Source organism: Rhinolophus sinicus, chromosome X (genome assembly GCF_036562045.2).
Source record: "Rhinolophus sinicus isolate RSC01 chromosome X, ASM3656204v1, whole genome shotgun sequence".
In the NCBI taxonomy this organism is placed as follows: domain Eukaryota; kingdom Metazoa; phylum Chordata; class Mammalia; order Chiroptera; family Rhinolophidae; genus Rhinolophus; species Rhinolophus sinicus.
This window is the reverse complement of record NC_133768.1, coordinates 112,760,299-112,890,211: the sequence shown is the minus strand read 5'-3', so window position 1 is coordinate 112,890,211 and position 129,913 is coordinate 112,760,299. Positions and strand designations below refer to the sequence as shown.

At 36.7% G+C, this 129,913-nt stretch overlaps 2 protein-coding genes across 3 annotated transcripts; both read left to right on the top strand.

Moving 5' to 3' along the window:
• The first annotated feature begins 31,014 nt into the window (after positions 1–31,014).
• Positions 31,015–115,757, top strand: FAAH2 (fatty acid amide hydrolase 2). 2 transcript variants are annotated; one of them, XM_019719518.2, is made up of 11 exons: positions 31,015–31,332; positions 42,181–42,263; positions 62,707–62,843; positions 83,951–84,160; positions 90,271–90,390; positions 99,003–99,138; positions 101,386–101,503; positions 106,620–106,739; positions 108,744–108,855; positions 113,103–113,297; positions 115,331–115,757. In XM_019719518.2, exons 1-11 carry the CDS (start codon positions 31,141–31,143, stop codon positions 115,504–115,506), a joined length of 1,599 nt encoding a protein of 532 aa, XP_019575077.1. In that variant the 5' UTR covers positions 31,015–31,140; the 3' UTR covers positions 115,507–115,757. The 2 variants fall into 2 exon arrangements, with proteins under 2 accessions (XP_019575077.1, XP_074179740.1); XM_074323639.1 differs by lacking the exon at positions 31,015–31,332 and adding an exon at positions 31,539–31,648.
• Positions 115,758–120,028: 4,271 nt separating this feature from the next.
• Positions 120,029–121,522, top strand: LOC109439252 (germ cell-less protein-like 2). Its single transcript, XM_019719516.2, has one exon. The coding sequence runs from the start codon at positions 120,029–120,031 to the stop codon at positions 121,520–121,522; it is 1,494 nt and encodes a 497-aa protein (XP_019575075.2).
• Positions 121,523–129,913: the final 8,391 nt, after the last annotated feature.

Below are 129,913 nucleotides of genomic sequence, written 5' to 3'. Positions count from 1 at the left end.
TGACATTATCAAAAATATATAAAGTCATTAGTGACTTTGCACTTAGGAAGTTTGTCACAATAATTTTGGCAATGGAAGACCAAGTGAAGGTTGAACACAGTCATTTTCTCTCATTAAAATACTGTCCCAAAGAATCCTGCATGTTAGAAGTTTATCAACAAGTTGCAGCTCAAAAGTTATCTTCTCCTCTGTAAAATAGTTTCAGCGATTTCAGTCATATTTGAACTCAGTTTTCTGTGTTATCAGTACAATTATAGTGGATGCTGTAGACTAGCATCATACTCAACATAAATATATTTTATTCCATGTGCTGTGTTTCCATATCTATTTTTGCTACTGTGGAAGCTCCTTGAGCAGATGTCTAATTTGGTTGGAGATTCCCTCTCTCTCATACAGCTTCTCATACAGGTAAATTTATATAGAAGTAAAATAATTACATAACTTGTACAGTATAGAATAATATCGTGTTTCCCCGAAAATAAGACCTAACCGGAAAATAAGCCCTAGCATGATTTTTCAGGATGACATCCCCTGAACATAAGAACTAATGCGTCTTTTGGAGCAAAAATTAGTATAAGACTCGGTCTTATTTTCGGGGAAACATGGTATGTATTCTCATCTAAAATAATATTGATATGCATCATCTTATGAAAGATAAAACTGAGAAAATAAAGAATAACAATCATAATTATAAAAATAATGAATGTGTCCATAAATTAACAGATTAAAACAAATGTATGGAGAGTTCCAGCTGAAAAAAAAAAGAGACTTTAGAATTGGAAGAAATCTTCATGCTGATATTCTATTTCACTAAGTCCAGTAATTGTCACCGTTACTGACAAATGAGGCTCAGCAAATAAGAACGTTCACAACCAAATCAGCCAACATGGCGAGCACTTGGCCCTGTCTTTTGATTCTGTATTGATTTCTTAAATTTTTATTATACAGATTCAAGTTTGAGAGAAGACCTATAGAAACTATCAGTTTATAGCTTAAATAGCAAATAATGATGGATACACAAAATAATATGCATGTTTGTAACACTGGTAAGAGAAACATTATTAGGAAAATGTCCCATAGTAATTTATGAATTTATTATAGGGCTATTTGAACATTATCTTAACTTTGAGTTTAGCATCATCACAGGATATCAAGCTATCTCAAAAATGCAAAATATATAGTTATGACACAAAAACTGATGCACTATTGTTCTACATTTAATATGGTCATTTAAAAACTTTATGGTATAGTTCAGGTTGGATCACACAAACATGGAAAGAACTGGAAACAAATTTAGTAGTTTAAAATAATAATGAAAGAATATCGATGACTGTAGCTTTGAAAATAATACATTTCAGTTAATGTACCTAAAAGTGAAATCAGATATAAACAAAGTAGAGAGTCTGACATACAGCTTTCTAACTTTTATTTTTAATTTAAAACTCTTTAAATATTTATAATTTTCATATTTCATACTTGTTTCTAAAACTATAAGTTCTTTCAGGAATTTTCTAGAATCCTGCAATTGCACAAATACAGTGTGAGCTTACATTCTATTATTTTGAAAAATTGGACTTAGTAAAAATCGCAACTTCTCGGCAACTGTGTGTGTGTTAAATGCCATTGAGTCAGCTCTGACTGCTGGCATCCCTGTGAATGCGTGTTCTCTCAACAGCCATGCTGAGCTCCAGGAGACGCACTCCTATGGCTTTTTCCATGGAGTCAATCCATCTCATATTTGGCCTTCCTCTTTTCCTGCTGCCTTCTATTTTTCCCAGCATGGCTGTCTTTTCCAAAGAACCCTGCCTTCTCATGATGTGCTCCATGTAGGATGCCTGCAGTTTTGTCATTTTTGCCTCAATGATGTTTCAGGCCTAGTTTTCTGTAGGACCCACTTGTTCATCTTCCTGGTGGTTCAGGATATCCACCCAGCTCTTCTCCTACACCATAATTCAAGTGAATTATTTCGTTTCCTGTCTTCACTGTCCAGCTTTTGCGTCCATACATACTAGTTGGGAATACAAGGGTGTGGATGATCTTAGCTTTGGTTTCTTTTTTTTAAAATTAAATTTATTGGGGTGACAATTGTTAGTAAAATTACATAGATTTCAGGTGTACAATTCTGTATTACATCATCTATAAATCCCATTGTGTGTTCATCACCCAGAGTCAGTTCTCCTTCCAACACCATATATTCAATCCCCCTTACCCTCATCTCCCACCCCCCACCCCCCGCCCCCCTTACCCTCTGGCAACCACTAAACTATTGTCTGTGTCTATGAGTTTCTGTTCTCATTTGTTTGTCTTGTTCTTTTGTTGTTTTTGGTTTATATACCACATATCAGTGAAATCACATGGTTCTCTGCTTTTTCTGTCTGACTTGTTTCGCTCAGCATTACTCTCTCAAAATCCATCCATGTTGTCACAAATGTTCCTATATCATCTTTTCTTACTGAATAGTATTCCATTGTGTATATATACCACAACTTCTTTATCCATTCATCTATCGAAGGACATTTTGGTTGTTTCCATGTCTTGGCCACAGTAAACAAAGCTGCAATGAACATTGGAGCACACGTGTCTTTATCTCTAAATGTTTTCAGATTTTTTGGGTAGATACCCAGGAGAGGAATTGCTGGGTCATATGGCAATTCTATTCGTAATTCTTTGAGGAACCTCCACACTGCCTTCCATAATGGCTGCACCAGTCTGCATTCCCACCAACAGTGTATGAGGGTGGCGTTTTCTCCACAGCCGCGCCGACATTTGTTACTATTTGTCTTGTTGATGATAGCCATTCTGACTGGGGTGAGGTGGTATCTCATTGTGGTTTTGATTTGCATTTCTCTGATGATTAGTGATGTTGAGCATTTTTTCATATGTCTATTTGCCATTTGTATGTTCTCTTTGGAGAAATGTCTCTTCAAGTCCTCTGCCCATTTTTCAATTGGGTTGTTTGTTTGTTTTTTGTTGAGTTGCATGAGTTCCTTGTATATTCTGGATACTAGCCCCTTATCGGAGGCACTGTTTGCAAAAATCTTCTCCCATTCAGTTGGTGGCCTCTTTATTTTGTCAATGGTTTCTTTTGCTGTGCAGAAGCTTTTAAGTTTCATATAGTCCCATTCGTTTATTTTAGCTTTTACTTCCATTGCCTTTGGAGTCAAGTTCATAAAATGCTCTTTGAACCCAAGGTCCATAAGTTTAGTACCTATGTTTTCTTCTATGCAGTTTATTGTGTCAAAGACTTAAGTATTAGCTTTGGTTTCTAATGGCACCTCCTTGCTCTTGGTGATCTCGCTCAATTCTTCCATTGCTCTCCTCCAAGCCTCAGACTTCTCTTGATTTCTTAGCTGCTGTCTCCATTTGAATTGATAAATGAAACCAGGCAAGCAAAACCTTTAATAATTTCAATGTCTTCGTGTCTATGTTAAACTTGTGTATTTCTTCTGTAATCATTTTTTTTTTTTTTTTTTGTCTTCATGTTTAAATGCAGTCCTACTTTGGCATCTTTTTTTTCCCTTTTTTTTTTTTTCACTTTCATCAGAAGTTGTTTCAAAGCATTGCTACTTTCTGCCAGCAAGACGATATCACCTGCATATCATAAGTTATTGATATTTCTTCTATCAATTTGCCCTTCTCCTTCCTCTGAGTCTAGCCCGCTTTTTCATACAATATGTTCTGTGTACAGATTAAACAAACAGGGAGATAAGATGCACCCTTGTCTGACACCTTTACCTGTCGGAAACCATTCTATTTCCATATTCTGTCCTGACAGTGGCTTCCCGCCCACAGTACAGGTTATGCGTCAGGACAATGAAATGCTGAGGGACATCCATTTCTTTCAGAGCAACTGATAGTTTTCCATGATCTATGCAGTCAAAGACTTTCCTGTAGTCTATACAACATGGACTAACTTATTCTGACATTCCTTGGAGGCAACTCTACGAATGATACCAATAAACATGTCTCTATCTTTCCTATAGACATCTCTTGCCATTCATTAAGGATAGAAATTCCTATTAATAATATACCTGAGACTTCCGGAAAAATGGCGGCGTGAGGTGAGCCTCTGTAAAGCTCCCCCGGAATTTACAAAGAATCGAACAACAAAAACTCCACAAAGGACTCCCTGCACAGCAGACAGGCAACAGGAAGAGGCCCACTACTGACTGAAATCACCTACAGGTGGGAGATTCCCTCGAGTGGAGGGAGGAGGAAAGGGAGAAGCGCCGAGACGGAGCCGCGCGGGCGCAGGACTCAGACCCAGCTCAGTGCGCCGAGCTCGCTGCTTCCCGGAACTACCGCAGCTGCGGGAGATCGGACTGCTAGGGCTCCGCCAGGGCTCCACAGGGCTGAGGGGACAGCATATAACACGGCTGAACCCAACGCTCACGGCAGAGACCTCGGAGAAAAGACTGAGGGAAAAAGGCTGAAAACAGTGGTTTAAGCCTGCACTGCCGAGCAGAGAACGGAGCCTTAGGCACTGAGACTAGCTGCCCCCTCCCTCCCCTCCCAGAGCTCGCCCCGCCCCAACCTGCCGGTGCTAGAAGCGAAACAGTAGCAGTGTCAGATCAAAACAACAGAAAATTTGCTGTTTTGAGAACTGTGGACCCAAACACAAATTCACAGCCCAACTAGTTCCAGCAAAGGGAGAGAGCTGTGGAAGCAGGACCGGCTGTGGTGGTGGTCGCGCCATTGCTCTGGGCCACCTCTCACAACTCACCCCGCCCCTGACCCCACCTATCTGGGCGGATCCCTGCAGGAGTAAACAGAACTGCTGAAATATACGGGCTCTGAATCAGCAGCTGGAAGAGCTTTGGAACATCAAAAGCTCTCCGCATACCCACCGGGACACTGCGCCCTGTGACCTAGACGAACTATTAACAGAGGAGAAGCCCGTCTCCCAGGGAATCCCCCCATTGTGTGAGAAGTTGGAATAGTGCAGAGAAAACATAGCACTACTGTGTGGGAGAAGAAAAATAAGTTGCAGTTGGAGAAATAATAAAACATTCTACCAACAAGTACTGGCAAACAAAAGAAAGACCGCTTTCTATCAACCTGTTGCAGAAGTCACTCCTGTAGATGTCTAGGAAGAGAAATAGTAAACCAGTAATCGCCATGAATAACCAAGGCAACAAGATAGCTCAGAAAGAAAGTGAAAAATCTCCAGAGAAGGCACTTAAAGATACAGAAATATGTGACTTAAATGACAGAGAATTCAAGATTGCAGTTCTGAAAAAACTCAACGAGATACAAGAAAACACAGATAGGCAGTTAAAGGAACTCAGAAACTCAATCAAAGAACAGCATGACCATTTTACAGAAGAGATTGAAATCTTAAAAAAGAACCAAATAGAATTTCTGGAGATTAAGAACTCAATAGAAGAAATTAAGAATGAAATAACCAGCTTAGGTAGTAGAGTTGACCAGATGGAGCAAAGAATCAGTGACATCGAAGATAGAAACCTGGAAATGACACAAATTGAAGAAGAAAGAGACTTGAGACTTAAAAGAAATGAAAGAACTCTACAAGAACTTTCTGACTCCATCAGAAAGAGCAATATAAGAATAATGGGCATACCAGAAGGAGAAGAAAGAGAAGGGAACAGAGAATATATTCAAACAAATTGTCGATGAGAACTTCCCAAATTTGTGGACAGAACTGGACCCTCGAATCCAAGAAGCAAATAGAACACCTAGTTACCTCAATTCCAACAGACCTTCTCCAAGGCACATTGTATTGAAGCTGTCTAAAATCAACGACAAAGAAAGAATCCTCAAGGCAGCCAGGGAAAAGAAGACGGTAACTTACAAAGGAAAGCCCATTAGATTATCATCAGATTTTTCAGCAGAAACTCTACAAGCCAGGAGGGAGTGGAACCAAATATTCAAACTATTGAAAGAGAGAAACCATGAGCCAAGAATAATATATCCAGCAAAGATATCCTTTAGATATGAAGGAGGAATAAAGACCTTTCCAGACATACAGAAGCTGAGGGAATTTTCTAATACACGACCTGCACTACAAGAAATACTAAAGGAGGCCATTCGACCACCATCAACAGGGACAATTTGTGGCAACAAAACTCAAAAAGGGGAGAGTAAAGGCCTGAACGGAATATGGGAATGGAGAAAGTAAGCGTGCTGAAGAAAATGGAATACTCTAAATATCAAACTTTCTTTTACATAAACTTAAGGGTAACCACTCAAAATAAATCCAGAATTGAAATATATACTGAAATAAAAAAAGAAACAGAGGAAACATCATAGAATACCACCACACAGAAATAATAGACAACAACAAAAGGCAAAGAAACAATGGAGACACAACCTTACCAGAAAACTAAGGATAGAATGACAGGAAATCCTCACATATCAATAATTACTCTAAATGTAAATGGACTGAACTCACCAATAAAAAGGCACAGAGTAGCAGATTGGATCAAAAAACTAAACCCAACCATATGCTGTCTCCAAGAGACACATCTCAGCTACAAGGACAAGCATAGACTCAAAGTGAAAGGGTGGAAATTGACACTCCAAGCAAATGGTACCCAGAGAAAATCAGGTGTAGCCATAATGATATCAGATGAAACAGATTTCAAGGTGAAAAAGATAACAAGAGACAAAGATGGACATTTCATAATGGTGAAGGGACTGTACAACAAGAAGACATAACAGTCATCAATATTTATGCCCCCAATCAGGGAGCACCGAAATACACCAAGCAACTTCTAACAGAACTAAAGGGAGAAATTGACCAAAACACAATTATACTAGGGGACTTAAATACATCATTGACAGCTATGGATAGATCATCCAAACAGAAAATAAATAACGAAATAGTAGCCCTAAATGACACATTAGATGAAATGGACATAATTGACATTTATAGAGCACTTCATCCTAAAACATCAGACTATACATTCTTTTCTAGTGTACATGGAACATTCTCAAGGATAGACCATATATTGGGACATAAAATCAGTCTCAACAAATTTAAGAAGATTGAAATCATACCATGCATATTCTCTGATCACAAGGCTTTGAAATTGGATATCAACTGTAAAAAGAAAGCGCCTAAAAACACAAATACATGGAGACTAAACAACATACTTTTAAAGAAGGACTGGGTCAAAGAAGAAATTAGAGGAGAGATCAAAAGATACATTGAAACAAATGACAATGAAAATACATCCTACCAAAATTTTTGGGATGCAGCGAAAGCAGTTTTAAGAGGAAATTTATCTCATTACAGGCCTATCTCAAGAAACAAGAAAACTCCCAAATAAATAACCTCATGTTACACCTTAAAGAACTAGAAAAAGAAGAACAAGTAAAACCCAAGGTCAGCAGAAGAAAGGAAATAACAAAAATTAGAGCAGAACTAAATGAAATAGAGAACAAAAAGACAATAGAAAAAATTAATATGACAAAGAGCTGGTTCTTTGAAAAGATTAACAAAATTGACAAACCCTTGGCTAGACTTACTAAGATAAAAGAGAGAAGACACTGATTAACAAAATCAGAAACGTAAAAGGGAAGTTATCACGGACACCACAGAAATACAAAGGATCATCCAAGAATACTATGAAGGACTATATGCCACCAAATTCAACAACCTAGAAGAAATGGACAAGTTCTTAGAAACATATAGCCTTCAAGGCTGAACCATGAAGAACTGGAAAATCTAAACAGACCGATCACCAGTAACGAAATTGAATCAGTCATCCAAAACCTTCCCAAAAGCAAAAGTCCGGGACCAGATGGCTTCACTAGTGAATTCTACCAAACCTTCAAAGAGGATCTAATACCAATTCTGCACAAACTCTTCCAAAAATTGAAGAAGAGACAGTACTCCCTAACTCATTTTATGAGGCCAACATTACCCTGATACCAAAACCTGGTAAGGACAGCACAAAAAAAGAAAACTACAGACCAATATCTCTAATGAATACCGATGCAAAAATCCTAAATAAAATTCTAGCAAATCGAATACAACAATGCATTAAAAAGATTATTCATCACGACCAAGTGGGGTTCATCCCCAGGGCACAAGGATGGTTCAACATACGCAAATCCATCAATGTGATACATCACATAAACAAAATAAAGGACAAAAATCATATGATTATATCAATTGATGCAGAAAAAGCATTTGACAAGATACAACATCCATTTATGATTAAAACACTTAATAAAATGGGTATAGAAGGAAAATACCTTAACATAATAAAGGCCATATATGACAAGCCCTCTGCTAATCTCATAATTAATGGAGAAAAACTGAAGCCCTTTGCTCTACGTTCAGGAACACGACAGGGATGTCCCCTATCACCTCTGCTTTTCAACATAGTGTTGGAAGTCCTTGCCAGAGCAATCAGGCAAGAGAAAGAAATAAAAGGAATCCAGATTGGGAATGTAGAAGTTAAATTATCACTCTTTGCAGACGACATGATGCTATATATAGAAAACCCTAAAGACTCCACCAAAAAGCTATTAGAAACAATCAACGAATACAATAAAGTTGCTGGCTACAAAATCAACACACGAAAGTCCATTGCATTCCTATATACTAACAATGAAATCTCAGAAAAAGAAATACAAAAAACAATTCCTTTTGCAATTGCAGCAAAAAGAATAAAATACCTAGGAATAAACTTAACCAAGGATGTGAAAGACCTATATGCTGAAAACTATAAGACATTTTTGAAAGAAATTGAAGAAGACACAAAGAAATGGAAAGACATTCCGTGCTCATGGATTGGAAGAATCAACATAGTTAAAATGGCCATATTACCCAAAGCAATATACAGATTCAATGCAATCCCCATCAAAATCCCAATGGCATATTTTAAAGAAATAGAACAAAAAATCATCAGATTTGTTTGGAACCACAAAAGACCCCGAATAGCCAAAGCAATCTTAAGAAAAAAGAACAATACTGGAGGTATCACACTTCCTGACTTTGGCCTGTACTACAGGGCTACAATCATCAAAACAGCATGGTATTGGCAGAAAAACAGACACATAGACCAATGGAATAGAACTGAGAACCCAGAAATAAAACCACATAAATATGGACAGATAATTTTTGACAAAGAAGCTAAAAACATACAATGGAGCAAAGACAGCCTCTTCAATAAATGGTGCTGGGAGAATTGGATAGCCACGTGCAAAAGAATGAAACTGGACTGCTATTTGTCACCATGTACCAAAGTTAATTCAAAATGGATCAAAGACTTAAGCATAAGACCTGACACAATAAACTGCATAGAAGAAAACATAGGTACTAAACTTATGGACCTTGGGTTCAAAGAGCATTTTATGAACTTGACTCCAAAGGCAATGGAAGTAAAAGCTAAAATAAACGAATGGGACTATATGAAACTTAAAAGCTTCTGCACAGCAAAAGAAACCATTGACAAAATAAAGAGGCCACCAACTGAATGGGAGAAGAATTTTGCAAACAGTGCCTCCGATAAGGGGCTAGTATCCAGAATATACAAGGAACTCATGCAACTCAACAACAAAAAAACAAACAACCCAATTGGAAAATGGGCAGAGAACTTGAAGAGACATTTCTCCAAAGAGGACATACAAATGGCAAATAGACATATGAAAAAATGCTCAACATCACTAATCATCAGAGAAATGCAAATCAAAACCACAATGAGATATCATCTCACCCCAGTCAGAATGGCTATCATCAACAAGACAAATAATAACAAATGTTGGAGAGGCTGTGGAGAAAAAGGAACCCTCATACACTGTTGGTGGGAATGCAGACTGGTGCAGCCATTATGGAAGGCAGTGTGGAGGTTCCTCAAAGAATTACGAATAGAATTGCCATATGACCCAGCAATCCCTCTCCTGGGTATCTACCCAAAAAATCTGAAAACATTTAGAGATAAAGACACGTGTGCTCCAATGTTCATTGCAGCTTTGTTTACTGTGGCCAAGACATGGAAACAACCAAAATGTCCTTCGATAGATGAATGGATAAAGAAGTTGTGGTATATATACACAATGGAATACTATTCGGCGGTAAGAAAAGATGATATAGGAACATTTGTGACAACATGGATGGATCTTGAGAGAGTAATGCTGAGCAAAACAAGTCAGACAGAAAAAGCAGAGAACCATGTGATTTCACTGATATGTGGTATATAAACCAAAAACAACAAAAGAACAAGACAAACAAATGAGAACAGAAACTCATAGACACAGACAATAGTTTAGTGGTTGCCAGAGGGTAAGGGGGGCGGGGGGTGGGGGGTGGGAGATGAGGGTAAGGGGGATCGAATATATGGTGATGGAAGGAGAACTGACTCTGGGTGGTGAACACACAATGGGATTTATAGATGATGTAATACAGAATTGTACACCTGAAATCTGTGTAATTTTACTAACAATTGTCACCCCAATAAATTTAATAAAATAAAATTAAAAAATATATATGTATATATATGCCTGAGAAACGTCATTAGTTAAGTGCATAGAGAATTCCCAAACAGAAAAATGCAGTGCTCGCAAAAGCATATGTTGATAATAATAAATGTATAATAATGGGAACCACAGCAGTAAATATGTAGTGAAATACTTTAGAGCCACATAAAATAAATCTTAATGGTGAAATCTTTCCCCTGGTTTGGGAAGAGAAACCAGACAATGGGGGAGTCAGCATAGATCTATCTGAACTCTCTGACGGTTTGAACGAAGTCACAAATGTTATATTAGCTAGGATTTGTCTTTAGACTATTGCATGGCTTCAAAATTACATTAAATAGATTTGTGTATTATATCTGAAATTGATTAATGCATTAGGCTTTTTAAATAAGTAATACCTGCACTGTGCATGGACAGTTGCTTTAATGATATCTAATTCAAAAATATGTTGAACTATATCTACATATTTTTATTACTGGATTTCAAATCAAAGTAGACTTGTTCGCATTTGTACAACAAAAACTTCACAATTTTCTCCTTTCCCTTATTGTCATTTAACATGAACCTTTTGTAAACAGACATACTGTGCCACTACCACAGTTACTGCATGTAATCAGTGACTGCTAATTTTAGTAATTCTTTCACAAGATAGAAAAACTGCACTTCCATGGATTTTCCTTTGAGATTATTATACATAAAAATAAACAACTCTGCATCACAGTTTTAACAGATCATCTAGAACTTGACTTCAAGAGAACACAAAGTACCCAGTTGAGAGAAAACAGTGTGGACTTGAAACACAGAAATTTCAGGAGTGATAGCAGGAAATTTGCTTACTGAGAATATTTAATGCCTCAAGTGGTCCACAACTGTAAACCGTTAGAAATGCATATCGTTCCTTTTTTAAAAAATGTATTTTTTCAACTTTGACACTTTCATGGAATTAAGATCAGAGCAATGAGAATTAAAGTATTAAATTTAACAGCAAATCATCTTGGTTGCACCATTTGTAACATTGATTTTGAGGATGTCACAGATATTACATTACAGGATAATATACTGTGAAAGTTTTTGTTGTTTTCTATACCCTTGGTGTACTCAATTCTGGTTCATAGTTATTTTCAATCAAGATCAATTTCTAAGTTTCAGAGTGTCATTCAGGGAGGCCTGCGGGGTCCCTGCTCCCACTCCCTACACAAGAACGCGGGATATGGTGAGGCCAAAAAGGAACACCCACGGACCATAGGTAGGGGAGTCATACCACTATGGTCTCACTGGAGGCTGGGTTCACCGGACGAGCGACCTGCTGTCCGTTTTTCTGCCAACCGACCGACGACTCTCCTCCACTCTCCTCGGCTCTCCTCAGCTCTCCTCCTCTGTAGCCGCAGCAGTTATATTAGTGGCCAATGGCTCAATGGCTACAGCTGACGGCCAACCAGCCACAGCTGACGGCCATCTACCACCCGAGCTAGCACCCTTCCATATGAGGCCGAGAGCCTGGAAATTGCTCTTTGGGGCTCTGTCCCCACACAGAGCAACTGTGAAATAATTCCAGAAGCTCTTCCAGAGCGCTAATACATACTTCCATAGTATACCTCAAACTTAACTTGTCTTTATCCCAAAACCATTTCCACTTCTTGTTTTCTCTAACTCAATGAGTAACATCATGCCAGAAAGAATAGCTTAATTACTTTCCACCCTGAGCATACCCATCAGTTATACATACAACAGCTTTGTCCCATTGATATTTCTTCCTTACAACTCTTGAATATTGCTGCTTTCCTTTTTACCCTCTACTCTTATGTTAGTTTAGATGCATATTCTCCCACATTGAATTTTTAACATTCTCTTGTATCCAGAATTCAGACTTAACATTTTAATCCAAAAAGTTTAAGTGATTTTTTTCCCTAAAGTACTAATTCAATATTGTTACTTTTCTGATTTTAACCTATAAATGGTATCTTTCTGTCTTTAGAAAATATCACAACGCTTTAATAAGGCATAAAATATGTCATGGTCTAATTTTCTGTTATATTTACAGGTGTTTACACCTACTGTCTCCCTCCTACTCTCCATTAACCTTGCTTGGATAACTCCTAGTCATTTTTTTTTCTTCTAAACTCTTTTTTTGCTTGTTGTTTTTTTTTTTCCCACTCTTAGTCGGTTTTATTATAGTTTTTAAATTCTCTAAGCAAAGCTCCCCCTTCCTGCCTGCCCTGGGGAGGCTGCTCCACGGTTCTGTCATTGAGAAGTCGCTGGTGGAGTATGCCTGAAAGATTTCTGCAACAAGCAAACCACTTTGAAGGGAAAGAAGATTTGTTTCATTCCTGGACCTGGCCTCCTTTCATAGATGCCAGAAAAAATGTGGTGCCTCCTGTTTCCTCCCAGTCTTCTGGGTCTTCTTTTCATAGCAGGAGCCAGAAAGTTTCAGGATTACAGTGTTAGATCCCTTGGCTCAGGAGCAAGGGGTCATGCCCACTAGTAGCCGTGCTTGTTGTTTTTAATTGGGGAATATTGGCGGGCGCAGCTCAGCTCCAAGTCCAGTCGCTGTTTTCAATCTTTAGTTGCAGGGGGCGCAGCCCACCACCCCATGCGGGGATTGAACTGGCAACCTTGTCGTTAAGAGCTCCCGCTCTCGATGAACACACAATGGGATTTATAGATGATGTAATACAGAATTGTACACCTGAAATCTATGTAATTTTACTAACAATTGTCACCTCAATAAATTTAATAAAATAAAAAAAAAGAGCTCCCGCTCTAATCAACGAGCCATCTGGCCGCCCCCATTCTACTCATTCTTGACGTTTAGGTTTAGTCATTTCCCTCTGAAGCTCTTCTACCATCGCGCACTTATTCTGATGTTGTTCCTACTCACTTCACAGTAGCATTTTTCAGATTTTATTATTATTTTTTATTTTTCTGAATTCCATTGGTCTCTAAGCTTCTTCAAGACAAGATTTCTGTCTTATTCAGTGCTTTATCTCCAGTACTATCCTGGCATCAGACATAAATATCAACTCAGAATTCTTTGTTTAATTGCATGGGTTAATGTGAGATAATCTATGGAACAACAAACTAGATTAAATCTATACATTTATCATGAGGCAATTTTGACATAACTACACATTACACATTATATTTTTATGTTTCATATGTCTGGCAGTTACATATGTAAACTAGCTAAGGAAAAGCAAGAAGATTGTAAGTACACTTAAACATGTATAAGAACATAGAATCACAGGTAAGAACACAGAACTATAGTTTTTTAATTGTAATTTGTTTAATTATGCATTTATATTTTATTTTTATTATTTATCTTTATGTGTGTAAAGACTACAAAGGGTATTTCTTAAAGTAATAATTCAAGGAGCAAAGTGTTTCTATTTTTCAGGCCCACCATTTTCAACCTGTGGTTTTCAAGGTTGTCATGCTTTTCTTCCTTAACCTGACAGAAGAAGAGGAAAAACTACAGAGAATGCACACAGGAGGTTTCTATAGTCCAGTCCTAAAGTTGATTCACATTAGTGCTGTGTATATTACATTGGCTATACTCTAATTACATCCAAATGCAAAGAGGTCCAGCAGATATTCTGTAATGGATTCTCTAAGAAGAGGAAATGGGTTTAATAAACACATATCTTGTCTCTGCCACCAGACAACCGAACTGGTCACAAAACAGATTCACCCTTGTTCCCAAATAGAGAACAAAATCAGTCCCTTTTCAAAGAAGATAAGTAAAAACATCCAATTATTGCATCCAATTCAAAGTTCAAGATATCTAGGCTATCTATTTGGCCTTGGTGAGTTCCTAATTATCTGACAACATGTAAAACAAAAGATATCTGATTTTTACATGTCTCAGTTTATATAACTAAGGAGCATGGGTTGGATAACCATAATAGAAATTCTCATCTGGATAAGTAGAGAATGAGAGACACATTGAAATCACTTTTCTGGAGCAATAAAATAATGAAATCCTACAGACTAGGCATTGTAAGAATTTATGCTTTTACTATTAGAGAATTACCTTAATCAGACCGTAATTTTCCTCTTTGTATATTGTTTCTCATGATTCTCTCTCTCTCTCTCTCTCTCTCTCTCTCAACCTTCTTTCTTTCTGGCAAATTCTTCCTTGTTTGTTCCTCTCCAAAGCTACATCTGAAGTGGGTGTAAATTAGAGAAAATGACCTATTTGGTACTGTCCAGTTTTTACAGTGTTCTTCTTACTTGTGCAACACTGAACATCAAGAATCAATTTGAAGTGAAAAAGTCAAAGGGTTTTTTTTTTATCCTGGATTTGTTGTTTCATTGACAATTCCCTCAAAATATGGTATGTTTCTGATCTGTATGCTTGCAAGCATTTCAAATGTGCCAGTAAATTCATAAAAAAGTTGTCTCAGTGTATAATTCTCAGGTCTGCTTTATTTATTTGTTTCATTAATGTTATGTTTCTTTTCCCACTTAATTGCTAATTTGAGGTAAACTGAAGGAAAATATTCAGGTGGGGCAGTGTTTTCTTGAGTTATCTTTATCTCAGGACTGAGACACTTCTCCAACGAAGGAATCTTATTGCACCTTGATTGCTAAGCCTTTTTAAAACCCAGATAGATAGATGATAGATAGATAGATAGATAGATAGATAGATAGATAGATAGATAGATAGATAGATAGATGATAGCTAGCTAGCTAGCTAGCTAGCTAGATAGATAGATACTGTAATAAAAGAAGAAATGGGGGAAACATCATAGAATACCACCACACAGAAATAATAGACAACAACAAAAAGCCAAATAAATAATGGAGACACAGCCTTACCAGAAAACTAAAGATAGAATGACAGGAAATCCTCACATACCAATAATCACGCTAAATGTAAATGGACTGAACTCACCAAGAAAAAGGCACAGAGTAGCAGATTGGATCAAAAAAACTAAACCCAACCATATGCTGCCTCCAAGAGACACATCTCTGCTACAAGGACAAGCATAGACTCAAAGTGAAAGTGTGGAAATTGACACTCCAAGCAAATGGTACCCAGAGAAAATCAGGTGTAGCCATAATGATATCAGATGAAACAGATTTCAAGGTGAAAAAGATAACAAGAGACAAAGATGGACATTTCATAATGGTGAAGGGGACTGTACAACAAGAAGACATAACAGTCATCAATATTTATGCCCCCAATCAGGGAGCACCGAAATATACCAAGCAACTACTAACAGAACTAAAGGGAGAAATTGACCAAAACACAATTATACTAGGGGACTTAAATACATCATTGACAGCTATGGATAGATCATCCAAACAGAAAATAACTAACGAAATAACAGCCCTAAATGACACATTAGATGAAATGGACATAATTGACATTTATAGAGCACTTCATCCTAAAACATCAGACTACACATTCTTTTCTAGTGTACATGGAACATTCTCAAGGATAGACCATATATTGGGACATAAAATCAGTCTCAACAAATTTAAGAAGATTGAAATCATACCATGCATATTCTCTGATCACAAGGCTTTGAAATTGGATATCAACTGCAAAAAGAAAGCGGGGAAAAACAAATACATGGAGACTAAACAACATACTTTTAAAGAAGGACTGGGTCAAAGAAGAAATTAGAGGAGAGATCAAAAGATACATTGAAACAAATGACAATGAAAATACATCCTACCAAAATTTTTGGGATGCAGCGAAAGCAGTTTTAAGAGGGAAATTTATCTCATTACAGGCCTATCTCAAGAAACAAGAAAACTCCCAAATAAATAACCTCATGTTACACCTTAAAGAACTAGAAAAAGAAGAACAAGTAAAACCCAAGGTCAGCAGAAGAAAGGAAATAACAAAATTAGAGCAGAACTAAATGAAATAGAGAACAAAAGACAATAGAAAAAATTAATGTGACAAAGAGCTGGTTCTTTGAAAAGATTAACAAAATTGACAAACCCTTGGCTAGACTTACTAAGATAAAAGAGAGAAGACACTGATTAACAAAATCAGAAATGAAAAAGTTATCACGGACACCACAGAAATACAAAGGATCATCCAAGAATACTATGAAGGACTATATGCCACCAAATTCAACAACCTAGAAGAAATGGACAAGTTCTTAGAAACATATAGCCTTCCAAGGCTGAACCATGAAGAACTGGAAAATCTAAACAGACCGATCACCAGTAACGAAATTGAATCAGTCATCCAAAACCTTCCCAAAAGCAAAAGTCCGGGACCAGATGGCTTCACTAGTGAATTCTACCAAACCTTCAAAGAGGATCTAATACCAATTCTGCACAAACTCTTCCAAAAAATTGAAGAAGAGACAGTACTCCTTAACTCATTTTATGAGGCCAACATTACCCTGATACCAAAACCTGGTAAGGACAGCACAAAAAAAGAAAACTACAGACCAATATCTCTAATGAATACCGATGCAAAAATCCTAAATAAAATTCTAGCAAATCGAATACAACAATGCATTAAAAAGATTATTCATCACGACCAAGTGGGGTTCATCCCCGGGGCACAAGGATGGTTCAACATACGCAAATCCATCAACGTGATACATCACATAAACAAAATAAAGGACAAAAATCATATGATTATATCAATTGATGCAGGAAAAGCATTTGACAAGATACAACATCCATTTATGATTAAAACACTTAATAAAATGGGTATAGAAGGAAAATACCTTAACATAATAAAGGCCATATATGACAAGCCCTCTGCTAATCTCATAATTAATGGAGAAAAACTGAAGCCCTTTGCTCTACGTTCAGGAACACGACAGGGATGTCCCTATCACCTCTGCTTTTCAACATAGTGTTGGAAGTCCTTGCCAGAGCAATCAGGCAAGAGAAAGAAATAAAAGGCATCCAAATTGGGAATGAAGAAGTTAAATTATCACTCTTTGCAGACGACATGATGCTATATATAGAAAACCCTAAAGACTCCACCAAAAAGCTATTAGAAACAATCAACGAATACAGTAAATTGGGCGGCTACAAAATCAACACACAAAAGTCCATTGCATACTCCTATATACTAACAATGAAATCTCAGAAAAAGAAATACAAAAAACAATTCCTTTTGCAATTGCAGCAAAAAGAATAAAATACCTAGGAATAAACTTAACCAAGGATGTGAAAGACCTATATGCTGAAAACTATAAGACATTTTTGAAAGAAATTGAAGAAGACACAAAGAAATGGAAAGACATTCCGTGCTCATGGATTGGAAGAATCAACATAGTTAAAATGGCCATATTACCCAAAGCAATATACAGATTCAATGCAATCCCCATCAAAATCCCAATGGCATATTTTAAAGAAATAGAACAAAAAATCATCAGATTTGTTTGGAACCACAAAAGACCCCGAATAGCCAAAGCAATCTTAAGAAAAAAGAACAATAATGGAGGTATCACACTTCCTGACTTTGATTTGTACTACAGGGCTACAATAATCAAAACAGCATGGTATTGGCAGAAAAACAGACACATAGACCAATGGAATAGAATTGAGAACCCAGAAATAAAACCACATAAATATGGACAGATAATTTTTGACAAAGAAGCTAAAAACATACAATGGAGCAAAGACAGCCTCTTCAATAAATGGTGCTGGGAGAATTGGATAGCCACGTGCAAAAGAATGAAACTGGACTGCTATTTGTCACCATGTACCAAAGTTAATTCAAAATGGATCAAAGATTAAGTGATTTTTAAAAAGGATGACATATTACAAATATTATAAAGAAGAGCTTTCTAGAAAAATTCCAGTACATAGTGGTAAAATTGCTTGCTGAGCACCAAAACTCCTGGAACAAGAGGAAGGCGAGAACATTTTTCTTTCAATTCCTCTTCTATAACATTGGATGGAGTCCTTTATGGTCCTGGGGATATTCTAACAATTTATTTTATTATTGATATTTCCTTATAAATTCTTCAGAGTAAGGTTGCCAGATAAAATACAAGATACCTAGTTATATTTGAGTTTGAGATATACAATAATGTATTAGTAGGATCTCTTTTTGTTTTATTGATGGTTTCCTTTGCTGTGAAAAAGCTTTTTAGTTTGATGTAATCCCACATGTTTATTTTTTCTCTTACTTCCCTCGCGCGAGGGGATATATCAGTAAAAATCTTACTCCGGGTAATGTCTGTGAAGTTTCTTCCTATATTTTCTTCTAGGAATTTTATGGTTTCAGATCTTACATTTAAGTCTTTAAGCCATTTTGAATTTATTTTTGTATGTGGTATAAGGAGGGGGTCCAGCTTCATCTTTTTGCATGTGTCTGTCCAAGTTTCCCAGCACCATTTATTGAATAGACTGTCTTTACCCCACCGTACAGTCTTGCTTCCATTGTCATAGATTAAATGGCCATATAGGCATGGATTTATTTCTGGACTCTCTATTCTGTTCCATTGATCTATGGGTCTGTTTTTATGCCAGTACCATGCTGTTTTGATTACTGTAGCCTTGTAGTATAATTTGAAGTCAGGTATTGTTATACCTCCCACTTTGTTCTTATTTCTCAAGATTGTTGAGGATATCCGATATATCTGATAAGGGGTTAATATCACAAATTTATAAAAAACCCACTCAACTCAACTCCAAAAAAACAAACAACCCAATTAAAAAATGGACAGAGGACATGAAGAGACATTTTTCTAAAAAGGACACACAGATGGCAAACAGGCATATGAAGAAATGTTCAACCTCACTAACCATCAGAGAAATGCAAATAAAAACCACAATGAGATACCACCTCACCCCAGTCAGGATGGCTATCATCAATAAATCAACAAACAACAAGTGCTGGCGTGGATGCGGAGAAAAGGGAACGCTGGTGCACTGTTGGTGGGAATGCAGATTGGTGCAGCCACTATGGAAAACAGTTTGGAGGTATCTCAAAAATCTGAAAATGGAACTACCTTATGATCCAGCAATCCCACTCCTAGGTATCTATCCGGAGAAATCCAAAACTCCAATTCAAAAATCTTTATGCACTCCTATGTTTATTGCAGCACTATACACAATAGCCAAGACCTGGAAACAACCGAAATGCCCATCAGTAGATGACTGTATTAAGAAACTGTGGTACATTTATACAATGGAGTATTACGCAGCCATAAAGAAGAAAGAAATCTTACCATTTGCAACAACATGGATGGACCTAGAGAACATTATGTTAAGTGAAATAAGTCAGAAAGAGAAAGACAAATACCATATGATCTCACTTATATGCGGAATCTAAAGAAAAGAATAAGTGAATGAACTAATCAGAGACAGTTTTGGAAACATGGAGGAAAAACAGAGGGTTGCTAGAGGGGCGGGGGGGTGGGGATAAGGGGAAGGTGAGAGGTTTTGAAAAATAGTCGGTAACCACAAGATGGTCATGGGGATTTGAAAATTAATTTGGGGAACGTACAGAGGGATAGTGGATGGGGGGAGGGGGGTTCACACAGTGTGAGGGATATAAATGAAAAAAAAATAATGTATTAGTATGAGTTTAATTATTCAATATTTGAAAAGTACCTATTAAAATATTAATGGCTCGTCTGAAGTTTAAATTTAATTAGGCATCCTTAGGCATCCTCTCTCTTTATTTGTTAAGTCTGGCAACCCAAATTCAGAGTTTTCTGTGTTTCTGACTATTCTCTTACAACTTCAGTTTAAAAAAATGTGAAAAAGATCACATCACAGTTACTATTTAGTGTCTCTATTTGTGTTCTCATCTTTATATCCTCCCCATTCACCTACCACAGTTCATATCACTCAGTGAGACAACGACTCATTTCTATATCTTTATTATGTTTTCAGGATTGTGTGTAAGAGTAAGTGTATGTGCAAATAAAACAAGTATTCTTTGATATAGTTTTAGGGATCCTGGGATAACCTCTTAGAAAATTATCTGCTGTCTATTTATGAGGTCTAAAATTTAAATAACACACATTACATTCTTTGCGTTCTTAAGCCATTGCAAATTTTTCAAAATCTATCCCAGGATTTACACACATTTAACCTTAATAGATATGGTTATAATTTGAATTTATTGCAGTTTTATGTAATAAAATATATTTATTTAAATTTGTCAGTATCTGATATATGTTATTTTGGCTGTGAAAATGCTATAGCATACCTCTCATGGGAAGAAAAAGAGGCATAAAAATACCTAGAAGGAATTTTTGGGTGTTGCTTCTCAGCTGAGATCCTGGAAACTAAAAAATAAAATAAAAATTAAGTCAGACAGAAAAAAATGGAGAACCATATGATTTCACTGATATGTGGGATATAAAACTAAAAGCAACAAAGGAACAAGACAAACAAATGTTTTAAACAAGACAATAGTTTAGTGGTTACCAGAGGGTAAGGGCGAACAGCAGTGGTAGATGAGGGTAAGAGGGATCCAATATATGGTGATGGAAGGAGAACTGACTCTGGGTGGTGAGCAACAATGTGACATACAGATGATGTATTACAGAATTGTATACCTGAACTCTATGTAACTTTGCTAATAATTGTCACCCCAATAAACTTTAATTTAAAACAAAAACAAACAAACAAAACGTGTGTCCTGTACTCAGCCACCTGGTGTGTTCTTTGGGCTTGCAGCTTCTCAGGCACAAATCTTGGAACAACTCAGACTAATTTTGAACACCTACCTAGATCTAGGTGCAGCCCTTGTTCTGATATAAGATGTTCTAAATATTGAACCTGGGTTTGGGCAATTGCAACTTTCCTTTGGAGAATTTATGTCCCTTTAAGGCTGAAGGCTTAATAGGTCGATACTGTTTTCTTGTTAGAAGGCTTGGGAGGAAAAACAAAGAAGCAAGTCATCCACATATTGCAACAAAGTAGAAACCATAGGGACACTTATATCATCTAGGTTAGCTTTATTTGTGCGAAATAACAAGGGCCCTTAGTAAAACCCTGAGGCATTATTGTCCCGGTAAATTGTTTTTCTGTCCAAGTGAACACAAAAATGTACTGGCTACCTGCATCAACTGTAATACTGAAGAATACACTGCATAAGTCCATTATAGTAAAGAATTTACTTTCAGTCAGGATGGATGCTGTAGCATATAAGAGTTAGGAACAACAGGGTGTCAAGGGATAACAATGTTGTTTATTGCTAGAGGTCTTGGACAAACCTCCACTTTGTCCCTTGTGTTTTCTCACAAGTAAAATGGGAGTGTTATAAAAGCTGGCACAAGAGAGAACAAGGCCCTGAGTTTTAGAATCTTCTGTTATGGGCTTTATACTGTGGAGGGGCTTCTTTACTTAAGAGATATTTATTGATTTTGGGAAGGGGTTTTGAGGGATCTATTTGAATCTTGATATAAGGTGCACTGTGGATTCTGCCGGTATCAGCCGAAGATTTTGCCGGTAAGAAGGATCACAGCTGATCCAATAGGCACAAATGAATAGTGCTCCCAGATTCTGCTATAGTGTCATCAGAAATGGAGCACATAAAAGATGATAAAGGTCATTTAATTCACCTGAATAGCTATTTTGAAAGCTATTGTCAAATTCTAAATTAATTTACCCCTTTTGGGAGAAAGAAATTCCAGCATGATACTTTTCTTGACCTAATAAAAGAATAGGGCCTAAAAAACCAAGGAGGAAAGGGTGATTATCATGTATAATGGGGCAGGTACTCATAGTTTCAGGGAAGGAGGGAGTGGGGGAAAGGTTCAAGGAGGAGGAGGATGGCACAGGAGGCAGAGCCGGAGATTAAGAAACAAAGAAGATGGCACTGGAGGTGGAGCCTGAGACAAAGAAGCCATGGAAAAGAAACAAGATGGTTCCAGAGGCAAGGGACACAGGCTTTGGAAGACATTTTCTCTTTCTTTAAATGTTTCTTTACCTCTGTTAGTCTTAAAACTTTACTTTTCAAAGAGACAACAGACTCCTGGCAACATTAAAAGGCTCAAAATGCCAATCAAAATTTGTGTTCCTCTTAGTTTTGCCAATTTCAGAGCTATGATTGTCCAATTCAGTTTAAGAAAAGTAAGTTTGGGGATTTCATAAGTCCCCCATAATGGCCATTGGCATTCTGAATTGCTTTTGATCAAATGAGTCATTTTAATTAGATCTGGGCATGAAGAATGACCATGGCTTCTAAACATTAAATTGGCTGGGGTCTCTGTAGGGGAGGCACCCTAAAAATACTTAGAAAACTGAGACCCCATATTTCAGAGTTTGGGGGGGGGGGTTTCTCTAAAGCAAAGGACCAAAACAGCCTAAACAACTCAAACAGCTTATATAGCCCGAACAGATTAAAAGCTAAATGCCAGTCTGTCCAACTTAGAAGAGGATGATCCTGAAGGGGTTAGGCTGAAGCAGCACAGCTTCAGAGAAACAACTCTGCCTGAGGGAGTCAGGCAAAAGGCTGAACAGCAAAGTTCTAATAGAACAGTCTATTCTTGGGTAGGTCAGGACAGAGACTGAAATGACACAGTCTGGTCTAGTATTAAACTGAAGGCTACCCAATTTCAGTAGAAGCAGTTTTGTTTCAAGTCAATCAGGTGGGAGGTTAGCTACTCCCAAGAAACAGCCTGATCCTGAAGATATCAGGCCAAAATGTCAAATCAAGTAATTGCCGACAAACAGGGCCTTTATCAGAAAAGTATGATGCCTCTGAACAGATCCTGAATAAAGCCTGGACAGCTTCAAAATGCAAAGACTGAAATCTTGGATCCAGGAGAAAACTTTCCCTTAAATTTCTTGGTGGGCAAGAAAAAATAGTGAGATCAAGGAATTCTGTGGGCACCTCACCTGTTTGCTCATCAGCCCTAGAGTTATGGGGAGTTCTTCTCTGGATCTCCGTATGAGCCACCAAATATTTTGACCTTAATCAAAAAGTCAGCCAAATATTCCTCCAACAAAAATAGTTGTTTCAGGAAAAGACAGAGAATTGCAATTAGAAACATGAAGCCGTGATGAACCATGATGTGCCATGTTTGCTGGAACAAAGAAGATGAAATTATTTTATGGAGAAAAAGAGGAAGTAAGGAAGGCTGTTATAAAAAAATAACATGAGAGCTCCCCCAACAAGTCTTTTTTTATGTGGGGGAATCACTCATATATAAAAAGTCACACTTCCCTTGCCACTGTCAAAACACTCTCATTGTCTTTAATTTTTGACAATTTGATTTCAATATCCCTTGGTGTGGACTTCATGAATTGATCCTCCATGCTGATTTTGGCATTTCTTAAATCTGGATGTACATTTTCTTCCAGAGATTGGGGAAGTTTTTTGTCATTACTTCTTTTACCCGCAGCTTTCCTGAGATATAATTGACATACAACATTGTATAAATTTAAAGTATACGATTTGATGATTTGATACATATATATATTGCAAAATGTTTACCACAATAAGGTTAGCTAATACATCCTACACCTCATATAATTGCTATTATGATTTGAGAAAACCAATTTCATAAATCTCTTCTAGAAAATAGAAGAGAAGGCAACACTTCCTAATTAATTTAATAAAGGTACTGTTACTCTGATACCAAATCCTAATGAAGACAGACTAATGAAGAAAATTACAGACCAACATCTCATGAATACAGATGCAAAAGTCCTTAACAAAATATTAGAAAATAGAATTCAGCAATATATAAAAATAATTATACACCATGATCATGTGGGGCTTATTCTGGAGATACAGGGCGAGTTAAATATTGGTAATCAATACATGAATCCATTTTATTGGTAGACTAAGGAATAAAATTCATATAACCATATCAATCAATATAGAAAAAACATTTGACAAAATCCAACACCTATTTATGATAAAAATGTTCAGAAAAATCAGAATAGAGAACTTCTACTTGATAAAGACCATCTAAAAATCCTACAGGTAACATTATACACAATGGTGAAAGTCTGAGTGCCTTTCCCCTAAGATCAGGAACAAGGTAAGAATTTCTGTTCTCACGATTCATATTCAATATAGTGCCAGAAGTTCTAGCCAATGCAATAAGGCAAGGTTAAGGAAAATTCATACAAATCAGAAAGGAAGTAATAAAACTATCTCTAGTTGCAGTTGACATGATTATTTATATATAAAATCTATATGGAATCTATTAAAAAAAACCTCTTGACAGTAATGCGTGATTTAATCAAGGTTGCTTGTATTTGTATATGCTGGTAATGAACACATGGACACCCAGATTAAATATGCAATACCATTTTCAATCACGCAAAAAATACTTAGTTGTAAATATGAAAAATATACTGGACTTGTTTTTGAAAATTACACAATACTGATGAAAGAAATTAAGGATGATATAAATAAATGGAGACATAAGCAACATTCACTGATTAGAAGGCTCAACATAATAAAGGCATAGATTCTATCCAAATGAGTACAGATTTAACAAAATTGTTATCAAAATTCCAGCAAGAATTTATATAGATATAGATCAGATTATTCTAAAATGTACATGGAAAGACATAGAAATAGGAATAGCTTAAACGTTTTTGAAAAGGAAAAATTTAACATGAGGAATCTGTCTTCCCAATTTGGAGACATTATGTAGCTCTTAGAATCAAGACTGTGTGGTATTGATAGAAAGATAGACACATAGAATAATGGAACAGAAGAGGAAACCCAAAAATAGACACTCAAATATGCCTAGCTGATTTTTTAAATAAAGTGTAAAACCAATTCAATGGAGGAAAGATAGGTTTTTCAACAAATGGTGCTGGAGCAGTTGGATCCATAGGCAAAAAAAAAAAAATGAACCTCCACCTGAATCAACCTCCTAAAATTTAACTCAAACTGGATCATGAAGTTAAACGTAAAATTACAAACTTTTAAAAAATATATGAGAAAATCTTCAAGGTCTAGAGTTTGGTAAATAATTCTTGGAATTGACACCAAAAGCATACTTATTACAGAAAAAAATGATAAATTGGATCAAACCAATATTAAAAACTTTTCTGTAAAAGAATTGGTAAAGAGGGTGAAAAGGCAAGCTACAGATATCACATGTCTGACACAGGACTAGTGTCTGGATTATATACAGAAATCTTAATCCTTAACAGTTAAGAAAATACAATTAGAAAATAGATAAACTAAATGAAGAGAATTTTCACTGAAAAGAGTATACAGATGGCATGTAAGCACATGAAACATCATTAGCCATTAGGAAAATGCAAATTTAAACCACAGTGAGATGTCACTACATACCTATCAGAATGGTTAAAATAAAAAACAAAAATAGTGACAATAACAATTGCTAGTGGGGATGTGGAGAAACTGAATCATTTATACATTGCTGATTCATTTGTACATTGCTGGGAACATTAAACTGTACAGCCACTCTGAAAAAACAGTTTGTAAGTTTCTTAAACTGTAAATAAATAAATAAAAAAGTATTACCATATGACCTAGCAATTGCATTCCTGGGCATTGATAACAGAGAAATTAAGACTTATGTTCACACAAAAACCTTTACATGAATGTTTACAGCAGCTTTATTCATTATAGCCCAATATTGTATAAACACAAATATTCTTCAATAGGAAAATGGTTAAACAAACTGTGGCACATTCATATCATGGAATGCTACTCAACGATGAAAAGGAATAAACTATTGACATACCCAACAACCTGTATGGATCTCCAGTGAATTTTGCTAAATGAACGTAATCAATCTCAATTAATTACAGTACTATATGATTTCTTTTATATAATATTCATGAAATAAAATTATAGAAATGGAGAACAAATTAATGGTTGCCATGGGTTAAGAATACGATTGAGCAACATGAAACTGGATGTGGTTATTAAAGGATAATATAAGAGATCCTTGTGGCAGTGGAAATGTTCTGTATCAATGCCAATATCCTCATTATGACATTGTACCATAATTTGGAAGATGTTATCATTGGGGAAAACTGGGCAAATGGTACTTAGAATTTCTCTGTATTATTTCTTACAACTGCATGTGAGTCTAAAATTATCTCAAAGTAAAAGTTTAATTAAAAATATAAAAATATATCTTAAAATGTAAAATATATTTAAATACTATATATATAATATTTTATTAACAAACCAGATTTTCTTGATAGAGGGTGTGTTCAAAATCCTATAATTTTCTATTCATTTATCTACTTTGTTACCATTTATCAAGCCACACAACATTTTGCCTACCCTAACCAGATGTTTGTGGCTATTGAGGCATATGTTTGTTTTTATATTATTTGTGGAAGGGTAGCAGGAAGAATTTTGGTTTCATAATTGTGATATGTATATGTGCATCCATGTGTAAAGGTTCATATTTTTATTATGAGTGTATGCTTATTGAAATGAGTGTATTTTCATATGCATCTATGGTTGTGTTTATTTATGTGAGTGGTAGTGCATTGAGTGTTTTGTGTGTGAGCGAGAGGACACTCTGTTAGAAATTCTCAAACAAAATTATGATAGTTCCATTTACTCATTCAATTATTAAATCAACACTCTTTGAGTGCCCATCCTGTTCCAGGCTCTGGTGATATAAAGATGACTAAGGTAGGGTCCTTATCATGGGAATTCCCACTCTTTGGGGAAGGCGGATGTGCTGAGTGCTGTGATAGAGCAACGTATGGTGTACTGTGGAAATGCAAAGTAAGAGTATCTAATCAGACTGGGGATGGTAGTAGGCAGAAAAACCTTCCTAAAAGGTGTAGTGTCTGGGTCGAGTCTTAAAGTTGAATAGTTGTGTTTCAGAGGTGCAGAAAGGAGGGTCCTGGTAGTAGATACCAGCTATAGGACTGTTATATAGCATATGTAGTTTAGATAAGGGTCTTCATGGTGTGGGGGGGTGTGAGCAACCACCTCCAGGAGTGCACAGGATAATACACTGGAGTGAGTGAAAATACTAGGATTAAAAAATGCACTACTTCAGGGGGTGGCCGGTTAGCTCAGTTGTTTAGAGCATGGTGCTATAACACCAAGGTTGCCAGTTGGAATCCCGCGTGGGCCACCATGAGCTGTGCCCTCCCTAAAACAATAATAATTACTTCAATTTATTTATTTATTTGTGTTCTATAATATACATTTTATACTAGTCCATAGCATATAATCTTAATCTTTTTATTAGCACAGTACAATATACTCTATATGTAAATCCATACACATATATTAAGGAGCATGCTAATTATTTTAAATAGTAGTTGCAGTTTCGAGACCATTGTTTTAGGGAATTGCAAGTAGTCTGATATAGTTGGAGCAAAGGATGTATGTGTGAGGATTTGACAGGAGGTAAAACTTGGAAAGCCAGTAATCACCATACCTTAAATTGTCTCAACTTCATGCCAGCATCTATCTTCATAGTAGAAAAACTTTCTGCAAAAAAAGAAATCCAGAAAAGAGGGATAATTTAGGTGAATTGCTAATTGATAGTTGAGAAGGATACTAAGGATAATATTGGTGAAAGTAATCACAACGGGAAAGTTAAAGAGACGTGTTTACACAAATATTAAACTATATTTTAACATAACTTTTAATGTTATTAAAAGACAAACGACTCAGTGGGTAAAATATTATATATATAACTCTCTCCCCCAATCTACTACCCCTCTGACATCGTATATAGCTATATACACCGTATAAACAAGACCATAAATTACTTTATCAGAAAAAAAATTTTAAGTGTAATAAATGGTTTGGAAAATGGACAGATTGAACGTAGGATAGCACCAGTTAAGAAAATATTACATAATTTAGGTAGTAGCGGTGTAAATGGAGAGTTAGAGAACCAAGTTGCAAACATGGCAGGGTGTAAAGTGTCTAGTGAACACTGAAATTTAGAAAGGAGTCAAGGATAACTGCTTTTTGTTAACTTTGTTTTTTCTTTAAATTATTTATTTATTTAAGTTACAGTTGACATTCAATATTATTTTATATTAGTGTCAGGTGTACAGCATAATGGTCGGACAGTTATATAATGTATGCAGTGATCCCCCGATTTGTGTGGTACCTATCTGACTCCATATGTAGTTGATGCAACATTATTGACTATATTTCCTATGATGTTCTTTACATCCCCCAGGATAATTCTTGATCCTCCACCTTTGATTGCTAAATGGATTGTGGAATTACATAAATCCTCCCTGACTTTAATAGGGAGCTATTCCCCACACACACAAACAGTATTTCTCATTCCTTTTCCTCTTTGGGACAAAATGTAATTTCTCTCTCTTTTTCTTAAACTTAGACTGTTTTTCTTTGCTTAGTACAACCAAATATAAATAGCTGTGATGCACTGGGAAGGCACTGTCAGAATATTTATATACATATTTGATTTACTTTTCATAACACCAAGAGGTAGCTGTTATTCATATTTTATAGATGAAAAAACACACTCAAAACCATTAAGTGATTTGTACACGGATGCATGTGTGTGAGGTAGGTTTACGATTTGGATTACAGAACTTGAATCCAGATTTTATTTGGTCAGTGCTCCGTAACTGGGAATTCTTTGTACCATAGACACACATAATGGTCATTTACAATCCAGATCAAAATTAGGCAAAGGAAACTTTCACAAAGACTCTCTCTGGTAAAGATTCACTCAGCTACAGATTGTGCTCAAAACTGTAATAGAACCCAGATTCTAACAATCTACTCTATCAAATGTGTTTAGTGGATCTGTCAGATGTGCCTATCATGATTAACCTGCATTCCACTGGGTGCTTCCAAGGAGGTTAGAAGTGCTGTGATGACACCTTCAGTATCCATAGTTATGCAGATGGAAAAAGTTTCTGGGATGACTTTTATATTTCACCTACTTAAGGCCTAAATGCCAAGCTGAAGGTCCTATCTTCAGCATTCATTCTTTTTTTTTATTAGTTTCAGATGTACAAAACAATGCAATAGTTAGACATTTACACCCCTCACAAAGTGATAACCCCCCTCCCCCAGTCTACTATCCCTCTGACATCGTATATAGCTATTACAATTCCACTGACTATTCCTTATGCTGTACTCCACATCCTGTGAAATATGCATATGTGTGTGTATATATATATATATATATATATATATATATATATATATATATATTATAGTTGACATTCATTATTATTCATTTTCAGCTTCAGGTGTACAGTGCAGTGGTCAGGCACCTACACCATCCATGACAGCATTCGTTCTTTCATAAACTCATACCTTCAACCTACAAACTTGGACTGACTGCATGACAAGCCCTGTGTTGGGCTCTGACACTACAAAGATGAATTAGAGTGACCCTGTTCTTCGAGGAGTTCACGTCTAGATGGGAGCTCACGTCTAGATGGGGAACAGACAGAAAACCCTAACATGTAAATAAAGGATTATAAGTGCTGTGATATTGTTAAACTGTGGAGTGAGGGTTACAAAAGAGTGGCACGAAACCTAGTTTGGTGTTCAGGGAAGAGTTCTTGGAGGAGGTGGTACTTGTCCTGAGCCAGATGGAGAGGTAGTGAGGAAAGCATATGCAAAGATATGGAGGGGAGAGAGACCCTTCAGATAGTTTTGTTTGGCAGGTGCATCACATGTGAGGAACAGAATAAGCTAGGGATGAGATACAGAGGTTTACAGATACCAATCATGAGATATTTGAATACCAGACAAAGTAGATGGGGCTTGAATCTGAGGAAAGTGGGGAATCATTGCAGTTATTGCCAGGGGACTAACATAGTAAGATTTGTATATTAGGAAAAACATTCTAAATAAAGGCAGGGTGATCAATTGGTTATTTGTAGAAGTTCACAGAAATGTCAGTGAGATCCAAGCAAGAGCAGAGTGAGACGGAAAGATAGTAACTGGACTTCTAACTATTCATGGAGATGAGAGAAAAGGAAGAATCTGGGATGGTCTCCAGATTTTTGGTATGGCTGATTGGGTGGATAAAAAATGCCATTACTGAACCTTCAGGGGCAGCAGGTTTGGCAAAAGGATGAATTTTGGACATGTTAAATTTGAAAGATGTGTAAAACAGTCACATGGAGATGTAAAACAGGCATTGATTTCAAGTATCAGGAGTTTAGGAGAGAAATGTGGGCTAGACATATTTTTAATTCATCAGTACTATCTGTGATCTTATAAGGATTAAATAATATGGATATAGATAATATATATGTGTTTGTTATGTAGTTGTTGAACATACTGAAGTGTTACATGCAAAGGTATACTTACAACACTTCTTTTGAAAGTACAACTGAAATAAATTATAACTACCACTTATAACCTACTATTTGCCATAAATCGTGCTAAGTGTTTAATCATCCAGTGTTTATCATAACTCTTTGATGTAAGAGTAATTATTCCCATTTTTCATTTGAACAAACTGAATACTAGAAACAGTGTAAATTGGCCAAGGCCAGCTAGTGGCAGAACTGGGAACTCGAAAGCCACTGCTCTGTCTTATATCTCACTTTCTGGGTTGGGTTACACCAGCACTAACAATGGGTTGCATTGTACACAGGCAGTTGCTGGGAAGACTTTACTCCGCCCCTATCTCTGGCCCAGAGCCCAGCAGGTGATGACAAACAAGCTCCTGTGGAATTGTGGGTAGATACTGGACTTATAAAAGGAAGGATTCCTAAACACCTCCTTGCTTAGTCTTTTCTCCTCATTTTGCCTAGGGTGCACGGAACCTTCACGCACTAGGACCGTGCGGAATCCAGGCCGCTATGGCGCCTTTGCTCACCGCCAGAATCCAGTTGCTGCTCCTGCAGGCAATGGGCTTTCTTATTGGCCTAGTAGGCCAAGCAGCTCGAGCCTTTGGTGGCCCCAAGTTTGATTCAATGACCACACGGCCTGTGACTGAACCATTACTCCTGCTTTCGGGGGTGCAGCTGGCCAAGCTGATCCGACAGAGGAAGGTGAGTGTAACGCGCGGGCTGATTCAAAAGAGTGTAGAGAAACAGGTCTCTTAGTGGAACTAAACTCCAGGAAGTTTAGTGGCGGTCGTTGTTGTAACAAGTTTGGGTTTGGTGGAAATCAATTTCCTTTCCACTCTCTACTAGGGCGACATAGGCGAGGCATTCATTGGGGATAAAAGGAGACTTCTGGGAGTTGTAGTATGCTTATACCCAGAGCTTTTGCTGTAGGCATCACTTGGATTACTTTGGCACGCCTCACAGTCCTTCCTGACCATTTGTCCCGTTTGTGCGTAATAATTGTGCGGGGATAAATCAGGTGCGGTTTACAAACTAATTTTCAGTTATGGAAATTGTCTGCATCTCTTACGTGCGCTTTACAAACTCATTCTCAGGGAAACTAATTCTTCTTGAGCTCCGTCCGGTTCCCGCTCCTGCCCCCACCCCGCCCTACCCGCTGCTTCTTGTTCAAGGGATTTTTATATATATATAAAAAAAGCGTTCCTGCTCTAGAGAGTACGTGCCCTAGGATAATAGTAGCTTTTAGTACATAACACATGTCAAATATTGTGCAGGCCACTTAAACATATTCTGTCTCACTGATGTAATTCTCTAGGTAATATCCCCATTTTACACATGAGAAACCCGAGGTAAAACGATTTGCACAAATACCCAAAAATTGATGGAAATTCTTAATACAAAGATTGAAGCAGTTCAGATAATTGTTCGCTCTAGAATGCAAGCAGGACCATCTTTTTCTGTATGTGAATAGTTAGTTCCCTAGGGATCTTGGATTATACTCTTGTATTCTTTCTTTATTCCCCTCTTCTTTTTATCCCTGTTTTCTCATTTGTTTTTCCTCATTGCTTTATTACCATAATCTAGAATGTCTTTTTATACTCCTGGTAACCTTTCAATGACATTTCTTGCCGTTTTCCTGTATCCCCTGCTAGCCTTTTGTCCCCCATGCATGCTTTTTGCTAACATTTGAAGAGTGAGATGTATAACAGAAAGACAATAGGTTTCAATTTTGGGTATGTGTCTTCATAGCTCTATGACCCTGCGCAAGGGTTGCCAGGACAATTGCATATAAGGCACGTCAAGTACCTGGCAAGCGGTAGGCTGTGTAATATAGTGATTTTGAAAGATGGACTCTGGAGCCAGGCTGCCTGGGTTCAGAAATCCTGGCTCTCCTACTATTTTGCTATGTAATCTTGCAAACATTATAATCTTTCAGTGCCTCTGATATTCTGCAAGATAAATAGACTTGATAATAGAATATACCTCATAGAGATGTTGTGAGGGTTACTTAAGTTAATTAGGTTCATATATGTAAAAATCTTAAAAACACTGCCTGGCATAATAGTCCTATATAAGTCAGGTTTTTGGAAATAATAGCCATTATTAATACGTCTATGCTTACCCGTGAGAAAAGATCATCTACATATACTTTGTATAAAAATGTTATAAAGATAAGAAGTGGACAGGATACAAAGTATTATTTGTCCTAGTTTTCCCTCAGTCTCTCCAAGGTTCTGCCTCCCACAACCTCTGCCTTTTCTTTTATATTTCCTTCATTTCTCTAGAGCAGGGGTTCTCAACTGGGAGCAGTTTTGTCCCCCAGAGGACATTTGACAATGTCTGGGGATATTTTTGGTTGTCACAACTGGGTGAAGTGTTTTTATATTGAATGGATAGAGGCCAGGGATGCTACTAAACATCCTACAATGCACAGGATAGCCCACTCCATAACAAAGAATTAACTGGCCCCAAAATGCCAATAGTACCAACGCTGAGAAACACTGCCCTAGACGCTTGAATATTTGAGAAAGCTGGCTTCCTTTCACTCTTATTGCAAGGGCCTGGAAGGAAGCCATTAAAAAACTTAATGACAATTTGACCTATTTTTTTTGTGTAAGACTGGGTCAGTTCCAGTTGCATTTTTGGTTAAGTCTAAGGCTTTAGATGGAATAATAGCAGCTACCACTTATAGAGTGCCTACTGTGTACTAGGAACTTTGTATATTTTATCTCCAATTCTCATATTAAACAGCAAGAAATTACTCTGACATCAAGAGGGAAGTGTAAATATAAGGATATTGATGATATCACCTATTTAAAGAGTATTAACTCCAACAGACTGTATACTCACTCAGGTGTTACCCATATGCATTCGCATGTTATCTTTAGGTGCCTAAGTACATGAATGAGTAAATCCTGTGCACTGGGTGAAGGAAAGTGCTAAAGTACTGGTATCTTCAGTTTACCTTGAGACCTTCATCGGAAAATTCAAGTATTTTCCTGTCTTCTTATTTACCCTGGCTTTGCAATGAGGATGGCACTTAATCTTCTTTAGTCTTTATACCATTTCTGCAGGCTCGAAAAGGCCATTAACTCCCTAGTCTGTTTTCCTTGTGTCTCTGAAGGCTAAAGTTTTGTCTTTTTTTAGAGGATAAAGTCTGTTTATTATTAAAAATTATTTTCATTTTTTTCTCAAAATGATTATTATTTCCATGCTGTTAGAGTTTTCTTTATAAATTCTTTAATAATGAGAGAATAGTCCATACCCTTTAAAAAACACAAAATTAATAATACTATTACCCCAACAGATGCAAAATATTTTGTCAAACAATTTAGACACCACCTCACAAGATATAAAATTGATGTACATCCAGTAGGTAAACAAAGTTTACACTTAATAATTGACTTTGCATCTAATAATCATACAATGCATTCTTTTTTTAAAAAAAATTTTCAATTACAGTTGACATTCAATATTACATTAGTTTCAGGTATACAGCATACTGGTTAGACATTTACATACCTTATGACAAAGAAATCACCCTGATAATTCTAGTACCCATCTGATACCATGCATAGATATTACAATAATATTGGATATGTTTCCTATACTGTACTTAACATCCCTGTGACTATTTTGTAACTACCAACTTGTAATTCTTAATCCTTTCACTTTTTTCACCCAGCCCCTCAACCCCTCCTCCCATCTGGAAACCATCAGTTTGTTCCCTGTATCTATGAATGTGTTTCTGTTTTGTTTATTTGTTTATTTAATTTTATGTTTTTAGATTCCACATATAAGTGAAATCATATGGTATTTGTCTTTGTCTATCTGACTTATTTCACTTAAGTCCATCCATGTTGTCACAAATGGTAAGATTTCATTTTTTTGTGGCTGAGGAATATTTCATTGTATATGTGTAACGCCTCTTCTTTATCCAATTGTCTATTGACAGGCACTTAGGTTGCTTCCATATCTTGGCTATTTTGTAAAAAGTGCTGCAGTGAACATAAGGGTGTATATATCTTTTCGAATTTGAGTTTTGGATTTCTTCAGATAAATACCCAGAAATGGAATTGCTGGGTCATAAGGCAGTTCTATTTTTAATTGTTTAAAGAACCTCCACACCGTTTTCCACAGTGGCTGCACCAATTTGCAGTCCCGTTGACAGTGCACGAGGGTTCCCTTTTCTCCACATCCTCGCCAACACTTGTTTGTAGATTTATTGATGACACCTATGCTGACAGGTGTGAGGTGATATCTCATTGTAGTTTTAATTTGCATTTATCTGGTGATTACTGACACTGAGCATCTTTTCATGTGTCTATTGGCCATCTGTATGTCCCCTTTGGAGAAACGTCTATGCAGGCTTTGTTTGCTGTTCTTTTTCTAGTTCCTTTAGGTGTAAGGTTAGATGGTTTATTAGAGATTTTTCTTGTTTTTGAACTAAGCCTGTATTGCTATGAATTTCCTTCTTAGGATTGCTTTTGCTGTGTCCCATAGATTTGGGGTCATTGTGTTTCCATTTTCATTTGTCTCAGGGTATCTTTAGATTTCTTCCTTGATCTCATTGTTGACCCATCCGTTATTTAGTAGCATGTTATTTAGCCCCCACGTTTTTGTGAGTTTTTTCAGTTTTGTTTTGTTTTGTTTTTTCTTGTAATTGATTTCTAGTTTCATACCATTCCAACAGGGGAAGATGTCTGATATGATTTCAATCTTCTTAAATTTGTTGAGACTTGTGTTGTGGCCTAACATGTGGTGTGTCCTGGGAAATGTTCCATGTGCACTTGAAAAGAATGTATGTTCTGCTGCTTTGGAGTGAAATGCTCTAAAAATATCAATTAAATCCTCTGGTTTAATGTGTCCTTTAAGTCTGCTGTTGTTTCCATGTTGATTTTCTGTCTCAAAGCTCTAGCCCTTGAATATCAGTGTGGTGTTAAGTCCCCTATGATGGCTGTATTACTGTTGATCTGTCCTTTTATGTCCATCAATATTTGCTGTATACAGTTGGGTGCTCCTATGTTGGGTGCATAAATATTTACAAGGGTTATATTGTCTTGTTGGATTGATCCCTTTATCATTATGAAATGTCATTCTTTGTCTCTTATTATAGCCTGTATTTTAAAGTCTATTTTGTCTGGTATAAGTAGTGCTACCCCAGCTTTTTGTTTGTTTCCATTTTCATGAAATATCTTTTCCCATCCCTTTACTTTCAGTTGTGTGTGTCTTTCGATCTGAAGTGAGTGTCTTATAGGAAGCATATGTAAGGGTCTTGTTTTCGTATCCATTCAGCCACCCTATCATTTGATTGGAGCATTTAATCCATTTACATTTGAAGTAATTGTTGGTAGAGATGTAGTTATTGCTGTTTTATTATTGATATTTATGTTTCTTCTTCTTCTTCTTTCTTCAAGAATTCCATTTAACATTTCTTTTAATACTGATTTTGTAGTGATGGATTATTTTTGCTTTGCTTTTCTGGAAGCCTTTTGTCTCTCCTTCAATTTTAAATGATAGCTGTGTTGGGTAGAGTAGTCTTTCTTCTATGTCCTTCCTTTTCATCACTTTGAATATTTCTTGCCGATGCCTTCTGGTCTGCAATGTTTCTGTTCATTATGGGGGCTCCCTTGTAGGTAACTAACTGCCTTTCTCTTGCTGCTTTTAAGATTCTCTTTGTCTTTACCTGTTGCCATTTTAATTATGATATGTCTTGGTGTGGGCCTCTTTAGGTTCATCTTGTTTGAGACTCTCTGCGCTTTTTGGATTCGTATGTCTGTTTCCTTCACTAGGTTAGGGAAGTTTTCAGTTATTATTTCTTCAAATAGGTTTGCAATCCCTTGTTATCTCTCTCTTGTCCTTCTGGTACCCCTGTGATGTGATTGTTGGTATGCTTGAAGTTGTCCCAGAGGCTCCTTAACTATCCTCATTTTCATTTTATTCTGTTTCCTTTTTGCTGTTCTGATTGGGAGTTTTCTGCTTCCTTGTCTTCCAAATGGCTGATTCAGTCCTCTGCTTTATCTAATCTGCTGTTGATTCTTTCTAGTGCATTCTTCATTTAAGTTATTGTATTCTTTTTTATGACTGGTTCTTTTTTATGGTTTCTATGTGCCTTTTTATTCATACTATCTCTGCTCAAGTTCTCACTGAGTTCATGTATTATTTCCCTAAGTTTATAACCAGTCTTTTGAACCCTGTATCTGTTAGATTGTTTGCCTCCATTTGATTTAATTTTGTTTCTGCAATTTTCTCCTGTTCTTTCATTTGAGACTTTTTTTTTTTTTTTAGTCTCTTCATTTTGGCTGCTTGTCTGTATTTGTTTCTGTGCATTAGGTAGGCACGCTATGTCTCCCAGTCTTGGAAAGTTGGCCTTATGTTGTAGGTGTTCTGTGGTGCCCAGTGGTACAGTCTCTATGATCACCTAAGCCAGGTGTCCCTCAAGTGTCCCTTGTGTGCATTGTGTGTGCCCTCCTGTTGTAGTTTAGTCTTGATTGCTGTTGGCACATTAGTGGGTGTCGTTCACCCTCAGACTGACTGGCTTGAGGATTGGCCACAACCACAGCATGCAAGCGCTGTATGCTTGTATTGGGACTGGGTCAGCTCAGCAAAAGGCACAGGGCTCCCTGAGGCCAGCCACTGCCTGACGGCTGACTGTGAATCACAGCCGCTGAAAGAGTTTGGAAGTTAAGTGGGACAGGGTCTCAGGGAGTCACCTGGGTGGGGCAAGTGTTGTTCAGCAGGTCAATGCAGATTTAAATTTGGTGCCTGCCTACAGGCCATATGGGAGAAGAACTCAACAGAGGAAAGATGGTGCCTGCCTGCTGGCTGTCTGGGAGGAGGGCTCAACATAGGGACAATGGCAGCTACCCCTCCAGCCCACGCTCTTAAACCACATAATTCAGTTTCTCCCTGAATGTCTCTGGTGCCTTTTGCTGGAGCTTAGGGTGAGTGCCTGTGCACAGAGAATCTTGTGTGGGCCCTTTAAGAGGATGTCTGGGTTTCCAGCTGCCTTCTGTTTCACTGGGATGGAAGGAATCTCCACTGATTTTTACACCATTATGTTCTGTGGGCTCCTCTTCCTGGCACTGGTGCTCTGCGCTGAAGATGCTCGCTCCTCAATGGGGACCTTCACAGCTGAGATATCCCTCCCAATTCTTAACCATCACACATGGGTGTGGGGCCAGCCTGTTTCATGTCTCCGCCCCCCCACCACTCTCTGTGGCCTCTTCTTTATATCTTTATTTATATGATTTCTGTTCAACTAATCTTCAGACTGTTCTGCAGGTTGATTGTTCCATAATTTTGTTGTGGTCATGGGAGGAGGCAAGTACAGCATTCATCTACTCTGCCATCTTGACCAGAACTACCCAAAGGTTTGCCTTTTATTTTTCTCTTAAGAATAAGGGCTGGATTTCTGGTCAAGATGGTGGAGTAGGTAAACGCTGTGTTTACCTGCTCTCACGACCACATCAAAATTACAACTAAACTACAGAAGAACCATCATTGAGAATCACATGAAGTCAAGCTGAACCAAAGCCGTACAACTAAGGACAGGCAGAAGAAGCCACCTCTAGAACTGGTACGAGGGGCAGAGAACATGCTGGTCCCACACCAATGTGTGACCATTAAAAACTGGAAGGACTATCTTGGCAATGGAGGTCTCCCCTGGAGGAGTGAGGTTTCCCAGCACCACACCAAACTCCCCAGCCCAGGGTTTCAGTCCCAGGGAGAGAAGTCTGCATAACTTCTGGCTGTGAAAACCAGAGGGTATTGTGGCTGAGTGAGACGAGAGTGACTGCAGTCCTAGGTGCTCCTCTTAAAGGGCCCATGCATGGACTTACTCACTGAGGGACTCTCTCTCTCTGAGCTCCATTTGTTACTAAATACATGATCATTGTCTATTCATGATTCACGAACAAAGAGAATATTCCTTCTTGATGGAGAACTTCTCTCTCTGTATGTCCTTGAATATATTGGCTACATTATTACATTTCTGGATACAGCCTTATTTTTGACTACTTAATTTGTCAATTTTTGAAAGTGCTATATTATCTGTTACTATACTTGTATTTTTGTTCAAGTTCTCTTTATATTCTTAGGAATTTATACTCTATATATTTGCCTGCTTTTTAATGTCAACAGTATATGACTGTTATATCAGTTTCATGGGTTGTACCATTGCATGTTTTAGTCTTGAAATTTGTTTTATCTGATATTAATGGTACCACTTGTGCCTTCTTATTGTTTATATTTACCTAATATATCTTTGTCCATACCTTTTTTTTCAGCTGACTGTACTTTATTTTATTTTACTTTTCTTTTCATTTTGGCACATAGCACTTTCTTTCCTTTTTTTTTTTCCAGCTTCGAAATTCCTCCTTTTAAAATATTTTTGTTAAAATATATCTAACATACAATATTATATTAGTTTCAGGTATACATAATAGTTATTTAACAGTACCCACCTAGCACTATACATCGTTATTACCATGTTATTAATTTTATTTCTTATGCTAAAGAAGTGATCACCATGATAAGTCCAGCAACCATCTGGTACCACACCATGCTATCACAATATTATTGACTATATTTCCTATACTGTATATTACATCCACAAAGACTTATTTATTTTATACCTGGAACTTTCTTTCTCTTATTTCCCTATATCTTTCCCCCCTTTTTTAATTTTTCAATTACAGTTGACATTCAATATTGTTTTATATTAATTTCAGGTATACAGAACAGTGGTTAAATATTTATATAATTTCCAAAGTGATCCCTCTGACTAGTAGCCACCATTACCATATTAGTTATATTACCTATGCTTTATTTTACATCCCCATGACTATTTTATAACTACCAATCTGTATTTCTTAATCCCTTCACCTTTTCGTCCTGCCCCCAACCCACCTTCCATCTATCACACTGATAGATCTAGTACCTATCTGGCACCATACCTAGTTATTACAATATTATTGACTATATTCCTTATGCTATACCCTACATCCCTGACTGCTTTGTAACAACCAATTTATACTTCTTAATCCCTTCCCCTTTAACCCATCCTTAAACCCCCACCCATCTTAAAGAAGTCCCTCTAAGATTTCCTGTAATATTGGTTTGGTGGTGATGAACTCCTTCAGCTTTTTTTTTTTTTTTTATCTGGGAAGCTTTTTATCTGTCCTTTGATTCTAAATGATAACCTTGCTGGCTAGAGTAATCTTGGTTGTAGGTCCTAACTTTTCATCTCTTTGAATATCGCCTGCCAAACCCTTCCAGCCTGCAAAGTGTCTGTTGAGAAATCAGCTGACAGTCTTAAGGGCGTCCCCCTGTAGGTAACTGCTTTTCTCTTGCTGCTTTTAAGATTCTCTCTTTGTCTTTAACTTTTGGGATTGTAATTATGATGTGTCTTGGTGTGGGCCTCTTTGGGTACATCTTGTTTGGGACTCTCTGTGCTTTCTGGGCTTGTATGTCCATTTCCTTTGACAGGTTAGGGAACTTTTCTGTCATTATTTTATTAAATTGGTTTTCAATTATTTGCTCTCTCTCTCCTCCTACTGGTACCCTAATGATGGGAATATTGGTATACGTGGTGTTATCTCAGAGGCCTCTTAAGCTCTCTTCATTTTTTGGACTCTATTTTTTTTCTGTTCTGATTGGGTGCTCTCTGCTACCTTATCTTCTAAATCACTGATTCAGTCCTTTGCTTCATCTAATCTACTATTGATTCCCTCTAATGTAGTCTTCATTTCCATTATTGTATTCTTTATTTTTGGCTAGTTCTTTTTTATGTTTTCTATCTCTTTTTGTTTGTTTGTTTCCTATGTCTTTGTTGAAGTTCTCCCTGAGATCATTGAGCATCCTTATAACCAATGTTTGGAACTGTATATGGTAGATTGCTTATCTCTATTTTGTTTAGTTGTGTGTTTTTTCTGGAACTTTGTTCTATTCTTTCATTTGGGACATGTTTCTTTGTTTCCTAATTTTGGCTGCCTCCCTGTGTTCATTTCTTTGTATTAGGTAGGGCTACTATGCCTCCCAGTCTTACTAGAGTGTGTGACCTTATGTAGGAGGTGTCCTGTGGGGCCAAGTGGTGCAATCTTCCTGATTACCTCAGCCACACACTTCAAGTGTGTTCCCTGTGTGGGTTGTGTGTGACCACTTGTAGTTGAGCCTTGGTTGCTGTTTGCTCATCAGTGGGAGGGATTGACCCTCAGCCTCCTTGGTTGTGAGGACTGGCTGTGACTACAGTGAAGTAATTATGGTTCAGGGGCTGACCCTGCAGAGTAGGATCTGCCTCAGTAGGGCTCTGGGGCCTGCTCAATTCACCCCTTGGTTGTGTCATCCTTGAAGATGGCTGGGTGATGCTCCAGCTCATTTTGAAGCTAGCCACTGGGACTGCCCACCTCAGGGCCACCTGGGAGGGGACCCGCTGGCAGATCAAGTTCAGCTGCAGCCCATGCCCTACCTGGGCCCACCTGGCAGGAGCCACAAAGCAATCTGCAGATATCCCTACCTGCGCCATGTTTGGAAGTGCCTCAAGAGGCCAAGCCATGAACCAAGGTTGCTGCCGCTAGTGCTGGGCTTAGGGCTGCTCAGCCAGAGGTATAGTACATGCTTAAGCCAGATGCTGCTTGTCTAGGTTCCGCTACCCTTTGAGAGACCCTAGGAAAGTGCAACTTGAGCCAGGGCAGGTGGTTTGTATGAAAAACTGCACGAATTTTAGTATAATTATCCACATGCAATATTTGGGATATATACTAAAAATTATTTGCTATTCATCTGAAATTAAAACTAAACTTGGTGTCTTTTATCTGGAAACTATGCCTTAATATGCTTTTACATCTCCACTCAACTCCTGGATTTTGTGAAGATGGTGTATAATGTTGTTTTAGGGTATCACTATAAAATAATGTCTATCGTTATAATAGTTATTTACTAGAATAATATTTACTAATTGAGTATGTATGTATATATACACACACACACACACACACACATATATATATATATATATATATACACATATATATTTACAGTAGTACCTCGGTTTTCGAACGTCTCCATTGACGAACATTTCCATTTACTAACGCCGTAAACCAGGAAGTAAATGCTTTGGTTTTCGAACATGCCTCGGAAGTCGAACATGTCTCGTGGCTTCCACTGAGTGCAAGATCCTAAGGCCTAGCTGTCGGCTGTTTTCGAACGTCTCAGAACTCGAACGGTCTTCCGGAACGGATTACGTTCGAAAACCAAGGTACCACTGTATAGATAATATCCATAGACTCCAATTTCTATTTACATAGAATAGCGTTTATGCCTTTCATTCTTACACATTTTCCAGAGTGATTTAATACTGGCATATTTCTGACTTCTTAGCTTCAAAGTAGCCATCTTTTACACCCTCACAGTGGACTGCACTGGATAATTCATTGATGTCCTAAATAAAAAGTGATTAATGCACACAGGGAGTTTTTTGTTAAATACTTGTGGAATGGATAAATTGTTCTTTAAGTAAACACTTGTTAAATAAATTACTGTATTTTGCAGGTGAAATGCATAGATGTTATTCAGGCTTATATCAACAGAATCATGGATGTGAACCCACTGATCAATGGAATTGTCAAGTACAGGTGAGCATTTTTACTCTGTCATGGTTTTTGTTGTATTTCTGTGGCCTGTTTTTCCTAGATGCCTCTTCCTATGTCCTTCCTTTGGTTTCCCTCTGGGACCTGCCCTGATTTATAATTCAACACTTCCTGCCCTTTGTTGACCCTTTATGCTTCTTTGTATGCCTTCTGTAATCCCCCACTGACTTTAAGGTCTTCAATGGCGAGAAATATATTTTGTTGGATTTTACATATTCAATATCCAGAACAAGACCTGAAACTTGGTGCGTATCATTGAATGCTTATTGAATTAAGAGTCTTTGGTAGGGACTCTAATAGGAGAAATCTCCCTTATTATTACATTATCCAATGTGAATTTAGTATAGTAGATGGTATTTTAACACATAATGTGATATATATTAGGTTAGAGCAAAAGTAATTGCAGTTTTTGCAATTTTTAACCTTTTAAACCGCAATTACATTTGCACCAACCTAATAGATGATGTATCACAGGATTGTACACCTAAAATCTATGTAACTGCTAACAGTTGTCACCCCAATAAACTTTCGTTTAGAAAAACAGATATGTATGATTTCTATATCTCAGTTGCCAAGTAAACCCTTCCAGGGAGCTATGAAGTGTTAGAGGAACAAAACTTGGATTTGATTTTCTGCGGCATCCTACATATCGCAGTTCTTATTATATACCATGACATAGGGTGGCATTTTCCAGATCTCAGTCATTCATATAGCACCCTTAAAAATCTTGTCTTGTTTGCACAGCAGTTCTGTTATTTTTAATTAATATGTTATTAAAATAGAATCACTTAACTTAAGTCAGTTATTTTTAAATGAAAGTTTATGTTACTACAAAAATTTGAAAACTATTATCACTTGACATAGATGGTTACTATATGTGTGTGTGTGTGTGTGTGTGTGTATATATATATATATATATATATATATATATATATATATATATATATATAAAATTAAAAATAACCAGTATTATGAAGTGATAAACATTTTAAAATCTTTTTATGAAATAAAAACACTGCCTCAAGTGGATTTGTGCTTTATAGTTACTTTATACCTATTTTCTTACACACTTCAATAGCTTTTCCAAAAAGTGTTATATTTCTTGTTTTATATATGTGAAAAATGTGACCCAGAGAAGTCACTTTCCTAGGATCACACAGCAAATATGTGACAGAGCCATGGTCCAAATGTATAGACAGCTGATGCCAAAGCTCACAGAAACAGAAATACAGAGAATCTTTATGTTCCAGTTCTCCCTTGCCCATTTCTTTTTCTGTGGACCAGCTCTACCCTGGTCCCATTTGCCAACACTTTCAGTAGCTCCTTATCCCAGAGATATTTCCCCAGATTCTGCACTAGGTTTTTATTTGAAATGTAATTTGGGGTTCATTTGTTGACAGAGTATATCTTTAAACATTTGAGAGAGAGAGAGAGAGAGAGAGAGAGAGAGAGAGAGAGAGAGAGAGAGAGAGAGAAATCTTGCTATTTATATTTTTCTATTGTAGTTTTCTATTGTAGTTTAAGGAGTGTGAGTCCTAAGGAGGGAAGTCTTTTATTGCAGAATGTGTTTCTGTGTGTGAGGATTCTAATAAAGTTCTGAGAGGGAATTAAATTGCCATCCTCATTGAAAGTGATGGTGTGGGCCTACATATATGACACTGGAGAGTCTGCTGGTGGGTGGGTGAGGGGAGTGAGGCAAAGCAGTTGTTGTCAAGGGATTGAATATTTGGAGAGAGAAGGTATGGATGTGTCTAGAAAAGATGTTCAAAAATAGTTTTATGAAGTTTATTTCTGATATGTGTAATATCAGTGTTTTCTCCTGCCTCTCTCTTTTTTCAATTTATTTTTCGTTAGTTTCAGGTGTACAAAGCAACACACTAAACATTTAAACTCCTCATAGAGAGATAACCCACCCCCCAAGATACTACCCCTCTGACATCATAAATAGCTGTTACAGTTCCATTGACTCTATCCCCTATGCTGTACTCCACATCCTGTGACTATATATACATATATATTTAGTGGTAGTTGACATTCAATATTATTTTACTTTAGCTTCAGGTGTATAGCACATTGGGTACAGTCTATGGTGTGATCCCCCTGATAAGTCCAGTGCCCATCTGGCACCTTACGTGATCTTTACAACATTGTTGGTTATATTCGCCATGCTGTATTAACTACCAATTTATATTTCTTAATGCCTTCACCTTTTTCACCTTGACCCCAACCCAACTCCCATCTATCACCCTGATAGATCTAGTACCTATCTGGCACCATACCTAGTTATTATAATATTATTGACTATATTCCTTATGCTGTACCCTACATCCCCATGGCTACTGTATAACAACCAATTTGTACTTCTTTTTTTTTTTTTTAACAATTTGTACTTCTTAATCCCTTCCTCTTTCACCCATCCTTAACCCCTCTCCTATATTAAAGAAGTCCCTCTAAGATTTCTTGTAATACTGGTTTGGCGGTGATGAACTCCTTCAGCTTTTTCTTGTCTGGGAAGCTCCTTATCTGTCCTTCAATTATAAATGACAGCCTTGCTGGGGAGAGCAATCTTGGTTGTATGTCATTGCTTTTCATCACTTGGAATGTTTCCTGCCACTCCCTTCTTGCCTGCAAGGTTTCTGTTGAGAAATCAGCTGACAGTCATATGGGGGCTCCATTGTGGATAACTAACTGCTTTTCTCTTGCTGCTTTTAAGATTCTCTCTTTGTCTTTAACCTTTGGCAGTTTAATTATGATGTGTCTCGGTGTTGGCCTCTTCGGGTTTATCTTGTTTGGGACTCTCTGTGCTTTCTGGACTTGTATGTCCATTTCCTTGACCAGGTTAGGGAAATTTTCTGTCATTTTTTCTTCAAACAGGTTTTCAATTCCTAGCTCTCTCTCTTCTCCTTCTGGTACCTGTACAATACGCTTGATATTGTCCCCAAGGCCCCTTAAACTCTCCTCAATCTTTGGATTCTTTTTTCTTTTTGCTGTTCTGGTTGGGTGTTTTCTGCTACCTTATCTTCTACATCACTGGTTGGATCCTCTGCTTCATCTAATCTACTGTTGATTCCCTGTAATATATTCTTCATTTCCGTTATTGTATACTTAATTTCTGACTCGTTCTGTTTTATGATTTTCATCTCCATTTTCATGCTTCCTATCTCTCTGTTGACGTTCTCCCTGAGATCATTGAGCATCCTTAGAACCAGTGTTTGGAACTCTGTGTCTGATAGATTGCTTACCTCTGTTTCCCTCAGTTCTTTTTCTGGAGCTTTGTTCTGTTCTTTTATTTGGGACATATTTTTTTATCTCCCCATTTTGGTTGCCTCCCTCTGTTTGTTTCTATATATTAGGTAGGGCTGCTATGTTTTCCGGTCTTAGTAGAGTGGTCTTATGTAGTAGGTGTGCTGTGGGGTTCAGTGATGCAGTCTTTCTGGTCACCTGAGCCACACACTCAAGGTGTGTCCCTTGTGTGGGTTGTATGTGCCCTCCTCTTGTAGTTGAGCCTTGATTGATAATTGCACATTAGTGGGAGGGACTGACCCTTGGGCTCACTGGTTGTGAGGACTGGCCTTGACTACAGTGGAAGAGTTATGCAGGGGCTGGCCGTATGGAGCAGGATCTGCCTCAACAGGAGTCTGGTGTCTGCCCAATCTGCCCCTTGGGTGTGTTGTATTTGGAGACAGCTGGGTCATGCTCCAGCTCGTTTTGAAGCTGGCCACTGGGGTACCAGCCCCAGGACCATCCTGGAGGGGATCCACTGTAGGTCTACTTCAGTGACAGCCCATGCCCCACCAGGGGCCATGCAGTGGGAGCCAGAAAGAAATCCAGAGATGGCTGCAGCTTGTGCTGTGCTTGGAAGCACCTTGAGAGGCCAAGCCACAAACCAAGGCCCGCTGCCACTACTGCCGGCTTACGGCTGCTCAGACACAGGTACAGGTCAAGCCAAGTGCTGCTTGTCTGGGTTCTGTGAACCTTTGAGAGTTTAGGAAAATCTGCAGCTTGAGCCAAGGCAGGCAGTCTGCATGAAAAAGCCACTGAAAGTGGCCTTAGTGTGCCCAAAAGTTGGGCAGGGCCAGATCTCGAATCAGCAGGGCATGGCAAAGGAACAGTGGAGACTCAGAAATGGCAGCCACCTGTGTTTGCACACCGGGAAGGGAAAGGGTTCAACAAAGAAACAATGGCCTCCACCAGCTTCCCCGTTCAGGAGAAAGCTGCCTCTCCAGCCCCCTTCCAAAGCCAGACAACTCAATTCCCCACCATTTTTCCCTGCTGCCTTTCCAGCTGCTGCCCCAGTGCTGGAGCTCAGAGCGAGTGATTCCGTTGGTGGGAAAGTCCAAGTGCAGTCCTTTTAAGAGGAGCGCCTGTGAGTGCAGCCGTACTGTCACAATCTCCACTGTTTTTTACAACCAGAAATTATGGGGACTTCTCTCCCCAGCACCGGAACCCTAGGCTGGGGTGGGGCTTGGATCTCTTGCTTGTCTAGTGGATGGGGGGACCCCCACAGCTGAGATAACACTCCTGATCTTTTTTTTTAATTTATTTTTTTAATTTGTTTTTTAAATTTATCGGGGTGATTTTTTAAATTTATTGGGGTGACAATTGTTAGTAAAATTACATAGATTTCAGGTGTACAATTCTGTATTACATCATCTATAAATCCCATTGTGTGTTCACCACCCAGAGTCAGTTCTCCTTCCATCACCATATATTTGATCACACTCCTGATCTTTAATGGTGACACGCGGGTGTGGGACCAGCCTGTTCTGCGTCTCTGCCCTTCCTACCAGTCTGGACGTGGCTTCTTCTGCATGTCCTTAGTTGTAGGGCTTCAGTTCAGCTTGATTTTAGGCAATTCTCAATAATGGTTGTTTTGTAGATTACTTGTAATTTTGATGTGGTTGTGAGAGAAGGTAAACACAGTGTTTACCTACTGTGCCTTCTTGGTTGTTCTACTGCCTCTCTTAAAGCACACCAAAATGGCTTTATTATGCTAATTGCAATGTTGCTATTGTATTTGCAATTTAAAATATTGGCATTAAAATGAAAAACATGTAAAGCACCCCACACAGAACCTGACATCAATCCGCATTAGTATTGCTATTGTTATGGTTGTTAATTAGAACTGGAGGTCAATAAATGGAGCTATCCTCATGATTATACACAGTTCTACTGTGTTCCTGTCCTCTTTACTTGGCACTAAAACTGACTCCCAAGGTAGTTCAGTGATTAAAGTCACACACCCCGCTATGGAATACAGCAGTAGCAGAAAATGTGGCTAAATCTGCTGGTTCCTAGTTTTCTCTTTGTGCTCTTGATTGACTGATTAGAAAATGTTCACTACTTTATCACCTTCTTCCCAAACCTGTTCTTCCACCTAGTCACAGAAGAAAGACACTTGGGTGTAATGATGGGCGCTAACTTCTTCCCTCCTTTCCAAAGTCTATCTCCCAACTACAGTTAGTCAATAAATTTTACTGGCTCTGCTTCCTTATTTCCCACAATGCTGGAATTCTCTATTACTTCATATTCTATACTCTAGCATACTGAACTACTCCATTTTCCGTAAGCTATTGTGCTCTCTCTTGTCTCTAACTTTGCATATGTTTTCCTTCTGCCAGAAATACCTTCCCTTTTCCTATCTCTTCTATACTTGGCTGAATTATTTTTTGAGTACTCAGCTCAGGTCTCAGTTTCACTTTATTTAATCATCTCAGCTTGTGTGCGGTGTCTGTCTCTGAGCTTCCAGAGCACATTGTGCTCTGGTCACTCTTGTTTCATTCCAGAACCACACTATTTTAAAGAATGTGATGTACAGAATTGTTGTGTTTAAGCTTCTTAGGAATGAGCAGCCAGGCAGCACCCTCTTCTCTTGTGTCTGGGTCCTAGCTCTGCAGATACCTCCTTTGAGCTTCTAAATTCTGATAATCCCCATCTCTTCCCTTTGTTCTCTCATATATGAGCCTGGTAGCTGCTTCTTGCAGTCATTATCTCTGTCATTCCAGTGCTACATTTTTGTTTTTTCATTCTTTAAAGAGGAAACCTTGCAGAATGTGATTCAGACCTTGGAGGAGCAGTTGCCAGATGACTGATAACTGGTATTTTTGAGGGGGTGTAGTAAGACTTGTTCTTAAGTGTGGAAATAAATAGGAAGCTGGAACCAACTACTTTTGTGTGGATGAAAGGCCATTGTTGCGGTAGTATTATCAGGGACAACAAACCAACTGGAAGACAGAAATCCCTCACCTTTTACCTTGTCTTCCACTCTCTAGCACCCTGTATTTGATGGATCTAAGAGGGTACTGTTGGCAAAGGAAAACTGAGTTTTCTGAGTTCCATCATAAATTGGGGCTATAGAATGTTTGGTTTGGGGCTGTGTTGCCATTGTGGTCTTCATTGTCTCACCCACTAGACTGAGTCCCTTAATGGCAGGGATCATCTCTTATGCATTTTGGCATTCTTAATGTCTACCATGTTTCCCCGAAAATAAGACCTAGCCAGACCATCAGCTCTAATGTCTCTTTTGGAGCAAAAATTAATATGGTATTTTATTATATTATATTATGTTATACCCAATCTTATATTAAAATAACACCTGGTCTTATATTAACTTTTGCTCCAAAAGACGCATTAGAGCTGATGGTCTGGCTAGGTCTTATTTTCGAGGAAACATGGTAGCACATGATCTGACATGCAATAGTTCTTAAATGATTCATTAAGATACCTGTTCTTAGTCTATGTTCATCTTTGAACTCAAAATGCGACTTCCTTTAATGCTCTGGAGCCTGTCAGCTTTTGAAGTCCTCTTCAATTATGATTAACAGTGTACTATTTCTCTTTATTGGTTGAAAAAGTGCAGATTTGCTACAAGTTTTAGGCCTTGCTCCCTGGGGCATGTACGGTCATGCATTCCAGCCAATAGATATAGTCTTTCCCAATATTGAGCAACATGGGAAATAGTCAAGGCAAGCTTTCTGGGAGGCCTAGAGTTCAGCAGTTGTATGACTAGCAAAACTACATACATATAGAGTCGTACAGACCCAGTTTGAATTTCTTCCTGTTATTTGGTAATTGTATGACCTTATATATGTTTCTGAACCTCTCTGAGACTTTGTCTCATTCTTAGTAAATGGCAAAATAATATGGACCATCAAGGTATATAGTTTTATAAAATTAAATATTTATGAAGTGCCCAACACTTTCAGTAATTTATTCCACACACTCTTGTTCAATGCCTACTCTGTGCCTGAACCTGTGCTAGGCATTGGAAGATACAAAGGTGAACAAAACACAGTCCTTGACCTTTCACCTCCCAGTCTAGTAGTTGAAATATACAAATAACTGTTGTTTACAACACAAGTCAAATTAAGATACTTATAGGGTAGGGAGATGATACTGTGGGAGCACAGATAAGGTGCACCTATCCAGGACTGGAGAGGTGTCTGGGGAAGCTTTCTGGAGGAAGTGATATAAAAACACAACTTTGAAAAATGAATAAGACTAAACCAGATGATGGTGGCAGTCTGTATAGCGTCTGCTATCGGGTGAGGAGGTGGTATAGCTTTTTACCAGAGCAACAAGTTGGCATCCTCCTTGGATTTTGCTCTCCTGCTCCCTGATCTACTGAAATCACTAGGTGGGGGCAGGATTTCGGGGTACATAGTATAAAAAAGCATTCTCAGACTTCACTAATGTCTTTCACTCACCCAACACTGTCTAGCCTATGTAGCATTTTGGGGTCACAGCCTCCCTTAGGACTCATTTTCAGTATGTCTCCATACAGGCAGCGGTGAGGATTCTTCTATGGAGTGCCTGGTTTTAGATATGCTGAAATTATGCAAGAAAACATAGAAAGGCAGTTGAATGAACTCAGAAACACAATCAAAGAACAACATGAGCATTTTACGAAAGAGATTGAAATTTAAAAAAAGAACCAAATAGAATTTCTGGAGATTAAGAACTCAATAGAAGAAATTAAGAATGAAATAACCAGCTTAGGTAGTAGAGTTGACCAGATGGAGGAAAGAATCAGTGACATCAAAGATAGAAACCTGGAAATGACACAGATGGAAGAAGAAAGAGACTTGAGACTTAAAAGGAATGAAAGAACTCTACAAAAACTTTCTGACTCCATCAGAAAGAGCAATATAAGAATAATGGGCATACCAGAGGGAAAAGAAAGAGAAAAGGGAACAGAGAATATATTCAAACAAATTGTCGATGAGAACTTCCCAAACTTGTGAACAGAACTGGATCCTCGAATCCAAGAAGCAAATAGAACACCTAATTACTTAAATTCCAACAGGCCTTCTCCAAGGCACATTGAATTGAAGCTGTCTAAAATCAACGACAAAGAAAGAATCCTCAAGGCAGCCAGGGAAAAGAAGACGGTAACCCACAAAGGAAAGCCCATTAGATTATCATCAGATTTTTCAGCAGAAACTCTTCTAGCCAGGAGGGAGTGGACCCAAATATTCAAACTATTGAAAGAGAGAAATTATGAGCCAAGAATAATATATCCAGCAAAGATATCCTTTAGATATGAAGGAGGAATAAAGACCTTTCCAGACATACAGAAGCTGAGGGAATTTTCTAATAAACGACCTGCACTATAAGAAATACTAAGGAGGCTATTTGACCACTATCAACAGGGACAATTTGTGGCAACCAAAACATAAAAAGGGGGAGAGTAAAGGCCTAAACCAGAATATGGGAATGGAGAAAGTAAGCGTGCTGAAGAAAATGGAATACTCTAAATATCAAACTTTCTTTTATATAAACTTAAGGGTAACCACTCAAAAGAAATCCAGACAGAAAAAGCAGAGAACCATGTGATTTCACTGATATGTGGTATATAAACCAAAAACAACAAAAGAACAAGACAAACAAATGAGAAACAGAAACTCATAGACACAGACAATAGTTGAGTGGTTGCCAGAGGGTAAGGGGGGCGCGCGGTGGGGGGTGGGAGATGAGGGTAAGGGGGATCGAATATATGGTGATGGAAGGAGAACTGACTCTGGGTGATGAACACACAATGGGATTTATAGATGACGTAATACAGAATTGTACACCTGAAATCTGTGTAATTTTACTAACAATTGTCACCCCAATAAATTTAATTAAAAAAAAACAAAAAACAAAAAACAAAACAAAACAAAACAAAAAAAAAAGAAATCCAGAACTGAAATATATACTGTAATAAAAAGAAGAAACAGAGGGAAACATCATAGAATACCACCACACAGAAATAACAGACAAAAACAAAAAGGCAAAGAAACAATGGAGACACAGTCTTACCAGAAAACTAAAGATAGAATGACAGGAAATCCTCACATATCAATAATCACCCTAAATGTAAATGGACTAAACTCACCAATAAAAAGGCACAGAGTAGCAGATTGGATCAAAAAACTAAACCCAACCATGTGCTGTCTCCAAGAGACACATCTCAGCTACAAGGACAAGCATAGACTCAAAGTGAAAGGGTGGAAATTGACAGTCCAAGCAAATGGTATCCAGAGAAAAACAGGTGTAGCCATACTGATATCACATGAAACAGACTTCAGTGTAAAAAAGGTAACAAGAGACAAAGATGGACATTTCATAATGGTAAAGGGGACTATACAACAAGACATAACAGTCATCAATATTTATGCCCCCAATCAGGGAGCACTGAAATATACCAAGCAACTACTAACAGAACTAAAGGGAGAAATTGAGCAAAACACAACTACACTAGGGGACTTAAATACATCATTGACAGCTCTGGATAGATCATGCAAACAGAAAACAAATAATGAAATAGCAGCCCTAAATTACACATTAGATGAAATGGACATAACTGACATTTATATAGCATTTCATCCTAAAACATCAGACTATACATATTTTTCTAGGGTACGTGGAACATTCGCAAGGATAGACCATATATTGTGACATAAAATCAGCGTCAACAAATTTAAGAAGATTGAAATCATACCAAGCATATTCTCTAATCACAAGGCTTTGAAATTGGATATCAACTGCAAAAACAAAGCAGGAAAAAAACACAAATACATGGAGATTAAACAACATTCTTTTAAAGAACGACTGGGTCAGAGAAGAGGAGAGATCAAAAGATACTTAGAAACAAATGACAATGAAAATACATCCTACCAAAATTTTTGGGATGCAGCAGTAGCAGTTTTAAGAGGGAAATTTATATCATTACAGGCCTATCTGAAGAAACAAGAAAAATCCCAAATAAAGAACCTTATGTTACACCTTAAAGAACTAGAAAAAGAAGAACAAGTGAAACCCAAGGTCAGCAGAAGAAAGGAAATAACAAAAATCAGAGCAGAACTAAATGAAATAGAGAACAAAAAGACAATAGAAAAAATTATTGTGTCAATGAGCTGGTTCTTTTTAAAGATTAACAAAATTGACAAACCCTTGGCTAGACTCACTAAGATAAAAAGAGAGAAGACACTAATTAACAAAATCAGAAATGAAAAAGGGGAAGTTACCACGGATGCCACAGAAATACAAAAGATCATCCAAGAATACTATGAAGGACTATATTCCACCATATTCAATAACCTAGAAGAAATGGACAAGTTCTTAGAAACATACAGCCTTCCTAGGCTGAACCATGAAGAACTGGAAAATCTAAACAGACCGATCAGCAGTAACGGAATTGAATCAGTCTCCAAAACCTTCCCAAAAGCAAAAGTCCGGGACAAGATGGCTTCCCTAGTGAATTCTACCAAACCCTCAAAGAGGATCTAATACCAATCCTGCTCAAACTCTTCCAAAAAATTGAAGAAGAGACAGTACTCCCTAACTCATTTTATGAGGCCAACATTACCCTGATACCAAAACCTGGTAAGGACAACACAAAAAAAGAGAACTACAGACCAATATCTCTGATGAATACATATGCAAAAATCCGAAACAAAATTCTAGTAAATCGAATACACAATGCATTAAAAAGAGTATTCGACCCCCCTTACCCTCATCTCTGGTGATGGAAGGAGAACTGACTCTGGGAGGTGAACACACAATGGGATTTATAGATGGTGTAATACAGAATTGTACACCTGAAATCTATGTAATTTCACTAACAATTGTCACCCAATAAATTTTTTAAAAAAGGCAGAATGTTGATATGCTAACAGAAGTCTTTCAAGATTTTATTTTACATTTTTGTATATCTCAGTAGAGCATGCTATCAGCACACTTTTGTAACTTTTTTTCACTAAATATAATATAAACATGTTTATCCTTTTCTCATAAACGTCATTCAATAAGTACACATTGTTTCATCACATAGAGAATACTTAGCATAGTGACAGTTTATTTTTCAAAAGTTTTAGTACAGTCTAGCACAGTCACTAATAATTTCAACATTTTAAGCTGTAGAATGATTGGCCAAAAAATCTCATTTTGTCTCTTACTCCTCTCACATAATTTATTTAAATGAACCATATTTGAGAGGGAATAATAGTTTGGTTTGAGAGATGCTTATTACTAACTCTTCGTTGGGTATTTACATAGGAGGACATTAATTTAACTTTCCAATAAAGGGAAGTATTCCTTTTGATGGCTGGAGTATTTCTCTTGAGACCAGAGGCCACTGCATAACTGCAGTCTAAATAGCTATGGATCTCTGACAAATGAATAGATAGCCTCACCTAATGTTACAGATATCTTGTGTATTTTTTGACATTCAATATTATTTTATGTTAGTATCAGTTGTACAGCATAGTGGTTAGACATTTTTATAATTTAAGAAGTTATCTGCCAGTACCCATCTGACACCATACATAGTTGTGACCAGGTTATTGAATATATTCCCTGTGCTGTACTTTACATTGCCATTAGATCCCTCTTATAGGCATCACATGTAAAGGTCTTGTTTTCTTATCGATTCAGCCACCCTATGTCTTTTGATTGGAGCATTTACTCCATTTACATTTAAAGTAGTTGTTGACAGATATGTAATTATTGCCGTTTTATTATTCATATTTTTTATCTTTTTTTTTCATTGTAAAGAAGTCCCTGTAACATGCCTTGTAATACTGGTTTGGTGGTAATGAACACCTTTAGCTTTTTCTTGTCTGGTAAGCTCTTTATCGCTCCTTCTATTCTAAATGATAGCTTTGCTGGGTAGAATAATCTTGGTTGTAAGTCCTTGCTTTTCATCACTTTGAGTGTTTTGTGCCAATCCCTTCTGGCCTGCAAAGTTTCTGTTGAGAAATCAGCTGGCAATCTTATGTGAGCTGCCATGTAGGAAACTAACTCCTTGTCTCTTGCTGCTTTTAGGATTCTCTCTTTGTCTTTAACTTTTGACATTTTAATTATGATATGTCTTGGTGAGGGCCTCTTTGGGTTCATCTTGTTCGGGATTCTCTACGCTTCCTAAGCTTGAATATCCATTTGCTACACCAGGTTAGGGAAGTTTTCCATTATGGTTTCTTCAAAAAGGTTTTTAATTCCTTGCTCTCTCTCTTCTCCTTCTGGTACCCTTATGATGTGAATGTTGGTATGCTTGATGTTGTCACAGAGGCTCCTTAAACTCTCCTCATTTTTTTGTATTCCTTTTTCTTTTTTCTGTTCTGACTGGATGTCTTCTGTTACCTTATCTTCTAAATTGCTGACTCAGTCTTCTGCTTCATTTAATCTTCTGTTGATTCCCTCTAATGGATTCTTCATTTTCATTATTGTACTCTTCATTTCGGACTGGTTCTTTTTTATGTTTTCCATATCCATTTTTGTTTCCTATCTCTTTCTTGAAGTTCTCCCTGAGATCATTGAGTGTGCTTATAACCAATGTTTGGAACTCTGCGCCTGGTAGATCACTTGTCTCCATTTTGCTTAGTTCCTTTTCTGGAGCTTTGTTCTGTTCTTTTATTTGGGATGTGTTTCTTAGTAGGGTGGCCTTATGTAGTAGGTGTCATGTGGGGCCCAATGGCACAGTCTCCCTAGTCACTAGAGTCTGGTGCTCTAGGTGTGTCCCTTGTGTGGGTTATATGTGCCTTCCTGTTGTAGTTGAGCCTTGGTTGCTGTTTGTATGTCAATAGGAGGGATTGACCCTTGTGCTCATTGTTTTTGAGGACTGTCTATGACTACAGTGGAGGCACTGTGGTGCAGGGGCTCATTCTACAGAGCAGTATTTGCTTTAGCAGGGCTCTGGTTCCTGTCCAGTGTTCCCTTTGGGTATGTAATCCTTGGAGGTGGCCAGGTGATGCACTGGCTTGGTCCCAAGCTTGCCACTGGTCATGCCAGCTCCCGGACCTTCTGGGTGGGGACACACTGCAGGCCAAGTTCAGCGCAGCCTATGCCCTGCCCAGGGCCACATGGCATGAGCCACAAAGCAATCTGCAGATGGCCTCCACTCATGCTGTGCTTGTAGGTTCCTAAGAGCTCAAGCACAGAACTGAGGCCAGCTGTTGCCACTTTTAGACTCCTATGAGTCTAATATTTTCACATCCTTTTTAAAAATGTATTGTTATATGGTGTATCAAGAGCTCAAGAGCCAGAGCTGATATCCCTTGCATGGCTAATAGAGATAGCCTCTTCCTTTTTTTTTTTTTTTTTTTTTTTTGTCCCTAGCTGTCTTCAAACATCATCACTAAGGTGTTCTCTGCAGCAATCCTTTCTGCATGGTTATTATTTCTTAATTGGATTTTTGAGTACTCCCAGAGCTATTTTGTTTCATAGATAGCTGTCTAATTTTTGATGGGAGCATGAAGGTTGATATTTCCTACTCTGTCATCTTGCAGATATAACTCTTCTAGACTTGCTCTCTATTATTTCATGATTTACCTCTTTTATATCAAAGCACATTTTATTGTTTCTTAAAGTTTATTCCATAAATTCATGTATGTATTTATTCATATTTTATATATATAATTATAAATATATTTAGCCTTTGTGATTGTCCATGACTTTAAATACTATTTGGAGAACGGTAACTCTCAGACCTTTCCTCTAAGCTCCATTCCCTTATGGACATCTGCCTACTTGATACCTCTACCTAGATATCCTTGGGTCCCACTAAATCAAAATAATTAATACAGAACTCATCACCCTCTGTGTACACACACACACACACACACACACACACACACACACAGAGGGTGCCAAAAATGTGTACACATTTTTAAAAAGGAAAAAAACTGTGTTAAAATACTAATAATATATACTGATAACAAAAGATGAATACAAGTGATGCATATACATTGTTTCGGCACCCCTGATATATATATGTGTGTGTGTGTGTGTGTGTGTGTGTGTGTGTGTATATATATAATATGTTTTGTAGAATATATATGTATTATTTCAGTGAATGGTGCCATCATCTACCAAGTCATTTATGCCAGGAAACAAAACCAAAAACAAGCAAACAAAAACACAAGTTGATTTCTCCTTCTTTAGCCCTCACATTCTAATTTTCTAACATTTTCTATAAGTTCTACCTTCTAAATATTTCTCAATATCTATATAGCTCTCCACTGTTCTCCATCCCAACTATTGACACTTTAGTCTCAACAGCCATTATCTTTGCCTACTGAAGCAGTCTTCTTGCTTCCAGTTTTGCCCCCTTTTATGTTCTTTACCTTCTAAAAGCCAAGGGATATCTAAATCATAAAATAGATCACGTTACTTTTCTGCTTTAAATATCCCAATCTCCAAACTCCTAAGTGTTCTTGTAAGGGCCCTTCATGATCTGGCACTCCTTAGTTTTTCAGCATCATCGTATCCCTTTCTCTCTGCTTATTAGCCCACTGGAATCATTTTGCTGTCATATGAAGGGTCCCTTCTAATTCAGAACCAGTTTTCTGAGTTATTTTCACCTCCTAGTCACAAAACTTTCCTTTAGCTCCTGCCTCCTTCTATTGTCTATCTCTAAGTCCTCCTTTTTCCAGACTGGGACATTGTTCCTCAAGTTCCTCTTTCCTGACTTCAGGCCCTTTTCATGATCTACAGGCCCTTCTGTTTTGGATAGGTATTCACATCTGGGGAAGCTTTCAAGAAGTAGCACTTTTAGGTACGTGGATGCTTTACTTGGGCTACAGTTTTCTTCCTGTTGGAGATGATGATCTTAGGTTCCCCAATCTCTCTGAAAACCCTTTTATTTCCAAAGAGTGGTAATCCTCAGTTTCACATCCTTCTGACCTCCTTCCTCTGTGAGGAATGAAATATAAGCAGAGTAGAAAGTGACCCCTTTACTCAGATAGACAGCATGTACCTACAAGGTCCCTGGAATGTTCAACACCCAGGTGTTATGCCTTTGCTTGAGAAATGATAGTGAGTTTACCTTGTACCTAGATCTAGACGTACAGAAACATCTATAGTTTCTAAATGGTTGTGCTCATTAAGATTATTTTTGCTAAATGCCTTTGTCTGCTTTTGGTATCAGGGTAATGCTGGCCTATTGAATAGATTGGGAAATACTCCCTTTCCCCTACTCCTGAAAACTTTGTGGAAGAATTTGTATTGAATTGATATTATGTATTTCTGAAATGTTTTGTAGAATTCATCAGTTTGGGAAGGTTCTTTATAACTTACAAATTCAATTTCTTTAATAGAAATAGAGTTGTTTAGGTTAACTATTTCTCCTTAAGTTTTAGTAATATGTGGAATTTAAGGAATTTGTCCAATTCATCTGAGGTGTTAAATTTATTAGCGTAATGTTGTTCATAATATTCTCTTATTATCCTTTTATTATCTGGAGAATCTATAGTGATACTACTTCTGTGATTCCTGATATTGGAAATTTGTGTCTTCTCTATTTTTTTCCCTGATCAGTCAAACTAGAGGTTTATCATTCTTATTGATCTTCTCAGAGAAACAGCTTTTGGTTTCATTGATTCTCACTGCTTTTTTCGGTATTCTATTTCATTGATTTTTCACTTAGATCTTTGTTATTTCATTTCTTCAGCTTATTTGTGTTTTATTTTCTCTCCCATTTCTAGTTTCTCAAGTTGGGCACTTCGGTCATTGATTTGCAACTTCTTCCTTCTAATGTAGCCATTTAGTGCTATAAATTCCCCCATAAGTACTACTTTAGCAGCATCCCACAAATTCTCATGTTGTGTTTTTATTTCATTCTGTTCAAAATATCTTCTAACTTCATTTTTCATGATTTTCAATCCATGGGTTACAATAGAAGTGAAGTGCGTTATTTGGTTCCTAAACATTTGAAGATTTTACAGCGATCTTTCTGTTATTGATTTATAATTTAATTACAGTGTGATCTGAGAACATACTTTGTATGAAGTGAATTGTTTTAAATTTATTGAGGCTTAATTTATGACCCTGAATATAGTCTATTTTGGTAAATGTGCTACATGCACTTGATAAGAATGTATATCTTGCTGTGGTTCAGAAGAGTGTTCAATAAATGCCAGTTGGGTCAAGTTGCTTAATAGTGTTGTTCATATATTCTATATTCTCACTGATTTTCTGTCTACTCATTCTATCAATTTTCAATTAAACGGATAGGAGTTCTTGTCCTGATGGGGGTGGTAAATATTAAATAATCCCACAAATAAATCTATAACTATTAATGGTGATTCATGCCAGACGTTTGATCTGGCAGCAATTGGAGAACAGGATTAAATGTCTACTAACTCTGAGACTAAATAGCATAGAATCACAGGAAGCCCTATATAAATGCTGGCTTCTATTATTATTATTATTACTACTATTATTATTATTATTATTATTATTTGTTCTATTATTCGTTTTACATTGCCTGAGCACCCACTTTGGGCTGTGCAAGGAGGCAAAGCTGCATGAGATGAGTCTTTGTCCTCCAAGTGGACAGACCATCCAGTGCAGTGTGGGAAGTTCTATAACTAGAAACCAGGAACCCAGGGAGGCAATGTCTGCCCCAGAAGCAATAGGGGAGATTCTGGGATGGGAGTGGAGGTGGGGTGCTTACTGGAGGCAGTGGGAGTGCATTAGAACTGGAAGGATAGGTAGGAAGATACTTGAAGGATCGAAAGCAAACAAACTGCTATGTTGATTACCCTCATTCTCCTCTGCAGACCTCCAGGAAACTTGACAAATATGAGGTGCCCCCTCCTCTCTCTAACTCCTTTTCCCAACTCCCAACTCCCCTCCCATCCCCACCCTCACCCTGCGCACACTAGGTGGTGCAGGGTTTTGCTCAGCTGGGCCCCTCAGCAGTTAACATTGTTTGCATCTGAAAAGCTCAAATCACCACCTCCAGAGATGTTAGAGATCGGAATAATTAAGGCCTCTTTCTAATGCAAATCTAAACCAGAAATTGGATGTTTGTCTCCTTGGAAAATTAGGGTCCCAAGTTCTACAAGGAAGCAGTGAAATTCAGTATAGAGAGGTGATGGCTTTAAGAACTGGAAGTCAATTTGTTTGGACGCTCTCTAGCAACATTTGATTGGATTAAATAAAAACTTACTCCCCACGGCAGTGGACATGATATTCTTTACATGTCAGTCCAATCTCATCTCTCCCCTAGTCTCCAATGCACTTGCAATAAAACCCAAAGCCCTCACCAGGGTCAAGGCCCAACATAATCTGGCCCCTGTCTTTCCCCCAACTTCGTCTCAGGGCCCTTTATAAAGTGCTTGTCACACTGTGCAATTATTTTATTTATTGACTGGCCTCTCCCATATCATTAAGTAAACACATCCCTGATACTGCTCACCCTGGAACACAATTAAAAAAAAGGAAAAAAAGTTTTTGTTGTTGTTGTTGAAATAGACTCTGAGTATGACTAGTTTAAGGGGGAAAAAGGTATTAATAGTATTGGAGTCAGTAATCGTAGGGATCCTAGCAATTTTACAGAATTCAAAAGAGGTTTGAACAAGCAGAGCCGTAGAAGGTCATGAAGTGAGGCAGCGCTGGAGCTTTCAAAAGTAGATGTGTGGACCTTCTTTTTAGTGTCCTACCACTAATTCATAACTTCAGAGCCCTGTCTTATCTGTAAATAACCAAGTTACCTATTTCTTTTTCTTGGGGAGAGAGAGAGAGAGAGAGATAGAGAGAATTTTATTTGTTTCACTTGGGTCAGGTTCTAACACACTGAGAACAGCAGCATTCTGTAGTGTACACCTGACAGCAGGGTTCCCACTCCTGTTGGTGAGGGAGGATTTCTGAAAAACAAAGTATTTACAAATGTGTTAACTCATTAAATCATATCAATAATCCTGTGTGGTAAATATTATTGGTTTCATTATTTATATTATTTATATGAGGAAATTGAAATATAGAAAGGTTAGATAACATTCCCAAGGAGACACAGTAAATAATGGAGCTGGGATACAAATGTATGTGTTCTCACTGTAGATCAGCATTATACAGGAGAAATAAAATGTGAGCTATACATATAAATTTGAATAGTCTAATAGTCAAATTAAAAAATAAAAAGGAACAAGTACAATTAATTTTAATAACATGTTTGGTTTTTTTAAAATTTTATTGGGGAAGGGGAACAGGACTTTATTGGGAAACAGTGTGTACTGCCAGGACATTTTTTCCAACTCAAGTTGTTGTCCTTTCAACCTTAGTTGTGGAGGGTGCCATTCAGCTTCAAGTTGTCCTTTCAGTCTTAGTTGTGGAGGGTGCAGCTCAGCTCCAGGTCCAGTTGCCGCTGCTAGTTGCAGGGGGCACAGCCCACCATCCCATGTGGGACTCGAGGAATCGAACTGGCAACCTTGTGGTTGAGAGGATGCGCTCCAACCAACTGAGCCATTCAGGAGCTCAGCGGCAGCTCAGCTCAAGGTGCTGTCTTCAATCTTAGTTGCAGGGGGCACTGCCCAGCATCCCTTGTGGGACTCGAGGAATTGAACTGGCAGCCTCGTGGTTGAGAGCCCACTGGCCCATGTGGGAACAGAACTGGCAGCCTTCGGAGTTAGGAGCATGGAGCTCTAACCGCCTGAGCCACCGGGCCGGCCCAATAACATGTTTTTTTAACTGTCAAAATATTATAATTTCAACATAGTGCGCTAGTCAATTTTCATATGATCAATAGGAACATGTGGCTTATAGCTACTGTATTGAACAGCTCAGATCTAGAGTCTGGGTTTTTAGGCTTCAGAACCAACTAGACTTTGGCATAAAATCATGGTTCCATCATTTATTAGCTGTGTGATCCTGGGCACAATTTTTGACATCCTCGAGCCTAACTTTCCTCATGTGTAAATTGTATATAATAGTGATACCTATGTCACGTGGTTGTTAAGATTGAGAGATTGTATGGTGTTCAGAGCAGTGCCTGACACATATTAATGATTATTACCTATCATCATCCATCATCATCATCATCATCATCATCATCATCATCATCATCATCGTTTATTATCCTGGTACACTCTACACTTCATATGTCTTCCTTCTCTGACATATTATCTTATATACCTGGAAGTGATAAATCCTCCTTAGGGACTCCCAACTGTACTTTGTATCCATTTTCTCACTGCATCTCACAACCACCCTGCTAGGTAAATATCCCAAATTTACAATTGAGGCAACTGAAATCTAGTGAAAGAACTTGTATAGATCACAGAAGTAGGAAATAATAGCTCCAGAATTTTTGTTTGTTTTGAAGGCATAGATTTTATGCACTTATTTTTATTGACTATTTTGAATATTTGTTGAAATAATTAATAGACACCATTACAGCTTCCAGTGAGCCCAGTGGTTCTTTATGAAAATTATTTTTTAAGTTGCATGGCAGTTTATTTAGAGGGTTTGAAATTCCTATTTTGAAGAATTACTGCTTGAAACACTGAGAAATTCTATTGGCATTATGTCATTTAGTAATTGTATTGCCACATACACTCGAAGTGTGTTATTTTAGGAACATTGATTTAATTGTATGTTTCTGAGCATTTCTGTAATATATAGTTATTGAAGAATAATTGCAAAAGGCAGAAAAAGGACAAAAATAATTTACCCATAATCATAGCACCAAAAAGTGGTCATTTACTGTTAACATTTGGTTTATTTGCAAATCCACGTGTATTTTTCATATTATTGAGATTAGTCTAGAAACACATCATTGTAACCTCCTCTTTTCATTTAAATGAAATCAGTATACATCATAAAAATTTCCAAAGAACAGTAAAGTTTTTAGAAAATATCACTATTATTGACTGTACAATTGTCCAAAATAGTTATCTATAATAATTTATTTGGTAGTGGGTTACTTTCACATGTTTTCCAATACAAATAATGATTCACTGACCATCTTTCTGTATATATTTTGTTAGTATGTTGGATTATTGTACTTTAGATGAATTTTTGAAAGAAGAATCACTGGTTCAAAGGGTAAGCTTTATAAATATCTTGACAAGTATATCAATTTCAGCAATGCTAATTTATGTTCTTTTAATAAAGCTGGGTAGATGGCTACTTTATGTGCTTCATATAGCTCTGTTTCATTTTTTTCTAGGTTTGAGGAAGCTAAGAAGGAGGCTCATGCTGTGGATACAAAGCTTGCAGAGAAGCAGGAAGATGATGCCACCCTGGAAAAGAAATGGCCCTACCTTGGGGTTCCTTTGACAGTGAAAGAAGCTTTCCAGCTACAAGGTACTGTTCTTTGCATTTTCTTTATTTAGATGCATGGGTTGAATTCACAAATGGCATATATTTTCTGAAGTTATGAACTAGAAAAAATATATTACTAAAGAGAAAGGCTAATGTAAGTTTCTTCTTTATTTTTGAATTGAGGAGAAATATTCTGCAAGTTCCATTGGAAAGAGAGACAATAGTGGCCATCATCTGTTAGAACTATAAAGCATACAAGGGTCTATGCTCAGAGCCCATTAATCCTCAAAGGAGACTACAAGAATATTATTATCTGATTTTTCAAGAAAATAAATTGAGGCTCATGACCCTAAAGTAGCTTGACTAGAGCTAAGCCAGGACGCTGATATAAGCCTGTGCGTTCTCTATAATGCAATTCTTATTTTATAATTTCCAGCCGTCCTTAAAAGTAAATGAAAATCCCAGATATTTTACAGTTATCTTTGTTTATTCTTAATTTTTGATAATTTTAGTATAATGTATCTCAGTGAAGTCCTCTTTGGGTTGTATCATACACCCCAATAGAGTTATCAAAATTATCAAAAAAATTTTTTAAAAGATAATTTTGAAAGCAAGACAAAAAAAAAAAATCTCATCTCAACCAAGGTAACTCCCATAAGGCTATAAGCAAATTTTTTGGCAGAACCCATATAGGTCAGGAGAGAGTGGGATGATAAGTAAAAAGTACTGGGGGAAGGGAACCTCCAGCCTCATGCCAACTAATTTACCCTGAAAAACTATTATTCAAAAATGAAAGAGAGCTAAATACTTTCCCAGACAGAAAAGCTGAGGGAGTTCATCACAACTAGACCTGCACTACAGGAAATGTTAAAGGGAGGTCTTCAATGCCCAATGAAAAATAATGATAAATGGGTCATTTTATTAAGAGGATGTACAATTGTAAAATTATATGCACCTAACATAGGAACACTTAGGTATATGAATCAAATATTAACCAATCTGAAAGAACTAATAGACAGCAAGCAATATAATAGGGGCTTCAATACCACAATTTCAAAAGTTGATAGATCATCCAGTCAGAATATTAATAAGGAAAAAAATGGACTCGAACTAACTTTAGACCAAATTGCCCTAACAGACATAGGCAGAACACTCAACTCAACAATAGCAGAATATACATTCTTCTCAACTACACGTGAAACATTCTCCAGAATAGCTAATGTGTTAGGTCACAAAACAAGTTCGTCTTTTTAAAAAAAATTTATTGGGTAATATCGGGGAACAGTGTTTATTTCCAGAGCCCATAACCTCCAAGTCAAGTTGCTGTCCTTCAGTATAGTTGTGGAGGGTGCAGCTCAGCTCCAAGTCCAGTCGCTGTTTTCAATCTTTAGTTACAGGGGGTGCAGCCCACCATCCCATACGGCAATTGAATTGGCAACCTTGTTGTTAAGAGCTCACGCTCTAACCAACTGAGCCATCCGGCCGCCCCTCCGAAGGCTCAGCAGCACCTTGTTGTCATCAATCTAGTTGTGGAGGGCGCAGCTCACTGGCCTGTGGGTATCAAACCGGCAACCCTGTTGTTAACAGTTCGTTCTCTAGCCAGCTGAGCCATCTGGCCACCCCACAAAACAAATTTTAACAAACTTAAGAAGATTGAAATAATATCAACTATCTTTTCCAATCACAATGATATGAAACTGTAAATCTATAAGAGGAGGAAAGCTGGAAAATTCACAAACATGTGGAAATTAAACAGCGCACTCCTAAACAACTAATGGGTCAATGAAAAGATCAAACGAAAAATAATTTTTAAAATATTGAGACAAATGAAATGGCAACCCAATGTTCCAAAACGTATCAGATGCATAAAAAGTAATTATAAAGAGGGAAGATTATAGCAATAAATGCGTATATTAAGAAAAAAACAGAGCTGGTCCGGTGGCTCAGGCAGTTAGAGCTCCATGCTACTAATGCCAAAGGCTGCCGGTTTGATTCCCACATGGGCCAGTGGGCTCTCAACCACAAGGTTGTCAGTTCAATTCCTCAAGTCCTGCAAGGGATGGTGGGCAGTGCACCCTGCAACTAAGATTAAACATGGCACCTTGAGCTGAGCTGCCGCTGAGCTCCCAGATGGCTCAGTTGGTTGGAGCACGTCCTCTCAACCACAAGGTTGCCGGTTCAACTCCCTCAAGGGATGGTGGGCTGCACCCCCTGCAACTAATAATGGCTACTGGACCTGGAGCTGAGCTGCGCCCTCCACAACTAAGACTGAAAGGATAACAACTTGAAGCTGAATGGCACCCTCCACAACTAAGATTGAAAGGACAACAACTTGACTGGGAAAAAAAGTCCTGGAAGTACACATTGTTCCCCAATAAAGTCCTGTTCCCCTTCCCCAATAAAAAACATTTTTTTTAAAAAAAGGAAAAAAAACAGAGATACCAAATAAACAATCTAATGTTAAACCTTATGAATGTAGAAAAAGAAAAACAAATTAACTCTAAGTTTACAAAAGGAAGAAAGTAACAAAATCAAAGTAGCAGTAAATGAAATAGAGATTTAAAAATAACAGGCAAGAAGGATGAATGCAAGACTTAATAATTTAAAACTACAAGTTCTGGTTATACCTTAAGGAACTAGAAAAAGAAGAACAAATGAAACCCAAAGTCAGAATGGAAGGAAATAATAAAAATCAGAGAAGAACTAAATGAAATAGAGAACTAAAAGACAATAGAAAAAAATTAATTTGACAAAGATCTGGTTCTTTGAAAAAATTAATAAAATTGACGAACCCTTGGCTAGTCTCACTAAAATAAAAAGAGAAAAGACACAAACAAAATCAGAAATGAAAGACAGGAAGGTATCACGGATGCCACAGAAATACAAAGGATCATCCAAGAATACTATGAAGGACTATATGCCACCAAATTCAATAACCTAGAAGAAATGGATAAGTTCTTAGAAACAGATAGCCTCCTAGACTGAACCATGAAGAATTGGAAAATCTAAATAGACCGATCACCAGTAAGGAAATTGAATCAGTCATCCAAAACCTTCCCAAAAGCAAAAGTCCGGGACCAGATGGCTTCACTAGTGAATTCTACCAAACATTCAAAGAGGGTCTAATACCTGTCCTACTCGAACTCTTCCAGAAAATTGAGAAGAGACAATACTCCCCTAACTCATTTTATAAGGCCAACCTTACCCTGACACCAAAACCTGGTAAGGATAACACAAAAAAAGAAAATTACAGACCAGTATCTCTGATGAATACAAATGCTAAAATCCTAAACACAATTCTAGCCAATCGAATGCAACAATGCATTAAAAAGATTATACATCACGACCAAGTGGAGTTCATCCCAGGGGAACAAGGATGGCTCAGCATATGCAAATCGATAAATGTGATACACCACATAACAAAATAAAGTGAAAAATCATATGATTATATCAATAGATGCAGAAGAAGCATTTTACAAGATACAACATCCATTTATGATTAAAACACTTACTGAAATGGGTATAGAAGGAAAATACCTTAACATAATAAAGGCCAAATATGACAAACCATTAGCTAATATCATAATTAACAGTGAAAAGCTGAAGCCCTTTGCTCTACATTCAGGAACATGACAGGGCTGTCCCCTATCACCTCTGCTTTTCAGCATAGTATTGGAAGTTCTAGCCAGAGCATTCAGGCAAGAGAAAGGAATAAAAGGCATTCAAATTGGGAATGAGGAAGTTAAATTGTCATTTTTTGCAGATGACATGATGCTATATATAGAAAACCCTAAAGACTCCACCAAAAAGCTGTTAGAAACAATAAATGATACAGTAAATTTGCCGGCTACAAAATCAATGTACAGAAGTCCGTTGCATTTCTATATACTAACAATCAAATATCAGGAAAAGAAATTAAAAAAAAAACATTTCCTTTTGCAATTGCAACAAAAAGAATAAAATACCTAGGAATAAACTTAACCAAGGATGTGTAAGACCTGTATACTGAAAACTATAAGGCATTTTTAAAACAAATTGAAGAAAACACAAAGAAATGGAGAAACATTCCATATTCAGGGATTGGAAGCATCAACATTATTAAAATGGCCATATTACCTAAAGCAATAAACAGATTTAATGCAATTCCCATCAAAATCCCAATGGCATTTTTAAAAGAAACAGAACGGAAAATCATCAGATTTGTATGGAGCCACAAAAGACCCCGAATAGCCAAAGCAATCTTAAGAAAAAAGCACAATGCTGGCATTATCACACTCCCTGACTTCAGCTTGTACTACAGGGCAACAATAATCAAAACAGCATGGTATTGGCAGAAAAACAGACACACTGACCAATGGAATAGAATTGAGAACCCAGAAATAAAACCACATAAATATGGACAGATAATTTTTGACAAAGAAGCTAAATACATACAATGGAGAAAAGACAGCCTCTTCAATAAATGGTGCTGGGAGAATTGGAAAGCCACGTGCAAAAGAATGAAACTAGACTGCTATCCATCACCATCTACCAAAATTAACTCAGAATGGATCAAAGACCTAAACATTAAAACCTGAAACAATAATTTGCATAGAAGAAAACATAGGTACTAAACTGGTGGACCTTGAGTTCAAAGAGCATTTTATGAATTTGATGACAAAGGCAATGGAAGTAAAAGCTAAAATAAATGAATGGGACTATATGAAACTAAAATCTTCTGCACAACAAAAGAAACCATTGACAAAATAAAGAGGCAACCAACCGAATGGGAGATGATTGTTGCAAACAACGCCTCTGATAAGGGGGTAATATCCAAAATATATAAGGAACTCATAAAACTCAACAACAACCAAAAAAAAAAAACACAAACAAACAAAAACAATCTAATTAAAAAATGGGCAGAGGACCTGAAGAAACATTTTTCCAGAGCACATACAAATGGCCAATAAATATGAAAAGAATGCTCAACATCACTAATCATCAGAGAAATGCAGGTAAAAACCACAGCAGATATCACCTCCCACCAATTAGAATGGCTATCATCAACAAGACAAATACCATGTTTCCCCCAAAATAAGACCTAACTGGAAAATAAGCCCTAGTATGATTTCTCAGGATGACATCCCCTGAACATAAGCCATAATGCATCTTTTGAGGCCAAAATTAATGTAAGACCCTGTCTTATTTTCAGGGAAACATGATAATAACAAGTGTTGGAGATGCTGTGGGGAAAAAGGAACCCTCATACACTGTTGGTGGGAATGCAGATTGGTGTAGCTGCTATGGAAGGCAGTGTGGAGGTTCCTCAAAAAATTAAGAATAGAATTACCATATGACCCAGCAGTCCCTCTCCTGGGTATCTACCGAAAAATCTGAAAACATTTATCCGTAAAGAAATGTGCTCCAATGTTCATTGCAGCAGCTTTATTTACAGTGGCCAAGACATGGAAACAACCAAAGTGTCTTTCAATAGATGAGTGGATAAAGAAGATGTGTCATATATACACAATGGAATACTATTCTGCTGTAAGAAAAGATGATATAGGAACATTTGTGACAACATGGATGGATCTTGAGAGTGTAATGCTGAGCGAAATAAGTCAGACAGAAAAAGCAGAGAACCATGTGATTTCACTGATATGTGGTATATAAACCAAAAACAACAAAAGAACAAGACAAACAAATGAGAAACAGAAACTCATAGACACAGATAATAGTTTAGTGGTTACCAGAGGGTAAGGAGGAAGGGGGGTGGGAGATGAGGGTAAGGGGGATCAAATATATGGTGATGGAAGGAGAACTGACTCTGGGTGGTGAACACACAATGGGATTTATAGATGATGTAATACAGAATTGTACACCTGAAATCTATGTAATTTTACTAACAATTGTCACCCCAATAAATTTAATAAAATTTAAAAAAAAATTTCCAGAACAACATCAAGAATTCTAATATACCCCTTATCTAGATTCTTCAGTTGTTAATATGCAGCCTGTTCTCAATGGTTCAGAAAGCAGAGAGGAAGAGAGAAAGAGGGAGAAAAAGAAAAGAAAGAGGGGAAAGGCGGGAGAAGGAGAGGAAATAGAAAAGGGATATTCAGGAGACCATGAAAATGGGACAGAAAAATTAAACAAATGTGGAAAATTATTAACAACTGAAGAATCTAGATAAGGGGTATAATGCTACAATAAATGTGGGAGTGTATACATCTCTTTGATATTCTGTTTTTATTTCCTTTGGCTATATACCCAGATGTTGAATTGCTGGATCATATGGTAGATCTATTTTAAATTTTTTGAGGAACCCCATACTCTTTCACATATGTCTGAACAAATTTACATCCCCACCAACAGTGTGCAAGGGTTCACTTATCTCCACATCCTCAGCAACACTTGCTATCTCTTGTCTTCTTGGTGATATGTAGCAATTATACCAGCTGTGATGCAATATCTTATGGTTTTGTTTTGCATTTCCCTGATATTGAGCATCTTTTCATGGGCCTAGTGGGCATTTGGATGTCTCCTTTGAAAAGTAAATGTTGATTTAGTTCCTCTGCTCATTTCTAAATTGTTATTTGTTGTTCCTGAGTCATATGAGTTCTTTATATATTTTGAATATTAATCCCTTATCCAATATATAATTTGCAAAAAGTTTCTCCAATCTGTAGGTCATCTTTTCATTTTAATTCTTTCTTTTCCTGTGTGGTATCTTCTAAGTTTGATATCATCTCATTTGTTGATTTTTGCTTCTGTTTGTAATTTTGGTGGCATAGCTCAAAAATGATTGTCAAGACCAATGTTGAGAAGCTTCTTCCCTGTTTTCTTCTAGGAGTTTTATGGGACCAGGTCATAAGTTTAAGTCTTTGATTCATTATGAGTTATTTTTTCTGAGTGGTATAAGAGTTACAATTTCATTATTCTGATGTGTTTATCCAGTTTTCCCAATACTATTTGTTTAAGACACTATCATTTCTCCATTGTGTACTCTTGGGCCTTGGTTGAATATTTGTTGACCATATGCACAGGGGTTTAATTCTGGGCTCTCTATTATGTGTCTATTTTTAAGCTATTTTCATATGTTTTTATTTCTATAGGCTTATAATTTCAAATCAGAAAGTGTTGATATGAATTCCTCCTGCTTTGTTCTGTCTCAGGATTACTTTGTCTATTAATGGTCGTTTGTGGTCATATACAAATTTTACGATTGCTCTTTTTCTATTTCTGTGAAGAATCTCATTAGAATTTTGATATGGATTCCATTTAATCCGTAGATGGCTTTGGTTAGTATGGACATATAAAAAAGTATTAATTTTCCATTCCATGAACATGGGATGTCTTTTTTGTTTGTTTGTTTTCTTTTTTTTTCTTTCTTTTTTAATTTATTGGGATGTCTTTTATTTGTGTCTTTTTCAGTTTCTTTTGTTGAAATCTTGTAGTTTTCATTGGACAGATCTTTCAATTCCTTGGTTAAATTTGTTCCAAGGTATTTTATTGTATTTGATGCTATTTTGCTTTGGATAGTTTTCTTTATTTCCTTCGGATGTTTCATTATTAGTGTATAGAAATGCAATAGTTTCTATATGTTGATTTTATATTCTAAAACTTTGTTGAAATTGTTGAGCGGTTCCAACAGATTTTTTTATTGTATCTGATATTTTCTATATACAAAATGATGCATCTGCAAACAGCAACAGTTTTACTTCTTCCTTTTCAATTTGGAAGTCATTTATTTCTTTGTCTTGCACAATTTTTCTAGCTAAAACTTCCAGTACTATAGTGAGTAAGAGTTGTGAGAGTTGGTATCCTTGTCTTGATCCTGATCTTAGTGGAAAAGCTTTTAATTTTTCACAATTGAGAATAATGTTATCTGTTGATTTGTGGTACATGGCCTTTATTATGTTGAGATATATTCCTTATACACCTGGTCTGTTGAGGGTTTTTATAATAAATTGATGTTTATTTAGTCAAATGCCTTTTCTACATCTATCGCAATGATCATGTTATATTTATATCTCATCCTATTAAGGGCATGTGTTACATTTATTGATTTGCATTGTTGCATAAATCACATTTGGTCATAGTGTATAATCCTTTTAATTAGTTCTTGAATTTGGCTTGCTATTATATTTTGAGAATTTTTGCATCTGTATTCATAAGGGATATTGATCTATAGTTTTCTTTTAGTGTCTTTATCTGGCTTTCGTATCAGGACAATTCTGGTCTTGTAGAATGAGTTTGGAAGTGTTCCCTCCTTTTCAATTTTTTTTTGCAAGAGTTTGAGAAGGATTGACATTAATTCTACTGTACGTGTTTTGTAGAATTTGCCAGTGAAGCTGTGATGACTTATGTTTTTTCTGTGTTGGGGGGGTTTTCATTAAGGATTCAATTTCTTTACTCACTATTGATATATTTAGATTTTGTAATTCTTCCTGATTTAGTCTTGGTAGGCTGTATGTTTCTAGAAATTTATCAGTTTCTTGGAAGTTAGCCTGCTCTGATAGTGTGCTGGAATATCCCCTCATGCAGGCTGGACTTCCACAAATTCACTCTCACCTATGGGTATCTGCCCAGTTTCACACTCTGTAGGTACTTATTTTCCCTCAGATCAGGACAAATGAGGGTGGGGTAAGTTTGCTGACTCCCTTGGATCCACAGCCCTTACTCAGGTTCAGTTTGTTTATTTTGGGTGCACAGTTGGGCTAGAAACATTCTGTGATCCATGGCGTAATTTACAGAGGCACTTTGTCCAGTTATGGATGTTTAATTAGTTGCTTAAAAAGGGAGAGAAAAGAAAAATGACATGCCACTATGATGTGGTAGTCATTCCTCATTCTTTAATTTTTTTTTCAATTATGGTTGACATTCAATATCATATCATTTTCAGGTATACAGAATAGTGGTAAGACATTTGTATAACTTATGAAGTGATCCCCCAATAAGACTTGCACCCAACTGACACCATATGCAGTAGTACCTCTGTTTTCAAACGTCTCCGTTGACAAACGTTTCAGTTTACGAACGCCGTAAATTTTGTGGATCTATAGTATCATTAGATAGTAAAATTCATGCTTAATTTGCAGTTTTATGGGTTGATTTTAAAGGTCTGGAATGGATTAATCCATTTTGCATTACTTTCTATGGGGAAACCGCGCCTCGGTTTTCAAACATTTCAGAACTTGAACGGACTTCTGGAACAGATTACGTTCGAAAACCAAGGTACCACTGTATAGTTATTAAAATATTATTGATTATATTATCTAAGCTGTACTTGAAATGCTTATGACTGTTTTGCAATTACCAATTTGTACTTCTTTTGAAAAATGTGTTTTGTTCAGTTACAGTTGACATTCAATATTTTATATTAGTTTCAGGTGTACTGGACAGTGGTTAGACATTTGCATAATTTATGCAGTGATCCCTCCAATTAGTCTAGTACCCATCTGGCACTACATATAGTTGTTGAACTATTATTAACTATATTCTCTATACTGTACTTTATATCCTTATGACTATTTTGTAACTACGAATTTGTATTTCTTTTTTTTTCTTTTTTTCTTTTTTTTAAATTTATTGGGATGACAATTGTTAGTAAAATTACATAGATTTCAGATGTACAATTCTGTATTACATCATCTATAAATCCCATTGTGTGTTCACCACCCAGAGTCAGTTCTCCTTCCATCACCATATATTTGATCCCCTTTACCCTCATCTCCCACCCCCTACCCCCTTACCCTCTGGTAACCACTAAACTATTGTCTGTGTCTATGAGTTTTGTTTCTCATTTGTTTGTCTTGTTCTTTTGTTGTTTTTGGTTTATATACCACATATCAGTGAAATCATATGGTTCTCTGCTTTTTCTGTCTGACTTATTTCGCTTAGCATTATACTCTCAAGATCCATCCATGTTGTCATAAATGTTCCTATATCATCTTTTCTTACAGCCGAATAGTATTCCATTGTGTATATATACCACAACTTCTTTATCCATTCATCTATCGAAGGACATTTCGGTTGTTTCCATGTCTTGGCCACCGTAAACAAAGCTGCAATGAACATTGGAGCACACGTGTCTTTATGTATAAATGTTTTCAGATTTTTTGGGTAGATACCCAGGAGAGAGATTGCTGGGTCATATGGTAATTCTATTTGTAATTTTTGAGGAACCTCCACACTGCCTTCCATAATGGCTGCACCAGTCTGCATTCCCACCAACAGTGTATGAGGGTTCCTTTTCTCCACAGCCTCTCCAACACTTGTTACTATTTGTCTTGTTGATGATAGCCATTCTGACTGGGGTGAGGTGATATCTCATTGTGGTTTTGATTTGCATTTCTCTGATGATTAGTGATGTTGAGCATTTTTCATATGTCTATTTGCCATTTGTATGTCCTCTTTGGAGAAATGTCTCTTCAGGTCCTCTGCCCATTTTTCAATTGGGTTGTTTGTTTTTTGTTGTTGAGTTGCATGAGTTCCTTGTATATTTTGGATATTAGCCCCTTATCGGAGGCACTGTTTGCAAAAATCTTCTCCCATTCAGTTGGTTGCCTCTTTATTTTGTCGATGGTTTCTTTTGCTGTGCAGAAGCTTTTAAGTTTCATATAGTCCCATTCGTTTATTTTAGCTTTTACTTCCATTGCCTTTGGAGTCAAATTCATAAAATGCTCTTTGAACCCAAGGTCCATAAGTTTAGTACCTATGTTTTCTTCTATGCAGTTTATTGTGTCAGGTCTTATGCTTAAGTCTTTGATCCATTTTGAATTAATTTTGGTACATGGTGACAGATAGCAGTCCAGTTTCATTCTTTTGCATGTGGCTATCGAATTCTCCCAGCACCATTTATTGAAAAGGCTGTCTTTCCTCTATTGCATGTTTTTAGCTTCTTTGTCAAAAATTATCTGTCCATATTTATGTGGCTTTATTTCTGGGTTCTCCATTCTAATCCACTTGTCTACGTGTCTGTTTTTCTGCCAATACCATGCTGTTTTGATTATTGTAGCCCTGTAGTACAAGCTAAAGTCAGGGAGTGTGATACCTCCATTATTGTTCTTTATTCTTAAGATTGCTTTGGCTATTCGGGGTCTTTTGTGGTTCCAAACAAATCTGAGGATTTTTTGTTCTATTCCTTTAAAAAATGCCATTGGGATTTTGATGGGGATTGCATTAAATCTGTATATCGCTTTGGTTAATATGGCCATTTTAACTATGTTGATTCTTCCAATCCATGAGCGGAATGTCTTTCCATTTCTTTGTGTCTTCTTCAATTTCTTTCAAAAATGTCTTATAGTTTTCAGCATATAGGTCTTTCACATCCTTGGTTAAGTTTATTCCTAGGTATTTTATTCTTTTGCTGCAATTGCAAAAGGAATTGTTTTTATTTCTTTTCTGAGATTTCATTGTTAGTATATAGGAATGCAATGGACTTTTGTGCGTTGATTTTGTAGCCAGCAACTTTACTGTATTCATTGATTGTTTCTAATAGCTTTTTGGTGGAGTCTTTAGGGTTTTCTATATATAGCATCATGTCATCTGCAAGAGTGATAATTTAACTTCTTCATTCCCAATTTGGATGCCTTTTATTTCTTTCTCTTGCCTGATTGCTCTGGCAAGGACTTCCAACACTATGTTGAAAAGCAGAGGTGACAAGGGACAGCCCTGTCGTGTTCCTGAATGTAGAGCGAAGGGCTTCAGTTTTTCACCATTAATTATGAGATTAGCTGAGGGCTTGTCATATATGGCCTTTATTATGTTAAGATATTTTCCTTCTATACCTATTTTATTAAGTGTTTTAATCACAAATGGATGTTGTATCTTGTCAAATCTTTTTCTGCGTCAATTGATATAATCATATGATTTTTGTCCTCTGTTTTGTTTATGTGATGTATCACATTGATGGATTTGCGGATGTTGAACCATCCCTGTGCCCCTGGGATGTACCCCCACTTGGTCATGATGAATAATCTTTTTAATGCATTGTTGTATTCGGTTTGCTAGAATTTTGTTTAGGATTTTTGCATCTATATTCATCAGAGATATTGGTCTGTAGTTTTTTTGTGCTGTCCTTACCAGGTTTTGGTATCAGGGTAATGTTGGCCTCATAAAATGAGTTCAGGAGTACTGTCTCTTCTTCAATTTTTTGGGAGAGTTTGAGCAGGATTGGTATTAGATCCTCTTTGAAGGTTTGGTAGAATTCACTAGTGAAGCCATCTGGTCCCGGACTTTTGCTTTTGGGAAGGTTTTGGATGACTGATTCAATTTCGTTACTGGTGATCGGTCTGTTTAGATTTTCCAGTTCTTCATGGTTCAGCCTTGGAAGGCTATATGTTTCTAAGAACTTGTCCATTTCTTCTAGGTTATTGAATTTGGTGGCATATAGTCCTTCATAGTATTCTTGGATGATCCTTTGTATTTCTGTGGTGTCCGTGATAACTTCCCTTTTCATTTCTGATTTTGTTAATCAGTGTCTTCTCTCTTTTTATCTTAGTGAGTCTAGCCAAGGGTTTGTCAATTTTGTTAATCTTTTCAAAGAACCAGCTCTTTGTCACATTAATTTTTCTATTGTCTTTTTGTTCTCTATTTCATTTAGTTCTGCTCTGATTTTTGTTATTTCCTTTCTTCTGCTGACCTTGGGTTTCACTTGTTCTTCTTTTTCTAGTTCTTTAAGGTGTAACATGAGGTTATTTATTTGGGATTTTCTTTTGTTTCTTGAGATAGGCCTGTAATGATATAAATTTCCCTCTTAAAACTGCTTTCGCTGCATCCCAAAAATTTTGGTAGGATGTATTTTCATTGTCATTTGTTTCTATGTATCTTTTGATCTCTCCTCTAATTTCTTCTTTGACCCAGTCGTTCTTTAAAAGTATGTTGTTTAATCTCCATGTATTTGTGTTTTTCCTGCTTTCTTTTTGCAGTTGATATCCAATTTCAAAGCCTTGTGATCAGAGAATATGCTTGGTATGATTTCAATCTTCTTAAATTTGCTGAGGCTGATTTTATGTCCCAATATATGGTCTATCCTTGAGAATGTTCCATGTACACTAGAAAAGAATGTATAGTCTGATGTTTTAGGATGAAGTGCTCTATAAATGTCAATTATGTCCATTTCATCTAATGTGTCATTTAGGGCTGCTATTTCGTTATTTATTTTCTGTTTGGATGATCTATCCATAGCTGTCAATGATGTATTTAAGTCCCCTAGTATAATTGTGTTTTGGTCAATTTCTCCCTTTAGTTCTGTTAGTAGTTGCTTGGTATATTTGGTGCTCCCTGATTGGGGGCATAAATATTGATGACTGTTATGTCTTCTTGTTGTACAGTCCCTTCACCATTATGAAATGTCCATCTTTGTCTCTTGTTATCTTTTTCACCTGAAGTCTGTTTCATCTGATATCATTATGGCTACACCTGATTTTCTCTGGGTACCATTTGCTTGGAGTGTCAATTTCCACCCTTTCACTTTGAGTCTATGCTTGTCCTTGTAGCTGAGATGTGTCTCTTGGAGACAGCATATGGTTGGGTTTAGTTTTTGATCCAATCTGCTACTCTGTGCCTTTTTATTGGTGAGTTCAGTCCATTTACATTTAGGGTGATTATTGATATGTGAGGATTTCCTGTCATTCTATCTTTAGTTTTCTGGTAAGGCTGTGTCTCCATTGTTTCTTTGCCTTTTGTTGTTGTCTATTATTTCTGTGTGGTGGTATTCTATGATGTTTCCCTCTGTTTCTTCTTTTATTACAGTATATATTTCAGTTCTGGATTTTTTTGAGTGGTTACCCTTAAGTTTATGTAAAAGAAAGTTTGATATTTAGAGTATTCCATTTTCTTCAGCATGCTTACTTTCTCCATTCCCATATTCGGTTCAGGCCTTTACTCTCCCCTTTTTATGTTTTGGTTGCCACAAATTGTCCCTGTTGATGGTGGTCGAATAGCCTCCTTTAGTATTTCTTGTAGTGCAGGTCGTGTATTAGAAAATTCCCTCAGCTTCTGTATGTCTGGAAAGGTCTTTATTCCTCCTTCATATCTAAAGGATATCTTTGCTGGATATATTATTCTTGGCTCATAATTTCTCTCTTTCAATAGTTTGAATATTTGGTTCCACTCCCTCCTGGCTTGTAGAGTTTCTGCTGAAAAATCTGATGATAATCTAATGGGCTTTCCTTTGTAGTTACCGTCTTCTTTTCCCTGGCTGCCTTGAGGATTCTTTCTTTGTCGTTGATTTTAGACAGCTTCAATACAATGTGCCTTGGAGAAGGCCTGTTGGGATTGAGGTAATTAGGTGTTCTATTTGCTTCTTGGATTCGAGGATCCAGTTCTGTCCACAAGTTTGGGAAGTTCTCATCGACAATTTGTTTGAATATATTCTCTGTTCCTTCTCTCTTTCTTCTCCTTCTGGTATGCCCATTATTCTTATATTGCTCTTTCTGATGGAGTCAGAAAGTTCTTGTAAGTTCTTTCATTTCTTTTAAGTCTCAAGTCTCTTTCTTCTTCCATCTGTGTCATTTCCAGGTTTCTATCTTCGATGTCACTGATTCTTTCCTCCATCTGGTCAACTCTACTACCTAAGCTGGTTATTTCATTCTTAATTTCTTCTATTGAGTTCTTAATCTCCAGAAATTCTATTTGGTTCTTTTTAAAAATTTCAATCTCTTTCGTAAAATGCTCATGTTGTTCTTTGATTGTGTTTCTGAGTTCATTAACTGCCTTTCTGTGTTTTCTTGCATCTCGTTGAGTTTTTTCAGAACTGCAATCTTGAATTCTCTGTCATTTAAGTCACATATTTCCATATCTTTAAGTTCCTTTTCTGGAGACTTTTCACGTTCTTTCTGAGCTGTCTTGTTGCCTTGGTTATTCATGGCAATTACTGATTTATTATTTCTCTTCCTAGACATCTACAGGAGTGGCTTCTGCAACAGGTTGATAGGAAGAGGTCTTTCTTTTGTTTTCCAGTACTTGTTGGTAGGATGTTTTATTTTCTCTCCGAACGCAGCCTTTTCTTCTCTCTCTCACATGGTAGTGTTATGTTTTCTCTGCACTATTCCAGCTTCTCACACAATGGGGGGATTCCCTGGGAGACGGGCTTCTCCTCTGTTAATAGTTCGCCTGCGTCACAGCGTGCAGTGTCCGTGTGGGTATGCGGAGAGCTTTTGAAGTTCCAAAGCTCTTCCTGCACCAGAATCAGAGCCCATATGTTTCAGCAGTTCTGTTTACTCTGCAGGGATCCGCCCAGATAAGTTGGGCCAGGGGCGGGGTTAGTTGTGAGAGGTGGCCTAGAGCAAGGGCGGTGACCACCACCACTGTCGGTCCTGCTTCTACAGCTCCCTCCTCTTTTCCGGAACTAGTTGGGCTGCGAATCTGTGTCTTCGGTCCACAGTTCTCAGAATAGCAAATATTCTGTTCTTTTGATCTGACACTGCTACTGTTCTGCTTCTAGCACTGGGCAGGTGGGGGTGGGGTGCACTCTGGGAGGGTAGGGAGGGGGCGGCTAGGCTCAGTGCCTAAGGCTTCCGTTCTCTGCTCGGCAGTGAGGGCTTAAACTGTTTTCAGCCTTCTTCCCTCAGTCTTTTCTCCGAGGTCTCTGCCATGAGCCTTGGGTTCAGCCCTGTTATATGCTGCCCCCTCAGCCCTGTGGGCCATAAGTGGAGCCCTAGCAGTCCGAGTTCTTCCCTCTCCTACAGCTGCAGTAGTTCTGGGATGCAGTGAGCTCCGAACACTGAACAACGTCTGCGTCTTGCACTTGCACGGCTCTGTCTCTGCACTTCTCCCTTCCCTCCTCCCCCCTTAGCGCGATTTGCCCACCTTTTGGTGAATTTAATAGTGGGCCTCTTCGTCTTGCCTGTCTGCTGTGCAGGGAGTCCTTTGTGGAGTTATTGTTGTTCGATTAGTTGTAAATTCCAGGGGAGCTTTACAGAGGCTCACCTCACGCCGCCATTTTGATCTATTTCTTAATCCCTCCACCTTTTTCACCCAGTTCCCCAACCCTCTCCCTCTGGCAACCATCAGTTTGTTCTCTGCATCTATGAGTCTATTTTTGTTTTGTTCATTTATTTTGTTCTTTAGATTCTACGTATAAGTAAGATCATATGGTATTTGTCTTTCTCAGTTTTACTCATTTCACAAAGCATAATACCCTCTAGGTTTATCCACGTTTTTGCAAATGGTAAGATTTCATTCTTTTTTATGGCCAAGTAATGTTCCATTGTATATATGTACCACAACTTCTTTATCCATTTGTCTTTTGATTGGATCATTTGATCCATTTATAGTTAAAGTACTTATTGATAGGTATGTAGTTATTGCTATTTTATTAATTGTTTTCTGATTGTTTTTGTTGTTCTTCTCTGTTCCTTTCTTATTACCTTGCTCTCTTCCCTTGTATGTTGATGGATTTCTTTAGTGTTCTGTTTGTATTCCATTCTCTTCATTTCTTGTATATGTCTTATAGATTTTTGGTTTGTGGTTACCATGTGCTTCATATATTCCAAGCTATTTTTATAGAAGTCTATTTTAAGTTGATGGTTGCTTAAATTCAAACAGATTCTAAAATAAGTACCATTTTAACTCAGTACTTCTACATTTATGTTTTTGTTATTATCTTTTTACTTATTTTATGTGTATGTGTGTATCCCTTAATTTCCTCTTGTAATTACATGTGATCGTCCTACTTTTGCCTTTTAACCTATATAGTAGCTTTGGTGTTTGTTGATCCATTGCTTTTATTATGTGTTTGCCTTTGTCAGTGAGAATTTTTTCTTTGCAATATTTTCCTATACATATATTTTTTAATTTTTTCATCTTCTTAAAGAAGCCCCTTTAACATTTCTTGTAATATTGGTTTGGTGGTGATTAATTTCTTTAGCTTTTTTTTTCTGGGAAGCTCTTTATCTCTCCTTCAATTCTAGATAATGGCCTTGCTGGGTAAAGTAATCTTGGTTGTAGGTCCTTGCTTTACATCACTTTGAATACTTCATGCCAGTCCATTCTGGCCTGCAAAGTTTCTGTTGAGAAATCAGTTGACCCCATGGAGCGGTATTTGCTTTATTAGTAGTGCTGTGGTGCCTGTATAGCACACCCTTTGGGTATATTGTTTGTGGCACTAATTGGGTGGTACTCTGGCGTGGTCTGAAGTCAGCCACCAGGTATGTTGGTTCTGTAGCTTCTTCAGAGTGGTTCCAGTGCAGTCCAATGTCAGCTGCTGCCTGTGTATGGCCTGGGACCACCTGATAGGAACTACAAAGTGATCTGTGGTTGTTACCTTCCTGTGCTGGGCTTGGAGGCACCTGCAAGTGGTTATGCTGTGAACTGAGGCCCGCTACCTCTAATGCCAGGCTTGGGATCACTTAGCAAGAGGTCCAGGGCATGCTGAGGTCAACTGCTGCTTGTTTAGGATTTGTGGACCTTTGATCAATTTTAGGAAAGTCTATAGTGGGCCCAGGTTGACTACTTGTGTGGTTTAGCCTCTGAAAGAGGTTTGGGTCAGGCACTTGAATTGAGTGGGGTATGGTCTCAGAGAATCACCAGGGTGAGGTGAAAGCAGTGTTAGCTAAGTTAATGGAGACTAGGACTTAGTGCCTACCTGCATCTGCAGGCTCTGTGTGTGTGTGTGTGGAGGGTGGGGGGCTCAAAAAAGGAACAATGGTGCTGGCCAGCACTTTAGTCCCAAAGAGAGCTGCCCCTCCAGCCCTTGCCCTGCAGCCAGACCATTCAGATCCTTCCCGTATGTCCCTGGCAGATTTTGAGCTTCTGTATCTTCTCTGGAGCTTATGGTGAGTGCTTGTGAGTGAGTGAGTCTGTGCTAGAGGCCTTCTGTCTCACCCAGACTGAGTCGCTGCTGATTTTCACAGCCAGGTGTTGTGGTGACTCCTCCTCCTCCTGGCACTAGTGCTCTGGGCTGGGGAAGCCAGTGTGGGGTTGGAACCCCTCCTCAGTGGGGACCTCCACAGCCAAGATATCCCTTCTGATTCTTAACCACTACATGTGGGTGTGGAACCAACCTGTTTCAGGTCTCCACCCCTTCTACATGTTTCAATGTAGCTTCTTCTTTATATCCTTTATCATAAGAATTCTGTTCATCTAGTATTCAGGTTATTCTCAAGGTTGATTTCTCTATAATTTAGTTGTAATTCTGATGTGATCGTAGGAGGAGGCGAGCACCCACTCCAGCATCCTGACCAGCAGTTCTCCCCATTCTCTTTTAAATATGTAATTTACATACAATAAAATCAACTCATTAAAGTGTACAAACTATGTAACCTTGCTAACAATTGTCACACCAATAAACTTAAAAAAAACCTCAATGACTTTTAGTAAATTTAATAAGATGTGCATCATTACCATAATGTGTTAGAACATTTATTTCTCCTCAATAAAATCGCTCATATCATTTATACATATTCTCTGTCCCCACCCCCAACTCCAGGCAATCAATAAACTACTTTCTGTCTTTATGAATTTGCCTTTTATGGATATTTCCTGTAAATGGAATCATATTATACATGGTGTTTTGAAAGAACGCCTTTCACATATCATGATGATTTTAGGTTCATTCATGTTACACATATATTAGTACTTCATTACTGTTTATTTCTAAATAATACTGCATTATATAGCTATATGACATTTTGTTCATCCATTCAGTTTGATGGAAACTGGGTATTTTCTCATTTTAGATCTTATGAGAAATGCTGCTACGAACATTTGTGTACAAGCCTTTGTGGGAATATATGTTTTCAGTTTTCATGGTTATATATGTAAGAGTTTAATTGCTTCATCATATAAGAACTTTATGTTTAACATTTTGAGTATCTGCAAATTTATTTATTTATTTATTTTTGGAAAATGTCTGTACCATTTTACATTACCACCGAAAGAGTTTGAGGGTTCCCATTTCTCCACATCCTTACCAACATTTGTTATTGTCTTTTTTTTTTTTAATTGGAGGATATTGGGTAACAGTGTGTTTCTCCAGGGCCTATCAGTTCAAAGTTGTTGTCCTTCAATCTAGTTGTGGAGGGCACAGCTCAGCTCCAAGTCCAGTCACCATTTTCAGTCTTTAGTTGCAGGGGGCACAGCCCACCATCCCATGTGGGAATTGAACCGGCAACCTTCTTGTTAACAACTCGCACTCTAACCAACTGAGCCAACTGGCCACCCCGCCAGAAGCTCAGCAGCAGCTCGTTATCTTCAATCTAGTTGTGGAGGGCACAGCTCACTGGCCCATGTGGGAATTGAACCACCAACCCTGTTGTTCAGAGCTTGTGCTCTAACCAACTGAGCCATCCGGCCACCCCATTATTGTCTTTTTTTGTTATGGCCATCTTAGTGGCTATAATATGATGTCTCTTTTTGGTTTTAATTTGCATTTCCCTGTGGGCTAATTATTTTTCTTTTTAACTAGAGAAAGATAGTACAGAAAAATTTTCTGTGTACTTTATGTTTCTCATCCCAACGTACATGTGCCTTCTCTTTTCTCCCCCCTCTCCTAAACAGCAGAAATTACGACTATCCTAAATTTGTTATTTTATCTTTCAGATGTATTCGTAATATTTTCATGTGCTTATCAATTCAACACTAAATAATAAATATCATGTCTGCTCTTAATTTTTGCGTCAATTTTGGCATGCTGTACATCTTCTATATTGTGTTGTGGTGTTTTTTTTTAACCTCAAAATTATGTTTGGGATTATCAATATCTGTATGTGTATCTTCAGCTTATTTATTATTCTGATAATTATCATTCTATGAATAAATTACAATCTATTTTCCTTTATCCTTCTTAGATAGTTTCTATTTTTTCCCATTATAAACAATATACATATGTGTGATAGTTTTTCATGACAGTATGTGTAATATTGGGATTCCTGGTTCCTAAAATATGAAACGTTTTCTACTTGACTAGATATTATGCCATTGCTTACCATAGCATATTTTCAGTTTATATTCTCTTAGAAGTATGCATCTGAGCAGTTCCATTTCTCTATGTTTTTGCCAATACATAATGTTGTTCAACTAATTTTTTTTTTTTTTTTGTCAGTGCAATAGGTGAAAAATGGCATCTCATTACTGGTTTAATTTGGGTCAGGATTCTTTGTCTGAAATTATTCTTAATCTTGTTAATATTCTTTATTTGTTTTTTATTGGTGTTTTTGTCTTTCTGTTGTAGAGCTACAGAATTTCTTTATATATTTTTGGATACTCAGTCTTTGATATTTATAGTGCAGATAACTTCTCTCAGTTTGTTGTTGGTCTTTTAACTTTGTTTATGACTTTTTTTTTTTTTAATTAAATTTATTGGGGTGACAATTGTTAGTAAAATTACATAGATTTCAGGTGTACAATTCTGTATTACATCATCTATAAATCCCATTGTGTGTTCATCACCCAGAGTCACTTCTTCCATGTTTATGACTTCTTTTGTTGAACAAAATTATGTGATAGTTTGAATGAATAAATATTATATTTTACAATTTCTGCTTTTATGTCCTAGTTATAAAGCATTTCAGAAATCTGAGGTTATAAAAATATTTTCATATATTTTCTTCTAATATTTTAATGCTTTGTTTTTCACCTTCCAGTGTTTATTATAGCTATATTTTACTTTTGTTTATGATATGATATACATTTTTTATATGAAAACCAGTTTTCTAGTACTTTTACAAGATCATCCTTTCCTTACTGATCTAAATGACACTTTAATTTTACACCAAATTTTCATATATACCTTGGTCCTTTTGTAGTCTCTCTTGTTTTTCTGTATGACCTTGATTCTGTCTTTTTATTTATATAAATCTATTCTCTAAGATGGGTTAATAAAAGTACTTAGCAGTTAAGGTTGTTGAATGGTAGAATCCGTAATAATAGTTTTTGTTTATTACATACATTCAGATACTTTACTTGTAATATTTCATTTATTCCTGTAAAAACTGAGAATCAGGAAAGTTATTTTCCCAGTTTGTAAAGTTGGTAAACTACAGAGATGGGATTTGAACTCAATTCTGATTCCAAAATCTGTGTACTTTCCAATAAGTCATACTACCTATCAGTACTAATCAAATCACTTACAATAGCTGGGATGGTTCATTGAAGGTACTCAATAAATTGTTCCTATTTTTATTTGATAACATTTTAACTTCCTTTTCTTGTGGACTTTACAGGGATGCCTAACTCTTCTGGCCTTGTGAATCGTCGTGATACCATTTCCCAAACAGATGCCACTGTAGTGGCATTACTGAAGGAAGCTGGTGCCATTCCCCTTGGCATAACCAACTGTAGTGAGCTATGCATGTGGTATGAATCCAGTAACAAGATCTATGGCCGATCCAACAACCCATATGATTTGCGGCATATTGTAGGTGGAAGTTCTGGTGAGTTGGACGTTTCAATTAGTAAATCCCTGTGAGCAAGGTATACAGATACTATTGCACAGACTTCTTTAAAAATCTTGATTAGGTGTTTATGGTAAAGTCAGCTGCAAGATTTCTCACAGATTTGAGAAGAACATTGTAGACAATGAACATTCATACTCTTGGTTCCTTTCTGTGTTGGGTGGGGGACGGGAAGGAGAGAGAGAAAGTTAATGAAGTTGGTTTAGCTTAAGACCTATGTCTTTTTGACACAAAGATGATACAATAATGTAAGGACACTGAGCTCTGATAACTGTTCTTTGCACCAGAAACTGTGCTAATGCAAGAATATAGCACATATGGTCATGGGAATCCTCTCCAAGGAGATGACATTTATGATGAAATCCAAAGGATCAGAGACAGCTAACCACTTAGTGGGTGTGAGGGCAGTGGGTCAAACAGTGAATGTTCTAGGTAGAGAATACAGAAAGTACAAAAGCCTATGGTGGGAGCATGCTTAGTGTGTTCAGTGAACTGAAAGAAAGCCAGTGTAGTGAGTAAGACAGAGAGGAGTCAGAAATGAAATTAAAAAGTTTTGTCCAGATCAGATTATGTAGAGCAACAAAAGCTGAAGCAAATAGAGAAATTAAAAGTCTATTTTAGTTGTCCAGGAGATAAATGATAGTGGCTTCAACTAGTGTTTGTGGAGATGAAGAAAAGTAGATGGGACACAAGATAGATTTTAAAGGTAGACTGGAACATGACTTGCTGATAGATTGGTTATGGGAATATGGGTGTAAATATAAAAACAAAAATAAAAAATAACTCCTAGATTTCTGACTCTAGAAATGGTACAGCCATTCATTCAGATGGAGAAAACTAGAAGAGGAAGGACAAATGGAGGCAGTATGACTTGGGAATATCACTTTGAACAGGTTGTGTGTAAAATGTTTATACGGCACCCATTGGAGGTGTCAAGTAGCCAATTGAATGTGCATAAGTCAGAGTAATTATCCGGGCTAAAGTCATTTAGGAGTTATCATAAGCATAGTAGAGTATGTAATCTATAACTTATAAGAGTAGATGAAAAAAAAAAAAAAAACCACGGGGTATGTTTTGATGGAGAAGAAGTGGAGCCCATGAGAGTACCACATCAATTTGAATGTTAAAAAGAGGAGACATATCCAGCAAAGGAAATTAGGAATGAGCAATAAGTGATGTAGGAGGAAAACATATGAGTAAGATAGTATATTAGAGACTAGAATTTATAATACATGGCCTTTGTCAGGCCTGAAGGCATGTATATGTGAGTTAGTAAAATATAGTGTTTAATCTTGTGGTTACTAAAGCCAAAGAGAACATTGACAGTTTTTTTGCTATGTGACCTAGGTAACATAATAAAGGTACTCAGTGGGTAAATTTCCTCAACTTATAAAATGTTCATAATAAAGAAACCTGCCTTGTAAGGTCATTGTGATAATTAGAAATATAAATGTGACTTTAGGTTTCTGGTTTGGCATGTTAGGAGCTTGGAAGTTCCTGATTGCATTCCCACAACAGGAAAAAAGCTTAACAAACTGAAAATCAGCAATTCTTCTCAGAAACATCAGAAAATTGATGCCGCAGGGCAAACCACTGTCTCAAAAATTGAAGATAAAGACAGGCAGATACAGAGAATCAGAACATTCCAGAAAAGGGCAGAAACGGAAAACTCTGTGAGAAGCAGTACAAGGGAAGGGAAACTTGAACTGTAATTGACAATTGTTTGAGGTTCAGTTTGGGAAAGTGTGGAAGTTAAAATATCTAGGGGCCCCCAACACATTCATAAATGTTATAGCCAGGAGCCCTGCCAGATTATCACAGGGAAGATAGGAGAAAAATCACCTTGTGCTTCTGGCAGGGGAAGGGGGTAAGTAGCCATCTTGAAATACTGTGTTTCCCCGAAAATAAGACCTAGCCGGACCATCAGTTCTAATGCGTTTTGGTGGTAGATGAGGGTAAAGGGGATCAAATATATGGTGATGGAAGGAGAACTGACTCTGGGTGGTGAACACACAATGGGATTTATAGATGATGTAATACAGAATTGTGCACCTGAAATCTATGTAATTTTACTAACAATTGTCACCCCAATAAATTTAATAAAATAAAATTAAAAAACAAAAAAGACTCAACTCTATGTTGACTACAAGACACTGACAAATTAAAACATAAAGAAAATAAAATATTAATTAAAATAATAATAAAAACAACAAAATAATCTAAATAAACTTTTAAAGAAAACTAAAAATAAATTAATTAAATATAAAGACACACATATTAAAAATTGTTAAAAATATACCATGCTAGCACTAATAAAAAGAAACCTGAAGTAACTTTATCAGTTTCAGATGAAGAAGACTTTAGAAAAAGAAAAATTATTAGCAACAAAGAGTACATTACATATTGGTAAAGGGGTCATTTCTTCAAGAAGGCGTAAAGATTCTTAATGTGTGTGTATGAAACAACAGAGCATTAAAGTGTATGAAACAAAAACTGATAGAACTTTAAGGAAAAAAATATAGATGAATCCCCTATTACAGTTATTGTCTTAAACACTCTTCTGTCAATAATTGACAGATCCATAAAGCAGAAAATTAGTAAGGACACTTTTGAACTGAACAGCATCATCAATCAGCTGGATCTATTTGACATCTATAGAAAAAAATTTTCCCAAGACCTGCAGAATATACATTCTTCTCAAGATCGCATGGAACATTCACCAAATAGACTACATTCTAGGCTATTAAACAAACACTCCTTAACCAATTTAAAATAATAAAAATCATATAAAGTATGGTCTCAGACAAAAATAAAATTAAACTAGAAATCAACTATAGAACAATAGATGGAAAAATTTCAAATACTTGGCTATTGAACAATACACTTTTAAAAAATAAACAGATAAAAGAAGAACTAAATGAAAATGGAAATACAACTTATCAAAATTTGTGGAGCAGTGATGTCAGCAAGACAGCAGAGTAGTTATTTCCAAGTCCTCATTTCTTTTTTTTTAATTTATTTTTTAAATTTTTTAAATTTATTGGGGTTACAATTGAGAGTGTAATGCTGAGCGAAATAAGTCAGACAGAAAAAGCAGAGAACCATGTGATTTCACTGATATGTGGTATGTAAACCAAAAGAACAAGACAAACAAGTCCTCATTTCTTAATAGAAACATTAAAAAAAACCTACAAACTGGCTAACATAATTTTAAAGGAATTCTGGAAAACAGTGAAAGGTCTACAGCCACCAATGAATGCACAATCAAAAACAATCCATTTTCGACATAGCTGTAGATTGCATAGTAATTTTACTCAACCTTGGACTACACTCTGGCAATGTGGAAGTAATCACATTTGTGATTGGGAGGAAGCATTCAACATTTCCTCTATGTAAGTATAGGGAATAGAGCAGAACTGATTTGAAATGGTCTAACCTATATGGAGGCTTCCTGAATAGCTACACTCTTTTTTCCTAACTCCAACCTCTGATGAGAAACTGAAGCATACCTTGTATCTCAGAATGGGAAAAGGTACAGGAAAGAGCAGGCATGGCTCATTAAAGCTGCAGGGTAACTACAGACCTGCAGGCATCCAAGGCAAGAGGTTAGACATACAGGTATACAATAGAACATCCAAGGATCCAAGAAAAAGCTAACATAAGATTGTTTGGAAAACTATGATATTTAAAGAGAGTACTACATGTAGGGGAATTGAAAAAAGTGCACACACACACACACACATACACACACACAGATGCAAGACTCACTCTCAGAGAAGACCTGAAAAGACTTCATGCCTTCACCCCAAGGCTGATCTCAAGGCTCAGAACAAGACTTACTTATTAATGAAGGTCTTCCTCAGAATGGAGAAAGTCTACAAAAACTAGAAGTGGATGCTTTCTCAAATGCCAAAATTTCAACAAAAATCATGAAGAATAAAAAGTAACAGGAAAACATGGCTCATTCAAAGGAAGAAAATGAAGTGAGATAAGCTGTCAGTGAAGAAATACAGGCATTGGTCTTACTAGACAAAACTTGAAAGGAATTATCAAATGTGTTCTAATTGCTAAAGCAAAAGATGGGCAAAGAACTAAAGAAAATTGGGAAAATGACATATGAACAAAATGAGAATATTAAAAAAGAATGCAAAATTCTAAAAGGGAAACAAAAGTAATTCTGGAACTGAAAAATATAACTTAATTGCAAAATTTACAAGAGGGGTTCAATAGCAACTCAGTCAGATGAGAGAATCAGTGAATTTGAAGACTGGTCATTTGAAATGATCAAGTCTGAGGAGCAAAAAGAAAAAAATAAGAATGAGGAAAAGTGAATAGAGCCTAAGGAACATTGAGACATCAGCATGAAGATCAATGTATGCATTATGGGATACCTTAAAGGGGGGAGAGGAGTGAGGGAAATTTTAGTTGAAGAAATAATGGCCCCAAAACATCCAATATTTGAGGAAAGACATAGATCTACAAATGCAAAATTAAACTCCAAATAGGATAAGTCTATGTACACTGAGACACATAATCAAACCATTGAAAGACAAAGGGAAAATACTAAAGTGGCAAGACAAAAATGACTGGTTTGTAGAAGGGATCCTCAACAAAATAATCATTAGATTTCTCAGCAGATACTTTGGCGGCAAAGAGGCAGTGGGTTGATATATTAAAATTGTTGAATGAAAATAACTGTCAACTCCAGAAAAACTGTGTGTTAGAAATGAGGGAGGAATTAAGATACCTCAAGACAAACAGAAGCTGAGGGGGAGTTCATTGCCACCAGAAATGCCCTACAAGAAATGATAAAGAATCCTTCAAGTTGTAATGAAAGGACACGAGAGAGTAATTCAAAGTCACATGAATATAAAGATCTCTGGTAAAGGAAATGTGTGAGTGAATATAACAACCAGTATTAGTGAAATTTTGGTTTCAAAATCAACTTTTTTATACAGGATATTTAAAGACACGATCATAAAAATAGTTATAAGTCTATGTTAGTGGATAAACAGTATATATGGATGTAATTTGTTAAATCAGTTACAAAAAGTGGACAGAGAGAGAGCTGCATAAAAAGCATAGTTTTAGTATGCAATTGAAGTTAAGTTGGCATACATTTATAATAGCTTGTTATGACTTTAGGATGTTGTTTTGTGTTCTTTTATGAGATGGTCAGTCAAGTGCAGCCTCAAGAGGAGACACAAGAGTAGCTCAGGAAAATAAAGTGTATTATACTCCCAGGTCCTAGAGACAGGAGGCACAGCAAACTATGCAAGACCACATGGGAAAGACATCAGCATGGTCAGTCGTCAAAAGATAGTAGCAGGGGGAATGCTTGAGCCACAGTCTTTATTGGGGTTTCTGCAGGAAAGGCCAGGCAGGGCAGGGTGACCAGTTTAGGATTGGCTAGTTTGAATAATTTCAGTGGGCTTTGGACTATAGGAGTGGTCTCTGGTTGCCTTGTATCTGGCCCTGAGATAATAGAGGTAAAGCAGTAATGCCTTCTGTGGTACCTCCAGATAGAGGAGGTATGGCTCTGGATTGGTTAGTTTGCATAAACAGCACACTTATGGATAGGCCATTTGCTATCTCTAAGAACTGACTATCCAAGGGAGGGACAATCTCTCTCCAGTCAGAATTGTGTTTGTAAGATGTCAAAGCATATAAATTATAATTTATAATTCCATGGTACCCTACAAAGAAAAGAACTGTAGAACATACAAAAAAGGGAATAGGGAGAGAAACATAGGGTCACTACAAAAAATCAGCTACACACAAAGGAAATCAGTAATGAAGGCTACGAGGGACGAAAGCTGTAAGACACAAAATTTAAAAACCAAAAAATTCAAAAGTGAGTCCTTCCCTATCAGTAATTACACCTAATGTAAAATGATTAATCTCCTGAATCAAAAGACATAGATTGGTATAATAGATTAAAATCATGATTAAAATAAATGCTATCTACAAAAGACTCACTTTCAATCTAAAAACACAGAGAAGTTAAAAATGAGCGATGATAAAACGTGTTCCATGCAAATAGTATCCTAATTTGCTTATTTAACAGGAACATTTTGCATTTCCCATAGGTGGTGAGGGCTGTACCCTGGCGGCTGCCTGCTCAGTGATTGGTGTGGGCTCTGATATTGGTGGCAGCATTAGGATGCCTGCATTCTTCAATGGCATATTTGGACACAAACCTTCGCCAGGTAATATTAATATGATGATAAGGGTGGTTCTACTTTTATGATTCAAGCAATGCAGAAATTTGGTCCCTACCAGGATAATCTTACCTATAAGCATGGTTATTATGTATTTCTTAATATTCTTAAATAAAATAGCTACTGTTTATTGAGCACCAATTCTGCATCAGGCATGGTACAAGTTTTCTCCATAACTAATTTTTATTTAATCCCCACAGTAACCCTTTCAGGGAGAAATTATGCCCATTTGACAGATGACAGATTCAAAATTCAGGAATATTAATTAAACCTGCACATAAGAGATGTACATATATTTTCGAATTATTATTTTTGTTTTGTTATACCCAGTAGTGGAATTGCTGGGTCATATGTAAGTTCTATTTTTAGTTTTTTGAGGACTCTTCATACTGTTTTCCATAGTGGCTACACCAGTTTGCAATCTAACCAGCAGTGTATGGGGGGTTCCCTTTTCTCGACCTCCTTGCTTACACTTATTTGTTTTATTTTTTATAATAGCCAATCTTACAGGTGTGAGATTGTGTTTTTGATTCGCATTTCCCTGATGATTAGTGATGTTGAACATCTTTTCATGTGTCTGTTTGACATCTATATGTCCTCTTTGGAAAAATGTCTATTCAGATCCTCTGTTGGTTTTTTAATTGGATTGTTTGGGGTTTTTTGCTATTGAGTTGTATGAGTTCTTCATATATTTTGGATATTAACCTTTTATTGGATATATCATTTGCAAATACTTTCTCCCATTCAGTGGGTTGCCTTGTCATTGTGTTGATGGTTTTCATCACTCTGCAAAAGCTTCTTGGTTTTATGTAATCCTACTTGTATATTTTTGCTTTTATTGTTCTTGCCTGGGTAGACATAGCCAAGAAAATATTACATGGGCCAATGTCGTAGAGCTTATTGCCTATGTTTTCTTCTGTAAATTGTATGGTTTCTGGTCTAATGTTTAAGTATTTAATACGTTTTTAAATTAAAGTTTATTGGGGTGACAATTGTTAGTAAAGTTACATAGGTATCAGGTGTACAGTTCTGTAATATACCATCTACAAATGAAGAAACAAAAACTTCATAGACACAGACAATAGTTTAGTGGTTACCAGAGGGTAAGAGGGAGGGGATGGTAGATGAGGGTACTTAATACATTTTAAATTTATTTTTGTATATGGTGTACAAAAGTGGTCCAATTTTTTTTGCATGTAGCTGTCCAGTTTTCACAACCCCATTTATTGAAGAGAATGTCTTTTCCCCATTGTATATTCTTGCCTCTTTTGTCATAGACTAATTGACCAAGTACATCTGGGTTTATTTCTGGAATTTCTATTCTCTTCCAGTGATCTATGTGTCTGGTTTGTTTTTTGTTTTGTTTTGCTTTTTGCCAGTACCACATTGTTTTGATTACTATAGTTGTGTAGCATAGTTTGAAATCAGGAACTATGATATCTCCAATTTTATTATTTTTTCAAGATTTCTTTGGATATTTGGGGACTTTTGTAGTTCCATATTAATTTTAGAATTAATTTTCAAGTTCTTTGAAAAGGAACATTGTTATTTTAATAGGAATTGTATGGAATCTTGCATGGAATTGTGTGGAATAAATGCAAAGTGATTGTAGATCACTTCTAGTAGTATGGATATTTTATCAATATTAATTATTCCAATCCATCAGCATGTAATATCCTTGCATTTGTTTGTGTCAACTTCAGTTTTTTTTCATCAACTTACAATATTTTCACTGATGATCTTTCAAGTTCGTGGTTAAATTAATTTTTAGGTTTCTGGGGTTTTTTGATGCAATTGTAAATGGAATTTTTTCTTGATTTATCTTTCATATATTAGTATATAAAACACAACCAATTTTTGTGTATTAATTTTGTGTCCTGCAACTTCACTGAATTCATTTATTAGTTCTAATAGTTTTTTTGGTGGAGTCTTTAAGGTTTTCTCTATATAAATGTTATATTATCAGCAAATAGTGACAGTTTTATTTCTTCCTTTCCAATTTGGATGCCTTTTATATATTTTTCTTGTCAGATTGCTGTGGCTAGGACTTCTAATAATATGTTGACTAAAAGTGGTGAGAATGGGCATACTTGTCTTTTCCTGATCTGAGAACAAAAGCTTTCAGCTTTTTACCATTGAGTATAATATTAACCGTGTTTTGTCATATATAACTTTTATTATGTTGAGATATGTTCCTTCTATGCACACTGAGTTGAGAGTTTTTATCATAAATGGATGTTACATTTTGTTAATTTTTTCTGCATCTATTGAGATCATTATATGATTTGATTATATGTTTTGTTATGTGGTATATCATGGTGATTGTTTTGTAGCTATAGGACCATCATTGGCTCCCTGGAATAAATCCCACTTGATTGTGGTGTATGATCCTTTTATTTTATTGTTGAATTTGCTTTGCTAATATTTTGTTGTGCATGGATGGATCTTGAGAGTATAATGCTAAGCGAAATAAGTCAAAAAGAAAAAGCAGAGAACCATATGATTTCACTGATATGTGGTATATAAACCAAAAACAACAAAAGAACAAGACAAACAAATGAGAAACAAATATTTTGTTGTGGATTTTTGCATCTGTGTTTATTAGGGACGTTGGTCTTGCTTGGTAGAATTTTCCTGTGAAGCCCTTTGGTCCTGGGATTTTGGTTAAAAGTTGGGACTTTTAAAATTACTAATACAATTATGTTACTTTTAATTTGTTCAGATTTTCTGTTTTGTCTTAATTCAGTTTTGGAAGATGTATGTTTCTAGGAATTTATTCATTTCTTCTAGCTTGTCTAATTTGTTGGCTTATAATTGTTCATAGCATTCTCTTATGATCCTTTGTACTTCTTATTGGTTATAACTTCTCCTTCATTTCTGATTTAATTTGGGCCCTCTTTTTTCTTCATGAGTCTTGCTAAAGAGTCATCAATTTTGTTTACATTTTCATGATGCCTTCTCTTGATTTCATTGCTCTTTTCTATTCATTTTTTCAGTCCCTATTTTATTTATTTCCATTGTGATCTTTATTATTTTTCCAGTTCCCCTCAGTGACAGTTTACATTGTTTACTTGAGATTTTTCATGTTTTTTTCAAGGTACACCTGTATCAGTATAAATTTCCTTCTTAAAACTGCTTTTGCTGCCTCCCATAGATTTTTGAAAAATGTGTTCAATTTTCATTTGTTGGAGATTTTTTTTTTAAATTCTCCTTTGATTTCTTCATGGACCCATTGATTGTTTAAGAACATGTTGTTTAGCCTCCACATGTTTGTGTTTTTCCCAGTTTTCTTCTTTAGGTATTTTCTAGTTTCATACCACTGTAGTGGGACAACATGGTTGATGGCCTTTCTGTCTCCTTAAATTTATTGAGACTTGTTTTCTAGCCTAATGTGTGATCTATCCTGGAGACTATTTCATGTGCATTTAAAAATAATGTGTATTCTGCTGTTTTGGGGTAAAATATTTGGTATATATCTATTAAATATGTGGAATACTTTTTCATTTAAGAACAAAGTTTTCTTACTGATTTTTTTTGTTTGGATGATCTATCCATTGATTTAAATTGGGTGTTAAATTCCTGTACTCTTCTTGTAATACTGTCAATCTTTCCTTATGTTAGTTAATATTTATATTATGTATTTAGGTTTTCCTATGTTGGTTGCATAGATGTTTACAGGTGTTATATCCTCGTGTTGGATTGATCTCATTGTCATTATGTAATGCCCTTCTTTGTTTCTTATTAATGTCATTGTTTTAAAGTCGATTTTGTCTGATGTAAGTATTGTTACCCCAGCTTTCTTTTCTATTACATTTGCATGATCTGTATTATTCCATCCTTTCCCTTTCAGTCTGTATGTTTTTCGATCTGAAGTGGTTCACTTGTAGACAGCATAGGTATGGGTCTTGTTTTCTTATCCATTCAGATACTCTGTGTCTTTATTTTTATTTATTTATTTTTTTTAAGGAGGGCACAGCTCACAGTGGCCCATGTGGGGATCAAACTGGCAACCTTGGTGCTACCAGCACCATGCTCTCTAACCAACTGAGCTAACAAGCCACCCCTACTCTATGTCATTTGATTGGGGCATTTAATCCATTTATATTTGAAGTGATCATTGATAGATACATAGTTATTGCCATTCTTTATTCATCTTTATGTTCTTTTTTCCCCTTCTTCTTCTTCAAGAAGTCCCTTTAACATTTCTTATAATACTGGGTTGTTAGTGATGAACTCTTTTAGCTTTTTCTTATCTGGGAAGCTCTTTATCTGTCCTTCAATTCTAAATGATAGTTTGCTGGGTAGAGTAAATTTGGTTGTAGGTCCTTGCGTTTCATCATTTCCAACATTTTGTGTCAATCCCTTCTGGACTGCAAAGTGGATGTAGAGAAGTCATCTGACAGTATTATAGGAGCCCCCTTGTAGAAAACTAACTGCTGTTTTTCATGCTACTTTTGAGATTCTCTTCTTATCTTTAACCTTTGGCATTTTAATTATGGTGTGTCTTGGTGTAGACCTCTTTAGATTCATATTATTTGGAACCCTCTGCATTTCCTGGGCCTGTATGTCTATTTCCTTCTTTAGGTTAGGGAAGTTTTCATCATCATTTCTTCAAATAGGTTTTCAATTCCTTGCTCTTTCTCTTCTCCTTCTGGTACCCCTATGAAGCAAATGTTGACACACTTTATGTCCCAGAGGTTCTTTAAAATCTCTACTTTTTTGGGTGGGGGGGATTCTTTTTGCTGTTCTGCTTGGTTTTTTCTGCTACTTTATCTTCTAAATCACTGATTTGATCCTCTGCTTCATCTAATCTACGTTGATTCCCTCTGATGTAGTCTTCATTTCAGTTATTCTATTCTTTATTTCTGACTCGTTCTTTTTTATGTTTTCTATCTCCATTTCTATGTTTCCTATCTCTTTCTTGAATTGCTCCCTGAGATCGTTGAGCATCCTTATAACCAGTGTTTTGACTCTGCATCTGGTAGATTACTTGTTTCCATTTTGTTTAGTTCTTTTTATGGAGCTTTGTTTTGTTCTTTCATTTGGGAAATGTTTCTTTGTCTCCTCATTTTGGCTGCGTCCCTGTGTTCATTTCTTTGTATTAGGTAGGGCTGCTATGCCTCCCGGTCTTAGTAGAGTGACCTTATGTAGGAGGTGTCCTATGGGACCCAGTGGTGCAATCTCCCTGGTCACCTGAGTTGGGTGCTGCTGGTGTGTCCCTTGTGTAGGTTGTATGTGCCTTCTTATTGTAGTTGAGTCGTGGTTGCTTTTGGCACATCAGTGGGAGGGACTGACCCTCAGGTTGATTGGTTGTGAGGATTGGCTGTGATTACAGTGGAGGAGCTGTGGTGCAGAGCTTGATCCTACAGAGCAGGATTTGCTTTAGCAGAGCTCTGGTGCCTTCCCAGTCTGCCCTTTTGGTAGGTCATTTGTGTAAGTGTCCTGGTGGTGCTCTGATATGGTCTGAAGCTGGTCACTGGGTGTGCCGGCCCTTGGGCTTCCTGGGAGGGGCCCCACTGCAGGCTAAATTCTGCCTCCACCTATTACCTGCCCAGGACTACCTGGCGTGAGCCACAAAGTTATCTGCAGATGTCTTCCACCTGCACTAGGCTTGGTGATGTCTGCGAGAGGCTAAGCTGCAAACTGAGGCTGGCTTCTGCTAGTGCTGGACTTGTGGTTTCTTGACATATACATGACATGCCAAGGCCAGATGCTTCTTGTTTGTGGTTTGTGAACCTTTGAGAGATTTTAGGAAAGTTCAGCATGAGCCAAGACAGGCCATTTGTGTGGAAAAGCCACTGAAAGCGGCTTGGGTAGGTCCACAAGTTGTGTGGGGCAGGGTCTCTGGGAATCACCAGGGAAGGGTGTAAGGTGTTAGTCAGGTTGATGGAGAATCAGATATGGTACCTGCCAAAGTCTGCATGCTGGGTGGGGGGGAGGGCTCAACAAAGGAACAATGGCTTCTGCCACCACTTCTGTCTGGGAGAAAGCTGTCCCTCCAGCCTTCACCCTAGAGCCAAACAATTTAGTTAATCCCCATTTGTCCCTAGCATCTTTCAAGCTGCTGCCCCAGTGATTGAGTTCAGAGTGAGTCTATAAGTAAGTTTGTGCACAAGCTCTTTAAGAGGAATGCCTGGGATTCCAATTGCACTTCATCTCACTCAGCCACAATCTCCTCTGGTTTTCACAGCCAGATATTGTGGGGACTTCTCTTCCTGGCACTGGAGCCCTGGGCTGTGGAGTCCACTGTAAGGCTGGGTCACCTTGTCCCTCATCTGGGACCTCCACAGCTGAAATATCCCTCCCAACTTTTAACTGCCATATATGGGTATGGATTCAGCTCGTTCTGCATCTCCACCCCGCCTGCCAGTCTCGACATGAGTTCATCTGTATATCCTTAGTTTTAGGATTTCTGTTCAGCTAGACTTCAGGCAATTCTCAATAATAGTTGTTCTGTAGTTTAGTTGTAATTTTGATGTGATCATGAGAGGATGCAAGCACAGTATTTACTTCCTCTGCCATATTGACCAGAAAGTGATATTTCTTCATCTTCTCTGGTTTTAAAACCCACCTGTGGACACCAAAAATTCATGTGACCACAGAGATAAGTAGGGAAAAGCAAGGTAAGAAGTATGCATGGTATAGACTACTGTTTGCATTTTCAAACAGTTCAATTTGTATTTATATATTTAATATGTTCATGATCCCTTTCATTACTTCATTTTTTCTTATTAATAAAACATTTCCTGAATAATTTTTAAAATACATATAACAGATTCATTTGTCTATCTCTTACTTTGTTCTTGTAATCATGTATTTTAAGAACCTTATACAAACAAAAATTAGAATTTTGAAAAACCTGCATTCATCATTAAGAGTTTAACAGTCTTCCAATACTTAAGGAGTTTTCTTAGAGATCAGTGGTGATGTAAATGAATTTTTTTCATTTTTTTATTAAAATTTATTGGGGTGACTGGTCAACAACACTACGTAGGTTTCAAGTGCACAATTCTATAATACATCATCTATATATTGCATTGTGTGTTCACCACTCAGAGTCCCTTTTCCTTCCATCACCATATATTTGATGTACATAATGTAAACTGAATATAATGTATATTTTAGTGAACTAATGTTTTTCAAATCACCAATGGCTGGTGTTACAAAATCATGATTTGGAAAAGGATTGACTCAGAGTAAGAAATATACTGATGAATTTTAGTGTAACAGAGTATGAAAAAGTCATTGGTAAAATTTCAGATTTATCATTTTAATTGTCCTATCAGAAACCAGCACTTGATATAATTTGATATAATATCACCAAAGAATATGAAAAATTATCTGTAAAAGTTTTTAAAATACTTCTACCTTTTCAACTAAATATCTGTATGAGATTGGTTTTCTTTATGTATTTCAAACAAAATTACATATTGCAAAACATAGAATGCAGAAGCAGATATGAGAATGCAGTTGTTTTTCTCTTAAACAAAACAGATCTGCAAAATTGTAAAATAATGACCTTCTCCATATCAAATATATTTTTGTTTTAGAAAATAATTTTTTTTTAAATTTAATTTTATTAAATTTATTGGGGTGACAATTGTTAGTAAAATTACATAGATTTCAGGTGTACAATTCTGTATTACATCATCTATAAATCCCATTGTGTGTTCATCACCCAGAGTCAGTTCTCCTTCCATCACCATATATTCGATCTCCCTTACCCTCACACAAATATTTTAATATCTTCTCAGTTTTAATTTCTAATATGTTAAATATTGACGTATTTAACTTGCAGAAGCACAAATTCTTTGGGGTCATTAGTAATTCTGAAGCATATAAAAGGATCCTGAAGCTAAAAAGTTTGAGAGTCAGTGGTTTAGTGATTGATAACAGTCTGGGGAGCTAGACTCCTGGTATTCTGTCACTTAACCATGTTTCCCCGAAAATAAGACCTAGCCGGACCATCAGCTCTAATGCGTCTTTTGGAGCAAAAATTAATATAAGACCCTGTATTATATTATATTATATTATATTATATTATATTATATTATATTATTATTATATTATACCCAATCTTATGTTATATTAAAATAAGACCGGCTCTTATATTAATTTTTCCTCCAAAAGACGCATTAGAGCTGATGGTCTGGCTAGGTCTTATTTTCAGGGAAACACAGTAGTAGCTATGTAATCTAAGCTAGATAATTAATCTCTGCCTCAGTTGTCTCCTCTGTAAAATGGGTATAGTCAAAATACCTACTTCATAAGGTTGTTTTGAGAATTAAATGAGTTAATATTTGTAAAGCTCCTAGAAGAGTAACTGACACATACTAAATACTATTAAATATCTTAATGTTAAAAATAGAGGGCATATATGAAAATATCCACAGCAACCATCATACTTACTGGTGAAAACTAAAAACTGTCCTTCTAAGACCAGGAGCAAGGAAAGTATGTCTGCTCTTGCTGCTTCTATTAAATATTGTACTGGAGGTTCTACCCTTCAGGTTTAAGGTAGATTAAACATGATGGTGAAATACAACATTCGGGGATCATGTCTTATTTTGGGCAGCTAACCTGAGTATCTGACCTTTCAGGTGTGGTCTCCAACAACGGTCAGTTTCCTGTGGCCAGGGGAGCCCAGGAGCTGTTTCAGTGCACAGGCCCAATGTGTCGCTATGCTGAAGACCTGACCCCCATGCTGAGGGTCATGGCAGGACCTGGCATCCAAAAGTATGTTTGCTTCTTTTCTTTATTTCTTCTCCGTCCTATCTAGACATTCATTCTCCCTTTGTCTATTAGAGACATAGAGGTAAACTGCCAGTCCTCAACCAAAGAATTATTAGAGGTATTTGTTTGTTTGTTTTGTTTTTTTGAGAGAGCTTTTGTATGTGGATATCATATTTCACAAACTGGGAAGATAGTTTGTAAAAATACTTTACTGTGTAAAAATATTACACAAAGAGAGGCCTATTTTGGGATGAAAGCTGTAGATTTTTGTTGTTGTTGTCCATTTGGCAATTTGAATATATAGACTTATCTCACTTCAAATTAAGCCTTTCTGGTACTTCTGCCATCTGTCACCACCGTTTTCCAGTGTTACCTGGGACATCGATACTGCCTACAAATCTCTCTGTTTCTCTAGGTAGCTCTTTATCACATTTTCCACAACAGCAATTTCCAAGTGTTTGTATTTCCAGCAAAACTGTGATTTCCTCATCTAGCTTTTACCCTCTGTAAATGATCCCACATTCTACCTCACCAAGAAAATGCAATCTGTGGAACTTTTTTTCAGTTCCGTACATCAAACTTTTCTAGGTTCCCAGCCATTGATTTCTGTTTTCTTCTTTTAAAGTAGAGAAAATATCTTTCCTTTTAGCTTTTGTATATAAATACTTCGACCTAACTGTGGATCTCATGTTCTGGTACTCTCCCAGGTCTTTGTTCCATAACTTGCTTCACCTTCCTATGACTTCACCCTCATATATCTATACATACACACACCCACACTATATATATATATATATATATATATATATATATATATATATATATATATATATATATATATATATATATATTCCTTTTCATTATCATTAAACATGCCTAAACTACATGCTTACATGATGGTTTCCATCTTTACACCACTGAAATTTTTTTGTTTAGTTCTCTGACCTTTTTTATTATTATTATTTTGTGGTAAGGTTAATGGCTGCTTTTGTTTTTTTAATTTGTGTTAAATTTATTGGGGTCACATTAGTTAGTAAAATTATATAGGTGTACAATTCTATAATACACCATTTATATAGTTCATTGTGTGCTCACCACCCAGAGTCAGTTCTTCCATCACCGTATATTTAACCCCTTTTACCCTCTTATATCTCCCTTCCTCCCCCCTTACCCTCTGGTAACCACTAAACTGTTGTCTGTGTCTATGAGTTTTTGTTTGTTTGTTTGTCTTGTTCATTTGTTGTTTTCAGTTTTATATCCTACATATGAGTGAAATCATATGGTTCTCGAAATTTTCTGTCTGACTAATTTCACTTAACATGATAATCTCAAGATCTATCCATATTGTTTCAAATGGCATTATTTCATTTTTTCTTATGGCAGAATACTATTCCATTGTATATACATACTTTTCAGTACTTATATGACCTCGTTATAACTGGTGACACTATTGAGTACTCTTTCCTTCTTGAAACAATCTCTACCTTTTTTGTGATTTTGTGACTCACACTTTTCTGATATCTATGCCTTTCCCTTTTAATCTCCCTTAGTGGCTCGTCTCCTGCTCATCCTTTAAATATTGGTACTCTAGAGGGTATTAGCTCACTTCATTCTTCTCTCTTTCCCCAGCCTCCCAGGATGACTCCTTTTACACCAGCTACTTCAATTACCTTTCATACATAGAGGATTCACAAATCTGTATCACCAGTTCCCTCTTCTCACCTAAGCTACAGGACTGTGCATTAGCTGGTATACTGAGCATCTCAGGGACCTGAAACTCAGTCTGTCTAAAACTGATTCCATTCTTCTTTCAAGCTCCACAAACCTGATTTGCTACTTCTGTTCTTCCCCAATTCTAGTGACTGCACCTTGATCGACCCAGTCGTCAAAGCCTAATTCCCCATGTCTGTGACTCCTTATGGCTAAGCAATCTCCAGTGAAGATTACCTCCTCCTTATGTCCTAAAACATTGCATTTCAATGTATAACCATGGTTCCAGTTCCAGTAGAGGCTACAATCATTTCTCACTTGTCACTCCATTTTCAAATTTGACCCATTCCAAACTGTTCTCTTTCTTGCAGTCAGAGTGATATTCTTCAATGAAGATCTGAATTCTAAAGGCTTATCACTATTGCTGGCACACAATTCTGGGGGGAAAAACCACTAAATCAGAATCTCAATTGTTAGGATTGAATTAGTGAGCATATATGAGTAATATGTTAATATCAGTTTCTTTTTATTTCTCCACAGGTTAAAACTAGATGAAAAGGTACATTTAAAGGACTTGAAATTTTACTGGATGGAACATGATGGTGGTTCAATTTTAATGTCCAAAGTGGACCAAGATCTCATTCTGGCTCAGAAAAAGGTAATTATAAATGAATCTCTTCAATGAAATTCATACTTACGCAAACAGATACTATTCTTACCCTTTTCTTTTATTATCTGCCAGATATTTCTCTGTCAGCATACATAGAATTAGGGTGATCACAATGGTTGTAGTAAGTAATTTTCGGTGTAATTATTTATAGCTATTTTTGATATTTTATTCGTTTTTTAATAATAAAAAGGAAGATTTGAAAGTAAAGTATGATAAAGCAAAGAAAGAAATTGCTCAGAGGTAACTGCTATTACTATTCTGGCATATTTCTGTCCAGTCATTCTTCTATGCTTATGTGTAGATGTAAATTTTATATAATTGAGATCCCATTGTATATGTAACAATTCTGGTCTGCTTTTGTTTTATAAATATGTCTGTAATAAAATGAAATAATGAAACAAATTTGTCTTTCTAAAAGCAAAAGTTCATTCAGAGAAGAAAAGTAATAAGAGGAAGAGCCCTGTGAAATTTTAAAAATACTTTTTTTAAAACTATAGTAAATCCCTAGAACATATCTTATAACTGGACATTTGTACAACATGGTGATTACAGAAAGTGGCTAAGAGAGTAGATCTTAAATGTTCTCACCACAAAAAGGAAATGACCATTATGTCATGTGATGGAGGTGTTAGCTAATGATATGGTTGTAATCATTTTGCAATATATAAGTGTGTCAAAGTTACATGTTGTACACCTTAAACTTTTACAATTTATACATCAATTGTATCTCAATAAAGCTGAGGGAAATATGAAAAAATCAACAGTAAATCCACATGTGGCACCATTAAAACATAATACAAATCATTATTTGGAAAACATGTAATTATATATGTCTGACCTCAAGAAAATTCATGTAAAAACTCTCACAGTACGGTTAACAAATGTCTTAATGAAAGTCATATAATCCCTAAGTCAGAATCATCCCAATATAGCAGAAACAACTAGTAGAAAATGATTTTACAATACCTATGAATTAGCTGAAACATAGTGTGAAACCTAAATGAAGACAATTATAAACTTGAGTGCTATAAAATATGGCTTTAATATCTGAATACAGACATTACTGTGCTATAAGATTTGACCATGTCATAAATGTATATATTATTTTTAAATCTGTTGATAAAAACGTAATTCTAAAACCCAATGGACTTTTTAAATTTTTTTCTTTTTGTAACGTTTCATGGGCAGGGGGAGAAAAACGGTCATACATGATAAGTTATAAGCCCAGATATAAACTTTTTCATATATTAACTTTTCATGGGTATTAGCATAGCTTCACAAATTTGCATTAATGCCATTGTAGAGGAAGAAATTACAGAAAATATTGGCAATAAAAATGACAAAGTGTTATTAGCCTTATTTAGGCTATAATCCATGATAAGATGAAAACCACCCAGAGCCATGGGAAAGGACAAAGGTAAATTATAAAAGAAGTTATGTATGTAACTAATGAAAACATAAAAAATGTTCAGTATTACAAGTGGTTAACGGAAAACAAACTATAGAAATTTAAGATAATATTCAGTGTTGCTTGGATTGATAAGACTGGGTAGTCATATAATGCTAGTGGCAAAGCAATTTTGTTAATTTTGAAAGGACAGGGTGTGAGGGAAATAAATGTGAAACCATGAAGCCAGGAACAGGAAGAAAAAGGAGAACAAATGGTTGCATGGAACTAAATAAATCACAGTGAATCCTGACTCAGCCCCTCTAGTTGCTGCCACAGCAGTGACTTCCCCACCATCCCACTGTTAAGTAAATTAAGCAGAAATTTTAATCTTGCCATACAGCTTCTTTATCTTCATTATCAAATTCTCTAGCCTATTTAATATTTAAAACTTTCCCTTTGACCATATCAAAACAATAATTACTGGCCTGAAATTCATATGTACGATATAAATGGCCCGTTGTACTAAGTGATTTTCCCACTGTTGATACTAACCAAGCGTCTCACTTTGAATTATTGAGACTGTCTCTACAAGACCAGAAGTGAAAATTAGGCAGACTTCCCAGCCTGTCGGCATCAGCTAGCAGGCAGAGCCACCATGGAACGATTTGAAATAACAGTTTAAAGTACTCGTGCTGTAGAAGAGACAGCAACAGACAGAAATATATGTAAAACCATTCAGGAATTTCAATTCATAGTACAAAATTTAGAACAGGCTGTAGTAACAATGAGCATATGGAAGGCAAGGATCTCTAATATTGTAGTATTGTGGCTAACTAAGAGAAACTTATAACCTCAATATTTGCCCAAAAGACATTTTATAAAATTCAAATGTCTATTCCTGATAAAGAAACAAAACAACCTTAAAAACTAGGTTTCCCATACTAAGTGTTTTTTATGGCACATATGGAAAATTTAAGGGAATTCATATTAAAATTAGGACTAGGATAAAGCATGCCAACTATCACTATTATTTATAAAGCGTATCTGAAAGAGAAATTAGAAATAAGAGGTGTAACTCTTATGAAAAAAGAAGACAAACTGATAATTATTTGTAAATTAAGATGTGAGTATATTCTTGGAATATACTCACGAGGTATTATTTAAAATCCCTTAAATTAAATGAGTTCAACAAAAATAAGATATAAGACGAATGTGAGAAAAACCATAACTAACATATCTATCAGCCATAACCAGTTCAAAAGTTAAACAGGGAAAACAAATCCGAAAAGAAATAGAAAAACACACAAAATACCTAGAGACTCTAATGATATAGGACCTAGCTGAGGAAAATTACAAAACTTTACTAAGAGTTCTAAAATGAGCTTTGATTAAAGAAGAAACCTAGTTTCATAGCTTGGTTTTGTTGGAAATTTTTCTCCATAAATCTGTGCAATTATAATATTATATATTATAATATATAATTATAAAATATAATTATATAATTATATAATATAATATCCCAGTTTTTAAAGTCCCCAGGCACATCACAAACTGCATCACAGTCACAAAAGGTTTCTGAAACACCAACAGGCATGGTGTCTTATGGAGTAATCATCATTCTATGCATTAATTTATTTTTCTGTGTGTCATCTTTTGACAAATTGAGGAAGATGAGAGTGTATGGTGTATGTCTGAGCAGGGAGGAGGTCAATGGAGACACACATTACATAGGGGTAGTGGCAATAAGGATGTGTGCCACCTTCACCTTTCTCAGCTATTGCCAGAAAAATAACATTTGAGGGTATGGGGAGGCCATATTTCATAGCAACTAAAATCAAATTGGTTATTTTATAGAAGTTGAGAAAATGGTGTTACTCTTCTGCCAGAATGAACAAGAGGATGTGTCAAGTTTGCTGACTCCCTTCGATCTGCAGACCCCACCTAGGTTCCATTTGTTGATTTTTGCATGCACAGGAGGGCTGGAAACCTTTTAGATCCCTCGTTGTAATGTGCAGAGCCACTTCTGTTCAGTTATGGATGTCAAATTAATTGGTCAAATGGAGAAAAAGAGCAACGACTTTACACTGCCACAATGCTGATGTCTCTCATAACCCTCATTTTCGAAGTTCAGTTTTGCCGCACATTTTGTTCTTAGTTCACAGTTGTTTTTTCTTTTAGCTCTTCAAGATTTCTGCTGAGAAAACCACTGATCCTTAGAGAGGCTCTCTTGTATATGATGTGTCACCTTTCTCTTGCTGCTTTCAAGTTTCTTCTTTTCTGTTTGATTTGCAAGAGTTTGATGCACCTCACCGTGGCTCTCTTTGGGTTTACCCTATTTGGAATTTGTTGAACCTCTTGTATCTGTGAATACAAAGGGACATCTCTTTTTTTTTCAAATTTGAGGGGTTTTCAGTTATTTCTTCAAATAGTACCTCTGTTCTCTTTTCTCTGTCTTCTCCTGGGGTCCCATAATGTGTATATTATTCCATTTGATGGCATTCTATGAATCACTTGGTCTCTTTTCACTTTTTTTTTTATTATTTCTGTTTGCTCCTCAGACTCAGTGATTTCAAATGACCTGTCTTCTAGATTGTTTTGTTGATTTATTATTCTGTCTATTTCAGTCTTCTGTTGAATCCTTTTAGTAAATTTTTCAGTTCGTTCCTTATGTTTTTTAGCTCTAGAATTTCTGGTTGTTTCTTTATTATAACTTCTCTCTGTGTATTTATAATTTTGTTCATATCATTTTCCTGATTCTTATTTATCTGTCTATGATGTCCTTTAACTCATTGAGCATTTTTTGACAGTTGTTTTAAAGCCTTTGTCAAATAAGCCAGAGGACTGTGTTTCTTTAGGGTTTACTATCTAGAGATTTATTTTGATCATTTGAATAGGCTATGTTTCCTTGTATACCTTGTTATCTATTTTTTTAAGTTGCATATTTAAAATAATAGCAACATTTCCTAGTTTTTGTGGACTGGAAGTTTTGTGTAGAGGAATTCCTTTACTAATCAGGGTGGCTTAAATACTCTGAAAACTTTTGCAGATGGGTCTTTTTGGGGCCTACATCTTTTTTTTTAATTCCAGTTCCTCTGTACATATGACTAGTTTTTTAATGTCTTAATTTACCTATATGTCTCAACCTTGCTTCTTCTCAAGCCCTTAGTTGTTTTATTTTATTGCTTTGCCTGTAATATCTTGTACCTGGCCAGACACCCACAGGTGTGCAGTAACCCCTAACTCTTTCATACCACAGATCCAACCACTGCTTTTGGCAGCTTTCAAACTGATATCTGAACTATGCCTCTATTTCTGTGAGTGTTCCCTGTCAGGCAAGAGATAAACCAGAGCCTCAGGCTGGCCCTATACCAGCCAGACTCTGCAAGCAAATTCCACTCTTCTCTTTCCATCCGAAGGTAGAAATTAGTAGTTGGGTGGCTTCCTCCCACTTTCTCTGCAGTGTGCCAGGAAGTGGGTGGGACAAGAATGAGCAAAGATACCACGGGATTTGTTTGCATTTTCAGTGCAGCTTTTCTTTTTCTGTCATTTGTTGCTGCAGAGGTCTCACAGAGCTACTTTGGTCTGCATGTTGGTGTTTCCATGGAGGAGTGAGGGCCGGGACCTTCCTTGTCTGCCATCTTGATGACATCACTCTCCAATGATGTGTCTTTTTCCTAATTATGTTTGTCTATTTTTATATCCTCATTTTCTAAGGTTGTGGCTCACTTGGAAACTATGGTAGGAGCCTCAGTTCAACATGTTAAACTGAAGCAAATGAAGTATTCTTTTCAGATATGGGTCACAATGATGTCAGCAAAGGGACATGATGGGAAGGTATGTTCAGTTCTTTCCTTCTTTTCATCTTTCCTTCCATAAATGTGTTTTGAGTTCAAATGTGGTCCATATATTATAGATACGGAGAAATGAAATTCATGAGCAAATAGGTGACAGAGTTAAATAAAGATTACAGTTTGGTGAATGCTATACTGGTATAAGCATTTATGGTTGTAGGATCACAGAGGATGGGCCCATCTCTATGTGGAAGTCAGTGAAGGCGTCCTGGTGGAGGACTTGCTATCCTCCAATACTTGAATAATTTGGAGGCCTTAACCAGGTAAAGAAATGATCAAAGGTGTTCCAATCAGAGGAAACATTGCAGACAACGGCGCAGGAGTGTGAGGCTTATTCCAGTGTGATGTGTGCTGGGTATCAGAGAATTTAGATTTCAATAAAGCATAAAGTGATTAGGTAACCCAAATTGTCAAGAGCCCACTTTGCCTCCCCCATCAGAGGTTTTCTAGACACATGCACACAATTATCTTCTTTTCTACAATGTATTTTGACCCTCCTGTTATTTCCTAAGTTTGGAAGCTGATGTGGGTACTTGTGAAAGATGATTTACTTATGCTTTCTTCAGGCTTGTTGAGGATTTTAAATATGAATTCTTTAATAGGAATAAGATAAATTTGACATTATGAAGAAATAAAAAAATATTTTCAGGTCTTTTACTTTTGTACATATGTTGGCCATTGGGAATGTGTGTGTTGCAGTGTGACAGAGACAAATTCAAATTGCAAGCCATTTCTTAGCTCTTTTCTTTTTGGCAGGGTAGTTACTTACCTATTCTTCACTTTACTCATCTGTGAAATGAAGCTACTGATACCTGTATTACAAGATTATTTTCAGGATTATGAATATTTCTTGTAAAATGCCTGATATGTAGTAGCTCTTCAATAAGGGAGAACTCTCATGATCCCTTTATACCTTAAAAAAATAGATTATCAGTCCCTATCGTTGTGTTTAAGAAACAAATAACCTGTTTCTTTTATGTAAGCACGTTGGAAATCTCTCAGAATAGGAAATTCATGTAAATCCACAAGCCGAAGATGTTTGACTCTGAGATACAGTTTCATAAACAGAGTATTAGAACAAAACTAAATCAAAGATTAGTAACAAAAAGTTTATTTTGAGTTCACTTGCAGGAGATACTCTCTTGTAACTTGGAGAATCTCTTAACATAGGTGCTTATTGTTAAAATTGGTCCTGAAATTAAAAACTTGAAATAAGACAAAAGGGTGAAAAAACTGGTCTGCTTCACTTAGGATGCCTGATTCAGAGCTGGGAGTCATTAGGCTGTCTATCATGTTGCTCGGTAGTGGTTCATCTCTTAAGAACAGGTCAAATTATATGGTTGGTACTTGAAGCTTTTACTATGGAAAAAGGATGTGGTCATTTTCTCAACCACACTTGTTCATGGCATTGTAACTGCTTTATTATAAGTGGTTTATTGAGTTATAATTTACATGCCATGTAAATGAACCATTTAAAACATACAATTAAATGATTTTTAAAACATTTATAGAATTATGCAACCATCACCACAATTAATTTTTGAACAGTTCATCACCCCAAAAAGAGACCCATACTCATTAGTATCAGTAACCACCTCCAGTATCATCACTACCCCTCCCCCCAACTTTAAGCGAAAACTAATCTACTTTCTGTCTCTATTGGTCTGCTTATTCTGATTCTGGACATTTCAAATAAATGGAATCATACATTGTATAATGTTTTGTTACTGGCTTCTTTCACTTAGCATAATGTTTTTTTTGTTTGTTTTTACATTTTATCCATGTTGTACCTTGTATCAGTGACTTACTCCTTTTTGTGGCTTGATAATATTCTATTGCATTGATATATTTTATTTATCCATTCATCAGTTGATTGTTATATGGCTATTATTAATAGTGCTGCTGTGAACATTCCTGTACATATTTTTATCTTAACCATACTTTTTTGAGAGAATACTTGTATTTCCTTTCTTTTCTTCAATCTTAGGAACCTGTGAAATTTGTGGATCTGCTTAGTGACCATGGGAAGCCTATCAGCCCTCTGTGGGAATTGATCAAATGGTGCCTGGGACGATCAACGCACACTATCCCTGCCATTGGTATATAAATTGTCTTTTCTCCAAGACTGGTTTAATGTCTTTGGGGGAGGAAAGAACATCCTACCAAAAGTATAAGAACCACTCACAACACGTTGAGGAAAGCTGAAATATACAAATAAATGAATTAGTAGTCATCATATGCTGATATCTCACCATGTGCCAAGCACTCACCTGTGTATTTTAATCCCATTAATTTGCAATGTATCTATTATGCCAATTTTACAGGTTTAGAAACCTTAATTCAGAAAGGGTAGATGGCTACCAAGTTAAGAAGTGGTCTTCAAATACTTATCTTACAAACTGTATTGTATTTCAATACCTAAATGTAAGTTTTGGACAATATATTTCACTTCAGGGATAGGCCCATTCAGGAATATTTTAGTGAATTTACTTATCAAAATGTTAATTATTAGTCATGTAGAGTAAATTTAATTGAAGCAGCTCACCAAAGAAATTAGTGCAGCTATGGACATTTGTTGCAGAGTTGGTGATTGCTGTTATTGTAAACAAATGCTCATTGACTAAGTGCCAAATATTAGATTTTTGGCACCTTTGTATGTGTTATCCCTTTAAACATTTAAGAGAGTCTGATAGTATAAGTAATGTTGTCTTTTCAGAGTGAGAAACTGAGGCTAATAGAGATCAGTTAACTTATTTCAAACTGAGCTCTACTCTTATCTTTTCTAGATACTAGCTTGCTTAACCTCCATTCAGTTGCTTATATCAGTGATTAATTTTTCTTGTCTATAAAATGAGGTTAATAAAAGTATGCATTGCTTATGTGGTTGAGTGGATTAAATAATACGTACATCCTTGCAGTGTTTTGCTAATTAAATTAGACTATGCATCTAAAGCATGTGAGATACAATCTAACCATGCACATACTGGGAACTTCAGTTTTATAAAGATGAAACCACAAATCTCAGAAAATCATAAAGACTCAATAAATAGAAGCTATTTTTATAGCTTCTACTAATGAGGTCTCTGTCATCAGAAATTGCTGTATTGTTGGAGAAAGATACTGTGCTTTCAATGGCTATAATATTTTGATACCATGAGGAAAATACTTTTAAGGACAATGAGCACTCAAAGCAATCATTTGCCAAACATTTGTCAGAGTTACTTTTCTTCAAAAGAACCTTGATGGTATTCTCGTCATTGATATCCTCTTTCTTGTGCATAGCCATGAAAATTCAAGGACAGTGGTATACTGATATCAAGTCTTTAAGCAACTCTTGAGTTGTCTGATGCCAGCTCAATTCATGCAAAATAAATGACATTTTATCATCCTAGGTAATGTCAGGAGCTTAGCTGAGCTGCCATGTGTTGAGAGAGCCACTTAAAGCAACACATCAAAGTAAAAGTAATGGTGAAGTGTTTAGTCACTGTGATAGTATAAGCAAGAGGCTAAAATTGGAGAAAACACTGACTCCTCCCTTCTCCATTTTCCCCTATGAAAAGTTGTACCAGTCAAGGGTCAAATGGATCAGCACAGATGTGGAGATCTTCTCAGTGTTTAAGGAGCCCTGAACAAAAGTCTCCAGCAGTTTTATGGACCCTGAGGTCATGATAAGATGAGGGAGAGAGACTAGGAGTGGAAAAGTCCTGAGTACTGATTCCGAATAGGGAAGTATGTTCAAAGTTTCCTCTACCTCTCCCCATAAAGAGGCCTCAGCAGACATCTGAAGGAAGACCTCTGCCAAAGGCCTCAGACAAAGAGTTCTAGGAATTAAGGTGCTTTGGCTAGGAATACAAATATGAATAAAAACCTCACAGGCCAGAGGGGCCTGAGTCCTTGAGTGCAACACCCTATAGAGGTGTAATGTACTTGCTGTACACCATGTCTGGTTTGGGGAAGGCAGGTTGCCAGCTGGAGTTTTACCAGATAATCCTTTGTAATTGCTGATGGTCACACCTGAAAAATCACACATAGGGATTTTAGCCAGGAGCTAGACTCTTCAGATAAAAATATTCCAAATTATATTAAAAATGTATTCGTAGAGATGTATACTACAGCATATTTTACACTAACAGAAAATTGGAAGCATCCTAAATGTTTAGCAGCAGAGGAATAGATATTGACTTCTGGTTCATATATAGGGTAATATTGTATGCAGGCAATTAAGGCCAAATTTATGAAGCTGTGTTGAGAGCATGTATATCTATGTATGCTAAAATAGTGAATGGAAAATTTTGCATACAGTGTGAGCTCTACTGTAAGACATATAATATTTGCGTAGAAAAGTACATGAACTAAGTGTACTAGCATATTTACAATTATTTCCCCTGGGTACTCCTCTGTTTTGGAGTGACTTGTTCATTCTACTTTAACCTTTTGAATTTTTTCTTATTTTCTATTAGACTTATATGTTCCTTTCATAATAGGAACAATAAACTTATTTTTTTGTACACCTGAAACTACTAATAGATAAATAAATAAATAAACTTATTTTTTAAATAAGTAAACTTTTTAAAAAATAAATATTTAATATCTAATACTAAATATTTGTGATTAAGCACGATGTATAATTAACTGATGTGCAAAATATGTATATATTAGTATGAATTCATGATCTTTTCATAAAATAGTTTAAAACTTGGAGATACATTAGCTAGAGTACTCTAAAAATATAATTATATTATAAAGTTTTGCTAAGAATTACATAAAGTGACACTATAAATAGCTTTTACAATATTATTGACTGTATTCCCTAGGCTGTACTTTACATCCCCAACTCCTTTGTAATTACCAATTTGTACTTCTTAATTCCTTCACCTTTTTCACCCAGCCTCCCAATCTTCTCCCATGTAGTAACCATCAGTGTGTTCTCTGTATATATGAGTCTGTTTTTGCTTTGTTTTTTCATTTATTTTGGTCTTTAGATTCCACACATAAGTGAGATCATACAGTATTTGTCTTTCTCAGTCTGACTTATTTCACTTAGCATAATACTCTCTAGATCCATCCATGTTGTCGCAAATGGTAACATTTCATTCTTTTTTATGGCAATGTTTCATTGTATATATGTACCACGATTTCTTTATACAGTCATCTATTGATGAACATTGGGTTGTTTCCGTATCTTGGCAATTGTAAATAGTGCTGCAGTGAACATAAGGATGCATATGTCTTTTGAAATTAGTGTTTTGGATTTCTTTCAATACACCTGAAACTAATCTAAAATAAAATTTAATGTCAACTATAATTTTAAAAATAATCACGGGTACATAAAATACAGCATAGGGAACATGGTCAATAATATTCAAATAATTGTGTACAGTGTCAGATTGGTAATAGACTTATTGGAATGATCACTTTGTGAGATATATAAATGTTGAATCACTATGTTTTTTTGTACAACTGAAACTAATAATTTTTTTTTAAAAAGCCACTCTATTCCCACCATGACTTAAAAAAAGAATTACATGTATGAAGATACTTATTGCAGCATTGAAATTTTGGAAATAGTTTATATGCCCAACAAACATGGGCTAGTTAAAGAAAATGTATGGTACATTCCTACAATCAAGACCTGGAAACAACCGAAATGCCCATCAGTAGATGACTGGATTAAGAAACTGTGGTACATTTATACAATGGAGTATTACGCAGCCATAAAGAAGAAAGAAATCTTACCATTTGCAACAACATGGATGGACCTAGAGAACATTATGTTAAGTGAAATAAGTCAGAAAGAGAAAGACAAATACCATATGATCTCACTTATATGCGGAATCTAAAGAAAAGAATAAGTGAATGAACTAATCAGAGACAGTTTTGGAAACATGGAGGAAAAACAGAGGGTTGCTAGAGGGGCGGGGGGTGGGGATAAGGGGAAGGTGAGAGGTTTTGGGAACGTACAGAGGGATAGTGGATGGGGGGAGGGGGGTTCACACAGTGTGAGGGATATAAATGATAAACGTCTAAGTTTTGCTTTGTCTTGTGCACCTGAAACTAATTTAAAAAAAAAATCATACAATCATAAAAATCCTTATGATATAATATTCTATGGGAGAAGCTAGGAACTCTATATACAGCATTATCAAAAGAAACGAGTTCACATTAGTTGTCAGTAATGCTCACGTATAGGTGGCAAGGTTATGAGGTTTCTTTTTCATCACTTTCTTACTTTCTCAATGTTCTAGAATGAATATATGCTGCTTGAATAAGAAAAGATAATATAAAGAATACTAGGATTTAAAATGAAGTTTCAGACCTTAACTTGTTATATGTTATCATTCTATAGGCCTGGCTTTGTTGGAAGAAAAGCTCAAATATAACAGTGAGAAGTACAAAAGGTTTAAGGCGATGGAAGAAAGCCTGCACAAAGAGTTGGTGGAGATGCTGGGTGACGATGGTGTCTTCTTATATCCCTCCCATCCCACAGTGGCTCCCCAGCATCACGTTCCTCTGACAAGACCTTTCAACTTTGCATATACAGGTACCTAATTGTACTCCTTTAGGTCTGTAACCTTAAAGCAATGGAGATGTTTCCCAAGAAAACCATAAGTTCCTTTTGCTGTTGGACAAGTTTTATACATGCATGTCCAAAAATGATGTGCAGTTAAAAAGGAAATTCCAGAAAACAGTTGCTGTGGCCGTATGTGGAAGATAATTTGCTAATATCTGCATTCTCCCCAGTAACCCTGCAAGTAGGTATGAGTATTCACGTTTACAGAATTGAACTTCAGGGAGGATCAGTGACTGTCCTCTGTCACACATTGTGAACTCACTGAATCTAAAGGCTGCCTTGACTATGCTGATGCATGGTAAAATCAAGTCAGCTTTTTTGCTAGGATTTGTGGCTTCCCAAAAGATGCTAGTGCCAAATATAATTCTCCAAGATGATCATTTATTTCCCTACTGAATTTGATTCATTCTATTATCCATCCAATTAATTTGTTTAAGTTTCAACTGGTTTAGAAACTGTGTCTGGACCATGGTTATGTGAGGTGTAAAGGCCCCTGGAAATGTACTCGCTCAGTTTCTATGGTTTCTCTAGGGTCTCTGCCAGAGAACCACATTACTCTTAGAGATAAGGTAGGACAGCCTTTTTCAAATATACTTTCGTACTCTAGAAACCTGTGGTCCACTTTAACTTGATATTTGGAGATTGGTTTACTTGAGTTCAAATACTTGGTTCTATTAGTTTCTACATGTGTATCTGGAGCAAGACGTTGAATGTTTCTGAACCTATCTCCGCATCTAGGAATTCCATCTAGGGTAATCCATACCTTGCACTGTTGCTGTCAGATTAAATAATACATGTAAAGTACTTGGCATAAGGGTTGTGGAAGCTGAGGTGGAGAGGGTATCAAATAATAGTTTCTATCCTTTTGAACCCTCATACATTGCTGGTGAAATGTTGCAAAAGTGTTGCAGCCTTTTTGGAAAATGGTTGGGCATTTCCATTAAAACGTTAAATGTTAATTTACCATATGACCTAGCAAGTTCACTCCTAGGTATTATATGTACTCAAGAAAAATAAAAATATGTTCATACAAAGACTTGTACATGAATGCTTACCACAGCATAATTAATAATAGCCAAAAGGTGTTAACCCAGCTGTTCATTAACTGGTGAATATATAATCCAAATTTTGTATATCCATTCAAAAGACACACTATTTGGCAATAAAAAAATAAAAATAAAAACTTGGACAAACCTTGAAAACAATATGCTAAGAAGAAGATGGCCAGAAACAAAAAGATTGCCTATCATAGCATTCCACTTATAGGAAATGTCCAGAATAGTCAATCCACGGAGATAAAAAATAAATTAGTGTTTTCTAAGGGATTGGGAAATAGGGGAATGGAGAATAATTGCAAATATTTATGGAGTTCTTGGGGTGATGAAAATGTTCTAAACATAGATTGTGGGGATGGTTGCAGAATTCTGTAAATTCACTATCATTAATTCATACATTTAAAACAGGAAATCTTATTTTGTGTGAATTATACTGCAGTGAAGCGGTATAAAACATGAATAAGGTAAAGAATTACAATTTACAAATCTAGACTAGCACAAAATTATATTACTAATGTTCATAAGTAAAGAAAAAAATCCATAATGCAAGAACATATTACCCCATATTAACATTTACTCTAATTTTTCTGAAAATGTTACAGAAGGCAAGTTAGGAGTAGCAGACTGGAAAACAGCTCTAGCTCGCATTCACATTTTCTGCATTGAGATCCGGATTTCAGCTTTTACTAGCCCAGCAATTGTGGATATGTTATGTAACATCTCTGTTCTTCAGTTCTTTCATCTGTAAAATAGGAAAAAGTAATAGTTTCTGTCTCATGGGTGTGTTGTGATAATTCAAATATTTAGTACACATCAAGTCCCTAGATGAGTCCTCAGCTGCTGGTAAACTGTAACTATATGTTTGTAGCTAGTAGTAGTAGTAGTATACAAATAAGTTTTCAAGAACAGGTCTGGACTTCTCACATTTTTCTTGTTTGTTTCATTCAGGCATCTTCAATGCCCTGGGTTTGCCTGTGACCCAGTGCCCACTGGGTCTGAATGACAAAGGACTTCCTCTAGGTATTCAGGTGGTGGCTGGACCCTTCAATGATCACCTGACCCTGGCTGTGGCCCAGTACTTGGAGAAAAGTTTTGGGGGCTGGGTCTGTCCTGGAAAATTTTAGTATGACCTACTCAAGGTGTGTGTGCATATGTGTGTGTCTTTCTGTAGGTTGGGTGAGATCAAGCACCAGCAGGCAAGTAGAGTAAAAACAACTGCAGAAATATTAACTTGTTCAGTTATTGTTTCCAGTCTTCTTTCCTTTACTAACTGTTCACTTTAATAAAATGGTGATATTTAATTCCTTCCGTCAGTTTACTGGAGAAGATGATCATGTAAATGAATAAGTGCAATAAAGTTTTCTATGTGCTCTAATGTGTCTGTTTTACATACAACATGGAGATCAGAGAAGGGAATATTCAGTTTCAATGAAGGGATCATAAGCCACTTCACAGAGACGGTAATGCTTCAACTGAGAATTGAAAAAGACTTACGTGTTTGCCAGGTTGCCAGGCAGGCCATGAAGTAAGGTAATTCCACTTAGAAAGAGCTATAGTGGCAAACGCAAGGCATGAAAACTAGGTGGTGAGTTCATCTAAGTGTAAGTTCGTATGAACAGTGAGCAGCTGGAAAGGACAGAAATGCATGAGACTGCAACAAGACGAGCTCCTCCAACGTCATCAGAAAAATTGTATTTCATAGCTCTGTCCACTAAGAGGGTCTAGAAGCAATGCCACCTTAGTACAAATAATCACAAATAACACCCACACCTTCCTTTCTAAACACCTTTTTCCAGTAAAAATAACAAAGGCTTCTTGGAGAAAAATCGGATTCCAAGACTGAGAGAGAAAGTGGAAGATGAGCTTGGAACAGTTTATTGTGCCAGAAAGTTAGGAAGTGTTCAAAACTGAAGGAAAACATCAAAATGACACAGGAACACTTTAAAGAGGCTCTCAATGACCAAACTTGGGACAATTTGAATATCAAAATGAGTGACAGTGACGGGTTATAACTAAAATGCAAGTGGAGATGAAGAAAAGTAGATACAGATGTACAGATATGGAAATAGATATAGTAATATATATTTTGATGGTTGCAAAATGATGACTTTCTAATGCTTGTTATATATATGTATGTATGTGTGTATATATATATGTACACAATATATCAAACAATAGAGTTATATACAAAGTTATATATGTTTATATATAATATGTTTTATAAATATATACAAAATTAAAATATATAAATCCATATAAATAAAACATATGACAATATATAAACATATTATACATATATAAAACAATAAAATAATATAGGGTTAGAAATATATAATGATAGATTTAGAAAGTGGTCATCTTGCAACTATCAAAATAACACTTAATTCAGACATGATTCATGAATGGATGCTAAAACCATTGGATAAAAGTTGGAGAACAGTTGTCAGGGAACTCAAAAGTTGTTTCAGTGTTGAAATATCTCTCAACCTGTTACTTATTAATTACTTATTAAGAGTGGGGGATGTTGATTTTCACATGGAGATATATGGCAGACAACTCCTTAATCAAATGATCAAAATTAATATGAACAATAAGAAGAAATTAATATCACATGTCTTCTGGGGAAATGCACCAAGAAGGATATATCATTACTTCTGTGATGTTACTTCCAAAAAATGCATCACTTGGATCTAATCATAAGAAAGCATCAGGCAAAAACAAATTTCTGGACATTTTATAAAATAAAGGGCCCAAAGTCTGAGAAATTGTTCCAGATTAAAAGTGACTAAAAACACATGATAACTCAATGCAATGTGTGGTCTTGGATTGGAAAAATAAAGTTGCTGCAAAGGACAGCATTAAGACAATTGGCAAAATAGGAACATGGTCTTTATATCAGATAATATAACTCTGTGGAAATTTCTGAATTTTATAATTGCACTGTAATTATGTAAGGGAATGTCCTTATTCTTAAGAAGGGAGCAGCTGAGAGCCAGGTGAGAGGGTTTGCTGCATGGGTGTGACATTGTAGCAGATTAAAAACTAGGAAATAGGAAAGAATACAAATATATAACAGAGTTTATATTGTTCTCTGTCCCCAGGAAACTTTCGTAATGGTAATAGATAGCTAAGGGTTCCTCAAATGCATTTGACATACATTATCTTATGTAAAGCTTGCATTTGACATACATTGTCTTATGTAAAGTTTGCAAGAGCAACTCTGTAAAGTAAATACAGTTATTGTCACTTCACAGATGAGGAAACTGAGGCACAGAAAGGATTAATCCTTTGTCCAAGATGGCATAGCTTGTAAAGGGCAGAATGTAATTCCTATTGTCTGTCCTGTGATCCAGACACTACCTCCCTCAGAAAAATCCACATTGTTTATTGTGTTAGTTAAAATGCTTTTGGCTTTAAACAACAAGTACCTTGATTCAGACTAAATTATAATCTCATATAACAAGGCTTCCAGTGGTAGGGTGAATTCCAGGCAAGGTGGTTATCAGTGCATCAGGGATGGTATCAAGAGCCCAGGTCTCTTCTGTGTCCACGCTCTGCCATCCTTTGTGTTGGCCTCCTCCTCAGGCTGGTCCCCAGATGACTGTCCCCAATGCAGTCTTCACCTCCAGATAAAGTACATGTCCAAAGACAGAAAAGACCATCTCTTCCTGGGTCTCTTTTTTATGGGAAAGGAAACTTGTCTAAGGCCAACCCCTCCAGGAGAAATCGCCCATCCAGCACATTGGGTAGCAGTGGGTCCCACTCTCATTCCTGAACTGTTCTGTAGATCTTGGGAACATTGTAACACTGTGCGATAATATTAGGATGGAGAGATTTTGCTGCCTACTGGTAGTAGTTTAAAGATAGCTAATTCTTCACAAGATAAGTAAACCAAGGACCAGAGAGCTTAAGAGACTTGCTCCAACTTCACTGCAAGGTAGTGGTGGAATTAGTTTTCAATTCCAGGTCTGTTGGGCTTTAAGCCACTCATATGTTTTCAATGAAACCCATCAAATGTGCTTGCCTTATAACTGGAAGTCTGTATCTTTTGACGTCCAGTTATGAGTACTGGGAATGTAATGTATAACATGACAACTGTAGTTAACAGTGCTGTATGGTACATTTGAAAGTTGCTTATATCCACTCATGTGGGATATAAAACTAAAAGCAACAAAGGTAAAGACAAACAAACAAAAACTCATAGACGCAGACAATAGTTTAGTGGTTACCAGAGGGTAAGGGGGGGTGGTAGATGAGGGTAAAGGGGATCAAATATATGGTGATGGAAGGAGAACTGACTCTGGGTGGTGAACACACAATGGGATTTATAGATGATGTATTACAGAATTGTACACCTGATATCTATGTAATTTTACTAACCATTGTCACCCCAATAAACTTTTTTTAAAAAAAGAGAATTTCTCCTTCCATCTTCTCACTCTATGCATCTTGGTATGTACTCTTTTGTATAATGCTTCTGTCAAATTATGAGTATGAGAATTTACAAATGCATTAAACTTTAATATTTAGATGTGAAAAAAGATTAAATAATACCATGGAAGTTCGGCAAGGAAATATAGCACAAAACCCATATTTGGAAAATCTGATTTGGCTTCTTAATAATGAAAACTTCTTTACAGCAAAGAGTCCCATAAAAATTAAATGGTAAATGAAAATAATTAAAAGAAACATGTGAAAATATATGTGATAGGTATTAACTAGTTTTACCTTATAAGAAGCTTTCACAATCAATAAGGAAAAAATATAAGGAAACCTTTCAGAAATCAGCAAAGAATATGAAGATGTAACTTACCAGAAAATTTTTGAAATCTCTCCCCTGTCTAGTAATCAAAGGCAATTCAAATGGGATACCACTGTTCACCTTTTTAAATTGCTGAAAGTTGTAGGTAAATGGTTATATTAGATACTGCTGACAGTTGAGTTCTCTCGTACTTTGGCATTAGGAGTGTGAGTGTGTACAATCTTTAACACTGATCAAAAAGCTATGGCTCATAAAAAAATAAATAAAAATAAAAATACAAAAAAGAGAGATAAGCATTGTACACCAATAAAGGATGAAAGAGGAAAAAAAATAACGAACTTAAAATACCAATATCAAATTCTTAGAGTCCTCACCCAAACCTATTAAAAAAATCTTGGCAATGCTTTTTACATTTTTTATATGAGTCATATAAAAATTATATTGAGTAAATATTAACAATTACAGTGGAAAAATTATTTTTCTCCTATAAACTTCTCTTGAATATAATTTATTCTATTGAGAAGTGTGACAGGATGAATTCCAAAGTTTTTGTGTGACATATATTTGTACTTTCACCTAAATAGAAGACAGTGTGGAATAAAAAATAAATAAATAAAAAAGCTATGGCTTAGTCATTTCCCTTGTAGAACATTCTCAAGGAAAATCTGGAGGTGGGGACCCTAGCATGGGGCCAGGCTCAATGAAAGACTGGAGACAGGGGGCGGGGCCCCGCACTGTGAAGAATGCAGAGCGTCTATGACGTTTCGAGTGTGCCAAAGGTTTCCAGTGAGATTAGGCCTAGGCAGACTTCCCAGGACGCTGCAATACCATGGCAAGAAAGTCTCCGAAACAGTCTTCTTTCGGGGCTCTGAGAATCTTCATCTATGGGGGCCTTGGGCAGTCGGATTCTGAGACACACAGAATCAGAAATAGCTGAACCGCGTGAGCCAGAACCCCAGGCAGGCCCCAGTTGTGTATCTGGTATCCGAAAACGCAGGCAGAGCTGCGGGCCCTCCTTGGACCAAGAGTCTGTGAACAGCAGCACGCCCCTACACCAGGAAGAGAATCTACAAATCGTCAGCACAAGCCACAGTAAAAAAGTTAAAATTGCATCTGAGCCTGCTTACCAAACTTTATTTTTGAATGCGGAAACCAGTGACATTAAAATCCGTGCTCTGGGGAAACTATGGTGTTTACACAAAATGTTTTTATGTCAGTCAGACTACTTTGCTACTATGTTTAGAGGTTCTTGGAAAGACTCTCAGGAAGATATTATTGACCTGGACATTAATGACCCGAATATAGATGCAGAATCCCTGCACTTTGTATTAGGTTCGCTGTACAGAGATGAATTTGTCCTAAGTGAGCCCCTTCAAGTTCCACGAGTTTTGGCAACAGCATGCCTGCTTCGAGTAGAGGACTTAATTCGGCAGTGTGATGAGGCCATGAAGAAAGCAATTAATGTGAAAACTGTATGTGGCTATTATGCAGCAGCAGAAACGTATGGATTAGATTCTGTAAAGACACGCTGCTTTGAATGGCTTCTCCACAATTTGATGACACATCCAAGTGTTGAACTTTATAAAGAACTCAATGTAGAGCTCATGAATCTGCTCCATTCTTCTTCTAATTTATTAGTAATGCAAAAGGAACTGGATGTATACACCACACTTAAAGAGTGGATGTTCCTTCGTCTTAACCCAGCTTGGAAAGGCTCAACAGAACAGCTTTTAATTAATGCAAACAACTGGTTTTCCAGGCACAGGGAAGGTGCTGGAAACATTGCCTTCCTTGAAACCAAACAAGGCATAACATTTCAACCAGTATTTAAAAATTTGAGGTTTCAGCATATGATCTGTGACCTGGCCTCCACAAGAGTTATTGAGCAAGATACTCTAATACCCTCAGAATGGTTATCATATGTTTATAAACAACAATGGTTTACCTTCCTTAGAGCACAACAATACAGGGAAACTGGTCCCCAAGACATCAATGAAACAGAACTTGAAGAATATAGCATGAGGTGTGGTAGAAGGATTGCCGAGAATGGAAAATACTCATGGAAGTGGTCAGGTTATAACTTTGGCTTTCCGTTACATGTTATCTTCACCAGCCATTATATAATTTTCAAGCAAACTACTTACAATTATTCATGTGACAGTTCACAACCTCGAAGAAATATTGCATTCAGATTAACTTTGGTATGTTTTGATACTAGTGGGAACGTAACTTTCAGCAAAACAACTGGTTATAAAATCCTTACCTTTGCAAAGGATGAAGAACAAATGGTAATGAAGTTGGATGGCATTGTTCTGAGATTCCCTTTATATATATTCTGTAACTTCCTGTTTATATCATCAGAAAATCCAGGACATTGATCATCTTATCAATTAAAATATGTTAGCATTTTGAAAACTTCTGATGTTTAATTTCATTTAATGGCCCTACCGTTTAAAACAAAATACAGATGACCAATAACAGAAATGAAAATCTTTCAAATGTGGAAACTATCATAAATAACTACTTTTTAATATTCATTTTATTTCTATGGATTTATGAAGAAAAAGTTTAATTCCAAGAAAATATCTGTGAAACCAAATAGTCAATTATGCTGGCATCTCTTTCTTGTCATTTACCATCAACCATCACACTCCAAATGGAAATAAGAGACTGTATTTCCAAGGAACCAAAATTAACTAACTAGTTAGATAAATTTTACCCTAATATTGAGACAAAATAAAGAATTCTCTTCCGTGCTGAAATTGTTGTGCAAATGTGGCTTTATTTGTGAAATATTACAGGGGAGAGTCAATTATCAAGTAAAACCTGAGATGAGGGACTCTTTTGGACTCTATAATATAGTTTTAAATAGCCAGGCAATGTCAGATTTTATAACATTGCATACTATATAATTTAGTGTTAATTTTTTAATTAAAGTTTATTGGGGTAACAATTGTTAGTAGATGAGGTGATTTCTTCAAGTGTATTCTACATTTCAGTTATTGTATTGTTCACTTCTGAGTGGTTTTTTTTTTATAGTTTCTATGTCCTTTTTTTCTGCTTTCTAACTCTTTGTTGAAGTTCTCCCTGATGTCATTGAGCATCCCTATAACCATTGTTTTGAACTCTTTATCTGGTAGGTTGCTTGCCTCCATTTTGTTTAGTTCTTTTTCTGGAGTTTTCTCCTGTTCTTTCATTTGGGATGCCTTTCTTTGTTTCCTCATTTTGGCTGCCTCTCTGTTTCTACATATTAGGTAGATCTGCTACGTCCCTCAGTCTTGGCCAGGTGGTGTTACGTAGTAGGTGCCCTATGGGGCCCTGGCACAGTTTCTCTTGTCACCTGCTCTGGGTGTTTTAGGAGTGTCCCTTGTGTGGTTTGCATGTGCCCTCTTGTTACAGTTGACCCTTGGTTATTATTGGCACATCAGTGGTTGGAATTGACCCTCAGGCTGATTGGCTGTGGCGTTTGGCCACATTCACAGCTTACAGGCTGTTGCGTGGGGGGCTTACCCCACAAAGTGAGATTTGCCCCACCAGGCTCTGGTGCCTGTTGAGGCCACCCTTAGTTTATGCTGCTTATTGGGCTAATTGGGCAGGGCTCTGCTGTTGTTTGGAGCCAGCCTCCAAGTATGTTGGTTCTGGATCCTCTCGGGAGGGACTCCGGTGCAGCCCCAGGTCATCCCTTGCCTATGACTGGCTGGGGACTACCTGATAGGAGCTACAAAACGATTCATTTTTGTTCACTTCCTGTGCTAAATCTGGAGGCGCTTGGGAGAGGCCATGCTATGAACCGAGGACATTCGCCACCAGTACAGGGCCTGGGGCAGCTCTGCAAAAGGCCAAGACACCCCGAGGCCTGCTGCCACCTTCTGGTTCCCTTAAGGTTCAGCTGCTGATAAAGCCTCATGTGGTATGCAAGTTGGGTGAGGCACGGTCTCACGGAGTCACTAGAGTAGGAAGAGTTGTGCTCACCAGTTTAATGTAGATTTTGTTTTGGTGCCAGTGCTGAGCCTGTAGCTACTCAGCAAGTCTCAGAGCACACCAAGGCCAGTCACCATCTGCCTGAGGTCCAGGGATTCTGACAGTTTTCCAAGGAAGAGTACAATATGGGCGGGGATGTCTACTCCAGGAGAAAGTGCCTCCAGCATTGGGGGAGTTGGGTGAGCTCCATCCCAATGGAGCTCACCAGACCAATCAGATTCAGATTTGACCATGTGGGGGCGGGCTCAGCACAGGAAAGATGGTGCTCACCTGCCGGCTGCACAAGAGAAGGACACCACACAGAGAAAATGGTGACTGTCCTCCAGCCTCCGTCCTGAAGCCATACACCTCAGTCTGCCCCACCCCCTATGATTCCTACACTTCCCAGGTCACGGACCTTCCTCTGGAGCCCAGGGTGAGTGCCTGTGAGTGAGTAAGTCTGTGTGTGGGCCCTTTAAAAGGACATCTGGGTTTCCTGCAGCCTCCCATCCCACCTGGATCGTCGTAATCCCCGCTGTTTTTCACAGGCAGATGTTGTGGGGGCTCCTCTTCCTCGCACCACTACTCTGGGCTGGGGAGCTTGGTGTAGGGTTGGGGTTCCTTTCTCCTCTGGGGGAAACCTTCATGGCTGAGATATCCCTCCTGATTTTCAACCACTACACAGAGTTTTGGGGCCCATTCTGCATCTCTGCCCCTCCTACCAGTCTCAATGTGGCTTCTTTAAATCCTTATTTATAAAACTTCTGTTCAGCTAGACTTCAGATGGTTCTCCAGGTTGATTGTTTTATAATTTAATTGTAATTTTAATGTGTTCATGGAAGGAAGCAGGCACAGTGTTTGTCTACTCAGCCATCTTGGATCTCTCTGGAAGATTAAGTTATTAATATTAACTTTTAAGGTTGATGTTATGACAGATTATTTTAATGAAAAAATAATTAGTTTTTTTGCCTTTAGAAAATGTGTTTCCCTTGATCTTTGGACTCTAAAGTAACATTGAAAAATAACAGAGTAGTTCCGGCTATCTTTTTTTTTTTTTTTTTTTTTTTTTTTTTATTAAATTTATTGGGGTGACTAGTGGTTTCCAGAGGGTAATGGGGGCGGGGGGTGGGGGGTGGGAGATGAGGGTAAGGGGGATCGAATATATGGTGATGGAAGGAGAACTGACTCTGGGTGATGAACACACAATGGGATTTATAGATGATGTAATACAGAATTGTACACCTGAAATCTATGTAATTTTACTAACAATTGTCACTCCGGCTATCTTTTTCTTCTGTTTTCATCACATCTGCCCTCAGCCCTGAATTTAGTGTGCCAAGATGATATGGTATTCTTAATCTCTTCTGTTCTACATGTACACTTTAAAATTGAAATCTGAGTATCATTCCAAATATTTTCCTGATGTATTATTAATTTAATCTACAAAAGTAGAATTCCATGAAACATTGAGTTTTGATTGCTTGACACTTCTGTTATATGTGGATAATCCTAACTCATTTGGTGAAAAGTGATTCTCTGTGTTCTAGAGAAGCCATTCCTTTTTCATAACTATCCAGAAAATCATATTAAAATAAAAACTAGTAAGTTTGCAGCTAGTTAGGTCCCAAATGTATTATAAGATAACTATTTACCAATTTCAAGCTGACATATACTATGATAAATGCCTGACTCAATGGCTCTGGTAAGATCAACAAAAGTTATAAAACAGAACTCATTTTCAAATATCTAGAATTTAAAGTGGTGAGAAGAATTAACATAGATATCAATTACATGAGGTTCTTATATTGCTTGGGCATTTGAAAGTAAGTTTTGGTCCAGTTTTTCTTCTTTTTTTTTTTGCATTTAGTTATTTTTTTTAATTTTTGAGACAACTGTAGATTTGCATACAGTTCAAAAATCCTGTATACCCTAAGTCAGTCTCCTGCAAGTTAACATCTTGCATAACTATAGTATAATACCACAACCAGGAAATTGCCATTGATAATTATAATCAAATCTTATACAGATTTTTCCAGTTTTACATGTACTCATATTTGTGCATATATTTTTAGTTCTGTGCAATTACATCACATATGTACAGTTTATATGTCTACCACCATAGTCAAGATATAGAATAGTCCCAGCACCAATGTTCACTTATATTGCATTGCTATAATCAGCCTCTCCTTTCTCCCCTGCTTTGCACCTCATCATTAAAATCTGGTCACCACTAATTTGTTCTCCATCTCTATACATTTCACATTTCAGGAATGTAATATAAATGGAATCATACACTATGATAGCCTTTGAGGTTGACTTTTTCACTGACATAAATTCCTTGAGATTTATCCAAGTTGTGGCATCTATAGTTTTTATTCTTCTCAGTTTTTGTGTTTTATTAATAAAGCTGCTATGAGCATTTGTTTACAGATTTTTTGTTTAAAAATGAGTTTGCACATCTCTAGAATAAATACCCAAGAGTGTAATTTCTGGGTCGTATGGGAACTGAATGTTTACTTTTATAAGAAACTGCCAAAGTCTTTTCTAGAGTGGATGTACCTCATAACACCATCAAGGAAATTTTTGTGGGATCCCCTTTAACCATCTTCATTCCCCATGCAGTCAAAGGCCTCCTGAATTCTCATCACATAACATTTTTCACTCAGCAGCCTCACCTCCTATGAAATTCTTTTGTTAACTGTTCTCACATAACTCTTTTACATTGTAATGATATTAACCCTTTTACTCTGCTCCCTGCTGTTATCAGCTGTTATCAATGAAGCTTCTCATGGCTCTTTAACGCAGGCTCACCTGCTGACCCCTAGGAATGATCTGCAGGAAACTCTTGTAACACTAACTTCCCCGTGGTTCACTGCTTTTATTTAAAAGGTGACAATGGCAAATATTGTGGTGGATATTGCATATTAACACCCTTTGATGTAACTGAAGCAGCACCTTTGCCACCTACTACAGCCCAAAAAAGCCAAATTATTCATGCTTACATGGGTCCACCCCATAGCCAAGGGCAAATCATACACTATGATAGCCTTTGAGGTTGACTTTTTCACTGACAAAGGCAGTGAAAAGGCAAAACTGCCAAGGGCAAAACTGCCAACAATTATACTAATAATAGATATGCTTCTGGAGTAGCTCATGATTTGGGGATTTTGTGGAAGTAATGTGACTCCCTTAATTCCAGCAGAAACAAAATTTTAAAATGGCCTTTATGTTCAGGAAGTATTGGATGTTATACTTTTACCTGCTGCTTTAACTATTAAGATCCCATGATGTTCTAAACTTGACTGGAAGCTAAGGGAAATCACTTTGCTGACACTGCCACGCAAATGCTACCCTTAAAGAAACCAGTAGCAGTCAAACCTCTGTCAGGGTCCAGAGGGATATTTCCCTAAATGGTAACTTAGACTGGATAGAGCAGCCCAACGACTGGCCTCAGGGAAGAAAAAACAAGATTGGAAGTCAAAAACTTGTTGGTTTGATAAAAAGAGAAAACTCTGGTTCAAGCTAGATAACAACTCAGTCCTACTGGAGACTCAAAAATTCCCACTGCTAACTACTGTGCATGCATTAAATCGTTGGTCCACTGACAAAATGATAGCGTTCATGTATCAGTAATGGTGGGGAAATATTAATAAGGCTGAAAAATATTTCTACCTAATTTGTTCCACTTGTCCAAAGTACAACCCAGGGAAGCTTGGTTGCACCGCTCCTGAACACTTAAATTGTTTAATGGAACATTTGAGTTTTGGCAAATGGATTCCATATAGCTTGCTCCATCTCATGGATATAAATATGTTTTAATCATGGACTATATGTTTTATAACTGGACTGAAGCTTTCTCTTGCACAAAAGCTATTGCTTCTCTGTGACTAAAGTCTTTCTTGGAAAAAAAAAATTCCTACCTGAGGAACCGTACTTGTACTCCATAGTGATCAGAGAACCCATTTTAATGGTCAGATACTTCAACAAGTCTGTGCTATTTGACCAGTGTTACAGCATTTTCACTGTTTACCACTCTCAATCCTCAGGTTTAGTCAAGCACATAAGTGGCATTATTAAGACTCAATTGGCAAAATTTGTAGATACCCTCCAAATACCTTGGCTAAAAGCATTGTTGTTGGTCTTTCTATATCTCACATCTACCCCTTTGGGCCTCCTAAACTCTTACCCTTTTAGATGGTCACAGAGCACCAAGCACCTGGCCCTACTTTGTATGATCCATAACTGATTACAGGACATATTTCAATATTGTAAAGGCCCAGTTGCTTCTATAAAAATTAACCATGTTCTGGTAGAGCTCATATTGCACTCTAGGGAGACAAAAACCTTAATAAATATCCTTTGCTACCTGGAGAGTTTGTCTATTGGAAAATACATCTCCAGAAATACTCTCTTTAACCTCTCTGGAAAAGCCCCTTTGAGGTACTGCCAAGCAACCCTTGTACAACCAAACTCCAGGGAATAAACTCCTGAATTTATGTGACACATATAAAGACCTAATGCTGACTAGACATGCATATCATCTGGTGACCTGAAAGTAAATATTTCCCAAAATTGAGGCAGATGACTCCTGATGAGACAGCTTCCCCAAGATGTTTAGACAAGACCAGTTGGAGTGTTTAAAATTCACAGAAACCTCTTTCATCTAGACTATTAACTGACTCTGGATTGCTACCAGTTCATAAGTCTCTGAATTTGCAACCGACCGGTGGTATTATTGATAAGACATTTTGTACCAAACAGTTTATTTTGAGATAACAATACTGTTTAACTGCTTAATGTTTTATTCCTGCATTGTGTCTTCCCAAAGTGCTTGTTTAATTATTTCAGTTCTGAGTGTACATTGGTCATATTCACTATTTTAAGATACAGACTTTGATGGGAAATGCCTAAGAGACCTCTCTCCTACCTCTCCTTGTTACTCAGATATGATCACAATAAGTTTTCAGACTGGTAATTTTCCTCCAACATGAGACACCATACCCAGGAAAGGTCTTTCCTGGCATGAAGGGACAAAAGGTCACTGAATCTCATAAAACCTGACTCTTAATCAGCAATGCTTTTGGAGAAAGACATTGATCAAAGGGAGAAATGAACAGAAACCACATTTAAATTGGAATTGGGAGGGCCTATGGGGGAGCTCTCATGCCTGACCATTCATCATCAAGTACTCTAAACAAGAAGAGACATACTTTCAATCTACAACAGGAAAGTGTTTTTTCTACTCTACCATTCCAGCAAGAAGGAGGAGGATCACCCAGCAACCACTAAGCCAATGAAGACTGTTACAACTCAGCCAATGAAAATCCACTACAATTCCACCTCCCAGTTTCCTCTAATGGATTCTGTTTACAGTAGTCCCTCTGATCTTCCTCTTTTCTCTATAAATAAAAACATTTTTAGCCTTTGTTTTCTGGACATGTGTATGGTTTGCCATTAGACCACATGTCCCAGAATGCAATTCTTTTTTGTTCCAGAATAAACCCATTTTGCTAAAGAAAATTCTGGCTATTTGTTTAAGGTCAACAAAATAAAAGGGAATTAACTTTGAGAGCATTTACTTTGTTTCATTAATCATTAGAAAGGTTTCTTAGCATAATATCTTGTATAATTCATCCTTTTTACACTAGATGGACAACATGGTCTTGCAGCCATCTTAATTTTTACATGTAAGTCATATTCCTGATGAATCAGTAGGTTGGGAATTTTAAAATTGAATGTTTAATATCTTCTTTCTGTTTAGTTCCTAAAGAAAAATACTTTGTATTCGAAACACATGGCACCACCTAATAGTGCACGATGCCAAGCTTGGTTGTGATACATAGCAACAGAATCCTGTGACAGCATAAAGAATTGCTAGGCAACAGAGATAACACTTCAGGACTGATTTGTAGGAGTCAGTTATCCTTAAGTGTTATGTGACTTGGAATTTCTACATGGATTTTCCAGCTTATTCAAAAGTTAAGGAGTGGAACAATTCCTTTCCTGCTGCCCTTGAAACCACCAAAGATGTAGTTTATGAAGCAGAAAATTGTCAAGGTAAAAGTGTATTTACTGACTTGAGTCAAGTGTAATGGAATTTTTTTTAAGGGGAGAGAGTTGAAGGGGAATAAGAGGTTCAAATTTCCAATTATAAAACAAATAAGTCATGAGGATATAATATACAGCATAGGGAATATAGTCAATACTATTGTAATAAATTTGTACAGTTTCAGATGGTTACTGTACTTATCATGGCGATCACTTGAATAACTGGTGTATACCTGAAACTAATATAATATTGTATGTTAACTATTTTTAATAAAAATCTTTTTAAAGAAAAAAAGAGTGTATTTACTGTAAAAAGGGGTTAGGTCTACCAAAAATACTACCTTTATTAATAAATCACAAGAGTTAAAGCTTCATTGTTTATGATTAGTAATCAATTTGGAAAGTCATTTTTCTCTTCAATAAAGTAATCAAAGAATTCTTTCGATAGTATTTTTGCATCAATATTTGCAACAGAGTTTCCTTGATTATTATTTTAAATCAGGTTTATGGTATAATTTACACAAAGTGTACAATTATGTGTACCATTGTATGAGTGCTGAAAATGCATACTATCATGTAACCTCTATCATGTAACAATCCACATAGGAAACAATCATGTAACAATCCACATAGGAAACAGATTCATAATCCCGAATAGTTTCCTGGTATAACTTTGTAGTTAACCTCACCATCCCACCAAAGCCGCTAGCCACCACTGATCTCTTTTTTGGTGACCATAATTTTGTCTTTTCATGAATGTC

Coding starts and splice junctions, on each gene's coding strand:
- FAAH2 (XM_019719518.2), top strand. CDS start 31,141: ATGGCGCCTTTGCTCACCGCCAGAATCCAGTTGCTGCTCCTGCAGGCA. Junction 31,333..42,180: donor AGCTGATCCGACAGAGGAAG/GTGAGTGTAACG, acceptor TGTATTTTGCAG/GTGAAATGCATAGATGTTAT. Junction 113,298..115,330: donor TTTCAACTTTGCATATACAG/GTACCTAATTGT, acceptor TGTTTCATTCAG/GCATCTTCAATGCCCTGGGT.
- LOC109439252 (XM_019719516.2), top strand. CDS start 120,029: ATGGGGGCCTTGGGCAGTCGGATTCTGAGACACACAGAATCAGAAATA.